Source organism: Acomys russatus, chromosome 24, assembly GCF_903995435.1.
Source record: "Acomys russatus chromosome 24, mAcoRus1.1, whole genome shotgun sequence".
Classification (NCBI taxonomy): Eukaryota; Metazoa; Chordata; class Mammalia; order Rodentia; family Muridae; genus Acomys; species Acomys russatus.
The window spans coordinates 13,462,272-13,606,450 of NC_067160.1; the positions used below are offsets into that span (position 1 = coordinate 13,462,272).

Genomic DNA, 144,179 nt, shown 5'->3' on the forward strand with positions numbered 1-144,179 from the left:
ATTCTGAGATGACCCTTTGAAAGTAGGGCAGACATTGTGGATATGGTGTCAGTTGCTTACCTGTAATCTCAACACTCAGGAAGCCAGGGCAGGTGGAATGTGAGTTTGAGCCCAGCCTGATCTAAATAGTGAGGCTATGTCTTTGAAAGAGAAGGGCTGGGAGGTGGCTTGCTTGGTAAAGTGCATTCTGGGCAAGGATGAGGCTGATTTTGATTCTCAGCATTCATATAAAAATCCAGGCATGGAGGCTGTGCTTTTAAAATCCTAGTTCTGGGCAAGTGGAGACAGGAAGACTAGCAGAGCTTGCTGACCAGTTTACAAGCCAGCTTTGCCTAATGGGGGAGCCCCAGGATCCAGCCATCCCAGTGAGAGAGTCTGTCTCATTTAAAAAAAAAAAGTGGCTTGTTTCTAAGGACTGACAGAAGTTGATCTTTGGCCTCCACACGCACATGCACTGATACACAAACACACCTAAACATGCACAGATATTTCTTAAAAAGGGAAGAGGGTTTTTTTTTCCTTTTTCGTTCTGTCTAAGTTTTGCTTTGTTTTTAGGTGTATGGGTATTTTGTCTGGATGTCTGTGCACCATGTGGCTGCCTTCTTAGAGGCTAGAAGAAGGCATTAAATATGCTGGGACTGGGGTTACAGTTTTGTACTGCTAGGTGGGAGCACAGTACAACAGTCCTGTTCCCTTATTTTTGGTTTTACTTAACCATGCCCCATTGTAATGCTAGAATACTAGATGGATCAAGACGCAGAGGCGGGTGGATTGCTGTGAGTTCGAGGCCAGCCTGGTCTACAAAGGGAGTCCACGACAGCCAAGGCTACACAGAGAAACCCTGTCTTGAAAAACCAAAACCAAAACAAACAACAAAACAAAACAAAACAAACAAACAAAACCAACTAGGTGGAAAATTCCAGAAGTAAGTAATTCCCAAGCTTTAAATCTTGTCATTCTGAAGGAAGTGATGCAATTTTGTGTGGTTTTATTCTATTATGCCCGAGAAGTGACTAGTTCATCCTGTTGCCTAGCACATCCTCACTCCAAATATCCCTCACCTGTGAGTCACGTAGGATCCACCCAACTTTGCCCAGTGAAATGGAGGATGTCTGTAGAGGCTTCTGAGGCCTTTTCCCTAGGAGGTCCCCTAGAAGAGAAGCCCTCCCATCTCCTGCTCCCCAGATTTCAGTGTTGCCTAGACTGCAATAGTCTTTTTGTTGTTGTTTTCTTTCTTCTCTGTCTCTCTCTCTGTCTCTCTCTGTCTCTGTCTCTCTCTGTCTCTGTCTCTCTCTCTCTCAACAGAGTTTCTCTGTCCTGGATTCCACTTTGCAGACCAGGCTGGCCTCGAACTCACAGTGATCTGCCTGCCTCTGCTCTGCTGGCATTACAGGCATGTGCGACCACACCTGGCTGTCTTTTTGTTGGTGTCCAGAGGATGAGACCAGAGGAAGCCCCAGCAACATAAAGCCATGATGTGGGGGTGGGGGTGGGAAATCAGAGTATTTGAAAATAGTGTTATTTAAAAAAACAAATAAAAGTAGTATTATTTTTTAATCTGTCAGCCCTGAAGTTCTGTTTGTGAATTTTGCTCTTTATTTGTCTGGACTTTGTTATTCAGGACAAAGTTTTACTGAAACAGAATTTTTGTTCCTCATAGCTAACATCATTGGCTAACCCAAACACTGATTGCATATGGATCCCATTTTGCCTCAGGAAGTAGCCTATGAACATAACAAAAACCCACTAGATTCTATCCTGCATAGTTTCATATACCACAAGCAATTGATTAAACTGGGACATTGATTAGACTTCAAATACCTAGAAGCAGTTGATTGGAACAGAAGCAGTGAATGAAATGTTTTCTTTCACAGGTAAGTTATGGTTAACTTTCAAGGATCATGATCTGTCAAGTGGAAGAATGAAAATGAGAACTCTGCTCCTTTGTGGCCATCTAATGGGTAAGGCGGAGCACTGTGCTGTGGTGACTAGGGAAAGGGACCATGACCTGTCACAGCACGGAATATAGGGTCCGAAGTCCTGTGTCAGGGAATACCAACATAGCTTATCTAAACTTAATGTTAATTATCTGTAGTTAAATTATCTAGGTAGTCGGTCAACTTTTGTTTGTTTAAGACAGGCTCTTACTATGTAGCTTGGCTGGCCTAGAGCTTCCTCTGTAGATCAAGCTAGGCTTGAACTCACAGCAACCCTCCGATTCTGCTTCCTCAAAGGCATGTGCCATCGTGCCCGGCCCATCTGTAGATTAACAAAAGATATTTACTTTATGTGTATGAGTGTTTTGCCGGCGAAAATGTGAGTATGCTGTGTGATTGCAGGGGTTATTTGGGATTCTTGAGGGGTGTGTGCGTGTTTCTGTTCTCATAAGCAGCAGTGTGAACCCAGCTACAGATTTTCATTACTAAACAACAAGAGAGTATTACTGAGGAATTACTTTGTTTGTGTTGTTCATATGAGTTACATTGATGGTGGCTATAAACTGTGTACTAGTTTCCCCTAATATCTATTTTTACCAATCCATGGTTTGATGACAAGGACACTAGATTGAGTGCACAGTGCATTAGTAGCTGTATAAAGTAAGGACATGACTGATCTGACAGTAACGATCTTTAAACAATAACAAAACTAAAGAGAAGTTGTCTGTGTCTTTTGAAAAATTTCAAAAGAGCTCGAACACTTTCCTCAGATCACTCTCATAGGGTGACAGAAAAACCTTAATGAAACTTTATTATCAACAGCAGTTTAGTTCCTGCTTTTAAGTCACTATTCAAGAAAGAGTTTAGATCTGTGGAAAGGTGCTTGCTGCCAAGCCTCATGATCTGAGTTTGATTCCCTGAACCCGCAAAGTGGAAGAGGAGAACTGACTCCAAGCTATTCTTTAAACTCATTTGAACCGTGGTATTTATGAGCCAACCCACACAAGGACACATATAATAATAAACGTTTTTTTTTTTTTTTTTTGAGACAGGGTTTCTCTGTGTAGCTCTTACTGTCCTGGTTTTAAAAAAAAAAAAAAATCAGATTTTGCAGTGAGATCAGGGCTTGAGATGTGTGTCTTCTGTCGCTAGTGACTTTATCCATATTACTTTTCTGATACTAGTCTGCCATCTGCAAATTGGGGTTAGCAACAAATTTAAATATGTCCTTTTATTTGCAACTGGCATGTTTGAAAAAAATCGCAAATTTTGGACATTCACTGCAACAAATACTTGAGGGCCCTTGAAGAAATTCTAATAAAAAGTATCCTCCCCACACCCCCAATGGAGTTCATAGTATAGTAAGCAGGTGTGGAAACTTCATCCGTATTATTTGATTTTATCCTACCAATAACCTCGTGTTTTCCAAATTCCAAAGGCCTCTTCTCTTCTTAACCACCCTGAGGAAAGGGATGCCCGGAGGGCAGTGAAGAAGGCGATGGTGACTCTTTAAACGCTTTCTGTGGCTCCAAGGGGCATCCTGATTCGAAGTTTTCCTTGGTCCATTTTCCCCTGAAAGAAAGTTTAGGGGCCTCCCACCGTCAGACCGTCGGAAAGAAGTTACTGGAAAGGGGAGGCGGGCAGCGCCGTGCAGGTGGCGGAAGACAGATGTCGGCGCGATCAGTTAGAGACAAGAGGAATCTGGGATGGAGCTGGTGACTGGAGCCTGAGTAGCGAAGCGGAAGGAAACCCCGGGCCTCCGCCGACGCCCACGTGTACAAACGCGGAAGCTTGGTGCTGCTAAGCGCCCGCCCCCTTGGTGGCTCCTCCCACCAGAGGGCATCCGGGCCAATGGGCGTGACCCTGTGGGGGCGTGGCTTGCCCACAGGTGCCGCCCCGGCCCGCCCGTTCCGTCTCCTTTGCCGTCGTGCGTGCTGCTCGGCGGAGGGCAGGGCCTGCGCTCTCTCCGCCTTCTTCTCCACCTCGGGCTGCCGGCGACACCGGTCTTTGCAGCCCGGGACCCCGTGCGAGCGGTAACCCAGTGCACGGTGAGTCCTTGAGGGAGCCCACGGGCGCCCGGGCCAGTGGCTCGGTGGCTGGCGTCAGGCCGGAGCCCGGCCGCGGGGGTAATGGGCTGCGAGCAGCGGACAGCATGGGGGATGAATGAGGCGCCCTCGGACTAGGCCGCGCGGCCACGAGATCGGCCCTCGCTGCAGTCTGGGGAAAGCCTTGCCTCGGGGCGGGACGCCAGTGCCGGGTCAGGAGGAGAAAGGTGGGGGGCGGGGGGGCGGCGTCCAGCTCGGCTTGGCTTTCGGGGCCACCCCCTTGTAGGCCCCAGGTTTGGACGGGCTCTCCCCATGCAGCTGTTCATTGGAGGCCTGGAGTTTGGCCCGGAACAGGTGTCAAGACCCAAGACCCTCAAGAAGGAGCTCCTTGGCTTCCCGATCTGGGATTACACGTTGGAATATCACTTCTGGAGCAGGGGCGGGGCAGGTCGGGGAACGACACGGCGTGGCTCTGGGAGTTACAACCCAGCCAGAAGACAGGGACAGTTTTAATTTTCAGCTTCTAAGACTATAAAGGTTGCCGTTCCTAGTCGGTTCCCATTGCAGTGTTAATTAAAGCGAGATCAGTTATGTACAGTGGACCTTGGAGCCTGAAGGAGGGAGAAGAGACAAAGTTTGGACTGATCAGTCAAAAGACTGAAAGTATGTGAAATGAGAGTGTGTAGTCTATTGGTAGAGCACTTGCTTTGAGTATAAATGGAAGCTCTGGGTTGGCTTCTAAAAAGGGGTGAGGTGAGCGAGCGCCTTTGAGGTATCCGGTGTGTGTAGAGTGTGGGTTTGGAAGGCTGTTTATAGGACTGATTAGCCTTACCTACAGAGTCAAAAGTGAAAAGATGAGTTAGAAGGACCTCCAGGCTTAGTGGTGACCATCAGTTTGAGTTGTGGAGAAAGGTGAAAGGATGGGTCTCAGGTGATGGAGGGATGGTTGCTGAGAGGTGACTTGGTTGCTAGTGTTTCTAGGATGGGCTTTCTTTGACTTGTCTCTGCCTCTGCTTCCGAAATGCTTTCTCCTTCATAAAATGTGACAGGTTAAGGATGTGGTTGGCAGCACCAACATGGGCGACCGGAGCTAATTTTTACGTTTATCTTTGATTCCTGCTGCCACAGTCTTTCTGGGACTACTCAAAAATGACTCTTGGACAACTTTTAGAACCAGATCTGTTTACAGAGTCATGGGTTTTGCACCTATTTCAGTTGTGTATTGATATATACAGTAGGTTTGATTTTTCTATTACCCAGTAATATATTCTATATACAGAAATGTGTTTTGTCTGTACGGGTAGTTTTCAAAGTTCATTTTTGATATTTTAGATGCCCCCCAAAAAGGGAGGAGATGGTATTAAACCACCCCCAATTATTGGAAGATTTGGAACATCACTGAAAATTGGTATTGTTGGATTGCCAAATGTTGGGTGAGTAAAAATTGGGACTTTTCTTATTTCGTGTTATAAATTCACAAGTCGGTAAGAATTCAAACTGGAGTAAAAGGGCTAGAGTATTCTTACAAGACTAGGCTTTAACTTACACGTGTTTTATTTCTTTGTTTACTTTCAGTTTCTTGCACTCATTGAACTGAGTTGTTGACATTTGCTAAGCTTAGAGGGAGAAGCAGTGAGAGTTAGGATGTGAATGAGGCAGCTCAGCTACATCAGCTGCAAGTGGTGGGAGAAGCCTAGTGTTGTACTTGCTTGGAATTACACTTCCTGCCTAGGCTGTGGCCAGGAACCTTGCAGTAGAACAGCTTAGGAAAGTGTTTTAAAACCTTTTTATAAAGCCCTTGAGAGAAGAGGTCTGTCTAGACGCTTGACTTTTTATTGGAGAAAAAGGTGACTACTTTGAATATGATGTTTACAGGCCAACAACATAGGGCAACAATAGGAGATAAGTGTGGGGTTTATCGTAGAGTTCTTTGTACATGTTGCTTAAATGATCAGTGTCTGTGCTTTTTATTTAAACTATCCTAGCCAGGCATGTTGGGTTACGCCTTCATTCTTGCACTTGAGTCTAATGCAAGAACAGTGTTGTGAGATTGAGTCCAGCCTGAGTTATAGAGAGAGCGTGTCTCAAAAACAAGAAACGGGCGCGCGCACGCGCACACACACACACACACACACACACACACACACACACACACGGTGACTAGGGTAATGGACACAACATGGGCTTATGATGATCACTAGGGCACTTTAGGGTGTGCTTTAGGGCTTTACATTAGTGGCATGATGAACAACTGTATTGTCCTCTGTGCTCTTTGGAGCTTCTGTTATAGACCCCTCAGGGAACGAAGCATGCTGCTCTAGTTCTTAGATCCTTGTAATGTAAACCATGAGCAAATGTGGCTGTCCTAATTTCAGTTCTCTCCTAGAGTGCGTTAGTTTTGAAGGGGTTGCCTGCTGTGCTAGAGTCTACTTGTAAAGAAATAATAAATGAAGAGTGGAAATATAGCGGAACACGTAATTAAGCCAGGGTAGGGTACTGTCAATACATTTGAAAGCAAGATCCAATTATAATGTTTGCAGCCAGTTTTTCTGTACCAGTAAGAAAGTTTTTAGATATTAGCATTCATTTCTTTGGAATCAGTGTAGTCAGAGCATGTTGATTTCAAATGGGACTAATTAAAAAGGAGCATCGTAAGATCTTCAGTGTTTTTTATGTAAGGTTTTTTTTGGGGGGGGGTGTGGTATAGAGTATAATTATAATTAGAATATGTGAAAATAACCTAAAAGATTCTATTATTATAAATGTTGACGTATGCTTTCAGTTTCAAAATAGTCTTCCTCTTCAGTTTTATTGAGGTATGTTTTACATATAGTAAAATTTAACTAAAATATTTTGAATTATATTTTATTTATTTTTGTTTGTGGGTGATAACACAAATATTGGAAATTAGAGGACAACTTGTGGAAGTTGGTTTTCCTGCCATGGGGTTTAGGGCATTGAATTCAGGTCATCAGGCCTGGTGGTGGGCACCGTTACCTGTTGAGCCATCTTGCTGGCTTAAAATTTACTCATTTTTGATAGGGAGGTCCTGAAGATTTAACTCAGGGCTTATGTGAAAATTCATTTATTTTAAAGCGATTGTTTATTCAATTTTGACAGTTGTGTTTGGTTGTAAAATTCCTTTTTGTGTGTGTATGAGTTAAAAAGTCTTTCACTCTGAAAGTTTCACTCGTTTATATGTTCGTTGATCATAGCAATCCACCACTGCGTCCCTCTGCCGTCCCGTAAAATTCCTTTTATAGAGCGATCTTTCTATTAAACTGTATCAGGTAGGGTTCACTGTCTGAAACATAAATCTTGACTGTTTTAAGCAAGGCAAAAAGGCTTGATAGAAGAGGCGAAGGAGTGGACGAGAGGACCTCAGAAGGATGAAAGTGCAGATGACGCAGGCTCAAGTCTGCGTGGAACTCTTGACCTGCATGGCTCTTATCTCTTGACACCTGTCCTGTTATTCAGATTCCTGGGCAATGAAGTCTAACTAGATCCATCTAACTCTAGGTATCTTTGCAAGAGTAGACTGGAGGTCCAGGTAGTTTCCTGAAGGGTAGTTCCTGGTTCAAATAAGGACTTCAGTTTAGAAACTGTCGTAATTAGGGTTACTGCCACTCTGGTGAAACACCACAACCAAAGGGAAAGAGTTTGGTTGGCTTACGTGTTCTGAATCACAGTCCGTTGAAAGAAGCCAATGCAGGGACTCAGGACCAGGTGGGAACCTGGAGGCAGGAGCTGATGCAGAGGCCATGCAAGAGTACTGCTTACTGATTTGCTCTCAATGGCTCTCAATTCCTTGGGGTCCCAGGAATCTGCATGCCTGAGCCTACTGAATGCTGGGACTGTAGGAATAAATCCCTTTGCCCAGAAAGCTAATGTGCTATTTATTGAGCAGTTACTATACGCAAGTCTCTATGCTGAGTGTTATATGTATTATCTAATTGAATTAGCTATTTGGCATCCCCAATTAGACTTTCAATTCCAAAAAGGAAAGGATTGGGTTGTTCCTGTTTATTGATACATTTCTAGTGCCTAGACTGGTGTTGGTAACATAGTGAACACCCAGTAATTATTTGTGGAAGGCAGTAATTATTTGTGAATGGGATAATTTTTCCTCTTTGATAGCTTTATGTAGCTTAATAATAAAGAGGCATGTTTTAATGCTGCTTTTAATGAAGAAGAAAGAGTTTCAGGCTAAGAGAATGGAGATTTAGTTTCTAGTTCTGTCTGTTTCTTACCTCAGTGGTTCTTTGTAAGTTGCCTTTTGTATTATTGTGAATGTAAGGCTTAGAAGCTCTTGGAGGAAACTACTTAGTGTTCTAAACTTGTTTCCGATTTTACTCTGTTTTCAGCACATTTAAAACCGTGACTAGTGTTCTGTGGGTTGGCATCATCCCCTGAGTACCTATCATGTGATGTGACTTAGATAATTGGAAAATCAATGGCTAGTTCATTCCATATGAATGCACTTTTTATCTTGATTTAAATCATATAGTAAAAACAAATTCACATTTTTACTTTTATAATCCATAGTTTGAGGCTTACCTTGTGTTACCTTGTGTAGTAACAATTAAGAGGCAGTGTGAGCTCTTACCTCATGTTTAACTCCTGTTTCTTTGGAGGCAAGTAGCAGCCTCCTCAATTTGGAATGCTTTGGGAACAGCATGCTAGCTTTCAGTATGTTGCGCTAGAGAAAGTTATGTGAGATATGGTGAAATGATATTGGCATTGTGGGGTGCATTGTGAGATGCATTGTGAGAAGAATAGGTCTCATGACATTATGTGAAACTCTAGCTATCTTCTATATCAAAGGGTCTTTGGGAACATTCTTTTCAAATTCCAAATAGACTGAAAAAAGGGAATATAACCTAATTATGAAGTTATAAACTATATGTCAACTTTGATATTTTGTGTTAGTAAAAATGTTTCTCCTCCCTTCCCTGATTTGTCCTTATAAATACAGAGCTCTGAAATTAGTATCAGATGTGTTTTCTTACCAATTTAAAACTCGACTTAAATGCTTTCCTTTACTTTAGGAAGTCCACCTTCTTCAATGTCCTCACCAACAGTCAGGCTTCAGCAGAGAACTTCCCGTTCTGCACTATTGACCCCAACGAGAGCAGAGTGCCGGTGCCAGATGACAGGTTTGATTTTCTTTGCCAGTACCACAAACCAGCCAGGTAAGCAATGCACTGGGTTATTATTTGTTCATAGATTGGGTAAATATGCATATTTGATATGTTTACAATCAAGTTTCTTCCCAATTAATGTAGCATTACTTTGGATGAGTATAAAAGCAATGTAGAAAAGAAAAGAAGGAAGGATTTTCTTTGTTAATGAAGTTATTTTATTCTGAGATTCTGAACTAGCGGGAGAAACTAGCTTAGGTTATAAGAGCTCACTCATCATGTAATATTTTAAGGATATGCAGGTATTATACATGGAAAAGGTATGTAATGAAGATCTCAAATTTATTGACAGTTGTTTCCGGGTAGTAGATTTCTAGACAAATTTTGTTATTTTATTTGTTTATTAACACAAGGTTTAACTATGTAGCCCAGTCTGGTCTTGAACCTGTAGTCTTCTTGCCTCACCCTGGGATTACTGTGCTGGGATTTGCAGGCAAGGTGATTTTTACTGTACAGTTGTCCCTTGAATGGGGGATTGGTTCTTAGGCCCTAGAGATATCAAAAGTTACTCACCTAAAATGCTGCGATCACTTTGCACTATCTCCTGTCTGTTTCACACCGTCTCTAATTTACTTGCACAGTTAATCCCTGCACTATATTGCTAGGGAATACCACAAGAAGAATCTGCATGCGCGGGTACAGGTGTGGTTCTTTCTTGTGAACATTTTATTTTATTTTTTTATCTGTAATTGGTTCTATGTGAGCTTATACAATTTATATAATACTATTTTTGTTTGGTTTTGGTTTTGAAACAGGGTCACACTATGTATCCTTGGCTGTCTTAGAACTCCCTTTGTAGACCAGGCTGGCCTCGAAGTCACAGAGATCCGCCTGTCTCTGCCTCCCTAGTGCTGGGATTAAATATGTGCACCAGCACAACTGGTTCCAACTGTATTCTCTCTTCTACTGTTGTGTTTTCATACAAGTAGTATTTTTGCCTTATAAACTTCAGAGGGTAGACTTCCATTCAGTTTCTTTTTTGCCATTAGGGCCTTTAATCAGTGTTTTGAGGAATTCATACCCTTACTACCTAAAGTTTCAACAGATTGAAAATTCAAAAGATTTATTGTGTCTTCATATCTTTGAAATTTCCAGCAGTGTCACATCACCGTACAGTCTAGTGGTGACAGGGGCCTATACAAGGAGGGAATTCAGTGGGGAGAGTTGGCAGCATGGAGGCAGCTAAGCCTCTACAAGGCCTGCCTCCTGGCAGGAGCACAGCCTCACAGTAGCCAGGGCCAAACAGGAGGGCCTGCAAAGTAGACAGTAACCTGGTGGAGGCAGGAGAATGATTATAAAGAGCAAGTGTGTGGATGTGGTGAGAATCACAGGACGAGCCAGGGTTCTCAGTGCTGGAGAAGAGAAGGGAAGGTACCGAGAAGGAGCAGGCCCGCACGATCTCTGCAGTGCTGGCTTGTACACAGTCAGCACGCAGTGCCGAAGGGTTACCTTGCAGTGCTTTATCACAGGAGAAGGAGAAGTGCCTTTCAGTCACTGTATGGGCTTTCTGTCTCCAGGTCCCACAACGCATCATCTTATTTTGTTTTTAATAAGGTTTCATTTTGTCTACATACATTAAAATAACTTTCTAGATTAACAGTACAATTGAAACTATCATTTTTATTACTTTTTTTCTTTTCTTTTCTTTTCTTTTTTTTTTTTGGCTGTCCTGAATGCTCTTTGTAGAGTAGGCTGACATTGAACTCACAGAGATCTGCCTGCCTCTGCCTCCCTGAGTCTGGGATGACAGGTGTGAGCTACCGTACCTGGTGTTTATTACCTAGTACTATGTGTTTATGTAGTATATTTAGTATTTACCCATTACTTCTGAGAGTTTAGTTTTCTTTTAGCTTTTTACTAACTTTTGATTCACTATTATATTTGTTCACAAAACAGTTGTATTCATTTTTTTGAAGTGCTGATAAATACCAGGTTTCTTATTCTAGCCCTGGATAGGGCTGGATCCCAAGCCTCTAGCCACCTGCTTGATTTTGGTACTTGGTATGTGTATGTGCCAACAAAGCTCTTAGACTACTGATAGGGCTTTTAATTTCAGAAGTAGAGCAGTAGTTTCCTCTGTTTTCTTAGGTAAGAAAGTCTTAATGTAGCCTGTGGAGATGGCTCGGTGGGTAAGGTGCTTGCCATGCAAGCATGAACACCCAAGTTCAATCTGTAGAACATACATTTAAAAAAGTCTGGCACTATGGGGGTGTACTTGTAGCCCCAGCTGTGGGTGGCAGAAACAGATGGATTTCTGGGTCTTGCTGGCCTAGCCTAGTTGGCAAGCCCCAGATCATGTGAGAAACTCTTAAAAACCAAGATGGGAGCCGGGCAGTGGTGGCGCACACCTTTAATCCCAGCACTTGGGAGGCAGAGGCAGAGGCAGGTGGATCGCTGTGAGTTTGAGGCCAGCCTGGTCTACAAAGTGAGTCCAGGACAGCCAGTGCTACACAGAGAAACCCTGTCTAGAAAAACCAAAAAAAATTGAAATGAAACCAAAACCAACCAAGACAGATGATAGCTGAAGAACAGTACCTGAGATTGGCCTTTGGCTTCCGTGGTCTGCATGCACATGTGGACGCTCACAAACACACATGCATACTCAGACACACACAGAAAGGGGGACATGGGAGACGGCTCAGTGACTAAAGGGCTTGCCTCCCAAGTGTCATCTCCAGCACCCACGCAAACACAGCACATTGAAGGCAGAGACAGGGAGTCTCTGGAGGAGACTGGCCAACCAAATGGGCCATATTTATGAGTTCTCGGGTTGGTTGGTTTGTTTTTTGAGAGACCTGACTCAGTGAGTAAGGTAGACAGATAGGGATTGAGGAAGACCCCTGATGTTAGCTTTGTGCCACCACATGCACTTGAAGACATCTACAAGTGCTCCTGCATACACACACACATAGACGCGCACACTCACACACACACACTTTCACCTACGTCTGAACACTCATACACACATAATAGAGGGCAGTGAGATGGCTCAGCAGGTAAAGGAGGCTGCCATCCAGACTAATGACCTAAATTCCATCTCACGGTCCCAGGTGGTGGAAGGAGAGGACGGACTCTTGGAATTTGTACTCTGACTTCCATAAGTGTGTGTGGCACATGCCACCCCCCCCCCAAATAACAATGCAAAAAAGTAAAAGAAAGATTTCACAATACATAGAAAATTTGTGTATTTGAGGGGGGCTATTAATTTATCAAGTTATTATTATGTACTTTCCAAACCTTGTTTCAAGAAGTAAATAGTTACTGTTTGTAGACTTCAGTTGGTTGGTAAGCAAGTTCTTTATAATAAAATCATCTTTTGTATTTCAGCAAGATTCCTGCTTTCCTAAATGTAGTGGATATTGCTGGCCTTGTGAAAGGAGCACATAATGGGCAGGGCTTGGGCAATGCCTTTTTATCTCATATTAGTGCCTGTGATGGAATTTTTCATCTAACACGTAAGTACAGTTGTTTGTTTATTAAGGCAGATGTGTGGTGTGTTTCTGTGTTGCCCAAATAGAAGTGAGTGGTTTATAGAGGATAGTTTTGCTTTGCAGGATGAGTCATGAATTAGTTTATTGATTTCTAACCTTAATGTCCCTATCGTTTCCCCCTGAGGTTACTGCATGGCAAGTGTGTCATGTGATACTGTATCTGGCTGGGTGTTAGAGACCTGAGGTATGTTTCTCTGTGAACTGACTTGGGATTAGAAAGGCATTTTGACTTTTTAAAATTGTGCTGGGTTGAGCCCAGAGCTGTGCATGCTTGGAAAGAACTCTGCACAGGGCCAGATATAACATTTTACTTTAATAGTGGCACAGGTTCCTGCAAGGGATTTTACTCTTATACTCTGAAGCTGAGATGTTGAAGACAGCTGTCCTGCGAACCTGAATAACTCTTGATACTCCAATACCTGTGCCACGTCCACTGAACAAAACCTTTGGAGATTTGCGCTAAAATACAGTGTTTTAACAGTCTACAAGTCCTGTCTAGATACACTGTTTTGTCTCATGTCACTTGTGTTACTGAATCAAACACACATGATGTAGGCTGGAGAGTGGCTGAGAGGTTAAGCGTGCTTCTGTTCTTCCAGAGGACCCGAGAGCGGCTCACAGCACTTCTGTCAGGTGGCTAGGCACTTCCTGTTATCCAGTTCTGCAGGATCTGGAGCCCTACTTTGGCTTCCACAGGCACCTTCACACATGTGGCATGCATACGTAAAAGAAAATCCACATGAGATTTGATGAGTCTATCAGGTAGAAAGTTAATAAAAAGAATTGTATGGGTCCAGGGAGATAGTGTGAGCCTTTGAGCCCTGTGCTGGGGATGTGGGGAACAGACAAATCTCTTGGGGCTGGGCTCGCTGGCCAGCCCCTCCAGCCAATCAGTGAACTTTAGGTTCAACGAGAGACCTTGTCTCAAAAACTGAAGTGGAGAATGATTGAAGAAGATATCTGATGTGAGCTTCTGGCTTTCACACACATTGGCCTCCACATAAGCCCCTCACACACATGAACACTTACATATAAACATGCACACATATCAACACACAACCTTTTTCATTTAGACTGTCAGTTTACTTTATCTGTGATCGCTAAAGAAGATCCTGGGTTGTAAAAAACTCATAGTAGGGGTCTGGAGAGATGGCTCAGCAGTTACGAGCATGTACTGATCTCCAGAGGACCCACATGTGGTTTCTAGAACCTGTATCAGGATGCCTACACCCACCTGCAACTCTAGTTCCAGGTGATCGACAGCTCTGGCCTCCAATGGACCCTTTACTCATGTGCAAACCCACACACAGATACACACAAATACACATAAAGCTAAAAATAAAAGTCTTAAGAACCTGAACATGCACGCGCGCGTGCGCACACACATACACACACACCTCTGTGGTAGAGTATTTGCCTAGCATGTATAAACGCTGTGTTTTGCCCCTACCAGTGCCCTACCCCCAAAGGAAAGTTTCTGGTATTTATAAAAAATACTAGAAATTCATATTCCAAAGAATTATATAGTAGATTAAAGTACTTTTGAAAATGAAATATTTCTTATGCTTAGTGTGTACTACTTTTGTGGAAGATTTTATTGTTGGGAACATCTGTTTGTACTGGTTTGTTTATTTTTAAATCTTTTTAAGCTAATTATCTAACATGCCTTTTCAGGTTAGTTATTTACATGAACTGAGGCAGCTTTTTAAAATAATTTTTAAAAAATTACCAAAGCATTCATTGACTTTGAAGCAAAAATACAAGTGATATTCAGAGTAGATTTTGAAGATGTAACTGTTTCGGGCTCACTGAGACCTGCTCTAGTGTGAAGAAAAGGCATTTAAATGATACCATGAAAAGAAAAAATATATTAGTTTAACCCAACACATTTTTTTTTTTTTTGAGGATAAATTGTTTGAATGAATATAGTATGGTGTATGTGTATGTGTGGGATACGTGTGTGTGTGTGTGTGTGTGTGTGTGTGTGTGTGTGTGTGTGTGTGTGTGTAAGTATGTATGTGATTGTGGGGATCAAATCCTAGGCCTCTCCATGCTAGCTCTACTACTGACCCAGACCTTAATACCCTCAGCCTAAGTATGTGTTTTAGAACCAAACTAATTGTGACTATTGGCCCTCACTGATATTTATAAAACTGAAAATATAATGTGTTTTTGAATCATTTTCCATGTAAAATAAGAGCAGCAATGTTATATTACCTACATAATTATTTTATAGTTGAAATATGAGATGTTTTTAGCATATATAAACTACTTTTATAATGCTGTCTTTTTGTGAATATAGGTTTTATTTTATTTTATATATTTTTTGAGGTATGGTCTTACTATGTAGCTCTGACTGGCTTGAAATTCACTAAGTAGACCAGGCTGGTCTTGAATTCATGGAGATCTGCCTACTTCTGTCTCCTGAATGCTGCAATTAAAGGCAGGACCTACTGTGCCCATGTGTGAATGTAGATTTTTAAATGTTGATGTATTTTCACTTTTTAAAAATATTAAAATTATGTTAATGTGCATAAAATTTGAAGTTTTAATCATTGTTATGTGTGAAGTTCAGTGTATTAATTACATTCCAATTGTTAGACACCTAGTATCAACATCTATTTTTAGAGACTTTAAAAAGAATATTCATGATTATTATACTTTCTTAGATTTTTTTAAATGAATATTTTGCTCATGTTGTATATTTGTGCACTGTGTTGATGCCTGGTTCTCCTGGAACTCAAGTTATGTGTGATTATAAACTGCCATGTCAGTGCTGGGAGTAAAACCCAGGTTCTCTGCAGTAGCAACAAAGTGCTTTTAATTGCTGAGCTATTTCTCCAGCCCCAAACATTTATCTTTTACGTATATAGGTGTTTGGCCTGCATGTATGTGCACCATGTGTTGACCACCGAGGTCACAAGAGGATGACAGCTTCTCTAGACCTGGAGTGCAGATGTTTTTGAACCAACCCTGTCTTCTGTAAGAGCAGTAAGTGCTCTTAACCAATGAGACATCTCTTTAGCCCCTTTAAGGGACTTCTTTGTTTTTGTTTTTTCCAGACAGAGACTCTCTGTGTAGCCTTGGCTGTCCTGGACTTGCTTTGTAGACTAGGCTGGCCTCGAAGTCACAGGGATCTGCCTGCCTCTGCGTCCCGAGTGCTGGGATTAAAGGTGTGCACCACCACCGCCTGCCTGAATTTGACTGTTCTTATGTATCTCAGGCCCGTGGGTCATACAGTATTCTACCTTTTTGCGGCTGGCTTATTTCCCGCTTCATTATTCTTTAGCTACTGCATCATTGCTCATGGGTTATGAAATAGCTTCCTATTTATACATAGAACTGTAAAGCTTGCAGATGTTGTTGCTAGTGATTACTTTTACCACAGCTGTCTTTTTTTTGTAAATCTCTGATATTTCTCAAAGAAGTAGACTTAGCAGAAGTATTAGTAAGTGAGGGATATATAATACACATTTAAAGTTCTATTAGGTATAGCCAGGCTCCTTTTCTACTCCCGTAAGAGTTTAATTTTCTAGTACTATTTTTTGAAAAATACATAAAAAGGTTTAAAATCTATAATAGTAGGGTATACATTAATAAATATTGTTCTTAGTTACTTTAACTTTTATACCTAATGGGATAAAACTTACTAGCTTTCTGGCTTTTTTTTTTTTTTAAAAGACAGTCTGTCATGTAGTTCCAGGCTGGCTTTGAACTCACTGTACAGGTAAAGATGACCTTGAACTACTCCTTCTTTTTCTACCTCCTGAATGCTGGGATTGCAGACGTGAGCCATGACTCCTGACATATGTTGTGCTGGGGATCAAATGCAGGATTTTTTGCATGTTAGACAAGCATTCCCATCTGAGCCACCTCCAGCCTCTCGTGCTTTCTAATAGAGCATTTATTGGGAAACTTTCTTTAATGGCTAGTTAGGAAATACATCGCTCCATTGTATATTGTGTATATGTGTACTTAAGAATGTGCATGTATATGTGTTCTGTTTGTAATGCTTGCAAGGTACAATGTCATGCTGGCTCTAGGGTCATAATCTACAGCTCTTAGTGGCTGGTCTCTGCCCTAGAGTTTCTTCACGTAATCCAGGCTCCTAACTACTCAGCCACCACTTTGGTCCCACTGTGCAGAAACTTTATTTTCATGTAATCCCATCTGTTGATTGTTGTTGGGTCTGGCTCCTGGGCTATGTGTTCTGCTCAGGAACTTCTTGTCAACCCCAGTGTCTTGAAGAGAATTCTCTATGGATTTCTTTTAGAAGTTTTAGCATTTCAGGTTTTAAATTAAGGCCTTTGATTCATTTTGAATTGATTGTTGTACAGACTGAAAGAAATCCAGCTTTTCCAGTACTCTTTGTTGAATAGACTGTCTTTACCCAGGGTCTGTTTTTGTTTCCATTGTCAAAACTTCATGGGCATAACTTTTTTGTTGTTTTATTTCTGGGTCCTGTAGTCTGTTCCATTTTCCTGCCTGTCCATTTTTATGCCAGTACACAGGCTGTCACTGTGGTTCTGTATTATAATTAGATGTCAGGTATTTGTAATATTAAAAGCAGTGTTCTTACCTTTGGTTAGTCATGGTCTTTTGTGGTTCCATAAGAATTCTTGAGTTGTTTTTTTCTAAATCTGTGAACTAAGACACCAGAGTTTTGATAGCTAGGATAGCCATTTTTTTTTGCAATATTAATTCTGTCAATCCAGGGACATGGGATGTCGTTCCATCTTCTTTGATTTCCTTTTTCAGTGTCTTGCAGCAGATCCCTCCCTGAAGCTCACTGGGCTTCTGGCTAATCTAAAGGAGTCAGTGCACTTCAGGGTCGTGAGCGACTCTTTCTAAAAAGTTAAAAGAGGAGAGTGATTGAGGAAAAATACTCACTGTAACCTATGTCCTCCACATGTGCACATGTCTACACCAGCATACACAGAAACAAGCACCCTCATACACACATGCAGAGACATGTACACACAAAGTAGAGAGTAAGAGAGGAAGTACAGGGTATCTACTTCTGATCTCTGCCTGCATGTGTGTGGAGCAGGTGACTGGTCACACACACACACACACACTCTCTGTCTCTCTCTCTCTCTGTCTCTCTCTCTCTGTCTCTCTCTCTCTCTCTCTCTCTCTGTCTCTCTGTCTCTGTCTCTCTGTCTCTCTCTCTCTCCCTCCAAGAAAGAAAAGAAAAAAAGGAACAAAACAGAAAACCTACCTGTAATAAGTGTCAAATTAATCAATGCCACATAAGGTCATTGATACAGAATATCAGAGTAAGAAGTTTCAGCTGTAAACTGGATTAAGTCATGTGAATATCAAGATTAAAGAATATACTTATATTTTAATGTAATAGATACATTATTAATTTTATTTTGGAAAGTACATAGCTTCATAGGCCTGTAAAGAAATGTAAAGATACTTGATGGAAGAAGAATGAAAGTAGGATGAACAGTTACCATTTCAGCAGTCCAGCTTGGAGGCCTCAAGATGGGAGGGGAGAGGCAGGGAGGGAAAGGAGAAGGAGGGGGAGTGGGCTTCCATAACTCAGACTTGAGTGGAAAGTTGATGAGAAGTTCTCGGATTTTGCCACTAGTTTTGAGTACTGGTCATTTATTAACATTACTATTATCCTCACTTTCCAAAGCTCTAAAAAAGACTGTTTTGAGATGGGAGAATGAAAGTCATGACTAGCAAAGACGTTTGCTGTGTAGTGTGTTGTAGCTAATCTGGGAGGTGTGCATTGCACAGCTTCGAAAGCCAGCAAAGAAAATTCATATCTCTTGTGGGAGAAGGACGATGGTTAGGGGTGGGGATAGAAATGTATGTTTTATATGTGGTAGATCCTTCCTAATTTAATATTTATGCCTTAGATAATTGTTTTGTTTGTTTGTTTTTTGGTTTTTCGAGACAGGGTTTCTCTGTGTAGCTTTGGCTGTCCTGGACTCACTTTGTAGACCAGGCTGGCCTCGAACTCACAGCGATCCGCCTGCCTCTACATCCCAAGTGCTGGGATTAAAGGCGTGCGCCACCACCTGGCTCAACAATTATTTTTATTGATATTAACTTTTAGCTTTGTTGATTTGTCTGTGCCAATAAGCTCATAGATGACCATTTGATTGCTTTATGCTCCTCCTATCAGCAGCAAGCTTTTCTCCACTTTCCCCAGTGTTACACATATCACAGAGATCTGGAGTTGACAGTATTATGCTGGATGTCCCTTGAAAATGAAAAGTATGCTGATTTTGGAACATAGAAATGCATTACTTTTATTCTCTTATAGTAATTATGATACTAAAGTCAAGACCTTTTTGGCCATTAGTTTACTCTCTTTTTAATTTTATATTCAGTGCTTATTTTATAAAATTAGATTCTAATGTAGGAAATAAAGCATTTCAGATTTTAAAATAACTGTACTTGTACCATGAGATTCTAACTATCTACCATCTGTCTGTCTGTCTGTCTGTTTGTCTGTGTGTGTGTGTGTGTGTGTGTGTGTGTGTGTGTGTGTCTGTCTGTCTGTCTATCTATCTATCTATCTATCTATCTATCTATCTATCTATCTAATCTAATCTAATCTATCCGGGATCTCTCCATTACGTAGTTCTAGCAGTCTTGGAACTCATTATGTAGACCAGACCCTGGTATTGAACACGCAGAAATCTACCCGCTTCTGCCTCCCAAATGCTCCTAAATCAAAGGCATGAATCACCACTGCCTGCCTGTACCTTGGGATTTTGATGCTATTTCTTTTTGCTCCTGAATATTCAGTCTTAATCCTTTGAAAACATTTCCCTCTTTCCTCTCCATATAGGATTGCAAACATTTGCTAAGTATACTTCTCTCTTGGCTTTTTCCTCTCTTAAGCTGGTCAGCCTAGTTCTTAAGGACACAGAGCTAAGATCAGTTTCTGTAAAGATGGTTTCTCTGCAGATGGTTAGAATTTTTGGCAAGGAGAAATAAAAACCCTATCCTTTCTCCTGTGTTATTAATAGCAGATGTGTCTTCTTTCTGTTTTATATTACTAGCCCCCTATATCTGTTTGAGTTTCATATGTCACAATTGTTTAGGTAGAGCTTTAACAACACAGTTCCAGAGAGCTCCTTTAGTTTTGTTGTGGGCGCTTGGCTAAAAAGAGCTGAAGGTGGGACTCCAGTTTTTAGTTGCCTTTTTAGTTTATTTGGAGTTACAGCCCTCAAGGCACTACTGCTTTATTGAACTGCTAAATGAGAAGGTAAAAAATGCCTTCATTTAATTGCCCCGCCCCCATTAGGTTAAGTCAGGTGTTTATATGTTAGTAAATCACCTTTAATTACCATGAACATAAATTTCTGTTTTCAAGAGCCTACCTGCCCCCCTCCATAAGAAGTTTTAAATGAATCACACATTTTTTGCCTAGACACAAATTGCCAATATAAAATTGACTTTGATAATATTCTAAAATAATGGAGTTTTCCCCCTTTGGGTTCTGTAATTATCATTTTCAGCAGTATTTATTAAATTCATCTAGTATTGGACTTCAGCAAATAATTTGACCAAACTCCATGTTTGCTTTGTTTCTTCAGTACAGTTCAGTGGAATGAATAATTATGCAGTAGTTCTCATCCACATATACAAACCACTCTAGTAACCAAGCTCTTGTTTACTGTGGAAAATCCTATAGCATAAACAGTCCCTTCTACTTTGTATTGCAATGCTGTATGAAACTATTCAGCCTACTAGCTATTTGCAGCTTAATTGTTTGGATATATACTAGATCCTTCGTGGTCTAATATCTATTTTAGGTGGTTGGAGCATTTTTACTTTTTCTTGAGTATTTTTTCTGACATAACTTTGAGGCCTCATTTCCTGTTCTCTGCCCAAAATAGCCAACTGTAGGGGTCCCTTTATAACTCTTGTATCATTAATGAGTTGAAATTAATCAAGGATGTGAGAGCAACTTCTAAGGTCCAGGAGAATCCTTGATCTTCAAGCATCAAATTTTGAACCACATTTTTCTTAGTTGTCAGAACTCTGTTATTTGTTAAGTTAAAAATGTGAGTATTGAAACAGGCTTGGTTTTGAAAATCAGTACAGTCTTTGTTATGCTTACTTGAGTGAGCTGAATCAACTTCCTTATAACCTGTCCTTTTGTAAACTTGACATGGATACCTTCCGCTTGCTCTTGTGTGCAAAGTGTAGTCTCCTACAGCAGTGACGATGCTAACTGCAGGAGCAAGCACACCTGCTTGCTGTTACCATTCTGCAGGTGTCTCCAGTAGCCAGGAATTACAGTGGCCCCTTGACTTCAGTAACTCTTGGAGGACAAATAACCAACCGTGCTATGGAATAGATTGAGATTTTAGTTGGTAAGATGAGGTGTGGGAGGGAAATATGTTAAATTTAATAAGGGCTAAGTATTAGATTGATTCTGAAAAGAAAAAAAAAAAAAAGGTAAAGTAGCTGGGAGGGGAAGGTTGGGTACTGTGAGGGAACATGGTTTAGAGGTTGCTAAAGGCATGTAAGGTTATAGGTAAGAAGTAAGACCAGGGAGTGAATGAAGATGAGAGAAAGAGGAAGACAGGAATAGGAGGTAGCTGAAGAGTGCCTTATAGTGAACTAGATGTGGAAATGTAAACAGCAGTCTTACAACCTAACTGAGAGTGTACAGACAGGAGCAAAACCATCCTAGGTGCCTGCAGGAGTGATTTCAATAGTAGAAAAGCAGCAGGAGAGAACCTGCAGAGTGAATTGCTGGCGCACAAGTTGTCAGACCCCTGTGTCCAGCAGGCTGCAGGTGCTGTGTGCGGGGAGAGGCCCTAGTAGCCTCAGTGTTTGGGGGCTCTGGCACATGGGGAAGGGGAGGTTGTAGCTCCCTTCCTGGCAGTTCCCTGGGCACCCCGCCCCCCTCTGGTCTTGCTGGTCTGAGTGTGGTGAACAGCACTCCTTTCCCTTTCAGACGCTGGGGCTTTGTTAGGCAGGTCTTCAACCTGGGCAGTGCTTACAATAGTCTTGTTTCTGTTATTGTTGGTTGTTTGTTTGTTGTTTAATGTGCCTTTGTGTGTGTTGTGTGTGCCCATATGTGAATGCGTGTTTCTATGGGAGCCCATGGGTATGTGCAGGAAGGCATGCATATATCCCCACGTTTGTGTTGGGGCTAGAGGTTGATGTTGCATGTTTTCTTTGAACATTCTTTAGCTTACCTGTTGATGTAGTCCTCGCTAGCCAGCTTGCTCTGCGAATCCCGTTTCCGCCTGCAGAATGTGTGGATATAGCTGGGCCACCATGTTTTCTTAGAATTTATGTGATTGCTTAGAATCTGAACTCAGGTCCTCGGGATTATACAGCAAGTCCTTTAGCTACTGCTCCACCTCTGCAGTTCCTTTGTTTGCTTTAATGGGAAAGTTTTGTCAGCACCAGTAACAGTGCACAGATACTACTTGACGAGGACAGAGTTTTTTGTTTGTTTGTTTGTTTTTTGAGATGGTGTCTTATGTAGCTCAGGCTGGCCTTGAATTTACTACATAGTTGAAGTTGCCTTGAACTTCTAATTCTTTTATTTCTGAGTGCTTTAATTAGACTGTAATTCTATACGGTCACTATTTCTGTCTTATAGAAATGTATTTTTTTTAACTGAACATGTACCTTGAATTATCGAATACGTGGCAACACATTGATGTAATGGCAATACGTCAATACACTATCTCTTACAAACAGTTTTATTCCAATATTAACCATAGTTTGTCTGATTAAGCTTTTTCTTTAAATTGAGAACACTGTACTTCTCTGTTAGCGAAACATTTCATTGTATAAAGATATTCTAACAAACCATATTATAAAAATATTGATTACAAAGTGATAAAAGCTTTTCTTTATGTTTTATATTTATAGCCACCTGTTGTTTTATGCTTAGTGTATACATTTGAGCAAAGTGCTAATTGCTTGTCAGGCATCACTGGAAGCACAGAAATGACTTGTGCTTGTTTTGGGAAAAATTCTTTTGTATTTGTGACATCAGCTTTGTTTTGTACAATTAAAGTACTACACACTTTGTAGTACTTTACAACCACTAAGTGGAAATGTAGGGTTGGGTTTTTTGTTTTTGTTTTTGCCTGGAACCAAATCTGTTGACTAAATGTATGCAGTTATTGAATGCTGTTTAACATCACAGTTTCATTTAAAAATTCCCTGATTTTGGTTGCAAGTAAAATTATTGTTATATATTATATATTTATATTTATTGTATTCATAGTTTTTTGAGTTTCAGTATGTATTAGTAACTGATTAGAAACCCAAATATGTGAAATATCCTTCAGTTGCACAATTTGATTTCTGATGAGTTTACTATTTTAAACAAACGTTTGCTATCACTTTAATGGTATTGTTCTAATTTTCAAACTTCTGTTAAAATGTGCTGCAGTTATTTTTATTCATTTTTCCCCTGCTGGGGAGAACAGAGTATAACTATTCAATTAAGGTTGAAGATTGATATTGCAATAACTATTTCGGCTGTTAGCCCACTTCTTCTGTACTCACATCGACATTGACTCTACACTGCAGTCTAGAGGGGTGGAGACTTTACCAATGTCTTTCTGTATCTGAATTTCTCCCTTAATCCATTATTAAATAATTCTGGTTACAATTTATTTGAATTGTTAACCTTAATATATTAACATTACTTAAATATTCAAGTATTTTCTTCAAGTAATTATTTCAGTAAACAGGTTTTAGAAATAATTGAAGAAAATTGCTTAATTAAGGTTAATTTATCTTGTACTTTGTAAAAAGCCTTAAGAATTTCAGTATTAATAAAAAGCTTTGAGAATTTCAGCATTAGCTTTTATTGTAATAAAATGTAAAGGTTAATTCAGAATAAGGCCATTCGTTAGTATATCTAGTGTTGTGTCCCGATGATGTAATAGGCTTGGTGAGCTGCAGCACTGGGCCCTGTATAGAAATCACATGCTTTCAGTGATTAAAGAGCAAAAAGTACTTGCAAGTAAGATTTTTTTATTCCTTTTAGAAACAATCTAAATTCAAATGGAAGCTTTATTATGAGCAAAATGTAAGATTTCTTTTTGGCTCCTTGGTTGCTTTGATGTGACTGGTTTAATATAGTGGACATCAGTGCACAATGGCTAAATGAGTCATAAGATGCAACATCTGCTCAGAAGGCCCTAGAGACAGCCTGAGTTATGCTGTGAAATCTCTAATCAGTGCATCTGTCCCTGAGACTTCAGTTCCACAAGGATAGTTTTCTATTTTGGAGTACTCACTGTATGAAGGAGGCATATTAATTTTTTTTTATTCATGGAACTGGAAAATTTGTGCTGGTGATATCTAAATAGTAGAGCTACAGCAGTGATAATTTTGAGAATAGGGTTATAGGTAATGACAATGCCAACTTTAATATTTCATGGTCTCACTGGTTGTTTGTGGTAAGAGTTTTACATGACAGATACATAGGTGTTAATGTCTTACAAAATACAGCCTTTAGAGCAAGGGAAGTGTAGGTGGAAGCCAAATGGGTAGATACACTTAGAATTTAGAGTAAGACCATAGCTAGGGGCCTCCTGAACTGAGATGGGGTGTGGTGAGGGGGAGGGAGACAGGAAAAGTTGTGTTACATGTGTGTACGTGAACTCATTAGTATGCATTTTGTCTTTAAAAAAAATCACCCTTAGTTCTTGCTGTTCAACAAGTCATTAAATGAGCAGTGTCCACATGAGAGTCTGTGAAAAGATGTTAGCTTACTGAGTGCTCTGGAGTTTATTTCTTGGTTTTTCAAGATAGGATTTCTCTGTGCAGCCTTGGCTGTCCTGGGTACTTGCTCTGTAGACCAGGCTGTCCTTGAACTCAGAGATCCACTCGCCTCTGCCTCCTAAGTGCTAGGATTAAAAGCATGTACTACCACCACCACCTGGCTGAGATCTGAATTTTATAATTTTCATTATTTCAATATTCTCTAGGCTTCAGTTCTTTGTAAACATTACCAAACAGTATATTTTATTCTTTAAAAGATAATTTTAGTTCTTTAAATAGTAGTATCAGGATTGTGAGAATAATGTATTTAAAATAATCATAGTTTTTAATTCTGAGAATTTCTGGGAATACTGATTTCTTCTCTCCAAATCTCAAAAATCAATATGTTATGAGCTTGAAAACACTTTTCCCCACTATATATTATAATTTATGCATTGTTGTTGCTGATCAAATGGACTTTGCTGTAAACAAAACAAAAACATCTTTTTAAAATGTTATAAGGCCTTTCCGTTTATGTCCTGGGATGTAGACAGCTGGAAGGGGTATCATTCTTGACAGGGAGAGCCTGCCTGACCTCAGAGTGTAAGGGCCTGAGCAGCAGTGCAGAAGCGCTCTCCTGGCATAGAAACGGCTGGGCAAGGGAAAGGACTTCGTCTGTGCGTGGGATAGAGTAGTGGCACTGAATGTAGGTTGGCTGCAGTGAAATCTATGAAAGCTGCAAGGTGGGGCATCCTGAAATCCAGACCACTTCCTACTTCAATTCCAGCAGGTAGGGTAAGAACCCTTGCAGATGGGAGGTAGGAAGCGTCTCTCAAGCATGTCCTGTTCACAACCAGAGAAGTGGTTCTTCCCTTTCTGCCTCTTGTTATGAGTAAATACTTAAGGCTTTAGGACATTGATACAATTCATTACAGCTGGCAGAAAGTTGGGGTGGGTGGGCTCTACTTATGTTCTCAGGAATTTGTTAGGTTCACAGCAGTGCCTTTAGTGCTATGAAAAAGCTACACTCTCAGCCCAGAGTCACATGACTGAGGCTGAAGCGTGGTCAGAACAGCAAGGCAGTTCTCCTTCCCCCACTGTTTACCATCAAAGTCACATGTTTCTAGTGAGTGGTGCTAGAACATGGCTGAGTTAAGTAGAGAGAGACAGAGTAGTCACAGTGGAAAGGAAAGACAGATGAACGGACATTACTAATAAACCAAACCGCATCCTAAACAAGGCATCTTTACAGGAATTTGAAGTTACCAACAGCACTAATCTCAACTGTAACTCTTTCACTCCTCACCCTTTTGCAGACAGAGTGCTAGCTAATGCTCTGCCACTGAGTCAAACACATCTAGCTCAATGAACTCAACCCCCTCTAGACTCCAAGGAAAGTAAAAGATTTGAGGCTTGTGAGGTGGCTCAGTGGGTAAAGATACTTGATACCACAGCCTGACTACCCAAGTTCAATCTCCAGAACCCACCTAAAGATGGAAGGAGCAAGCCAACTCCTCTAAGTGCGCACGCGTGCGCGCGCACACACACACACACACTAAGGTAAATATAACAAAACACTCTGTTTAAGGCATATAAAAAGTGTTTTACTTTGTGCTATTCCTTGCAGGGTGATTTTTTTTCCAGTAGAAAATTATGAGACATGAAAGACCAGGGAAAACATAATAAAGGAAAAAGTAATAATTGAAACTAGGCTTAAATGTGCTATAGATGTTAACTATTTCACAAGGAATTTAAAGTAACTGATTACTATGTAAAAGTTCTCAGGAAGTGGATAATGTGCATGGCCAAGTGGGTGTTTTCAGTATAGATGGAAGAATGGAAGGAAACACTGGAAATGGAAACTACAATGACTGTACTGGCTTTCTTTTTTCTTAATTTTTAAAAAAAAATTATTAATTTATTCAGATTACAACTCAGTTGTTATCCCATCACTTGTATCCTCCTGTTCCTCCTTCCCTCCCTCTTTCACCCTATTCCCCTCCCCTAGGTCTATGACTGAGGAGGACCTCCTCCCCCACTATATGGTCATAGGCTATCAAGTCTCATCTTGGTAGCCTGCTTATTCTTTCTTTGAGTGCCTTCAGGCCTCCCCACCCAGAGGATGTGGTCAAATATGGGGCACCAGAGTTCATGTCAGAGTCAGTCCCCGCTCTCTACATAACTGTGGAGAATGTCCTGACCATTGGCTAGAGCAGAGTAGGGGTTCAGTGTTTACTACATGTATCGTCCTTGGTTAGTGCAACAGTTTGAGCAGACACCCCTGGGCCCTTCTCCACCTATCACAATGTTTTTGTAGGTTTCTAGGACCCTCTGGGTCCTTCTATTTCCCCATCCCCTTAATTTGTCTTACCTAGAGTCCTAGTGGGATGTACTCCCATCTGTCCTCACATCTATCCCAATCTCCTGGTAAGTGAAGACTTTCATGGGACATCCCTTTTGGGCTAGCGCCCAATTATAAGTGAGTATATACCATGTGAGTCTTTCTGCTTCTGGGTTAACTCACTCAGTATGACCATCTCTAGTCCCACCCATGTGTTTTGATCTAGGCTTGGAGAAGGGGCTGAGTGGTTAAGAAGCACTGGCTGCTCTTTCGGAGTACCCAGGTTCAGTTCCTACCACCCATATGGCAGCTTTTAGTCATCTGTAACTCCAGTTTCCAGAGGATCTGATGATACCTTTTACTGGCCTCCATGGGCACTACACACATAGTGTACAGGTATAAATAAGGCCTAATGCCCATACACATAGAAATAATGTTTTGTTTTGAGACACAGGGTCTTATTATGAAGTCTTGGCTGGCGTGGAACTGACTACTGTATTTTTTGGACCATGAGACATACTTTCCGCCCCCAAAAGTGTATGTGTTGGGGGAGGGTGGAATTACGGTACACCTTAGAATCCAATTTCTATTTTTACTGTTTTTCTTGTTTTACTGCTCTAAAACTTGGGTGCATCTTATGGTCAGGTGAGTTGTTTTTTTAAATTTTATTAATTTATTCATATTACATCTAAATTGTTAGGTGAGTCTTATGGTATGTAAATCAGGCTGGCCTTGAGCCCATAGAGATCTGCCCGCCTCTGCCTGAGTGCCGGGATTAAAGATGTGAGCAGTGTGGCACACGCCTTTAATCCTAGCAGGAAGGCAGGGCAGGTGGGTCTCTGAGGTTGAGGCCAACCTGGTTTACAAAGTGAGTCCAGGACAGCCAGGACTACACAGAGAAACCCTGTCTCAACAAACAAACAAACACACAAACAAAAAGGCATATCCTGCAATAATTTTTGTTTGTTTAGTTTTTTTAGACAGTCTTTCTATGTTGCTTTGGCTGGCCCGGAGTTCATTTTTTAGACTAGGTTGGCCTCAAACTCAGAGAGCCTGCTTGCCGTTGCCTTCTGGGTATTGCGATTAAAGGCGTATGCTATCCTGCCTGTCCAGTTTTTTTTTTTTTTTACACATTTTTATTGAAAGATAAAATAATTCATATTATATCTCATTTTCTATCCCATCCCATACATCCTCCCATTCCTCCCTCCCTCCCACTTTCACCCCAATCCCCCTTCCCTATGACTGTGACCAAGGGGGACCTCCTCCCCCTGAATATGGTGCTAGGGTATCAAGTCTCTTCTTGGTAGTCTGCTATCCTTCCTCCGAGTGCCATTGGGCCTCCCCAACAAAGGGACATGGCCAAATATGGGGCACCAGAGATCCTGTGAAAGTCAGTCCCCAGTCTCCACTTAACTGTGGAAAATGTTCTGTCCCTTGGTTAGATCTGGGTGTCTGTCCAGTTTTTAAAAACTTTTTTTAAAAATGTGTTTTGATTAAGACCCAGGCTCTATTCATTCCAGGTCTTCCTTAATCCTTCTTAACTTTGTGTGTTCATTCATGTCTGTCTGTCTGTCTCTCTCTCTCTCTCTCTCTCTGTGTCTCTCTCTATCTGTGTGTCTGTGTGTGTGTCTGTCTGTCTGTGTGTGTGTGTGTGTGTGTGTGTGTGTGTGTGTGTGTGTGTGTGTCTCTCTCTCTCTCTCTCTTAAATGCATCTTCTGAGTCAGCTCAGTGCTGTAGTGTGTGTTTGGGTCTGGAGCTACATGGGTACCCACTCTGGCGCATCCTTGAAAAAGGCTCCTGTCCCGAGCTAGTGCCAATAGCTTCTTATCTAGGCGTTGGGCCTTAATGCCAACCTCTCCTCTTTCTACAGTGCTAGGATTTTTTCTTCCTTGGTTTTGTGCACACATTCACAATCACTGTAAGTTTTTATGAGCAGTTTCTCTGTTGGGTCCTGAAAGCACTGTTTCACTGTAGTCATCTACCTTCTCTGGTTCTTAAAAATCTTTCTGTTCCCCTTTCTATGATGATCTCTGAGCCTTGAGAAGAGGGGGTGTGATATTATTTAGGGCTGAGCACTCCTCATATTACCATTTGTGGGTCACTGTGTTAATTGCTATCTACTGTTAGTGAGGTTCACTAATCTCTGGATGTAATCATAAGTCATTAAGAATTTGTTTAATACTATGTCCATTTAGCAGAATAGCAGTAATGGGTTCTCTCTAAGGTGTATGCCCTTGTCTAGCCAGAGGTTTTTGCCCCTGGTTATTGTGCCAGGTATGTGTTTTGTCTTAAGAAATGGGCTTTAAATCATGTCAGAAAGATTTTTGATTACTCTCACTGCCGCTATTACACAGTGGGCATATCCTGCCAGGCCAGCAATCGTTGTAGCTTGCAGGATTCTCAGCTCCATAAGATTTATGATTGACTTTTTTTTTCCTGCTAGTGTGTGCAGAGCACCTTTTAGCACTGTGAAAGTTGGCCAGTAGGGATGAAACTTGCAGGGATCAGTTTGATTTCTCCATTTTCATGACTCTCGTCGTATATGGTGCCGTGTGCAATAGGTTCTTCTTACCTCTCTCTCTCCTCTCTCCTCTCTCCCTCCTTCCTCCTTCTCTCTCTCTATCCGTGTGTGTGTGTGTGTGCGCGAGCTTCTGCAATAGTAGGCTTCCACATGACTTTCTCAAAGGTCTTTCGTGTTAGTTATGCCATTCCCCTTTCATGCCCATTTCACCAGTTTTAGGTTTTTGTTTTTTAGTTTGGTCAAGTACTGTGATAGCTACACTTTGGCTATATTGACTGAATAAATACTGCATAAGCACATACACTATAACTGACTGTACTCTGGTTTTATGGCTAGATTTCTGATATATAATACATCTGAAAAGTGTGATGTTTCCAGCATTTGGTGGTCAAATGTAGATACTATTAATAAAAAAATATTTTTTAAATTGGGTAGTATTACATCATGTACAAAATAGATTTATGTATAATTCAAGTATATTCATACCACATTTTTATTATAGATTTTAAAAATTTTCATTGAGGGAAGTGTTTCCACTAACTTAATTAGCTAGTAACTGCTGTTTTCAGTGTGCTTCAATTACAGTATGTTGCTTGATTATATGTTACAAAGTAAATTTAGGGTTACTCTAGGCAGTTAGATAAAGTACTTTGTAGGGACAGGTTTCTTACATATTTTTTTGAGGGAAGGTAAAAAAAATGAAGATAATACAAAAACATTGCCTATTATGTCTTCTGATTAGTTTAATCTGTTTGTACTTTTCATTTTTGTTGTGTAACTAGAAAATAAGTATACATTTAATTGCCTGTCCAGAATGTTTCAAAACATGAGCTAACCATTACTACTGTGTAATAATTGATGGCAGTATTTATTAACTATGATGCCATATGGAAGCTCTAAGGTCCATGTTAGTATAATAATAGCTCTCCTTAAAAATTTCAAAAAGAGGAGAATAAGATAAGTTATAAAATTCATTGTAACTCAAGATTAGTAATCAGATCTTGCAGTAGTCCAAGGTATGCATTGTTTTATATTGGTAATTATTATATCACTGCCATTTAGAAGTGTCTGTAACATGTTTATTCCATTTAGACCCCTATTTGACCAGTAACTGAGAAAAAATATTGATAGGTTCCATAGTTATTAGTGAACTGTTTTAGAGTATTGTGAAGTTAATAGAGAGTTTCCGTAAGTGAACTTTTAGGACAATGAAAATACATATTTGGGAAATCAGTGTATAGGCACAGAGTTTGGATATTTAATAAACTAGACTCAAGAAAAAAGAATGCTCATGTCTAACCATCTTGAGAAATTTCTGTTTATATAAGTTTGGATTTCTGGTAGTAATAGGGACTATTTGTATTGACATTATAATCATAAGACTTGGGAATTAGAATTTTACAAGTAAGCTATTTTAAAATTATTTTTAATTTTTGTTTCCCTAGTTGTATTATGTCCTTAAACGCAAATAAAGTTAAAAATATACACGCACACACATAGACATATATATTGTTTTTTGCTCCTTTTGAATGTAAGCATTATCCTTGGTTTAAATTTCTATTTACATACGTTACTTTCCTTTTTATATATAAATTTATTTTAATGTAAGTTACATAGCTGAGGTCATGAGGCCATTCAAAGTAAAGCATGCTGTGATTGCCCTCTCTCTTTTCTCCTCCTCCTCCTCTCACCCTTTCTCCTCTGTCCTTTCCTTCCCATGTAACCCAGGGTGGCGCTGACTGCATCAGCTGCCCTAGAATTATATAGCACAGACCTGCCTCACCTCCCCAGCTTATCTTTACTGCTGTATTTATTCTTCTGGCGGAAATTAGACTTTTAAAAACAAAAAGCAGTATTAAATAGCAAAATTTTAATGTTGACTCATTGAAATAATTGTCAGGTTTGTTCTCATTCAGAATTTTTACTTAGTTTTTAGAAGTTAAGAGATCCTAGATTTTGTATTTTTGTTGTTGTTCTAGTTGTTCTGTGATCATTTAAACCAAGTGCAAAGCTCATATGGAAGATTGTGAATAGCGAATGACATGTGTATTTACACTGGAGACTTAGGCCCAATTACAAGTTGAAGTAGCTGGCACAACTTGCTTGGAAAAGAAATTTCATGATTTGAATGTGTGAAGTGTGTGTATGCATTTGTCTTAAGGAGAAAGAATATTCTATTTTTGTTCATGATGTGTTTAACTCTAGATCTCATGTTTCTAAATCATGGAAGCTTGAGAGTAGTGCCAGTTTATTATTGTATTCCTATATGAAAGAAATAGATTAATAAATTTAAATTGTTTTGTTTATAAGTGCTTGTATTCACTTAGAACATTCTTAAAGTTGGCTTATTTCTCTAGCGGGAATTGTGATTTGACTTAACTAGTAATTACAGAATAAGTTGTTTCTGCATAGATAGGCTTCTAACACACATTGAATGCATGTAATAAGTACTGTAATATGCCAGGTGTGATGGTGTGGACCTTATACCCCAGCATTTGAGAGACTGCTTTGGAGCCCCTAGTGAGACCATGCCTCATAAAACAAAACAAAAAGAAAGAACCCCCCCCCCAAAATTGGAAATAAATACCTGTTATTGGTACTTGTAAATGCTGAAAATTAGTGAACTTATTACTTCACAGTTGAACTTTCAACTTCAAAAGGGTTTAAATAAATAATTAATTTAACCATAGCTTAGTAACAAGTTGAATCCAGTATTTTAAAAACAGGAAAGTTAGTATATTTTGGAATCATTTGGAAATTAAAGTACTTGGGAAAGGTTACAAGGTTACCAACATTCTGTAAATTATTATTTTAGAATATGTCTTTTTAAAAATAAATCAAAATTAATTTCCTAAGAAGTTGACATTAATCTTTTACTGTTTGTGATGAAGAGTGCCTAAAAAACATAAGCAGTTCAAATATTCTTGATTTTATTAGACTGACTGATCTTATCTAAGGCACACTGCGAATTTTCATATGGTTTCTGGCTTTGATAGCAGAGAATAATAGTGTTCTTCAATTGGATTAGGCTACCTTTTAAGGAATGTATTTGTCCTAAGTAGTCTAAGAAGTGCTGAGATCCATGTCAATATTCAGAATTCATATTTTCCTTGTACAGAAGGTTGTGATAAAATGGTACATGGTGTGTTTTCATTGCCTGTTGAAAGACTTTCATGCAGTTAAAATAAGCATTTTGATGGTGGTTGAATTAAGAGTTTTTGTCAGTCTCTTCTCATCATGGATGATTAGACTAAAACGTTGCTTGTCTTGACTTGAGATCACCACAGCTTCAGATAACATGCTTTGTGATTGAAGGTCGAAATATTTTGAATTCTAATAGGCTGCCAGATGAATTGCTTGAAATAGACTGTAAAATTTCAAGGCATCCTTTTCCATCTGCTGTGAAAAGAACCATTGGGAATGGTTGAGCTTGATGATCATAGAATTACTGGATGGTGATTCTAAAACCCTCAAAGGGAAGTTGCTATGGAGATCTTGTTCCAAACTGTGAAATGATTCACCTTTGAAAGGCTGCAGGGTCTGAGAAGCTGAACACATCATTGTTCAGGTGGTCATTGGTTAGGAAATTGCTGGTGCCTGTGTAATCAGCACTCCTGTGGTAGTTAACGATCTAAAAAGGTTTGTTCTGAATGGTGTGGGACAACAGCAATGTGCATAAGACACTTCTTCCTCTTGGTCCTGGTTTGTTCAGCTTGGTGCTTGGAATACAGTGAACTGCGTAGCTCAGGGTGAACTACTTTATTAGGAAATCTTTTGAAAACAAGGTTTTGCACTAATGAGTTTAATGTCAAAATAAAATGATTTCTTTTGGAAATAAAAATTTTATAGAAAAACTATTTCATGGTTTTGTTTTAATCCCCTGTACATGTTGGTACATGTACACGCCTTATCTCTTAAGGTCCAAGCCTTTACCATGGTGAGGTTAACCTCTTCCCGTCTGTACACTGTGTCAAGAACCTTCTCACAGAACTGGAGGAGTGCCTGGTGAGTGTGGGAAGACCACACAGCACTGAGGACAAGCTAAGACTTTTCTGTGATTAAGAATAGAACCCAATTGCTTTTTCTGTAGCAGATTGTTTCTTTCTTCCTTTTTTCTTGGGGGAGAGGTGGTATTTCAAGACAGGGTTTCTTTGTGTGGCCTTAGGTTCTTGGACTTGCTTTGTAGACCAGGCTAGCCTTGAACTCTCAGAGATGCACCACCTGACTGCTGAGATAACAGGCATGTGCCACTGTGACCTGTGCAGATTGATTCTTATATGTACTTGTAGCAGTGGTTCAAATGGATTTTATGTTTTTACTAACTGAAATAATTCAGAATCGGCTTTTACTTGTAGAAACTTAAGAACAGATAAGTTTTTGAAATTCATATGATCACTTAGTAAACTGCTATGCTCCCTTGTAAAAAATTCAAAATAAATAAAATCGACTCTTTGCTTGGTAAGTGTCAGTAATGTCAAACTTAAGTAAACATATATGAAACCTCCTGAAAGCCATTTGTATATCAAGTTTCTCTATGTGGTGTTTTCTCCAAGCATTATCACAGTAGAATATATATAGCGAGTAGTTTTACACATACACTGTCATGTATCAAAACACAGTGTTTTCATGTTCTGTGGTGTTTTTCATGTTTTGTTGTTGATCCTTCCCTCTGTCCCTCATTATAGTTTTATCATTTTTAGAATTGCATGTTATATCACATGGCATATAGTGTTTGTATATGTATTGTGTTTTACTTCACCAGCACACTTTTCAGTTTGTCCGTGGTTTGCATGTTGATATTTTGTTGCCAGATAGCCGTTAATACCATTTGAATACTACAGTTTGCCTATCCATTTATGAGTTGGTGACCATTTTAACTTGTTCCCAGGCTTTACTGTTATAAACAGCTGTATACAGTGTTTATGTGAAGATACATTTTTGTTTTTTGTGGAGTAAGTACCTAGACACAAAGTTGCTGGAAGCATATGGGAAATGTGTGTTTAGCTCTAAGACACTACCACATTGGTTTTCAAAGTGGCTATAACAGGTTTTCACTAGTGCAATGAGTTTCAGTCCCTCTATATCCTGTTAACACTTGCTAATGAACTATATAGACAAGTTTAGATGATAAATCACCTATGTTTCTAATATAAACTCATTGCCATAATGATCCTCTTTACATAGTTTTAGATTTGCCAAGTGTTTTGTTTATTTACATACAAGTTACAAATTTGCAGGCCTAAGTTATCTTTGGCTTTTTATAAAACTTCTGTTTTCATTGACCATTATGTCATGAAAGTTAAGCATATACTGTTAGAATGTCTGGTAGTCATTTTGTCATGGTTAACTAGCGAGCATTATATTTTTTGGTTATTAATAGAGTAGTTAAATTTGTATTTTCAGTTTTGCGGCATATATATTTCTTCCTAATTTTTTAAGCATACAAATAACGAATATCATTATGATAGCATCACAGTTGTAGATCATTGTACTTTGGTTTGTTAAAATGTTAAAGTTTTTTTTTTCCATGTTTTTTCTTGGAAGGCCTTGTCAATTGTTGGATTTTCTTGTGATCCTTATCTGATTTCACACTAGGATAATATTAGCTTTGTGAATTAGTGGGTGATTTTCTGTGCTGGAGCTTGTTCATGCTCTTCTAAATGATGAACGAATTTACTAGCGAAGCCGTTTCCATGCTTAGATCTGTGTCTGTCTATGTGATGTTTCTGTTTCAAATTCAGTTTGAACCGATGCAAGATTATTAATCTATCATTATATGTATTATGACTTATAGTGATGTCCCCTCTTTCATACCTGGTATTCGAATAAGACATAACATTTACCTTTTGTCTTTTCTTGATTTATGCATCTGGGGCCTAATCAATGTTATTTCCCCCCTTTTTGTTTTTGTTTTTTTGTTTTGAGACAGGGTTTCCTCTGTGTGGTCCTAGCTGTTCTGGAACTCACTCTGTAGACCAGGCTGGGCTTGAATTCAGAGATCCAACTGTATCTACCTCCAGAGTGATGGGATTAAAGTTGTGTGCCACCACACCTGGCTATGATTTTGATCTTTTAAATTTTATTGAGAGTTGTTGTTTGGTTCAATGTGAGTCAGATGTACTGTGCTATTTAAAAGAACATATTTTCTTAAGGGAGGCATGTTGGTGTGTTCCTGTAATCTCATTGCTGTGCAGTCTGAGGCAGGAGAGTTTGAGCCTGTGGAACAAGAGCAGGAAAGGAGACAGTTTTTTGTAACTAAATATTAAGTCAAAGTGATGGTATCATTGTTGATGTTGTTACTGATTGTGTTTGTGTGTGTAGTTCTATCTAGTTAGTATTTGTATGTTGTATATGTATATCTAATAGAGACTAGAAAAGAATGAAAATTCCTAATTCTGATTATAAAAATGTCTACTTTATCTTTAATTATGCCAATGACCTATATTTTGAAACTATTCTTAGGTACCTATACATATGTTACACTTTTATGTGTACATTCCCAGTTAGTTTACAGTAGTTCCTTTTTATTTAATAAAGCTTTATTTTTCTAAGTAAACTACTCCCCATTGACGCTGTTTGTGCATCTTTGCCAGTAGCTGGGGTGCCTCCACTCATCTGTTTCTGGTGTAAGTTACCTGACCTCTGTGCTCAGAAGCTGGTTTATTAAGTCCTTTACTGCAGGCCTCTTGAAGGGCTGGGCTGGCCAGTGAAGTGCACATCTTCAGGCTCAGAGGACACTGCTGAGGTGGTCAGAGTGCTGACCTGAGTGCTTACCACAGTACGTCATGTATTGCTCTGTGAACAGACTAGGGTGTTGAGCTCGTCCTGAACAACTTTGCCCTTGTTTACTGGGTCTCTGCCTATTAGCCTATTAGCATTTCTTCTTGCTGTTCTTGAGCAATTGATGTGACTTTTGTCACATCCTATAGCAGTGGCAACCATTGTTGCCGATGTCCTTTTTCTCTGCTAGGGATGCTTTCCAGAGCCCTTATGGATGCCTGCAAGTGTGGACAGCGTCAAGCCCTGTGTTTGTGATGCTTATTCTCAAGTCAAGTATATTTACCTTTTCACTTAAAGCGCTTGCTTCTTGGGGTTGCTATTTATTTAAACATGGCTAACTTGAACTCAGGCACTGTGGTAATGTGACAGGTGATCTTAAACCTAGATGAACACCTGTCTACCAAGTGGGATATACTATATGGATGTACTGAACAGAGGGATGATTCCTGTCATAAGATGGACAGCATAATTCCATTATGGTATACAGAAGGAGAATTTATAGTTTAAAACTAAAACTTGTTAACCTCTAGAAATCTCCATGTAATACTTCATATAATTAAACCCACAGAAAGCAAAAATGTAGGTAAGGGAGGATGAATGTATGTTTTCCCTTATTAAAAGATATTTTTTAAATTTCTAGCAATATTTTATTTTGGCATTATTTTTTATCTAATTAACAGAACTATTGTAGTAGTCTCATGCTTACTGTTTTCTGTTTACCTTCAGTCTATGCATGCCTTTTATGTTTACATTGTATCTTATACACAGTATATTGTTAGCTTTCCTGTCAGTTCTAGCAGTTGATACTTGCTGCCCCCTATGCCCAAATTCTGAAGATTAAGCCCAGGGCCTCATGTATGTGAGGTAAAGCTCATCAACTCAGCTTTGGCCTGTTGTTTAACACACTTATTTATAGTGTTAATTTGATATGTGGGTGTTTTGCTTTGTGACCATGCTTTATTCTTATGTTTTCTTTCTTTTTTTGCTATTTTTGGGTATTTAAGTATATTATGATCTTAATATTAATTTTGCTCATTGACTGAACTATATATCCAGTTTTAGAGGTTCCACTAGAGATTAGAATCTGTATCTTTAACTTTTTAGTTTGTGAACAAGTTTCCTTAACTTCCTTATAGTTCCTATTATATCACTTCATGTAAATTATAGAAAACTTGGATGTTTCCTTAAGCCTGTCTGTTCTTTTTGTTGTAGTTGTCCTCAGTATATATATTCTAAACCCTCCAACTGAAGGCAGTGAGTCACAACTCACTTTATATAAAATCATTTCAAAAGGACGCATTTTATTTACATTTAATACGTCCCATAAGCGACTTCTCTAACTTTATGATGCTTTTGTATTTGTATTATAAATTTGGTGCTCTATGTATTCTTCTACTATTCTTGTAGCACTGAAGACCTTTAGCATAAGGCTGTTGGCAAATATTCTCAGTTTTCTTTCATCTGAAAATGTATTGATTTCAGATCATTCATAAAAATACTTAAGTGAATAAAATGTTTTTTGATTAACAGGTTCTTTTTTTCTTTCTGCACTTCAAATTTACTGTTGGCCACCTTAGTTTCTGATGAGAGGTGAGATGTCCGCTATGAATTGAGATATTTTTCTATTACTGTCTCCACTACTGGTTTTGTGACCATTTCATTACTAATCTGTTGACCTTGAATTTTTTTTTTTAGTTTATTTTTCTTGGTAGTTATTGTACTTGATTATATAAATTTCTTTCTTGAAATAAATTGGAACAATTTTTATTTATTAATTCTTAACTTTTTTTCCTGCCATATTTTTTTCCCCTAGGTCTCCAGTCTTCTAATTCCTAGGACTCTGTTCATTTTTATTCTGTTTTATTTATCACTATTCAAACTATATTGTTCCTATTGATGTCTTTGAGTGAAAACACTCACTCCCCAGGCATCTCAGTTTGTCTTTTAATGTCCTTAGTTTCCTTAAAGATGTTTTATCTGAGCCAGGTAGGGTAGTAGCACACTGTAATCCCAACACTCAGGAGGCAGAGGCAGGTGGGTCTCGGTGAATTCGAGGCCAGCCTGGTCTACAAAGTAAGTCTAGGACAGCCAAGGCTACACAGAGAAGCCCTGTCTCGAAAACCCAAAAAACAAAAAAGAAAAAGAGATGTTTGATCTGTTCCACCTTTCTCTCCTCCCTGCCTTTCCTGTCTCTCTCTCACTGTCTAGTGGGGATGAGTATAGTTTTGTTCTCTCTGTACATAATGTTTTGAAAATGGTTTCAAGGAGCATTAAAAAAAAAAATTTTTTTTTTTAAGTTATTTCCAGTGTCCAGGTCATCTCAAAGTTGAATCTCACCCGTTTTCTTTTCTCTTAATAACAGGCTCCGCCTCCCACAGGCAGTTTTGAACTGCACCTGCATATTTTGAATATTATGGTTCCCTATTTGTTTTTCTCCAGTGAGAGGTCTGTCCTTGTATAGGTTAGAAGTCAGACTTAGATCATCAGTTCCACATCTTAGGAGGTGGCTTCACACTCACTTCAGACACTTTGCCACTGATCTGCATGGCGCCTGCCTTTCCTATCTGTGCTTGACACACTAACTTTAGGGGTTTCCTTAATCTTTTTTTTTTTTTTTTTTTTTTGGCTATTTTCTCTCCCTTTGAACTTTTTCATTGACGTAATTTCCTGGCTTTAGTTTTGTTCCTTCCCAACTCAGGATTAATATGTTCACCTGCTTCTTGAACTATGCTGCCAACCTCGACCTCTGCTCAAAGTTATGAAAAGGGGAACTATGCCTTTAAATTTTGAGTTAAAAAATTTAGGAACTAAAGCCAGGTGTAGTGGTGTGCATTTCTAATCCCAGCATTCAGGAGGCAGATCTCAGGTGGATCTCTGTGAATTTAAGACAAGACTAGTCTATATAGCGAGTTCTAGGACAACCAGGACTATGAAGAGAGACCCCGTCTCAAAAAATAAAACCTTAAAATAATAAATAAATAAATAAGTAAACAAACAAGCAAGCAAGCTAATTTACTATGATTCCTGACTGGAAAATATCTTTCTTGCCATGGTAGTGCCTCATAATACTGGTTTAAAAGATATTATTATGAGAGTTGAAGTAGTTTAATCTGATGAAATTCATTGTTAGAACTGTAATAAAAATATTTCCTCTTCATTAACTGTGTAGTAAAGTTCATTGTTCGTGAAAATGTCAGTGAGACGTTCTTTTGTGGGATAGCCAAACATAAAACAGCTTCCCTGTTCTCAGAGTCAGTTTGTTCTGGTTCTGAGCTGGCTGTACCAGTAAAAGATGACATAGTAGGAATCTAATTCTTTTTAGTCTTTATTTGATTAAATGAAGTAGTTTTGTACTCCAAGAGAGGGAGAAAAATAAAAAAACCTTGTGATATGCTTTACACAGGGAAGCCATGTTTTCATGTAATACTGTCACTTAGTTCTGTTGGTCGTTTCTGAAAATTCATCTTTTCATTTTCTTGTTTTTTTCCTTATTGTATTTCTACCACCTCTTAACTGATTTTAGTAATAAAATGTTCTTGAGTTCTCTGTTTCTGATCAGTGTGATCCTGGAGCCATCTGTTTCATAGACACGTTCTCTAATGCAGAATCTCAGGGAACAGCCTAGGAGCCCTAAAGCAGGAAGAGGGCTGGCAGTCAGCTGGTTGCTGGCAGGAGGACTCTGAGGATCATGAGCACAGGTCCCCAGCCATTCTTTTAAAACTTTGTGTTTTAATTATTATTTTGTTATTTTGTGTGTATAAGTGTTTTACAAGCATGCATGTCTGTGCATCATGTGTGTGCAGTGCTCTTGTAGGCCAGAGAAGGGCGTTGGATCTCTTGGGACCGGAATAAACAATTGTTGGTGAGCCACCTGGTGGGTACTTGGAATTGAACCTGGGACCTGTGAAAGAGCAGCCATGGTTTTGTGGGAGTGGGGGTGCGTGGGTGCAATCTCACAACATACACCCTGATTGTGGTCACCTCCCATGTATGGTCCCCCTTCTCAGTGGTCTCTCCCTCACCCAAAAAGAAAAAAGAAGAAAAAAGAAAAGAAAAGAAAAGTCCATTTTATGTTGTTCATATGTTCAATGGAGCATGGTCAAGTCCCTAGTGGCCAGCTCCCAAGGGGAGATGTGTCTTTCCCCACCTGCATCCACTCCAGAAGCCATCCACTGAGAAGAGCTGTGAGGTGGCTGGGGAGGGCTCAGGACAGCTCTCCCACTAGGGGCAGGAACAGCTCTTCCCCACCCGTGGACATGAGCCTGGCTCCAGGCACAGTCAGTGCTCTTAACCACCCAGCCCTTTCCCCTGCCCCTGTTCTCAGTTCTTATACCACACCGTAATGAATTCTGTCCAGGAATTCTGGTCCTATACCCTGGACAGGGTTGAGGGGAAAGCCTGCTTTTCAGAAAGTAAAAAAAGTATGTCCATTTGGTTAAGTTTGTAATAATCTTTAGAAGGATGTATTTTTGTATGCCTTAAAATATGCATATGAAAATCTAGCAGTGTCTGACTATCATGATGACTGTTGAGTTTTATCCGTGCTGCCTGTAAAACAAAGATAATGAGTACATGAGCATACATTTATTAAATAGAGAACAGTAATGTCATACTTGGTATGAGGCACAGGAAAGGAAAGACCTCATCTGGGAATAGAGCTAATGTTCCAGGGAAGCACATTTTTGGTGCTAATCACCTCTGTGATAGAGCCGTTGAGAAGGAGGTATCAACATTCGAGGTGCTACTGCCTCACACCTTCCTAGAGTTTGGATTTCTCCCTAATATTTAAGGCACTTTATTGTTAAGAATTAGTCTGTTTTCTAGCATACTTTTTCCGTTCTGGATTTTCCTCAGACAGACCCTTTGTGTCTTGAATGTTCCTTATGCATTCCGCCCTTGTCCTTGCTTACCACAGCACCATTCTCTCCTTCAGGGGCCAGGTGCTCTGTGAACCTCTTTTCTCTGCCCCGCTTTTGCCCTTTCCTTCCTATCTGGAGTTCAGAATCTTCCTTGAGGCAGGTTCCATTTCATGTAACTATGTCTTAGTTCCATGTGTGTCTGTTATTTCACCAACTAGATGGTCAGCTCCTTGGAAGTGTACATCATGCCATTTATTTCATCTCACCCAACTGCATAAAGTATGCTTCTTATTGGACTTCAGTATCAGACAATTACCTTTTTTTTTTTTTTTTTTCTTTAAAGTAAGCTGGTATAAATCGTGACATGGTAGGATTTTTATTCTGTTTACTTTGCTGCCTCTGAGAACATTGCAAGTCAGTTTTAGGTGAGTGAGAATGTAATTCTTAGATTTTAACCTTCTATATGTAGGCTTTATGCTTGTCACGTGCAAATTCATATTTGACATGTACAAACAGGATATAGATACATGTGTGTTTACGTTGTTAATTTGCATTTGTTATTATGACTTTAGTTTTATATTGCCTCCAGTGTTAATACTTTTATCTAGGCTTAAACCTTAGCTAACAATAATATGGCATCATGTTTGATATAATTAAGGACTTTTTATAGGCATAAATTTATATAAAGAAAAGGAAATCTTATTTTAAAGATGAACTGTGCTATTTAAAATAGAAATCTGAGATCCCTTTGACATTGCAGCTGAGTTAAACAAATAATCTTTCCACCATTATAAGTACATGTAGTTAAAAATACATTTATACATATTATTTTTAAAAACCTAGTTAACTTTAAAATATGTAAGTTTTCTTGTCGTTTAGGGTTCTGTGAAGCTGATCATCAAGAGGGTTGCAAATCATTGGTGGTTTCTATTTTCAGATTTCCACATCCCGGAGTAATTTGCTTTAATTTCACCCAATTTAACCTATACTTCACACCATCACATTCAGCTTTAATAGCTGTGTTCTATGCATAAGAAAAGCAGATAAGTGTCCACAATTAGGCTGCAAATGATTACAACTAGTTAGGGCTTTATGAAGACAAAACTTAAAGGGCTGTGGCGCCAAACAAAGCACAAAGGACGCTGGAAATGCGGCCTGAGAAGTCAGGGCTGCCTTGCATTTGATTTACAGTTGGTAGTTGATTTTACTTTTCTTAATGTATTGGCAGGTGTGCCCGCTCTGAGAATTGTTCATCGTTAAAGAATATTAGTGCTCTGTTGTTAAATTACCATGCTTTTAAATTTATTTGCTTTCTTGAATTTCAACATAGATAATCAGGTTTAATTTTAAAATATATTAAAATGGTAGCATTTAAATATATATGTGATTCATTTGAAATGTACTGGTACTTATATCCTTTGTCAGCACATTTGTAAAATTAAGACTTTTTAAAAATGTTTATATGTGACCATATAGTACCTGTGCTGGAAGTATAGTTTTTTAATAATTCTATATGGAATTCTTTTCTAGATAGGACTTTATATGTGATGTTCTTTTCATGTACCCACAGAGAAGACTTGTTTTAATTCTGTTAGTTTGCTTTCCCTTCCCTTTCTACAGTTTATGTTCTAGTTGATGGTTAGCATATAATATTTTTTTAATGTATAGAGAATCTGTTTACTGCTGAGATTTTTTAAAGATAGTCATTTTTATGTAACAGCATTTTAGAAAATAATTATAATTATTTTATAATTAATGTACAAGATAGCAAAATGGCACAATGAAATTTGTTTTTTTGCTAATGTATCTCTCATTATAAAATCTTTCTAATATTTCAGTCAAAGTTTGAAGTGTAAAAATGTTTTCCTGAAAATAATTTCTGAGTATAAACATAATATAAAAAATTTAAGGTTTTGTGTTAGAGTTCGGCTTCAGTCATCCTGTTAAATATTCCCTCACAAATCCTACATTGATAAATGTAACAACATTGATATGTAATATCAATATGTGCATCTAGAATTTCATTTTATTTTATAAATGCAATTTTCACTGTTATGTGAGGTAGCATACTTATTTAAAATATATACTTATTTTAGATACCTTATTTTCTTAAATAATAATCAAATAATGTCATCTTAGTTTGTTTAAAGCCAAATAAATGTAATTAGATAATCCTTGTGATTGTGTTTTTTACTCACTGTAACAAACATGTTTTATAAGCGTAGACATAGTTGCCAACTTTAAAATAATGCTTGGGAACTAGTCCTTCAGGCCCCTTTATCTTTAAAACCAGTCGGTGGGAAGGTGCACTGAAGTCTAACCTTAAATATCCTTATTTTAAAGATACTATCTTTCCTCCAGAGTAGACCAGGATGGTCATGTCAAGACAATACAGCCACACAGCATCAGTTGTGTTAAACTAGTTTCATATGCTATATCATAAAACTTTCAGTCCAATCAGCAACTAAATTTAAATACTGCAAATTGTAGCAGCAAAACAATAATTCTGCTGATTAGCCCCTTTCCATTTCTTGTAAGTGAACTGTTTATGCTGTTGAGTACCTTTTGAAAAAAGAAAAAGCCAAAACAGCCTTGATTAGTCAAGGAGTAATTGGATGACTTGATTTTAGCAAGAGAATGAATTGGTTGATGATAGCCTATAACTAAGTGTAGTGGTTCTGTTCAGATGAATACATAACATACAGTCGTCAGTCTTGACAGGTACAGCTTATAGGCAATGCTAAAAAGCTAGCAGTGGGAGGTGACAGCATAGACATGGAGTGCGGTTAAGTTTGCCATAAAGTCTTTCGTTGGAAATTTTGAGCTTAATTTTTGAAGGAATTCAGAAAAAAACATTTGTATTTCCTCACTTTTGGGGTGAGTGGGAAAATCTTTTTATCTTGTTACTATAGTCCCCTGTTTTGTGCTCTAAAGACGAAAGATCTAATGTGGTCATGTGACCCTTTTCAGAGGGGTCAGCAATGCTATATCCTTTCATTGTTCTTGAAGATCCTACGGTGAATGAAGATCATGGTTGTTAGTGCAGCCATTGGGTGAAGCTTAAAGTCTATATGATGGTCTTTTTTAACTGCTTTAAGTCTTGGTTGTGCCAGAATGTTTGTATGCTATGTTTTTATTTATAGCTTTCTGATTTTTTTAAAGGCTGTATATGAAGTAGACCATAGTACAATTAAAAAAAAAAATCATACTCAGTTATAACTAGTCTTCAGTAAATCCAATTGTACTGTTATCCCCCCAAAAGTATAACATACTAATTGTCCCTTCTGTGCTATAATGCATTATGTGGGCTCACAAGTGTCAGTTGCATAAACCATGGAGTCATTATTTTGCTATGTGGATGAAACAGCAGAGGTAGACCTGCATAACTAGCTAGGTGGAGTGATGAGTGTCACCAGGGACAGGCCCATCCAAGTCATTCTCGGACTGGCTTTGATTTGGCACCACCTGGTGGTGAGTACTTGTTTTGGCTTACCTATCAGTGGTGATGACTGGATTTTTGTGGGCTGACAAGAGCTCACAGAGTAGGCCTCTTAAAGTCTCTCAGGAACTTGGCACCTGTTTGTTGGGGCAGTTTGAGCGGGTTGTATTGGAAGACTACTGGGAATGTAAGAGCCTGTGGTACAGGACCTGCTTCCAGAGGACATGCTTGCCTTGCCCTTAGTCCCGCTAGGCTTCAGTCTTCCTTCTGTTTCACTTACCAGTTTAGAGCGGAGAGTCATGGACCCAAGAGTAGAATTACTGTTTGACATACGTTGCCTGGTTTGGGGTGTCTTCTACTTTCATAGTGCTTCTTATTTGGATCCAAGGATGTAAGGTGGATGTAGCCTCCATTTTCCTATTCCAATACCAAATAAAATGATGTGTTCTTTCCCTATTTATTTCCCCTTCTGTATAATAAAAACAACAACAACAACAACTGAATTTAAAATCAAAATCCATTGGTATTTTTGGAAAAAAAAGCTATAAAATAACTGTTATTAAAATTATTAGGCAGCCACTTTTTATTAATTGCTATTATATGTTATATGTTTTTCAAGCATTTAAATTTAAACACCAGCTTCAAACTCCAATGGAAACAATATTTTCTCTTTTCCCAGCATCAATACATTTAAGTATGGCACTGAAAATAATTTACACTTCCACAAAAACCTGTACAGGAATCTGAATCCAGGCTGAAACCTTGAGGTTGTCTTTCCCCAGCAGCTTGTAGCGGGTACTGGTTCTTCCTGCTGCCTTTGAGTTTCGTAGATTTACTTCCTGACGTTCTTTATGTGTGATGTAAGTGTCTTGGAGAGCAGAGAATGATTTTATTCCGCCTTAACCCCCTTCTGTAAAGATTTTATTATGCACAGAAGACAGAGACTGAGCTCTTCTTGGTAGCTGTTTTCCTCATGGTAGCTTGGACATTGCCCAGCTTCTTTCCCATGTACTTGACATTGTATGCCCCTGCGTTTTTCTTTGGTGAACTTGAGGGTACATTAGTTCTTAAACCCTCGTGTAGTTTCATGGTTGGACTGTGGCTGACTGTATCATTTCTTACGGAAGGTTGTCATGATTGGTAGGAAGCCTGTTGTGGCTTATCTTAGCCACGCTCTTGGTCACCTAGTATGCTTCTCTGAGCTCCACAGTCATGAGGTAGCTTAGAGTCATTGAAGCTGCTTGGCAGTGAATGTTGCAGTTTTCTTATCTTGGTGAAGTGCCTTGAGCTCCGGGTACTCTTTCTACCCTACGTCCAATAGACATTTGTTTAAAAATGTCTTTTAAGATGAGTATTTTTATGTTGGTACATACATACCATCCCAGCACTCAGGAGATACACATGAGAATCAGAACAAAACAACAAAACAAAAAAGTCACATTCATCCTTAGGATGCATAGCTTTGTCTCCCTTCATCAGCAAAGCAACCTGGGAAGAACTCAGATCTAAGTACTCTACCATCTCTGACTCATAAGAGAGTTATGGAGGTTTCTTTGAAATAAAATACAATAAAATGATGATTAAATATACTGCCCTAAGTATGATTTTCAGGACAAATACATTATTCTAAATATGGCTTCTGAGAAAAATCAATTTTATATACTTCTAAGGAGTAATATTCTATTCTATTTTATTCATTCATTTTACAGCCTGACCCCAGCTCCCTCTGTCCTCTCCTCCCATTCCCACCCTCATGCCCCACTACCTCCATTCCCCCTTCCTCTTCTCAGAGAAGTAGAGGCCTCCAATGGGTACCAACCCACCCTGGCACCTCAAGTTGTAGGACTAAGTATATCCTCTCCCACTGAGACCAGACAGTGTAGCCCAGCTAGGGGAAAGGGATCCAGAGGCAGCAACAGAGTTGAAGACAGCCCACACTCCCATTGTTAGGGGATCCATACATATGTTGACCAAGCTGCACATCTGCTACATATGTATAGAGGGTCTAAGTCCAGCCCATGCATGCTTTTTGGCTCGGTCTCTGTGAGCCCTCATGGGCCCAGGTTGATTCTGTAAGTCTTCTTGTGGTGTCCTTGACCCCTCCCTCTATTTTTCCTCTCACTTTTCCACAATACTACAGAGCTCTGCCTATTATTTGGTTGTGGGTCTCCATCTATTTCCATCAGCTGCTGGATGAAGCCTCTGAGAAGACAGTGAATGTGAGGTCCTTGTCTGCAAGCATAGCAGAGTATCATTAATTGTGACAGCGGATGCCTCTGTCCCATGTGGTGGGTCCCAAGTTGGGCCAGTCATTGGTTTGCCATTTCCTCAATTTCTGTTTGATCTTTACCGAGATACATTTTGGGCTGAAGATTTTATGGGTGAGTTGGTGTCCTTCTTCCTCCACTGGAAGTCTCACCTGGCTACAGGAGGTAGTGACTTAAGGCTAAGGAGGAAAAATATGTAGAGGAAGTAAAAATGGTTTTTCACTACCACTTCTGTGCATGGTGAATGAAGGGGTCATGTGAACTGCCTGCCACTTACACTGTCTACATGATCCTGCCAACTTTCATCAAATCCAAGCTACATCCATTCTTAAAATAAGTAGCTCCTGTTCCTCTGTCTGCATGGCTTACTTGGATGAATCTAGGCTGAGCGATCTTTACTAGTCCTGATTGTATCTTGGGAGGCAAATGATCACAGTTGAGCATTCATTATAAATACGTGGGTAGCCAGCTCTTAAAATAGAGTAGAATTTGCAATGACTATTTGGTCAATGGGTAAAAAGGATGATATCAAATTGAGAAAAAATAAAATGTGACCAAATATTCAATTGGAAAATGTATAACAGTTGAAAATATTCCTTGCTTAGCAGGATGTAATTTAGAAAAAAGGCAAATATAACAGAGAGAGAGAGACAGACAGACAGACAGACAAAGCTCAAAGGTAGCGTGGAGGGAGATACAAGGACAAACCTCAGGAAATTTCAGGACTTAATGAATCTGATTCAAGAGTTTGGCTTGACCTGGGGATTTGCAAGAAGAAAGGATAAAGTTATAGAGAGGCTTTTTCTACAGGCAGAAGACATGCCGTTAGAGAAGTTAGGAAGCTACTGAGGTGGTTGTCCAGGAGATAAGTAGAGCTAAACTAGCTCACCATTGGAAATAAGGTGACACTCGATTTTAATAAAAATGTCAAGTTTGTCTTTTGTGTATGTAAACTCTCTGTTACACATTATAGAAGGAGCTGGGGAATCTTGTTGGAAGGTGAATCCTGTTCTCATTAAGGAACTTCTGTCTACTTCTTTGAAAAGAGTTGATGTGTTGCAGCAACTAAAAATGTAAAACCTTGAGCAGTTGAATATAATTAACTACAGGTGTTGACTCTGAATTATAATTCATAACTTTTAAGCGACTTTAAGGATTCTTAAACAGTATGATTGTATAATTATCTACAGTATAAGTGTAGCACTAGTAACTGTTAGGCAGAATTTTCTGGTTTTCTGTACATCTGAAATAATTGTGTTATGGATCATAATGTTTTACTTCATGTCAGTTAAGTGGTATCATTGAAAAATTCAAGATTTTTATGTTTACAACTGTTCGAATAGAAGCTTCTATTTTAAGCAGAGTTCATGTTTTTATATGTTTCTTTTCATCTCAGCTTTCTTACCCAATATTTTGGTTTTGGTTCATTGACTAAAACTGTATTATCTTTAATTTTAATGAATTCTTAAAATTAGGAGAAAATAATGAACAAGATATTTTTGTTTTTGGTTTCTCAGAACTTAACTGGCCCACTTTAGTTTTCTGTCTTATATTATAAACCTATTTGTCTTATGATCTGGATTATTTGTAATTATAGCATTCTTGATTGCTTCCAAATAATTTAATTAACTGATACAAAAGCCTTATGTGAATCATTTATGATTTATTTAGTTTTATATTGGCCTCTCAGTCAGCCACATGTTCATTTTGTTTTACCACCATTTACATTTTTCTTACGTTATGTCTTTGAGTGTTTTGCCTGCATGTGTGTATGTCTACTGTATGAGGTCAGTAGAGGGCATCAGATCCCTGCAACTGGAGTTCCAGACAGTTGTAAGCCTCCATGTGGGTGCTGGGAGCCAAACCTGAGCCCAGTACTCTTAACCACCCAGTCATCTCTCCAGCTCCATTACCAAGATTTTTGAGAACTCAAATTTTGTTGTTGTTAGTTTGGTTTGGTTTTTCGAGACAGGGTTTCTCTATGTAATAGCCCTGGCTGTCCTGGACTCACTCTGTAGACCAGACAGGCCTTGAACACACAAAGATCTGCCTGCCTCTGCTGGGATTAAATGAGTGTGCTACCTCGCCTGGCTCTCAGATCAGTTCTTGAATATGTAAGTGGAGTGATCATTTTCTTCTTCTTTGCCAACTTTTGGCTTTAATCTTTTCCCTGTGCTGGGAAGAAGGGAAAGGAGAAAGAACCAAGGCAAATAGAGGTATGCCAGTTCTTTGTTGATTATTTTGCCCAAGTACAAGCCATCAAAACCAGTTATGCTGCTCCATTCATGCTTCATGTAAGTAGTTAACAGTTTATTACTAGATTTTATATTTCTGATTATGAAATATTTCAGAGTATGAATATAGCCAATTGAAGTAGTTATAATTTGAGTGATACAACTTTTCATTATACTTCGAAGGCTTAACACTTAAAATTATATATAAAAGAGAATTTTGTTATTCTTCCTTATTCCTTTATGTTTTCTAAAATAAGCTTTGTTTCCTCATATTCTTAAACAAGGCAAATGGGCACTACTTATTATTACATATGTGTACGTATGCACTTGTGTGGTGTGTGCATACATTTTCAGTGTAGAGGCTACAGGTTGATGTCAGCTGTCCTTGATCCTTCTCCACTTTATTCTTTGGAGTGGGCTCTCTCATTGAACTTGGAGCTTGTGGATTTTGGCTACACTCGTTGCCCAGCAAGGCTCTGGGCTCCATTTCCTCCCCAGCCTTCCTGCACTCAGTGTCAGGCAGGTGCAGCTATTCTCAGCTTTCACCTTAGCAGTGGGATCTGAACTCAGGCTCTCATGCCCAAGCAGCATGTGCTCTTTCCAGACCCATAAATGGACTTTTAGTGTAAGCAACGTATATTAAAATGCCTTTCTCTCCTTTTGTCACTTAATTAGTTCTTTTAATCTGTAGGTATGAGTTACAATTTTTTTTAAAAAATGTATTTGTTTTACGTATATGAGTACCCTGTCTTCATGCGTACCACAAGAGGGCGTTGGGTTGTATTACACACGGTTGTTAGCCACCAAGTGGTTGCTGGGAAGTTTGGTGGCCTGAGCTTAATCTCTAGAACAAATCTATGGTCATTTAAAATAAGAATTGTTCCTCGTAGTCTCTGCCATTTGAGTACTTGTTCCCTGTTGGGCAGTTTGGGAACGACTAAGAGGTGTGGCCTCGTTGAAGGTAGTGTGTCTCTAGAGGAAGGCTTTGAGTTAAAAAACCAGGCGCCATACCCAGTTCGCGCGCTCTCTCTCTGGTTTGTGCCTTAAAATGCTTTATGGTAAAGCCAGTGTGCTTCAAATGTGAGCTGAGCTTCCTGCTCCAGTCCTCATGCCTGCCTATTGCCATGCTTCCCTGCTGGGGTGGTAATGGACTCTCATCTTGGAACCATAAGCAATCCTGTAAGCAGATAAGGGACTATTTGGATCAAGATAGGGGACCACAGTAGCACAGTGGTGTTTTTTGTATGCTGACTTCAAAAATAACAGCATACTTGCATATACATCGCTTTCTGCTTTCAAAATACGGTTTCCTAACTTGTTAATGATTTAGTAGGAATGAATCAGAATGTAGATTTTTAAAGAACATTTGCTATTTACCTTGAGTAACAAACTGGAATGTGGTGTGAATCAGTACAGTATAGAGGTGTCCTGACGCTGATTTAACATGACTCTATGTTGGTGTGGTGTTTCTTATCCCTTTTCCTAGAGCAGTGGTTCTCAGCCTTCCTAATGCTGCCCTTGATACAGTTCCTCATGTTGTGGTGCCCCCCAACCATAAAACTATTTTTGTTGCTACTTCATAGCTGTAACTTTACTACTGTCACGAATTGTAAACATTTTTGGAGGTAAAGGTTTGCCAAAGGGGTGACCCACAAGGTTGAGAACTGATGTCCTTGCAAATATTCCTTTTGGTTCTATAATACCTTTTGGCTTTGTATCTGGTTTGGCCTTGGAATTTTATATGCATTGGCTTTACCATAAAGCATATAAAAATCCTTTGGCTTGAAGTCTTACGGTGATCTCCCACCTTCTCTTTCTGTCTCCTGCCTGTTTTTGTCTAGTTGGAGTTGTCTTTGTAGTTGGCGCTGTTCTTCCTATCTTTATATCTCCCATTAATACTCCATTGAGTCTTCTCATAGCGTGTGGAGTGCAGTGGTGTGCAGCAGTTCCCTTTTCGTTGTTTTCTACTTCTCGTTAGCCTTTAAACTGTTCCTTACACTTCTCATTCACTGGTGTAAGAGCCATGGCTGGCTTCCTGCTGCCTAAATAATGAGGTCTACACTTAACCCTGATATCTGTAACTTTCTGTCATCTCTACCTTTATCTGAGAAACAAACACCTTCCTACTGTTCAGTACAGCATCTCTCCACTAAGCATTGTTCAGTTCAGCTTTCATCTTTTTTATAATTTACTTTTATTTTAGATGCATTGGTGTTTTGATTGCATGTTTGTCTGTGTGAGGGTGTCAGATCCCCTGGAACAGGAGTTACAAACAGGTGTGAGCTGCTATGTGGGTGCTGGGAATTGAACCCAGGTCCTCTGAAGAGCAGCCAGTGCTCCTAACCACTGAGCCATCTCTCCAGCTCTAACTCTCATTTTTTAAAATATGGCTTACTCTGTTACTTAGCATGCCTTTCTTTGACTTCTTTTCCTATATAACCTTTCTATTTCAGAAGTGTTTAATTATATCTAAGATCCTAGTATTGTTTTTGTTTGTTCAGTTTTAGTCCATTTATGCTGTTCAAGTTGTACCTTTTTAAACAGACTAGTTTGTTTTGCCAACTAGTTTGTACAGTTTACAAGATCTAAATCTTGTTTTGGTTTTAGCTTAAAATCCTCACAGACTTGGAACATTGGTAGATTTATAAGGGAGCTTCAGTCAGTTGAGAACATTATAATTAACAAGTCATTGTAGTCTGCATATGTGTTGAGGGTGGTAGTTTGCATATCAAGTAATTCTTTATTGCTGCATTATATAGTAGCAGAGGATAGGGAGACAGGGTTATCTAGACCATGTGTCCTTTTATTCACAGGCAAGTCCTAGATATGTGGTTTAGGATATTATTTCCATGGCCTGTGGCTTGTAAAACATTGCTGGGGAGCTTATACTCTTCAATTCAGTATGTAGTTTGAAAATTTCTCCTCACATTCAGCACTCTAGAATATTGTAAGAACAGAATACAACTCTGATGTAAAAGTAAAGATAGCAGAGTACAGGAAGCTGGTGTATCGCAGTGTGGAACATTTATCTGTTGCATGAGAAGAGGATTCATCCTCAGGTACCAGCAAAGCGAAAGTAGCATGAAAAGGCACCAACACCATGTAAAAGAAAAAGTCCCAAGAAGAAACTAATAAAGACAATAGCAGTAAACAGGGGGCTGTGCTTAGACAGGAGCAATGAAAGGCTTTCAGTGCTCTGAAATGAGCAGTCAATTCTGAGGAGTAGCAAGGTGACTTAGTATCACCAAAGCAAACCATTGTCATCTGTCCTCCCTCCCTCCCTTCCTCCCTCCGTCCTTCCTTCCATCTTTCCACAGGGTCTTGCTGTTTAACCCAGGCTAATCTCAGACTTACACCTTCAGCTTCCATTTCTTTCTTTTTGTTGTTTTGTTTTTTGAGACAGGGTTTCTCTGTGTTGCCCTGGCTGTCCTAGACTTACTTTGTAGACCAGGTTGGCCTCGAACTCACAGCTTCCATTTCTTAAATACCAGGAATACATGGGCTGCCACCACACCTGGCCAGTGCCTGTGATCCTTGCTGTAATGGAGGCACATGGTTTAGTTACAAAGAGAGTAAGACATGGAGACTCAGCTGACATAGACAGCGTTTTCAGAATGTCTGGCTCTGAACTGGAGGAAGGAAGGCAGTAGCTAGGGTGAAATTAATGTCCTGGAATGAGTGACATACTTGATTTAACTTAGAATCTTAAATTTACTGAAATGTTCCCTTTTGAAATGGAGGGAAGTACTAATACAGGAGAGAGGGACGATACGGCTTAAGGTCGCAGTAAATCAAAGGAGCAGTCTGTGGGGACAAACAGTTACGGGGAGGAAGGCGGAGAGAAGAAAAGAAGAAGAGACCTCTGTGACACTCAGAGGGGAAATATCTTGTACAATTGTCTATATTTCTATAGAGGCCAGTGCCTGTAGTGATGTACTTAACAACATCCCTACCTTAAATGCATTGGGAAAATTTAAATGATAGTTTCTCAATTGCAGCCCTCAATTTTATTCAAGCAGATAATGGGGAAGAACCTGGTATTTGAAATTGTTAGACACATAGGAACAATGTTAATTTAAGCTTCTTTATCAGTTTTGTCTCACTTAAACTTTCCACAAAGAACAGTTTTTATAAAAACAAGCCACTCTTTTTTCTGAAACACAATAAGCAAGTTTAATTTTCAAAACAGTATCTAAATTTAGTTACAATTTTGATCTTATGCTAATTAGCCAGAAAGAGAAAATCATTATTGCTGCATATTCTGCCTAACCATGCGCGTGCATGCGTGTGTGTGTTGGGGGGACTGAAAATATTAAATATAACAAACCTCCACTTTTCAAACTAGGTCTAAATTGGATTCCACCCAAAGATTTCTTACTTAGCAATCAATCGTATCTTGTTTCCTTTAATAACATCTTCATTTCAAGCCTTCCTGTTCTCCCTCTTGCCTGCCCCCACCCCACTCCCTGCTCTGCTAAATAGTCCAGCCTTAGACTCTCAGGAAACATGCATGCCATTTGTGAAGAGCCAACTCGCTCTCTTTAGTTTCCCAGCCTTTCCTTTGTCCTGTGGTAAGATGGAAATGCTGTCTGCTGTGCCTAGTGCACCTCTCTGTTCTACTCTGTGTCTTGATCTTTCCAGGGATGTTGTTGAGCCACGGTAGCCATTGGCCTTCATAGAAAGACAGTAGGATAGAACATTTTCACTCTGAGTGTAATAGAAGATGCAGTTATTTCTTCTTTTCATCGTCCCTCCCTTCTTTCCTTTTTGACGAGGTTTCACGTAGTCCAAGTTGGCCTAGCATTCACTGTGTAGCCAGGCATGACCTTGAACCTCTGATGCTCTTGCTTCTACCCATGAGCTCTGGGGTTACAGGTGTGTACCACTACACCCAGTTTAAGCATGCTAGGAGATCAAACCAGGGCTTCCTGCATGCCAGGGAAACGCTACCAACTCAGCTGCACCCTAGACTTACTTTGCTTATCTTTGTAACTAGCCATGCTGCTTATGTCACTCTGCTTGTCGTTTTGTAAGGTAAATCATAGCAAGAACTGCTGTTGTGCGTGTGGTGTGGGACTTACGTGTCTCTTATGTTTAGTAGGAAATACATTCAGTTTGAGTTTTTTGTTTTTTGCTTATTTTGTTCATATGAATCTGATATCATCTATTATATCAGTTTTATGTCTAAAGCACTTAAATATTTAAATACCTATACTTTATGACTTATTACTGAACAATCCAGGATTTTTCAGGATTAAAAATGACTTTTTAAAATCCTAGACAGTTATATTTTAGAACTCTTTATAACCTGTAACAAGAATAATATCCCAGGGGCTGGAGAGATGGCTCAGAGGTTAAGAGCACTGACTGTTCTTCCAAAGGTCTTGAGTTCACTTCCCAGTGACCACATGGTGGCTCACAACCACCTATAATGAGATCTGGTTCTTTTTTCTGACCTGCAGGCAAAACATTGTAAATGTAATACATAATTCTTTAAAAAAAATTCTAGTCTGTGTAGCATAAAAATTGACTATGTTTGCTGTTTATTTTTCAAGCTAACTCTTGGTTCCTATAACACCTCTTTCTAAAATAATTGACATTCTATGTTAGAAAATACCTCTTAAGTAGTATAATCTTTATGAAATTAATTTGTTTACTGTTTTATACCTATTTCACTGCTTTCTGTTTATAATATTTCATAGTATTTATTCATTTTTTGTGTGATACTGTTCCTTATCTGGTAATTTGAGTAAATCCCAGCTGAATTATGTTGCCACATCATGTCTTCAGAAGGGCATAAAGTCAGTACACATGCTCCAGTAATATCTGGTTGTTTTACCCTTATGTTTCTAGTTGGCAATTTGAAATTATGGCTTCAACTGCACTTTAAATATGTGATAATAGCATGTGTTTCTAATAAGGGCCAGCACCATTTTGTTCAGATAGTGTGAATGGTTGTCACTCATATATGACAAATGCACCTTCATCTGCTTCTTTGATAGCCCCCTAAAAACCATACCCTCAAATCAGGCCGGCAAAATTAGCTGCTGTGTAAATTGTGTGTCTGAGTGGTTCATTATCTAATCACCGTCAGAACCATAGTGATAAAGCAGACTGAAGCAGAGAAGAGGTCTGCCAGATGATTTGAGCCCCCACCCCCCTAAATCTCGTTTCCCTTGGAAACCCTAATAGTGCAGTTTAGAACTTCAGGCTTTCATGCCTGGCATTCCATATCTTCTATATACCAAACTTGAAAGCAACCAGTAGTTCTGGAATAAAATTCCTTTTTCCTGTAAAGATAATCATTTTACTTCTCTGTATCAATTTTTAAAGGTTGACATTCTTGAACTATGTCTGTGGTTAGTATGTTAAGTATTACCAAATTGGGGGCGGGGAATGCTATGGTCTGCTTGGAAGGAGTTGAGAATATTCTATTGATTTTCTGTAGTTGTTTGCTCTCCATCTAAAAGTCTCCACTCTGTTCACTGTGATTAGTCACCTTCTAGGTCATCTATTAAATTGTTCCCTTTAATTCATTTTAGGTGCTTTTGAAGATGATGATATCACACATGTTGAAGGAAGTGTAGATCCCATTCGAGATATAGAAATAATTCATGAAGAGCTTCAGCTGAAGGATGAAGAAACGATCGGGCCCATTATAGATAAGCTAGAGAAGGTGGCTGTGCGCGGGGGCGACAAGAAGCTCAAGCCCGAGTATGTAAGTAAGCATTTAGTACTTTTAAAGAAATACCTAAGTGTATTTTTCTTGGTTTAAAAATAAAACATATAAAATATTTACTATTGTTACTGATTTTAAGAATAAAAATTTATTTTTGCTGAAGTTTTTTGTTTGTATTTTGGGGTTTTATTTGAGGGCACAACGAAGATTCATGGGTATTAGCAAACCATAGTTAGTAATACTAAGAATTTACATAGTTTAGGGGTAGATTTTTTTTGTGTGTGTTTTAATAATGAAACATAGTTTTGCAATGAAAAATTAACTGATGAGTATATGAACTTCATAGGTTTGAATTTGTGATTTACACAAAAGATTGGTCTTACCTAAGGATGGATAGAATGAGCGTGGGTGTGTGTCTCTGTGTCTGTGTGTGCTCATATGCACTGCTGTGTGTGACGTGGAGGTGTACTTACAGTGCAGTGAGCATGTGGAAGTCAGAGGACGGCTTCAAGGGTTGGTCCTCTCTTTCCATTTTCTTTGAAACCATCTCTTTAGCTGTTTGCCACTTTCTGCGCCAGGCTAACTGGCCCATAGACTGCAGGAGATTCATCCTCTCTCTCTCTCCCTCCCTCTCTTCCTTTCCCCTTCTTGTCCCCTTCCCTTCTCCCCCTCTCCCCTCTCTTCCTCTCTCCCTCTGCCTGAGGAGTATTGGGATTACAGATGTGCACAACTGTGTGTGGCTTTACATGGTTTTAGAGATTTGAACTTGGGTCTTCATGCTTTAATAGCGGGCACTTTACCTAGTGAGCCATCTCCCATTCCTGGTTTTGTCCTTTTGAGAAAAGGTCTTATTCTGCAAGCCAGTGTGGCCTCAGAGTCACCATGTAACCCAAGCTGGTCTCCAACTAGCAGTAATCCTCCTGTCTCAGCCTTCTGAGCACTGGGACTACAGAAATGAGCTACCATGTCACCTTTGAATAAATATACTTTTAAAGTAGATAGAAACTTTATTTATTATGGAATGACAATAGCCATTGTCTTTACTAGTCATATATATTTTTAATCACATTACTGAATTATTATTAGTAGCATTATGATATATGTTTAAACATCAGTTTTGAAACTTTATGTAATTGAATTGTACTCTTAATTTTAAAAAAAGACATGCTATAATTGTAATTTTTTTATTTATTAACATCTTTCAGTAACTGTGTTTGCTTTATATGTAACTTTGTTATAGAAATATTTTTCTATTTTTATGTTAAGTTTTTTTTTTTTTTTTAAAGGTCTTTGAGACAGGGTTTCTCTGTGTAGCCTTCACTGTCCTGGAACTCACTCTGTAGACCAGGCTGGCATTGAACTCAGAGATCCACCTGCCTTTGCCTCCCAAGTACTGGGATTAAAGGCGTGGGCCACCACGGCCTGCCATATGTTAATTTTTATTGCAAACATTTAGTTTTCAGAAACTGATTGTGCCATCTTTCCCTCTCTGACACAGAGCTACAGCTTTGCCATTTCCTAAGTGTGCCTGCCATTCTGAATTACCCAGAGAAGTGTATTTCTTCCTTATATCTCTTTGCTTAAAGCAGGCTTTTTCTGGTATTCTGGGCTTGCTTATTTTCTCTGAAGCTCCCCTCTTCCTGCCATGTGGCTGACCTCTGTGTTGCCTTAACTAAAAAGCCTGTGCTCTTTGTTTCTCTTCTGTGTCCTCCTCCTACAGGCAGCCGCTGAGATCCTCAGCTGCCTGCCCTGGGGCTTTCTTTTAAACCCTAGTAAAATTGTCCTCTTTAAATAAACTTTGGCTTTTCTTGAGAAGGAGAGAAGGAAAGAAAGAAAGATCCTAAACCTGTCTTCTGATTTAGGTACACTGTCAATAAATGATAGTTAAAAGTAGTTTGACTTGGGACAGGAAGGTGTGTGTACTACCAGTTTCCTTTGTGTGCTTTACTTCTCTTAGTGTTACAGTCATTTCCTGTTCACGTGCAATAGAGAGCGGAGAGGTGTCTAGTGAAGTTGCTTAAGGGTTAGGATAGAGAAGAACATGTAAAGTGAGTGTAACAATATTCCTTGGGTGTTGTGGGGGGAGAATGGATCAAAGCAGTGCCTTCTGGGCATGGCATGCCTGCTGCATTTGTGAACTCACAGCATACAGTCAGCATCTAGCGTGGAGCATGGAGAGGCTCGCCAGCCCCCATCCCTAGCTGAAGTGACAGTTACCAGCTCCTGGGGGAGGAAGAGTCAGTTTTATTTAAGGGTCTGGCCCTTGATGTGATGACTGCTCCAGTGGATGGCCCCATACTGATGATTATATGAGCAACACAAATTGGACCTGGTGGGTTATTTAAAAAAAAAAAAAAAAAGACACAAAATTAGGGAGGTGGATCTGGAAGCAGTTAAGGTAAATGCACTGTATGTATTATCAAATAATTAATAAAATATATAAAATGTTTAAAATCAATGCTAAGGACACAAAAATAACATTTCTGGTGATTGAGATGTTGTTTAGCAGTAGAGTGCTTGCTTAGCATGTGCACACACCCATATAAGCACCTTCTCACACATGAATACACACCCTGAACACACGATGCACAAATGTCAGGCATGTTGGCAAATACCTCGAATATACTTGAGAGGTCAAGGCAGGAAGATGAGGAGTAACAGACCAGCCTCACTCATTGCAAGAGAAACTGCCTGACAGATATGGGGTGCTGAATGGCTCAGTGGTAAAGGCGCTTGCCACCCAAGCCTGACGGTCTCAGTTTGATGCCCAGAATCCACTTTGTGGGAGGAAAAAACCTGACTCCCATGGTTGTCTTCCTGCCACCACATGTGCTCTGTGGAACAGGATCCCCATTATGTTCATACATATGTACATACATACATAAATGTATGTATGAAAAGTCATCTCATGTCTTGAAAAAACTTAATCGTTAACCTTTCACATTCAAGTTTGCAATCAACCTAGGATTAATTTTTGTTGTTAGCAGTGCTAAGGTAGTCATCCAGCTTGACTCTGTTCCCCTTTTGGAAAGCCTATTGTTCCAGCACCCTTTACTAAAACACTAAAGTGCTTTTCTTCCTATTCCAATGAATGTTACCTTGGTCATAACTCAAAGAACTCTGTGGCATTTTAGCTCTTGGCTGAAGATTGGCAGATGGTAATATAGTGTCCAAGAGAAGCCGTGGAGCTGCCCTTTATCATAGCCTTCACATAATTGTGTTTCCTCTGTCCTACCTGTCCTCTTCCTGAAACGACACCAGTCATACTAAAGACACACTCCAATCTCCTATGGCCTCACTTTAACTAATTCTCATGGTGGGGGTGTGGGGTGGGGGTGGGGATTCTTGGAAGGATGCATTAAACACAGTTCTAAAATATGTAGCCAAGGCTGGCTTTGAACTTGTAGTCCTCCTGTCCTTGTGCTTCCAACTGCTGGGATTTTTTTTTTGTTTTTAAAAACATATCTGGCTTAAGCTAGGAATAATCTATTTCCCCCCTGCAGCAACCTATCTGCTATTGGCCAAAGACAAGCACTTAAAGTGGCTAAAGAGGTTGCATACGCTCTTTATGGAAAGAACTTTGATATCTAATTAAAAAAACAAGCAAACAAACAAAAAACGATGACTAGAGAGATAGAGTGTGAGATTTGCGAAGTATGTACGCACCTTCATTTTTTTTCTTCAAATCAACAAGCCTGCACTGTCTAGGCTTCCTACCTGTGTGGTCAGCTGAATCTCAGCAGGTGTGTTCGCTAATCAAGGCCTGGCCCATAACTTCTCCCACAATCCTCTCCTTTCCCTAATCGCCTGCTGAATAGAAACTCGTGAGAACAGAGCCATAGAATACAATAGTAGCTTAGAACATCACTTCCTTATCCTCTGCCCTGGCCTCATCAACTACATTAGAGTGTGGAGGGGGATGAATTAAACTTTCAAAGTACCATCTGAGGCTACCATCTGGCTGTCCTCTACTATCAGGCACTCATTTTACTAAAATAAAAGAACACAAATCATTTGTCACTTTACCTAAGATATAATTCTTTTCACTAAAAATATATATTTTTATTATAGGATTACTATCTGTATCAAGTGAAGGCAACATATTGGTTTTTAGATGTTGGGGTTCACCAATGTCCTGCCCTTACCCACTGATCTATCCCAACCCCTGTAAGTCAGAATGCTGACATTAAAGGGGATTGAGACACCAGGGCTCTACTCAGAAAGGGGATTTCCAGTGTCACCTCCATGATACTGGCGGTGCCTTTTCTGTGGTCACCTTTTGCCTTCTACTAAAGTGAAAAGATACTGCTAAAAAACAAATAATGGGAATGGATGCTTAAGACAAAAGGAGACTGTCATGCTACTTGGTAGCAAGCAAGCAAGGAAAGAGGGTAAGGTAGTGGCTGACTTGAAAGTGTTGCTTGTCATGGCTCCTGACAGTGCAACATTTTATGATTATATAAAAATGAACCTAAGAACAAGGAATATTCTTAAATTACTTAAATATATCTTTTTCTTGTTATTGTCACGTAGTTCAGGCTGGCCTCAAACTCTGAGTAGTTAAGGATGCACTTCAATTCCCCTCCTGGGGACCACAGGGGTGTGCCACTGCATCTGGCTTTTTGTTCTGCTTGGCATAGAACCCAGAGTTGTGCTCATGCTCGGCCATCGTGCTGCCATCTGACTTACCTCTTCAACCCCTAAAAACATCATTTTAATTTTTTTTTTTTTTATCCCTTTTTACTTTTTCGAGACAGGGTTTCTCTGTGTAGCCTTGGTTGTCCTGGACTTGCTTCGTAGACCAGGCTGGCCTCAAGTTCACAAAGATTTGCCCGCTTCTGCCTCCCCAAGTGCTGGGATTACAGGCATGCATCACCACACCAGGCAAAACATCATTTCTTAAGAAAAAGATACTAAGAGTAATATTCATTGATGCTGAACAGCATATTGTCATCTTTCTGTATAATCTCTAGTTAATGAAGGCAAATTAATTGTTTAAAATGAAAACCTATATGTTTCTGTAGCCTAGCCTGGGAACTCACTATGTAGGTGGCTTCAAACTCATGATAATTGTCCTACCTCAGCCTTCTGGATGCTAAGAGTACAGGCAGTCAGCCACCTACTCTCTCTCCCTTTTTTCTTTTTGTTCCCCTACCCAACCCTGTGATGGCCATGTTGCCATCGAACTCAGTAACTTCCTGCTTCCATCCTGAGTGCTGCCATTGCAGGCATGGATCACCCTACTTTGCTGTCAGTGTCTTAATTATCCATTAAGATAAGGACTAAAATAGAAGGTTCCTGCTCTAAAAATGGTAACTATACATAATATACCATTTACCGTTAACCAGTTTTGGGTGTATAATTCAGTGATGTTAGGTAGTCATCACCAGAATATTTCATAAACCCAAAATGAAATTTCTGTGGTCTTCAAACAATGACTTTCCACCAGACAGTGGAGGTGGCACACGCCTTTAATCCAAGCAGAGGTAGGCAGCTCTCTGTGAGTTCGAGGACAGCCAGGGCTATACAGAGAAACTCTGTCTCAAATACAACAACAACACACCCAAAACCCCCAAAACCAGCCCCTCCCCCAACCCCCCCCACAACCAACCAAACAAAAAAACAACTTTTCTTTTTTTTTAAAGATTTATTTATTTATTATTATGTATACAATGTTCTGTCTGCATGTGCACCTGCAGGCCAGAAGAGGGCATCATATCACATTATAGATGGTTGTGAGCCACCATGTGGTTGCTGGGAATTGAACTCAGGACCTTTGGAAGAGCAGGTGGTGCTCTTACCCTCTGAGCCATCTCTCCAGCCCCCACAACTTTCCATTTTCTCATCCTGTCTCCTGGTAAATTGTTTTCCTTTCTGTCTCCAAAGATTTGCCTGTTCTAGATGTCTTATAAAATAGAATTTCATGATATTTATTCATTTCTATTTGGTTTATTCTATTAAACATAATGCACTCTAGAATATCAAGTGCTTAGATAAACCTTTGCCTTTAAAATTACTCTTATTTATTTATTTTTATGTGTATGTGTGAGTGCCTGCTTGCATGTATGTGCATCATTTGAGTACTTGGTACCCTTAAAGGCCTGAAGAAAGCCTCAAAACTGTCTGTAACTGGATATGAGCCGCTTGTGAGTGTTGGAAACTGAGCTCAAGTCCTCTGCAAGAATAGCAAGTATTGTTAACCTCTAAGCCATTGCTTTAGCTTCTTTATTGCTCTTATAAAATAAATTTATAGAAAACAAACCCTGAAGTTAAAAAATGCTTATAAAGTACATCAGTCAGTTTAAAAGTTCATGAACCATAGGCTGGGGAAGATAGCTCAATTGATAAAAACTCGTAAGAGGACCCGAGTTTGATCCTCAGAACCCACATGGAAAGCCAGGTGCTCTTGCACACTTACAGTCCCAGGACTAGAGAGACAAAGACAGCAGGATCCCTCAGACTTACTAGTTACCCAGCCCAGCCTACTCGGTAAGCTCCAGGCCAGTGAGAGACTCCTGAGGAGTGGCACTGAGTTTGTCCTCTGGCCACCATGTGACTACTTGCCCAAGCACACACACATGCATCTGCACACACATGAACACAGACACAGAGAGAACAGTGATGAGGACTGGAGAGATGGCTCCGTAATTAACAGTGCTTGTGGCTCTTGCAGAAGACCTAAGTTCAGTTCCCAGCGCTCATGCCCAGCGGCTCACAGCTACCTATAACAGCACCTCCTGGGGACCCAATGCCCTCTTCTGTTTCTGTGTACATATTATATATATATTCAAAAGGTTATAAAAGATAAAATTTTCAAAGTAAGAATGATAAAATTTTTAATTTGATGTGATAATCTCAACATGGGACTCAAAGTTCGTATCTTACTTATTTTTCTGTTGTTGTGAAGTGACCCATGACCAAGGCAACTTAGAGAAGATAACGTTTAATTGGGGGCTTGCTTACAGCTTGAGGTAGCTCATGATCCTCATGGTGGAACACAGTGACAGGCAGGCCTGATGCAGGCGCTGTAGCTGGGAGCTTACGTCTAGTCCAGCACTGCAAGGAGGAGAGACTGACTAGAAACTGTGTGGGTTTTTGTAAGCCAGCCCACAGGGACATACCTTCAGCAATCCTTCCCAAGACACTGCCACCAACTGGAGACCAAACACTCAAATACATGAGCCTGTGGTGGCCGTTCTCATCCAGACCATCACACTGGTAGGCTGGGCTACTTCATGGCTGCTGAAGTAATTATTCTGAACACTGATGAGGGGTTTGAACAGTGATGCTATCCAGCAGCAATGGGAAAGGTTGAGTTGAGTTTCCTTTTTGCTTTTTGCATGAGAACCACTGCAAAATTGACAACATTAAACAAATAAGCTTCTTAACACTCTGTTTTGCTTAATTTACACTCATTTTTGGCAGAGCTATTGTAAGGTTTTAGGGAATAAATTGGCTTCATATTTGGTCATATAGCATATGAACCTACACCTAAAAATTGCTAGAGATAAAAAACTTCTCTGTCATTTGCTCTCAGAAATTTTCTTTTATTTTTAAATTGAAGCTTTTTGTAAGATTCAGGTTCAGCTTAATACTATTTTAAGAAATCAGTTTTTATTCTTAAAATACAAAGCAATGAATGTAATGAAATTAAGAAAAGATTCTAGAACAACTTGTTGTATAGTCACTTGTCCTTTGGAGTTGAATTATACGTCATGCCAGAACCGCTCCTCGGAACTCAGCAGTCTGCACCTCTCTTTGGCACTCTGCCACCCACAGAGCCAGATGCACTGTTTCTCTGTCACCACAAAGAAACCCACTTTTCCTTCTGTTGCCACTAAGATTTATATCTTGCCTTATATATTATATTTATTTCTGACTTTTGCTTTTTTATAAATCATACCTACTTAAAATTAGCTTTCTTAATTTCAGGTAGATTATGTGTGTTCTTTCAGTGATTTTTTTTTTTTCTTCACTTGCTTTCTACATTTACTCTTTATATCTTCTGCTCCAGAGTCCTGAGCCTGAGTACCTCATTGCCTCCGCTCCCGATTTGGCAGCGCTCTTGCAGGACGACTGCTTAGAGTCAAATGTCTACTCGATGTAGCTAAGAGACTATCTTGGGAAGGACTGTCCTCTCCAGAAGTCGTGAACTGAGCCACAGTACTTTGGAAAGAGACTAGGAGTCAAGTACCATGGTGGGCAGTGTGTTCAGTATCAGTGTAAGTGCTGTGAGACTTAGTAGACCCAGTTACGACTTGAGGATAGAAGTGGGAAGTGCAAAGGTGTTGAGACCTCCCAAGGTAAAGCAGAGGGGTACACTAAATTTGGAGCAAGTATCCCGAATATATGATGCACTTGAGATCAGACTATTTTAGGATCACCAGTTTATATAGCAAGTAAGACAGAAGTAAATTAATGTAAAAACTGATATAAAAGGCTAGATATGTCACTGGTATATATCAGTGGTGGAATGCTTTCCTAGGAGGTACAAATTTGATCTCAAGTATCAAAAACTGGGCTTGGTGGTACATGCCTGCCATCCCAGTAGTTCAAGTCCATCTAGGACTACATAGTAGGACGCTGTCTCAAAAACAGCAGGAAAATTTAAAAAAAAAAAAAAAAAAAAAAAAAAGTGAGGCGTAGTAGCTCACACCTGTGCTTCCAGTACAGAGGCAGGGGAATTGCAAGCTGAGGCTTGCCTAGCCTATAGAATGAGAGCTTGTCATAGGTAAACAGACAAACAAGTGATAGGTGAGAGCTAGATAGTGGCTGGGGAGATGGCTGGGCTTGTGGAGTGCCCACTGGGCAAACCTGAGGACCTGAGCTTGGATCCCCAGTGTTTGGTGGTGCAGAATCAAGGAAGGTAGCCAGCATCGCTCTCTGATCTTTACACACACATGCTCACGCACATACTACACATATACACAAAAAGAAAAAAAGAAATACATATCAATGCTCTGATACATATGTATGGGAACATTTACCCAAATGTTTCTGAAATGTATCTGTTCACCCTTTCTTTCCCAATAGCCTGCCAAGAACAGGAAAGATTTTTAAGAAGACCTGCTAATGTCTTCGTGAATATGCTCTCCCATGGGCCTTAGCAGTATCTAGCGTCTCAGTTTGCTCTCCTGCTCTGCTGCGCTGTTTCCCTATGCTCCCCAGACCTCTGACTTGTGCTCACTCTGCAATTCCATCCACTCCTTACCAGATGTCCTTGCCCCCCACTCTGAAGACCAAGATAAAAGTTCACAGACATAGAATTCTTTCAATTTTTTAACCAACCAAACCTGAAGGTGATTTACTCTTTTTATCTTCAGGAAACCTTACACTTCCTTTTTTGCTGTTGTTGTTGTTTGTTTGTTTGTTTTGTTTTTGGATTGGTTTGTTTTGTTTTGTTTTTGTTTTTCGAGACAGAGTTTTTCTGTGTAGTCCTGGCTGTCCTGGGCTTACTTTGTAGACCAGGCTGTCCTCGAACTCACAGCAATCTGCCTGCCTCTGCCTCCCGAGTGCTGGGATTAAAGGCATGTGCCACCACGCCCTGCTACACTTCCTTTTCTTTAAAATAGCTTTTTAGGTAAAACACATATACTAAAATGTTCGTTCACGCTTTAAAAATATACAATTCACTGGGCTTTTAGCATACTCCTATTCACTATTTGCTTACACCTTCTGTTATGTCTTGAGCACAGAATCCAAATTCTAATCACAATCCATTTATGTTTCATATATGTATATATTCATATTATCTGAATGAAGACAGCTTAATGCAGCTTTTGGTACTCCTTCATTTTGACTGCCACTAATCACATGAAGTCATTTGTGGAGTCATGCCATTGTTCAGAAAGCTGTAGATTTTGGAGGTTTACAGGGTTTCTTTTGAATTGAGGATTCCAGTGTTTTCATTTTGGTCCCCCCATCCCACTCCGAAGACAGGGTTTCTCTATACAGCCCTGGCTATCTTGGAATGTTCTCTGTTGACCAGACTGGCCTGGAAATTGGAGAGGTGCCTACCTCTGCCTGGGATTAAAGGCATGTGCCACCATGCCTGGCATGGAATTCTCAGCTTTATGTATATATGACTTGTCTCTATCAACTAGATTCTTTTCAGCAGTTTCCAGATATTTCATAGTCACAAAAGTTTGGGGTCACAACTTTCTCAGTAGTGTTGCTTGCAGTTACATTTATATTTAAGTTGTTTACTTGTTGTTACTGTGTTTGTGAGGGTGTGCACTTGAAGTCAGGAGGCTCCTGTGGAGTCAGCCCTCTCCGTCCACCTCTACGTGGCTCTAGGGAAGGGTTCAGCTCTAAGCTTGCAGAGTCATCCTGCTGATACAGTTGCACTTTCTTTGCTATTCTCCATAAAAACTTCTAAGAAAGTTTTTTGTATTTACGATTTTTAATGGCGGTAATCTCTTTAACAATTACAAATGTTTTGTCTGCACCCGGCTTGTCAGCAGCTTATATTCGTGTTCCTCCCTACCCTGCATGAAATTGGAGATTTCGTATATATTTCTGTTCTGTTTGTCGCTTTATCTCCTGTAAACCTGAGTAAAAGCAGTAGCAATAACTATGCCACAGCCTGCATGGTCAGTCACTGTTCTTGACTAGAATTCATCCTAACTGAGTTTTAAGAGCTAGGCAGAAGATAGTGAGATTCTCTGTCAGTAATGTGGGTGACCTGACCTTTAGCCAATAAAGTTAGATTCCAATAGAGTCTTTGTTTCTTTGTCAAGTCTCATTAGCACAGTTTTTCTTGTCACATTTATCAGTATTGCAGTCTTTACTCCCACCAGAATGTCCCACTAAGGTCTGTTTACAGCTTCCTAGGGTTTATCTAGCTCACGGATGATAACGATGGTGATAGTGATGATTTTTTTTTGGGGGGGGTAGGGGTTGAGACAGGGTTCCTCTGTGCAGCCCTGGCTGTTCTGTAACTAGCTCTGTAGAATAAGCAGTCCTTGAACTCAAGAGACTCCTCTCCTCTGCCTTCCTAGTGCAGGCATGCACCACCGTGCCTGGCTAGCCCACAGATTCCTAATCTGTGGGTCACAATCATCATAACTGAACATAAGAGAATCGTGAAAACATTAAAAAGGTTTCTGAATGTGTAGTGACCAAAAATGGATTTATGATTAAACATGTAATGAATATAAGGTGTTTCTGACATCATTTGCCTGTTTGATTTTAAATTGTTGTTTGGATTGCTGGCTGAAGTTTCATTTTTTAAAAATCATTAAATGAAAAGTTTGGGCTTCACATTAGCATAGAATTTTCCAAAATTTCTGAAAGGCCCCAAAGATAGTTGTGCCATCTTTTACTTGTATTTTTGTGAAGGGCCTTCTCAGCAGTGACAATCAGCCTGAAACCCCTGCAGGTGCTATCCATTCAGCAGTATTTAACTCCTTATGTAAACACACATCTTAGAGTATGCACATTTTCTCTAGTTTCTAATAAATGGTGATATTATATGCATGTAAAAATGGTTTTAAAATAAATTCCTTATGATTTGTTGTCAGTAAATACTTGGCTCATTTGCATAGTTCATATATCTGTATACACACGGCCATTAACAATTGCTCAGGTATAAAGAGGTTATTCATGGAAAAAGTTTTAGGAACCCTGCTTCAGCCTACAACTCTGAACTCTCTCAGTTCTTCTGTAAACTGGTTGCACATGGTACAGCAGTTCTGAGTACTGATTACTTTTCTTGCTACTGTAGCAAAAAGCCTGACATGAGACAACTTAAAAAGAGGCAGAATTTAGTTTAGTTCTATCATAATGGGGAAAGTGTGACAGCAGGAGCAGCCCCAGGCTGCACTGGAAGGAGCAGGAAGCTGCCTACTCATAGCTCATGCATAGGAAGGAAACACGGGCCGGACAGGAAGCACATCTGGGCTATAAGCCTTTAAGGCTTTCTCCTGATGACCCACTCCTCTAGCTAGGCCCCACCTTCTAGTAGCTCCACAGTCCCTCAGATAGCAACCCTGGCTGGGACCCAGGTGTCTGGAGACATGAATCTGTGGAAGATGTTTCAATTTAAATCCTAGCAGCTCTTCTCTTACTATAAAGGCTTTCCCATGTGATCACATCCCTATCTGTGGTTACAGTGAATTGCCTAAATATAGGTAAATTCTAAACTTGTGTTCCTAGCCTTGATCTGTCCTCTGAGCTTCAGGTGAGTATATTTAATAACTGACTTGATTTCCCTTTGATTTTTCAAACATATCTAAAACCAAGTGCAAGAGCACCACCTCACACCCAGCTTCCTCCATCGGTTCTTAGTGAAACATGCCAGCATCAAACCCAAGCTCCTGTGTATATGAATCAGTCACTCTCACTGAGCTACCACCTCACTTGCCCTGGTAATCGTTGGCTCCTTTTCTTTCTGTCATAAACAGTATACCTAGGGTTGTTTCCATCCTTAGGCATTATATTCTTAGCTCTAAGATTAGTCTACTCACAAAACTACAAGCCAATACAAAATTCAGACAAGTTATTCTTTATAATACACAGAATATATTTTAAAATAAAATATTAGATGACTACAAAAGCAGTCTAGGATCATATTCCAAAATCTGTATTTCTTCGTAACAATAGGAAAGATGTATTGCATCTTGAATGGGAGAGATGGCTCAGCAGTTAAGGGCATATGGCTGTTCTTAGAGAGGACCTGAGTTCAGTTCTTGACACCTAATTTAGTGATTCACAACCATCTGTAACTCCAGTTCCAAAGGATCTCATGCCCTCTGTGTGCCTCCATGGGCACCAGGCATATACACAGCACATGTATACATGTAGGCAAAATACTCATATAAATAAAAAATAAATCTCAGGGACTAGAGAGATGGTTCTCTCCCAGAGTACTTGAATTTAGCCCCAGCACAAACCTAGCTGCTGGATCCAGGGGATCCAATGCCCTCTTCTGGCACACATGTGACAGACACAAACTGAAATGTAAATAAAAATCTTTAAAAAAAAAAAAAAAAAAAAATCTCAAAATGACTTAAATGCGTTAAAGATTCAATACAAAGGAATTAGTAATGTTTTTACTATGTGCTCATTTTCTGAAAGTGAGTATACATTTTTCAGCTAACTAAATTTATTTAACGAGATTTTTATTCATTTTTATGTATTAATATATTTGTATCTATTGATATATATGCTTATATATGCAAGCACAAAGGAAAACATTTACTTAGCCTACTATGCGTTTTCTCTAAATAACCCCCTTTTGGTCTAATTAGAAAATTTTCAGATAGGCTATAGCATTTCTAATTTCTTATTAAAATTAACTTTTTATATAAGAAAATAACACACTGAAAAGATAGCTTCTACTGGCTATTTACATGCAATCATGTTATCTGATTACAATCTGCTTCTGGTTTGTCTTAGATAAAACTGCATCTTTTAGTAATACAACACATAAGTGGCTTCTATGGAAAATACTGTTGGTAAACTTTGCGATGACTTGGTTCTCTTTAGGTTAAACTGCAGTGCTCCAGGTTTATAGTGTGAAAGAAAAAACCTGAAAACCAATGCCAAAATGCTTCTATGGCATGATTTCTGTGTCTAAAGCAAGAACCTGGTTACTTTGAAATGAAGAGAAACCCTGAAATTCCTTCACTAGAGATAGCACTCACTGAGGCCCTTTGGCTTTGTGAGAATGTTGATTGTCACAGAAGTATTTTGTACTTTTTATATGATTAAAATTTCATTCCCTTCCTTATTTTGAATTGGCTTTCTTTTGTCTATTTTCTTTTTGTAATTGGAAAAGACTAATGGAAGGAAGTAAAAGATGGTACCTCTGTTTTCTTCTCTTGTATACTCTTGTTGGCATGTCTCTACAGAAGCTGTTCTGGCCACTCATCATAGTAACCAGCTGGGCCATTTCACCTGCTGGAGCCATTAAAGAGGACTCTCTCCCCCTAGATTAATCCCCTCCGACATTAGTTTTTTTGCACTGACAACTGCAGCAGGCATTCAGAATTTGCAGGTGGCCAGTGTGACGCACATAATTGCCTACAATTTTAGGCAATGAATAAAAATGGTCTACATTACTTGTCAAAGGTTGTATGTGCAGTGCCAAGTGAGATCTATGGGAAGCCTTTTAGGGTTTAAAGAACAGTTAATAGCGAGGCTGCGCAGGGCTGTTTTAATCATAATGCATTTGTAATATAGCACTTTGATCTTCTCCTTGTAGGAAATGGTGTTACATTAGCCACTTTTAAACATTTATGAGTGAAATTCAGTTATAGAAGAGTAAAAGTGATTATTCTTAAGCAGAACATGTTAGATTTCATTAAAAGTTTTCGTCTTGCCCCTTCCTTGTTAAAATCCATGGGAAGTCCTTTCCCTGGAGGGCATCAAATCAGGATCTAAGGATACAGGGCCTTTTCTTTATTTTTCTTGTTGGCAACAGTAAGATTTGCAAGGAAGGTATACTAAATATGGAGATAATTTATACGAATGGACATTTACAAGAGAATAACTGGCCATGGTAATAATGTAAAAATACTCTCAGGAAATCTATTACTAATAAGTGTGTTGCACAGATTTTAAGAAATGAATATTTAAAACAGGTTCATAAATTATCTTTATCAAAACAAAGCAAAACAAAAAAATTGCCAAAAACAAAAAGCCCAGATGACTCTCAAACATGCCTCTTCTGGAAGAGCTGAGCCTGACCTTTCCGACCTGAGAGCCTTTTATTAACACCTGCCTGTAAGGAGAACCTTGCCACACGCAGCTTTCAGATTCAGCCCCACAGAACTGATGAGGAAAAGCTTGAAGGGTTCAGTTTGTGTCACTTGCTGTTTGCCGTTTCCATTTCACAGATGATTAATCTTTCTGTGAAGAAAGGCCAGAGAAACAAAGCCCATTGGGCTCTTCCCGCAGTTACTCCTTCTGAATGCACACTAGCTTGCTAACTAAAAGGCCTTTAGATTTCCAGCCGAGAGAGATGTTCTGAAAGCGAATGCAGCGGGTTGGAGGTCACCAGTGCAGGGCTCTTGCCATTGTGTAATGGAGGCTTTGGCAGGTTGGGGTGGGGGAGCAGTGGAGAAGTGACTGGGAGAAGGTGTGGGCAAAAAAACTGATTCAGAAGGAAAAAGGTTTTGGTCAGTTCATTTAATATTTTGTGGCGTAAATAATAGTTTTAAAATAGTTATTCTCTTTGTTTTTCATTTTAAGGAAAAACTATACTTCAGTCTTCTTTCAGTATACTCCCCTGTTTTTCTAATGGCGTGTGATACCACTAGATTATGTTGACTCAGATTCTATCTTTGATATGATTGAGTTGTCTTGCAGTTTTCCATAATGTTATATGTTAACTGATTTTGCTGACTTGGTCCACTATAAATTTGTACACATCAATATTTCATCAGTTTTATTTTTGAGATGCAAAAAAATTGTATGCCTTGGATTTCCTTTCATTATAAAAGTTCTTTATTTTGAAGACTTGAAACTTTTAGTACTTACTATCAAGTGCTTCCTGTTCATCTTGTATTTACTTTTTTCTTGATGGAGTTTAGGATATAATGTGCAAAGTCAAATCCTGGGTTATAGATCAAAAGAAACCTGTTCGCTTCTATCATGACTGGAATGACAAAGAGGTAAGTTATAAATGCTATTGTCTGTAACTGCCTTTGGTTTGATTTCTTGAAGAACCAATCAGGCTGTTTATTATCTTATAATTAGTATTATATATGGTTACTTTTATTTGTGTCAGCTGTTGTATATTCCCAAGCGTATTTTCCCTTAGCTCATCTCTCACTTTAAATATTTCATTACATCTAATCCTCTATAGACAAAGATTATAAAAATGAAAATGTTTACTCCATATTTACTCAGCTTTAAAAAGGGATTCTTGCTTTTTCCTGCTCTAGATTGAAGTGTTGAATAAACACTTATTTTTGACTTCAAAACCAATGGTCTACTTGGTTAATCTTTCTGAAAAGGACTATATAAGAAAGAAAAACAAATGGTAAGTTTTTCTTCTTTGGATATACCCACACACATATCTCTAACACAAAGCATATATATGTGCATAATGTGTTTGATTTTAATATCTTTTCCTTATAAAATGTTAAAAACAAGAAGTTTTACCTCATGTTACATTTAAAGATGAGTCTCTTAAGTGATCTACACTAAGACAACATTACAAAACTGAATTGGGAAATTTTGAATCATACATAATTTGCTTATCAAATTTAAGTTCTTTAAGAGTAAAATGTGTTTGGACCAATAAATTGTTTTCTGCTGAGAATTTGAAGTCAAATTGATACGGCAGGTGACCTTAAAGCCTCTACTAAGGGGTCGCAGCTAGACATAAATTTAAAAATACAGATTGAATAATTAAAAAAGGAAAACCTGAGTGTGGAAAAAGTCCAGCTACTGGCTTGAAACTTCCAAAGTGTATCAAGGTAAAATCTGCATTTATATGTTGCCATTCTGATAAGTAACTGAAATGTGCAAGATTTGTTCCCCTTCCTTAAAAATTCAAGGAAAATTCTTGTGTTCATGTGGGCATGGAGACATTTGGCATAGTGCTCACTTTGACTTGCCTCACGAGACCCTCAGCATTTTATACTATTGAGTCATAGAAACAAATCAAAACTATACAAAGAAAAGGATCTGAATTCTCCTAAAATATATTGTCGGTTTCTCCCTGTACTTCATTAAGTACTTAGATGCACATGGTTTCAATTTTCCATTAAAAATTCTCATTTCCATATGATATCAAAGAGTGAGAAGGCTTTAAACTGAAAAATAAACATTCATAGACTGGAAGCCAAAACAATAATTAATGTCAGATGGTTAACTCCAATAAATCATTAGAATAAATTCTGTGAAATTACTGCAACTAAAAATGCCCTGTTGATATTACTGTAAGACATTTTGTGTCCCTGATAAGAAGCTGTGTTTAACCTCTTTATTGGCAATGTTCTAGAAAGCACAAATTTAACCTAAAAATGTAGTTCAGACTGGTCATTGTCCTCCAAAAAGTAATAAGTTTAAATTATAATCAGTTCCGTATTGTTTCAAACTCTAATAAATTTGATGATTAATGTGTCAAAAATTTGTTTGCTTTAAGAAGGAATTTAAAAATTTCTTATTTGACTTCAGTTAATAAATCTTCTTGTGGAAGTCTGGATGGTAGGTTTTCCTGAGGCTGGGTAAAACAATACAGACATCAAAGTTTACATGAAAAAGGGATGAGCCGGTTTCCTTGCCCAAAGGGGCTTCTCACACCTGTATTTCGATGATTACAGGTAGAACTCCCTGGCTCTAATTGTATAGTAAATACCATTTCCCAGACCCTAATGCTAGACAGACTGTTCAGGAGACGCCAGTCTGTGATTTAGCTGTCGCCAGACACCCCATGTTTTTGTGAGACCAGTTGTGATGATGATATGGTTATAGCCCATTGAAACTACTCTTGTCTAAATAGCAAATTTTAATTTGTAACAACATAGATGTATGAATGGTTCTATTTTATAGAACCAAATTTTTGTAGATTGTACGTATAGCTAATGATCTGGTCTGAGATTAGGATATGTGTGTTGGGGGAGGTGTCCAGATCTTGTGGAAGTTAGTGTAATTGTAGCTGAAAGATCAAAGACTGGGTAACTGAGTGATGTTCCAGAAGAGAATTTACCACATAGCCATTTTCTGTACAGTTTCTGCCGCCTGCTGTTCCTATTTTCCCTCAAGCTAGCCATTGACTACCCCCTGTGCATCCCTGCTCGTAAAACATGATTGAGGAAGTATTTGTCATGTATTTATGAGTGGGAAACGCTGTGTGATAGGGAGTGGCATCTACTGGAGCCAGAAAGATTGCCCCTTTCCCTCCTTCAGCCACTCTGCTGCGGCTTTAAACCCTCTGCGTGTGTGACATAGCCTTCATATTAAAGCACTGAAGGATGTGAACACTAGGTTTTCATCATTTATACTGCAAGCAGATGTAAATAGTTAAAAATCATTTTAACTTCTAAATCCATTTGCTTCTGTTAGCATCTTAGTTTTTGGTAATGTTTGTGTCTAAGCCCTATTTGCATCAGTTGCTCCTTCATCTCTCATGCCCACTCCCAAATTTTTTTTTTTTTTTTTTTTTTTTTTTTTAAGGTTAACATGTAGCAAATTAGGACTAATGCAGGAAGCAGTAATAAATATGCTCACAAAGGCTGGGAACTGCAAGGTGGTAAAGTATTTGGCTAACATGTACAAGGCCCTAGATTTAGTCGCCAGCACCAAAAGGAAAGTTACACACACATACACACACACACACACACCCTCCCTCTCTTCTCTCCCTCTCTCCCTTCCCTCCCTCCCTCCGTCCCTCCTGTGTTTTATCCTGATTGTAGAAACTATTTTCAGTGGTTAGAAAAGATGAGAAAAGGTCTGTGATCCCAAGAGGAAGACTGTTTTCTTCAGGTCACGTTTCTAGAGTGAGAAACATTTTGGCTACTGGCTAAAATTCACTTTAAATTTTTGTTTTTGAAAGTTGATAGAGATGAGGTAATGATAGATAATGGTTTACATTCAGAATTTTAGATTCACCAAGATAGGAAATACGTTTTCTTTGAGGTTGCCAAATACAAATAGACAAATAGCCAAAACACTATGAACATAATATTAATATAATTCCTGATTATTTTGTGGTTCTTCTTGCTGTGTGTAGTTTATTTTATGTGTGTAATAATATAAATGTAAAAATATAAAATATTTTTTAAAAGAAGCAGTTTGATAGATACAGCTGTTGTATACTAGAGGCATACTGACTTTTTCAGAGATCAAAGCTGGAGTAAGTCCACGCTTCCACCATGTTACCAGTGCTGAGTTCAGTAGTTCATTGATGGGTGATTAAGCCCTGGGGCCTGAAGAGAAGCTGATGCGCCAGCTAGGTTGGCCGCAGTTGAGTTATGATCAGATGACAGTAATCAAGATACTGTGACAGAATCTACCAAAACCACTAATGTTATTATAACAAATGAATGAATAAACTATGTAGAAATTTTTGTTGATTTTGGTGGTAGCTCATGATTTTTTTAACACTTCATTTTCTAAACATGATCAGTTGTTACAAGTAAGATTGTACACAGTGTTAATTTTCATTTTAGATTGCCTAGTGAGTCATGGTGTCAGCAGGTATGGGACATTCAAACTGTCAAACCACTGCTTAATTGGAGGTTTAAATTTCAATCTTTGCACTTTTGCTGCTCTGTTAGTAATATATGCTGTCCAATTATGGAACCAGTAGAACAAACTAATTTTAGATATTTTTTCCTTCTAAGAACTACCAATTATGTTTCGCTCATGTATGCTCTTGTCTTTACCTTTCTTTAAACTATTAATAAGAATAGTTGGGTTTTGTTGTTTATTTGTACTACATAGATAATCATTTAGAAATACAAATAAAATTTAAAACGTATACACTTCTTACATACATCTTGGTTAATAAGTGAGTCATTTTATTTTATTTTATATTTTGCTTTTCCAAGACAGGGTTTCTCTGTGTAACCTTGCCTGTCCTGGACTTGCTTTGTAGACGAGGCTGGCCTCGAACTCACAGCAATCCACCTGCCTCTGGGATTACAGCTTTGCATCACTGCACCTGGCTAAGTGAGTCATTTTAAATGATGGAGTTGTTTCAAGATTCATCGACAAATATTTGGAAATCTTTCAAGTTTTAGAACAATCATGGACTATGTCAAGTTCACCAAATACATTTTTAACTCAACAAAAATTTTATTATTAATCCTTATAGTATGATTCAAGCTTTTGGTTTTTGTTTTGTTTTGTGTTTTTGTTTTTGATGTTTTATGACAGGGTTTCTCTGTGTAGCTTGACTGTCCTGGAACTTGGTTGTGAGCCATGCTGGCCTCAAACTCGGAGATCCACCTACTTCTGATTAAAGGTGTGTGCTACCACACCTATCTTGATCAAGGTTTTATTCTGCCCAGCTTTCTGCGTTTGTTAGTTTTTCATATTTGTTTACATATCCAAAACTACCTTCAGATTGATACATATATTATGTGACCGGTATAGGGGGAAATTATGAAATAGACTTAATCTTTTCTTTACTAAATTATTTTTAATGTAAGCTTTATTTGTTTATTTGCATATATATGTACATGATGGGTGCCAGGCACGCTTGTGGCCGTCACAGGGCAGGTTGGAGAGTCGCTTCTCTCCCCCACTGTGTGGATCCTATGATAGAATTCACGATAGCACGCCTGGTGACAAGTGTCTTTACCCACTGAGCCATCTCACCAGCTCTGAATTATTTTTTTCACACGTGTTTTTCCATTTTAATATAGTTTTTATATAATAATATTTGTGAATTTCTGTTTTTGTTTTGTTTGGGGGTGTTGTTGTTGGTGGTGGTGGTGGTGTTTTATGAAGCCTAAATCGGCCTTAAACTTGAAGCAGTCCTCTTGCTCCAGCCTCTCAAGCACAGGAACTGTGTATGGGTGAGCCAAACTTCTCTTCAGTTTTCATTAAACGGTTTTTGGTTGTTCTTTTAGCAATTTCAAATTCTTTTCAAGAGGCACCAGTATACTAGCACACATCATCAAAGCGATAATTATGGATATGTATCTTTCTATAGAGAGAGAAGGATACTTCCCCACAGTAAATGCATATGTGGAAGCCTGCCTGTATTTTGTTCAATATGATCTATGGCTAATAATTTCTATTTGTGGGATAGTCATTAATTAAAAAAAACAGTACATTGGGAGCATCAGTTGTAATTTTCATAAGCACTATCTACTAACAGTGATTTCTGAGTGACAAAATCATCAAATGTATAGGATTAGTTTTTTCTATATAAACAGGAAACATTTCTTAATTTTTTCTAGCTTTAAGAAACTAAAAGGTTTAAGCCCTTTTTAAAGACAGCAAGTATTATATAGAATTCCCTCAAATGGTTTAAATAAATGTGCATTTCATCATATACCAATGGTTCTCAATTTTCCTAACACTGTGCCTTTAATACCATTCATCATGTTGTGGTGACCCTTAACCATAACATTATTTCATTGCTTCTTCATAACTGTAATTTTGCTACTGTTATGAATCATAATGTATATAGCTGTGTTTTCTGATGGTCGTAGGTGACCTCTGTGAAAGGGTCATTCAACCCCCAAAGGGGTCACAACCCAAAGGTTGAGAACCATTGTCATACATGGACATAATACCTGTGATCTAGAAAATGAGAGTCTTGTTTATAATTCTGCAGTGTTCTTCAAATTTCCAATGATTCATGTTCATGAAGAATTTCTCTGATGCCTTGTTCCTGCTCTAAAGAATAATTCAAGATAAACTCCTTAAAAGCCTGTGTGTCAGAGATTAATGACCTCAGATCTGACTTTGTTTCCAAAAGAATGAGTTAAGATGAGTTATAATCAAGAATGGGAATTCATGTGACAAGAGAGATGACTCGATGGTTAAGAGCACGGACTGCTTTTCAGAGGCCCTGGAGTTTGTTCCTAGTACCCATGTGGTGGCTTATGACCATCTGTAGCTCCATTCCCAGGGGGTACAACATTCTTTTGGCCTCTGTTGGCAATAGGCATGCACATGGTACATATATGCACACAGGCAAAACCCCATGCACATTAATAATAATAATAATAATAATAATAATAATAATAATAATAATAATAATAGAGAATATGACTAGCAGTTGGTAGAAAGTTCAGAAAATGTAAGGCATTGGAATTGAGACATAGCCTTGTGTAGGTAGAATGGCGTCTTGTGCAGCATACATTTTTGCCTGGGACAAGACAAAGGACACAGCTAATATAAACTCTATCAGTGTTTTGTCCATTATGCCCTGTCTGTACAACGAAGGACAAAGTATTCCTTCCTCTGACCCTGGCCCTGGGCTACGTGTTCTCTAGGCACAGAGCTGACATTTAGAGTTCACCAGACTTTGGAAGGCTAACCCAAAATGCTGGATATCATTAAAAACATTGTTTAGTAAGAAAAATGGACTCTCAGAAAGTCTGAAAATATGCTTTAATTGTAAACAAGGGAGTAGCTGTTACCAAGAAGTTTGGTTTATTTAAAAAAACAAAAAACAAAACAGGTGCCAGACACCTGTAATTCTAGCACTAGGGAGACAAGCAGGTGGATCTCTGTGTTAAAGGCCAGCCAGGCAACACAGGGAGACTGTCTCAAGAGGAAGAAAACGAAAAAGGAAATTGAGACACTAATATAACAACTACTCAGTAGTTTGTTGTGGTTGTGGTTGTTGTGTAGGGTTGGGTTCTGTTTGGTTGCTTGGTTGGTTTTTTTAACTCAGGCAAATTACATAAGCTTTCCTATAGAGAGCAGTTCATCTGATTGTTCATATAAAATGTATTCTATATAAACAGAATTCCCCATGCTTAATTATCATAGCTCAAAAGTAATCTTGTAGTAACAGGAAAAAGGATTTGTTTGTCCTGAATTAATTATCTTGTAGATACTGGATATGTTCCTTAGGGTTTTTTTGTTTTTTGTTTTTCTGTTGGATGAGTAAAGGAGCAACATGGATGCTGTGCCACTGTAGCTCCCTGAGCTCCCTGAGCTCCCTGACGGCCGAGTCTTCCCCACGGCCTGAGGGTTACTGTTTGTACTTTAGATGATTTATTGATGCTGCTTGGCTTCCATTCGTATAATTTTTGAAATTGTCATAGCATTGTTTTTATAAGCAAATTAGAAATGTGTTCTTTTTAGAGCCCTTTAGAAAGATCTCCATTAGTTTTTCTGCATATGTTTGTGGTGCGTGTTTACAGTGAAAGCAAAGAATGAAGGTACCAACCCGAGAGGGGTGCGTGAGGGGCTTGTCCCTTGTGCCACACCTTCCCGTGCTAGAATTTTCTATTTTCTTTCACTTTTGTTTAGCATGTGCTCTATCACTAAGCCTTATAGCCACTGAATTTTATGATTTTAAAATGAAATACTGTAAATTTACAAAATAAAAGATGCTCATGCAGATACCCAGTAGTCTTAATTTTCACATTCTGGTTTGTAAACAATTCCCCAAGTGGAACTTCATGGAATGCTCTGCGGGCTGAACACCCAACTTAGAAGCATCTTTTCTAGCCAGATTGGAAATAAGATCTTACTTTTCCACTAGAATCTCATTCTCCCTATCTCAGTTCTGGAAAATAAGAGGGTTTCCCTGCATCTTACCTGTGTCTTCTCATCTCCCTGGAAAGTGGGCAGTGGTTGATTGTGCTAGAATTGGGGGAATGTGTGTATGTGAAAATAAAACACACCTGTAGAATTGGCATATCTATATTTGAGACTGGTGCTACTACCTAAACTGTTGTGTTCTCTTACTTTTACGTTTCCAAGAAAGCATCTTCCCATTACAAACATTAATCTTATGATATGTACCATAAAGGCTTATTTAATTCACACTGTAGCAGATAGTTCAATTTAGTTGACACATACTTTGGTATTTGTGACCATTTTATTTTATACTTTTTTCTTTTCTTTCTTTTTATAGAGAAAATTTTTAATTATTATTTTTCTTTTTTTACATATACATTTGTATTATTACACATATATACAGTAAACTACCTACAGCAAGAAGAACTACGAAACCATCAGGAATTATATAAATGTTACATTCATCGTGTTTTGGCTGTTTGTATTTGGCAGCCTTGAAGAAAACATCTTTCCTATCTCGGTGCATCTAAAATTCTGAATGTAAATCAGTATCTATCATATCTCATCTTTATCAACTTAAAACATCTGTCTAGACCTAAAAACATCTTAACCCCTAAACAGCTAAGCTTAATTGTAAAACTAAACTATCTGGTCTCTAACCCCATCAGAGATTTGAGAAGGAATAAAATTAATTATCTGAGTAGACAGGAAGTACAGGTTAGCAGTTTCCAAAGTGAGAAGATGACAGACAGTTTGCTGCCTGAACAGTTCTGTGACCATTTTATTACCAGTTTTCCTGCTCAAAATATGTTCTGAGAGAATTGACATATAAACTTTGAGTACACCTTTATTTATAGTTGGGACTTTATATAGGTATCCATTCTGTCTTTTTAAAGATGCTTTATGGTAGCAAGAAAAATTAATTTCATAAAAAGTATCATTAAGAATATGTAGGAGCCGGGCGGTGGTGGCACACGCCTTTAATCCCAACACTCGGGAGGCAGAGACAGGCGGATCACTGTGAGTTCGAGGCCAGCCTGGTCTACAAAGTTAGTCCAGCCCAGCCAAGGCTACACAGAGAAACCCTGTCTGAAAAAACCAAAAACCAAAAGAAAAAAAAAATATTATATAGGGAAGTGGAGAGATGGCTCAGTGGTTTAGAGTGTTTGGTGCTTTTCCAGAGGGTCAGAGTTCAGTCCCTAATGAGGGAGGCCCCCAACTACTTGTAACTCCAACTCCTTTTCTAAGCAAGTAATTCTGTGTGTCTTACACCAGTATGGTTTATGAACAGAAAGGCCCCTTGTTTCCATGAGGGTATTGTCTCAGGGTTAGTGACATCCAACAAGACCTTAAGCATAATGTCAAGAAATCATTAGAATATTGAATAAAAGCAAAGCAGATAAGTGATGCCACTTTACCTAAGGTAGGTAGGGAAGGCCTCATGAAGTAAGGGGCACACTGAGAATCAGACCAGGAAGAGACAATGGGTGGAGTCAGCACAGGGACAAATTAAAGACAAGGAGGTTGAGTGGGAGACGGTGGTCAGTACAGCCATGGTGAGACTGGATTTTATTATGTGATGAAGCATCAAGAAACTACTTAAAAAGAACGTAGGGAATCTTATTTAAAGATACTGAAATTCAATACATTTTAAACATAGGCACTCTAAAATTTATTTCTTTGGTGTTTTTTTTTCTACATTTAATGTCATTGGCTAGCTTTTCCTAATCCAAACCAAAAGGCACTCAGTGGATCATCTTTGTTTAACTTCCTGCTGTGTGATGGGCACTTCAAGCTTAGAAATTGCTAAGATGTTAATAAAAAAGTTGTGAAGCTTATGTAAATAATAATATCATGCACATTTTACAGATAGGACAGTTGGAGAGATTACAGAATATGCCCAAATACTTGCCTATGTGTGTGACAAAATAGATCCAGCTGATTTGAATATTCATGCCTGTTTCATGTGTGATGCCTGGAAACCAAATGGCAACTACAGGATATGGTATGAGTTTCCACAAACCTGAGAACCGTGTGCTGCTCTTAGAATACACCTCTGTTGCTGTGGGCTCTGCCTGGCCTTGTAATTTTATTAGTTATATAATACCTTACTGTTAAGAGACAATAGCAGTATATTTTAGCATCCATTCTTAAGCATGTATTATAAAGTTTGGGTACAGAAAATTCTGTGGGCACTACTAAAAATTAGAGATCATATAAAATTGCCAAATCTAAAATAATTGGTATTGCCACAGTATAGACTTTCCCAAAATATAAAAGTCTAGCTTTTCTATATTGAGATGAGCATATTTTATAACAGAAAAAAAAAAAAAACTGGTGTTAATAATGGGCATATATACCAAAGTATGTCTGCTCTATATCGACAACCTTGCAAGTTAGATAAGCTTCTGTGGTGAGTCTTGAAGTGTAATGTTTTTTATAAGGAAATGCTTTCTAAATCACTTTAAAAAGCAAACATTTGACCCTTAAAAAAAAAAAGGCAAACCATTGTTAAAAACAATTCTTTGCTGCCAGATTGAGCAAGTTGTTTAAAAAGGAGAAAAATACCACAAAATACAGAGTTGTGGCAAATAATTTGTATGCCTAATGTTGGGCCGGGTGTGGATGTCTTTCCAGGGTACACTTAACTGTGTGCCACTTGCATTTGCGTCCCAACAACTTCATGCCGTAGGTACTATTGCCACTCACCTTTTGAAGAAGGAAAAGCATGCATAGGGAGATTGAGGTCGATGACTAGAGTTAGTAGCTAGCAAGCGGAGTCAGGCTTGATGCCTGAGTGGTTCATCTGCGGAGCCCACTGTGCTTTTCACTGCTGGGTCATCCAGCATCAGCGTCAGGTCACGGGGCCTAAGAAGTAGATCACGTGCCACGCACATTCCTCTACGACATGTTATGTCAGTAAAGCTTTATTTTTCTTAAACAGTTCACATGTTATACATATAGTTGAGGGCTGGAGACGTGGCTCAGCTGTTAAGAGCACTTGCTCTCCTCCAGGGGTCTCACATACAGTTCCCAGCTCCCATGTCTCCTGGTTTACAACCATTTATACTACAGATCCAGAAGCTCCAATGCCGCCACCTTCTTCTTTTTGCTTTTGTGGGCATCTGCACATACATGGTATATATACACACAGAGGTACATATACACATAAATTTTATATTTGAAAATTGTTAGATTAAAAATGTACCATCATATAATTGGGGAATGCCAACTGAAACTAACATAAAAATGTATCTTTATATTTATGGACTTAACCCTGAAACTCTTTTCTCAATTTAACAGCCTTTACAGGGACCATCGTTAAAATACTTTATCTGTTTTTACATAGGAAATATATGTTTACTTGCTTTTTAAGACATCAGCTTTGAGGCTTTAAAGTTGGCTCAGTGGTTAAGAGTACTTACTGCTCTTGCAGAGGACCTGAGTTCGGTTCCTAGCACCTAAGTGACATGGCAGCTTATAATTGTCTGTGAGTCCAGTCCCAGGGTGTCCAGTGCTCACTCCTGAGCTCTGTGAACACCAGACGTAAGCATGGTGCACGGATGTACTGGCAAACAAAACACTGGTACACAATAAATAAATAAATAAGCAAACAAACAAACAAACAAACAAATAAATCTTTTTTTTAAAGGACAGCTACTTTTCCAAACACCAGTTTGTTTGTTTGATTTCTGTTCTTGGAGAGCAAACCGAGGCCTCAGGGATGCTAGCAAGTCTTCTACCACTGAACCACACTGCACGCTCACATGTGTTTTAACCACATGCTAATTTACTATATTCATTACATTTTCAATAAGGATTTGTTTTTATATTTTATTTTTGAGATTATGATATAATTACATCATTTACCCTTTCCTCCTTTCAAACTTTACCATATATCCCTCCTTGCTCTCTTTTAAATCATGGCCTCACTTTTTCATTTTTCATTAATTGTTATATACGTGTGTGTGTGTGTGTGTGTGTACATTCCTAAATACAGCCTGTTCCGTCTGTATAATGTAACTTCTAGGGGTGTTTTCTGAGCTGAGTGTTTGGTGCTGGATGACCAACCATTGCCATGCTTCTCCCTGGGAAGGCCAGCTTTCCTATTCTGGGCATTCGTAAGGGTTTGCTTTTGAGAACTGCTTTAAAAATAGAGATGTGAGTCTCTGTGTTTGTGCGTCTCTTTTACTAAGTACAAGTGTGCTGCTCTAGCGAATTACTATTTTAGTACATAGCAGTGTAATATGAAGAGCTTTACATGTGTGTGTACATATATGTATACATATATACACACATATATGTGTGCATGTGTATATACAGGTCTTTGGGAGAAACAACTACCATAAATTAGATGCTTTGTATGTACCTGATTTGGGGCATTTAAATCTGCTCTGTGTTGTGTTTAATCTTTCCAACAGCCTCGGAAGACAAAGTATAGGCTGTTTAGTGAGGCCAACTCAGGCTTAGAGAAGTAAAATAAGAAATCTAGTTAAATATTTGGAAAAATTCTTTTAGTTTAAACTCATAAGAGAAAGTATAAAATGTTTTTGCATTATAGCACATTTTAATTCAGTGAAAAGCATGAAAAGAATTTATTTGTGGCTTATTTCCTAGTGAAAATTATTTTTAAAGAACTCAATACCTGCCAAAAGAACAGAAATAATTGCAAAATTTAGAAAGACATGACAATACAATTTGATTTTCTTCCTTATAGCCCTTGGTTTCATCTGTCAGAATGTTTCCCTTAAAGATCTATGATGATTAAATAAAATGCTATGTACATATGTACTAAGTTGGATTATTCTATGATAGACTAGGTTCATTTTAAGTGTGATTTTATGTAATTGTTCTAATTCTATAAGAAAAGTGTGTGTGTGTGTCTGTGTGTGTGTGTGTGTGTGTGTGTGTGTGTGTGTGTGTGTGTGTGTAGACTAATTACTTAGTGCCCAGAGCTGTCATCATGTAGTAAATTATCTTAATCTAGTTCTTGCTTATGTAGAATACTAAGCTGTGTCTTACTGTCCAGGACTTAGTCTATTCAGGACTTAGATGGACTGGTAGCCCCTTAGAAAATCTTGCTGTGTCTCCTCTTTCACTGGTTAAGACTTGTCCCACACCTTTCTAACCAAATGAAGTTTTGGATCTCTGCCCTGTATATTTTTAGTCAGTAGTTATGTTATAGTACTGTATAACTTTAAGTAAATCACTTAATATATTAAATAACCAAGTTATATTACAAGACAATTCTTAAATAGAGACTGGAAAAGAAAAATCTGTAAGAATACTTTCATCATTTGGAAATGAGTTCCCCCCCCCAAAAAATATATTTTAAAGAGTTATATATAACAGTTTGTACAATGATCTCTTATATCGTAGAACTTTAAGTTAATTCAGGCCAGATCTATAACAAAGACAAAAGAGAGCAGAACAAGAGAATAAAGTGATAGCAACCATTTGTTTTCTTTTCTATATTCAGAGATAACATGTGGTTGTCTGAATCAGGGGCTTTTAAAGACTATTATAATACAGATGCAAAGCCATAGCTGAGTAAATAAAGCTTTTGAACTGATGATGATTTAGGAATTATGTGTTCTTTTAATTATGCAAAGAATGATTATTATATTGCTAGGGTATTTTATTTTACATGTTATTAATTTAAATATGTATGGATTGCCAAGTATTTATATTTCACTGTGACTTGTTATTACTTGGACACTTAGAACATATAGCTTTGAGACTACAGAATATTTTGTAAGATTTATAAGCTTGGGAAAGTGAAACAAAAGGAACAGCGAAGCTAGTCAGCATTCTTACCCATGTGCAGGAGGTGTGCACATGGCTTTGCTAGGAAGACTTGCTTTCTTACAGTGTATCATTTAGGGACTTTTTCCCCTATGAAATATTTAATAGTTATGGTTTGCAGTTTTATAGTTTATTTTAGCGCCCTATTGACATTAAGGGTTACTGATTGTTGTATTAGTAGTTCCTGACAAACAGAAATTATTTTATATTCTAACCCATTTCTGACAGAAGATATAAAGTTTTGACAAATACATGTGGCACAGCAAGTGTCCAATTCTAAAGAGCAAAATAAATGCAAACCACCATTATGGGGAACACAAACAGCCTGAAAGCAAGTTATCAGCAAGCAAATAATTGTTGAACTGTTATGAATGGAGTAGGATGTTGGAATGGGGCATGATTGGCTGATGTTACATGTGTCCTTGATTACCTTCCTTGTGCTTTTATCCTAATAAGTGACATTCTTTGTATTCCCTGGGATGGCTAGACAGTCTGACACTGAAGAAGAATAAATATTTCATGTGGTACACATTAAGCTGTCATCCAAGACAGCATTTATAAAAAGTAACTGGAGAAATTCATAAGACATTCTGCAGTGCTACAGTTTCCTGGCTCCAGTCATAATTGTCGAAGTTCCTGACACATCCAGGTCTTGAGAAATGATTTAGGTTTACAGCGGCTTGGCGCATGAATAAAACTACCATGGATTTGTGTTCTCATACTGCCTTAGGGTGTTAAGTCCCAGAATGGCATGTTTTCTGATCATTTTTATTTTAGGAAATGTCTCTATACTGGTCCTAGTACCCTGTACTACAGCTTTGTTGAGAAGTTGGGGTTTTTTGTTGTTGTTTTTTATTCTTTTGTAGTTTGTGTATTTTAAGGCAGAGCAGGAGTTTTTAAATGTTTGTGTTTGTTTTTAATCTTAGAAAATATTGCTTGCTTGTGTTTAATGGTAGCAAATAACCTTGAAAATAGCATTTTTATTTTTCTTCTCCAGCAATACTGGAAAGCCTTCAAACAATCCAAATAAATACCATTTTTATACTAACCCCCCAAAGCCTCAAGTCACTACTTAATGTTTCATTTAAAAATATTGTAAGCTTTTATTCACATACTTTTGTTATTTTAATGTAGTTCCTTGAGGCTGGGCAGTATTTTATTTATACCAGTCACTGTTTTCTCTTAAAATATCCTTTCAGGAGAGGGCATATAGTTCACTAGAGTAAGCATGCTTAGTAGTGAAGGAAGTTACGACTCCACAGAGACTGTCTTCATCAAGCAATATATATCTCCTTTTCACCTCTCAATGCATAGTTATCCAAAGGATGCCAGAACAAACTTTTTATGTGTATTTCTGTAATCTGACATAATTATTCTAAACCATTTAAAATTAAGTAATTAGCATTCCTATTTCATAATCTAATCAAGAATGTAACATCAGCTGATTACTATAAAAATGTGATTAAGTATCAGAATGATTTAGAACCCATTGCAGATAGGAAAATAACATTACACTTGGTGAGTTTTAAGTTCTCAGTCTTTGTTTTGGGTAGTGAGAAAGAAGTGAGACACATTCTATCTGACAATTTGTGGTACTTTTGAAATTCATAATACTAATTTGGGGGTTGTTTTTAGAATATTCTTGATACTTTGAAATCTGAAGCATCCGTTTGTATTGAAGAAACTTTTCTCCAAGTATAACACTTCTTGACGTTACCTATGGCTTTTAACTCTCTAGGCCACTACAGAGCACAAAATATTTGCCCAACTGGTAAATTGAACTGTAAGTCCCACTGTGGGAAATTGCTTTGCTGTGCACCAAACAGCAGTTATCTTAGTAATTGTGCCCGAATTCTTTGTGGCTAATAGAGCATGGATGTCCATTTTAAAAGCAGAAGATTATTTATCTTAAATGCTTATAATTGTGAAGCACCGAAGTAAAATGAGAGTCAGCAGAGCATAATGAGGCATTAAACTGCTTTATTTTTAATTGTTTGTGCAGAAAAGTAAAATTCTTTTCCCTTTTAGTGTAAAAACTGAGTATGTCCGACATTTCACATTCTAAACGGGAGCTCCCAACAAGGAGCTTATCAGAGCAAATTGTCTAGTCCACCCCCTTCCTCACTCAAAACCTAATGACCCTTTATCATCATGGTTTAGATTGCTGGACACAGATGTGAGAAAATACAAGTAATCTACAGGTAACTACAGTAGCTGCACTGATGTTCTCGGAGAACTGACTGCTGGGAAGATAAAGAGCTTCCCACAGAGCCTGCGACTTTCTGGCAGCAGAGCACATCATGAGCTCATACATGAAGTTTTATTTGCTGAAGACTCACAATAAGATGCATTAGAACATTCAGCAGGGACTCTTCTTAGATGAGCAGAGACATTCTGGAGGGTTATTAGTTGATGCACCAGTGCATAGCATCACTCTAAAAAAAGTTCAACGATATTAATTCTTTCTGTGGACAAGAAGGATTACGGCACAATGCAGCACTCAAGTTGAATTCTTTTCTCCTTATTTATATAATCTACTCAGAGTCTAATCACTTTCTCTGCACAGAAGCCTGAGCTTCCTTCTGAGGAGTAGTTTGCTTCTGGCTTTTCATATGAAAGTAGAACAGCAGTTTTTCAGACGTTAGCATAAATTACATTGAGAGGACTTGCTTGTGGCCAGGTGCTCTGCTTTTGTTAGCTGCTTAGATTGTGATCAGTGAGGTAAACTCATTTTTCTATTTGCATGCAATTGAGTAATTTGCCGTGGGAAGGACTATCGGTCTTTGATAAGGCACTGCACCTGTAGCTGAAGTTTTATAATTGCTAGTTTGTTATTTGAAATGATCATGGTTTCATATTGCCTTAAGAAACCACAATGCAAAATATATCTACTCTTTTTGTGTATGAGATGTTTGTTTTTAGTTTAATGAATTTGGTGTGAGTTTACTAGATTGAGGTGAGTCAACATGAATTAGGCGGCATAAACTCCAGGTGTGGTTTCTTTTCAAAAAACCATTTGTTCATCATAGTCTTCTAAAATCTAACTAATTCTATTCCAGTAAAAACTGTAACTCCTGCAGTCAGGCTGTTCACACTGCATTCATACGTCAAGATGAGTTATAGTCCTCAGACCATTTGTAGAAATTACCATGTTAGTAGTGAGCAACTAGTATTGGTTAAGCAGTTTACAGCCAACAAAAAAGACATAGTGAGGTATTCAGTGCAGTCTTGTGTGGTTGTGTGTGTTGTATCTCTAGCTACAGGTTACGTCTTACAGAGAACACTGAAATGCTTGAAAATTAGAGAAGATACAGATTAAGTTATTTGGGCTCAGCTCCTATTCATTTTTCTTTGGAATATTATGATGTGCTGTCACAAATAGCTTTTGTAAGTGGAACCTCAAAGTCACTCCATATGCCCATGAACTTTAAGGATTAATTTAATATTTGGCTTCTAGTATAGAATGACCAGTAAGCAAAGTAAATTTTCTAGCAGAAAATAGAAGAGACAAATTATCTGCACTTATTGTTGGTCATTAAAATCCCTATTACTCTGCTGATAGCAATTAGTGTCACTCCTTCTGGAGATTTGTATCAGTGGTTTTTAGTTTATCTTTATATATCTGAAATAGTCAGGATGTATGGAATAGATTAACATAGAACACAGAACATGTACAATTGTTTGAGGCGGTATTATGCATTAATTCTGTTTTTAGTTTGCTATAAGATCTAAAGAAAAAAAAAACGATATTTGTTTCCATTTAGCAGCAAATAGGAAACACAGAACTCACAATTCTACAAAGTGCATTTCTTACCCACTCCATGTTTAAAAGGAAAGCGAGCAGAGGGGCATGTGCGGCGTGAGGTTGTTTTGCATTTTTGTTTTTACATCACCAGATTAAGTATAATGAAACCCATCTGCAAACTGTAGAGCTGCTCATTGGTTTTCCTTTCTTCAAGGACTCTGTGTTCTATGATTTTTTTTCTTCTTTCTTCTACAGTTTTTTTATTTCAATAAAGATATACATAAAATTAAAAACCTTGTCTGTTATAAAGTTTTGTTTGAGCTTTTTAAACTGAGTGATTAGCAGAAATAATGACCCTGTCAGCCTTAATCACATTAAAATGTGGTTAACATCATTTAATTTTTTCCACTTAATATGCAAAAATTTCCAGTAGATTTGCAGTGAAGGCCATTGAAATTCCATTAGAACAAGAATAAAAATTTCAGGCATCATTTGTTCAGAGAAGAAATAAAGGTCTCGATTGCGAACTGCTGAATCTTTCTATTAGAGACACTGTGAATCATTGCATTGAACTGGCCCTTACATCTCCATAGGCCTGTATCTGGCCTTTCAAAGGGTTGGAAATCACATTTTCTCACATTTCACAAGGAGAAACCAACTAGCATTGCCTGGTTATTTTTAAAATGTCTGAAAGACTACTGAACAGTTGATTTTCATGCTGTTCCACCCTGTTTAAATTTTAAGTAGAAAGTCATTTGAACTCTACAATAAAGATAACAAAAATTATTTTTAGACATAGAACAGACTGCAGAGGCAACCTACAAAATGTATGGATTCTATTTTCAAGTTATGTTGTCATATGTTGACAATGACCAAATGACAGCAGCTCTTGTTGCAGAGTTACAGCTTATCCTTCTTCCAGCCCCAGCTGGCACGTGACGCTGCACCAGCTGTGCACGTGGCTGTGGCAACACAAGGGAAGGACACTGTTTCTAGAATTATTTATTTATCCTTTTATGGTTATTCTTATATTTAATCATGTTGTTTTTATAGAATAAAAGAAGAAAAGCCTAATTTTACTTTTAAGCAATGATTACTACATGGCATGTTCGGTTTGCCAGTATCCTACATTTTACATTGTTTTCCCACTGTAGGGAAACAAAGAAGCTGTGCCATATATGCACAATAAGCGGAAGTGCCTTAATGGAACCAGTCCTTTTGCTCAGTAATTAAGTGATGATATGATGCTGTGCTTTCTTTATTACTCTTATTTTGTTTCCGAACCATTTGAACCTATCACAATTACACTTTTGTGTACTTTGCAGTAGGAAACACCACTGAAAAACTCAGGGGTAGTAGTCTGAGCATGTGCTGCTCACAGTGTCGCTTCTCTTGGTCTGCTACCATGGCTGTGGATGTCTCAGAACATGTAACTGTCTGCTTTAGCAATGCCATGTCCTCCACCAACACTGACTCCCAGTGTCCCCTCAAAAGAGATGTTCAGGGCCGCTCCCTAAGCTCCCTATCTATCATGGTATCATGTCTGTTTTCTTTGGAACCTTTACCACAGCAATATGATCTTGCTTAGGTCTTTTGTTTCTGTCTCCATGAGTAGGGCATTGCTTGCTTGTTTTATAGTTCCAGTGCCTGGTGATGGACTCAGTAAGTAGGGAATGAATGAAGAATGACTGAAAATCTGTTGAATTTTGTTTATTTTTTGTTTTGTGAGACAAGTTCTTGCTATGTAACTTTGGCTGACCTGGAATTCACTATGTGTATCCACCTACCAATGCCTCTGCCTCTGCCCCAAGTGCTAGAACTAAAGGCATGTTCCACAACACTCAGTCAAAAATGTATTGTCTTTTACTTCTTTTATTTCAACACTTTTTAAAAGTAATGTTTTATTTGCTATTTGAGGATTTCATACAATGGATTTGGGTCATATTCACCTCCCTTTCCCAGTTCCTCCCAAAACTTCCTGCACCTTCCTGACCACCCAACATCATATTCTCTCGTCCTCTCCCTTGCCTCTCGCCCCAGCAAAGAAACCAAGTCCTGTTGTATTGGCCAAATATTACTAGATGTGAGGCCTGGCCCGGAGTGTGGTCAATATACCACGTGTTACTCCACTGAAGAAGTCTCTCCTTGCCCTTTCTCAGGCAAGAGTCAAATGTCAATAGCTCCTCAGCTGGGGTAAGGGGTAAGGCGGGGTAAGGCTTCATGCCCACCTCCCTTCTTCTCTGCTGAGATTTTTGTCTGTCTTGAACTTGTGTAGGTCTTGTGCATGCTGTCAAAATCTGAGTTCATATGTGCATCTGCCATGCTGTGTCTGAACAACACATCACTTCGGCTCCTTAGGTGCCCTCATAGACCCGAGCCTCGAGGGGAAGGGCATGATGCAGACGTCTCATCACACTCACTCTCAGTCTTCATTGACATGGCACCGGGATGACTTGGAGCAGTCTGTTCTGTTCAGATATATCTATGGCTCAGAACACAGGTGAATTCTGCTCTGAAGGCCGCCACACATTCTCTACAGCGAGTCAGAGAGTGACGCTTTTCAGCTTTGAGGGCCATGTGGTCTCTGCCGCAGCTTCTCAACTCTGTCATTGTAAAGTTAAAGCAATAATAGATAGCATGTAGCCATGCTGATAAATTTTCATTTATAGGTCCCGAAATTTGAGTGAAGATCATATAGTTTCACCAGCATGAATTATTGTTTTCTTTAATAATACGTAAAACAACAACAACATTGCAATGATTTGCTAGCTCCAAGTAATACTAGCTATAACTAGCCTTTCTGTTACATGGGATGATATAATTCCATTCATCTACTAAAATCATTCTTTCTGAATCATCAGTTTTTGCTGTCTTAGTAGATTTTTTCATGAACCATGTAACCATGATCTTATTTTTCCAGTTTTTTGGGAACAACTTGTTTTAACCTCACTTGTCTTTTACACTACACCTCATTTCTCCTTCCTCTTTGAAAACACTGTGTATACAGTTAGTTTTCCCAGTGTGTAGGTTTTGCATCCATGAATTAAGACAAAACAGATTTTTTTAAAAATCTACTTTTAGGGGCCGGAGAGATGGCTCAGTGGTTAAGAACACCAGCTGTTCTTCCAGAGGTTCTGAGTTCAATTCCCAGCAACCACATGGTGGCTCACAACCATCTATAATGATATCTGGTGCCCTCTTCAGGTGTGCAGATGTACATGCAGGCAGAATATTATATATGTAATAAATAAATAAATCTTTTTTTTAAAAAACAAACTATTTTTGAAGCTGGGCGTGGTGGTGCATGCCTTTAATCTCAGCACTCAGGAGGGAGCCAGAGACAAGTGGATCTCTGTGAGTTCAAGATCAGCCTGTTCTACAAGAGCTAGTTCTAGGACAGCCAGGGCTACACGAAGAAACCCTGTTCAAAAAAACAAAACAAACAAAAACCAAATCTGCTTTTAAAACTGCATTTCTAGTAAACGTGTATAAACCTTTCCTCCAATCATTATTCTCTAAACACCCTAATAATCTAACATTTCTATTAACCTATGAGGATAAGAAGCTACCAGTTCTTCTCTTTCAAATCAATGTCATCATACAGTTGTATATTTTTATTATTACTACAGGCTTCCCATATTTAAATGAAGACTAGTACGGAAAGTATATTGTGATTAAAATTTCTCATGTGACTCTTACCTGGGGTTAGGGATTGGGAGAGATCTGTTGTGGATGCAAGAGTGCGTCTAATACTTGTCTCTGTCTCAGAATAAATCAAACTCAGGAACTTCGCGACATTTTTGTTCTGCTCGTCTTTGAGGGCAATGAGAACAGTCCTGAATTGTTGGGAATAAATAACTTCACAGCCATTTTAGAAAGTGGGCAGCTTCTTTCAAATTAAGCAGGCATCTGCACTGTGATCCAGTAACTCCCAACTTTCCACTTTTAGTGCGTGCTCAGATGAACTTGATGTTTCTGTTATTGAAGACTATGAATCAGCTTCACTGTAGTAATCCTCAAACTGGGAACAGCACGTGTACTTAACAGTAATAAAACAGGTAGATAAAGTGTGGGATCTTAGCTGGCTGGTGATGGCACATACCTGTAATCCCAGCACTTGGGAAGAGGAGGCAGGAGAATCTCGGTGAGTCCAGGACAGCCAGGGCTACACAGAGAAACCCTGCCTAGAAATAGAAAACAAAATTATGGGATTTTTTTTCATATTTTATAAAAACGAAAAAAATCATTTACTTATTTATTTGTTTGTGTTATGTGGGAGGGGCAGTATGTGGGGGGGTCAGAGGACAACTTGCAAAAGATGCTTTTCTCCTTTCAAATGTGGGCTCTGCAAATCAAACTCAGGTTCAGGCTTCATGGCAAGTTCTTTTACTTATGGGACCATCTTGCTGGCCCAAATTCTGGGATCTTTGTATTGTGGAAATCATAGAGCTCACCAATAAAATACACAGAGTAGCATAGAGAGTGGTAGGGAGTGACTGCAGACAGGGTGAGAAAAGCTACTGGAGAGATATAATAGTCTGAATGCTTTTTATGGGACAAGTTATGTGTATGCGTATGTACAAAATTCATCAAACTGAACATCTAGGATATTTGCATTTTAAATCTTTGTTAATTCTGCCTCAATTTAAAATAATTTTAAAAAGAAATGTTTCTGTCAAGTCTATGTAAATATACAGTCATGCGTGGCATAGCAATGGAGACATTATGGGGAAAGTGTAGCTAGGCAATTTCATTGCGTGCAAACATAGAATATATTTCTACAAACTGCAGTGTCTATGATGTCAGTAGGCAATATAATCTTGAGTGCAGATGGGTAACTTCCATGAAGAAAAGATACTGCCTTTGGCTAGCATAATGTCTGATACGTAGTATTAACAGTACATGATAGTGTAGCTGAAAATTCTCAGTGCATCATGAATATTTTCTAGTACTGCTTATGGTTGCTGTGTTGTGGTATATAAGGCTATTATATTTATTCAAGTCCTCTAGTGTTTTTCTTTTTTACTTTTTCCCTTTTAAAAAGAAACAAAGTATACACAATAATGTCATGCAGCCATTCGAGAAAATGTATTGCCCTTAACTCCAAGTAATACTGTGGATTGTGGCTGTTTCCATCTTTACCAATTAGACATGCAGTGTTACGTTATTTTTATTATTGTTTATTGAACCACAGTAGAGGGACGGCACATTTAATGACTGTATGATGAATTAGAAGATGGAACCCTGTTGTATGCCTCCACTAGGGAGAAAAAAATTAAAATTGATTTAAGTTCATTACATAGCATTTCTCATTTGTTGTTATTATTTTCTTATAATTTTGAGCAGAAATATTACCTAAAGAGAAAATACTCAAGAATATTCATTTAATTGTAAGATGTCAATACAGCTCCTTTTTTTTTTTCCCAATTGCTCTTCAGTTGAATTAGGAAGAGACAGTGTGATGGGGTAGTTGTGCTAGCTAATTTTATGTCAACTTGCCACCCACTAGATTCACTTAGGAAGAGGGAACCTCACTCAAGAAAGTGTCCCCACCAGATTGGCCTGTAAGCTAGCTTGTGGTGCACTTTCTGAGGTTGCTATTGGAGGAACCAGCTCGCTGTGCGAGGTCCCAGCCCTGGCTGGCTGGTGGCCCTGGGAGCTAAATGAAAACAGCCTGAACAAGCACAGAGCGCCAGCCAGTAACAACATGGCTCCCTGACCTACGCCTCAGAGCCTGCTTCTAGCTTGCTACCTTGAGTTTCTGCCTTGACTTTCCTCAGTGATGGAGCTATGCTATGGAACTATAAGCTAAAATAAGCCCAAGTTGCTTTTAGGTTGTAGTGTTTTATCACAGCAATAGAAACGCTAAGGCGGTGGTAGAATGAAGTCTCCGCACCAAGAGTGGGAAGCAGAATAGGATGTCTGAGACCATTCTTCATGTGCAGAATGGAGTGGCAGATGGGCCTGAGTCCTGAGTCATGGTAGCACAGAGCAAAATCAAGTATACTTCCTATTTAATTGTCCCTCTTGTATGGTATTTGTAACTCTAGGCTGTTTTTTGAAGCTTTTTAGAAGTGCTGAGGGTATTATTTAGCAATATTTTGTTTTATTTTTGTTTTTCAATATATGGTTTCTCTGTGTAACAAAGCCATGGCTGTCCTAGACTCGCTTTGTCGATGAGGCTGCTTACAGAGATCCACTTGCCTCTGCCTCTCGAGTGTTGGAGTTAAAAGCAGGTGCCTCCACGCCTGGCCATTTAGCAATATTTTTATTTTAATTTAATTGTTTCTATGCTCGCATATAAAGAGAAGGTTTTATGACATTTTCACACATTTGTCATTATACTTCTTTCTTGTTCACCTCTTCCCTCATTGTAGTGGGTTGAATGAAAATGGCCCCCATAGGCTCATATATTTGTGTCCTTAGTCCACAGTAGATGAACTGTTTAGAAAGGATTAAGAGGTGTGCACTTGTTGGAAGAGATGTGACACTGGAGGTGGGCTGTCATTTCAAAACCCCACACCAGGTCTTGTCTCTCTGTTGTCTGTGGATCAGGATGTAAAGTCTCATGCCTGTTTGCTTCCTGCCATGGTGATAGTGGACTCACCCTCTGATGCTGTGAGCCTTCCTCCAGTTAGATGCCTCCTTTCTATAAGAGCTGCCTTAGTCTGGTGTCTGTTCACAGCAATAGAACTATGTCTGACAGTAACCGTCACACCTACCCTTGCTTCCTTCCTCCCCCAGGCAGCCTCCCTTTGCCTTCCATGAGTTCCAGTGCCCTCTTTACGATATCCTCATTCCCTTTCCACGCTCCCACACACTTATATACCTATAAATTTATATATACATGGACATTTAAATCTAGATCCCACATAATGTTGAGGAAGTGCACAGTATTTGTCCTTGCTTATTTTATGTAGTCCTCTTTTTTTGTTGTGGTTTGGTTTGGTTTTTTGGTTTTGGTTCTTTGAGATTGAGACAGGGTTTCTCTGTGTAGCCTTGGCTGTCTTGGACTCACTTTGTAGATCAGGCTGGCCTCGAACTCAAAGATTCTCCTGCCTCTGCCTGTGTGAATGCTGGGATCACAGGCATGTGTCACCGTGCCTGGCATAATCCTCTCTTCATCTGTTTTCCTGCAACTGTCATGATTTCATTTTTCTTTAAGGCTGAAAAAAACACCACTGCGTATATATATATATATATCACATTTTTTTATCCATTCACTTGGTAATGGACATGAAAGCTTGCTCTATTCCTCAGCTACTGTGAACAGTGCTGCAGAAACATGGATACTTAGTATTTCCGTGGCGTGTTGACTGAGAGTTTTTCAGCATACCTGGGTCATCAGGTCAGTTTTAGTTGTTGTCTTTGTTGACTTTGGGAGTGGCTACAAGGACTTGCATTCCTATTCAGTAAATGAAGGCACTCCTTTCCCACATCACCAACAGTTATTGTTTGTGGCCCTGTTGTTAGCCAATCATTCTGTGTTGAGATGGAATTTTAAAGCTTATATTCGCTAATGTATACTTTTTAAAGTATTTATTGGTTATTTGTATTTTGTCTCTATTTGATTCATCCACCATTTTTAGTTGACTATTGCTGGTTAATATTTTGTGTGTGTGTGTGTGTGTGTGTGTGTGTGGGTGTGTGTGCGCGCGCACACGTGCGCGCTGGGGTGGAAGTTGGGAGAGAGACAGAGACAGATATGGCCTCACTCTATAGCCCTGGCTGTCTGGGAACACATCATTTAGACCAGATGGTCCTCAAACTCACAGAGATCTGCCTGCTTCTGCCTCTCCATTTCTGGCATTAAAGGTGTATGCCACCACTCTTGGCCTAGTGTGAACTGTTGGTAGATTCTGGATACTAATTTCCTCTCAGTTGGATCATTGGCAAAGGTGTTTTGTTGGTTGGTTGGTTGGTTGGTTGGTTGGTTGGTTGGTTTGACTTTGCCTGTTCTGTAGGCTCTCTCTCTACACTCTTAGGATTGTTTCCTTTGCTACACAGAAGCCTTTTAACTTTATACAGTCCCACTCACCTTTTGGAATTAAGTCCTGTAAGAGTTCTTTTCAGAAAGTCTTTGCCTAGATCATGAGATGTTAGCATGTTTTTTCTAACACGATGTCTGTCGGCCTTGATTTCATCTTTAGGTCTACTCCTTCATGAAATTCAGAGAGTCACATTGTGACTAGAGGATGTGGGTAAGTGGGGTCATAAGATGGGCTCTTGTTAGAATAAGGAACCATCTTCAGGCTCATGACCAGCTTTAGGGAAAGGACAGAACATTCATTTTATCTTTCCTTTGGGCATTCCTTACTCTTCCTGGCCCCATAACATTCTAGTTTATTATTTAATTCTTGCTGTTTTAAAATTTTCTAACCTCAATGTTGTAACTATGTCATTGAAAAGATCATTAAATATCTTAGACTCCCGCCAAAAAAAAAAAAAAAACCCCACTGTGCTCTATCTCCTGTCATTTTGCCTCAGGTACCTCACTTCCTCTGTCTTAAACTTATCATTGCTCTTTTGCGATTTCTTGTTTGCTTGTTTGTTTCTCCCTGCTCCCTACGTTCCTGTCTCAAAGTTGCATTCACCACGGTCTGACATGATGTTTATTTACTGTATATAATTGTTCAACATATATTCCTACAGTCAGTGTGCCAGAAGTTCTCTCCTTTTCAGCCACCTTCCTTTGTACACAGATTCACTAGGCAAGATCTCTTACCTGCTTTAAGCCGCTTCCCACTTGTTACTTGTGGGCAGTCTAACAGTCTTTTAGCTCTCTGGTGACTCGAGTGCCCACTCACTGACGACTGATCGGAGGCTAGCATTTGAAAGAACACTTTTTCACAGACGATGCCTACAAAGGGAGGTGCTATTTTTGTTACAGGGGATTAAACTGAGTGTTCAGAAAGCTCAAATGGTATTCCCAGGATCACATAGTTACTATGTAGTTGAACTGTAGTTTAGCTGGCATTTGCCTTACTTCAAATCTGTGGTGTTCTTATTGTGCTGTACTGTTTCCACAGAAAGTCCAACATATAATCATAATGTGGACCTCCTATAACTTCTTTTTATCTTTTTTCTAATTTTTAGATCAGTTTTGGCTTACTTTCAGAGTTTTAGAGTTTTTTAAAGGTGTGTGTGTGTGTGTGTGTGTGTGTGAATAATACACATAGAGTTCACATACACAATATTCTCCCTTTTAGGGTACAGTTTACTGGTTTTGGGGGGTGTTCTCACAGTTTATCACCATCAGAGCAGTTTGGGTGTGGTGTGAAGAGTTCATGCCCACTAACAAGCAGATCCTGTTGCCTTCACCATGGATCCACGCAGCCACTCATCTGCAGGTGCCTATTTGAATTAAGCCTATTTCGTGTTACTCAAATCAGACATTATGTGGCTTATTTTAGCATAATGTTTCAGTCAGTATTCATCCATGTTGTTGGATGTATTAAGATAATTCACTTCTCTCTTTTGGCTAAGTAATATTGTTTCGCATGGATATACCACTTCCTGTTTTTTCGTGCTTCTGTTTGTAGCCTCCTCCTAGCTGTGAAGAAGTGTCTCATGAAGGTTTTAATTTATGTTCTTCTAATAACTAGTGTTCATCGTCTTTTCATGTGCTTATTGCTGTTTGTATGTCCTCCTTGGAGTATATCCATTCAGTCTTTTGCCTGTATTTGTTTAGGTTCTGTCTTTTTATTGTATTATAACAATAAAAATTCTTTGTATATTCCTAGCACTGTACTTCTTTTAAAAAAAAAAAAAAAAACGGTTGGGGCGGGGGGAGCAATTTGTGGCAACAAAGCTGAAAATAATTTTATCCTATATAAGGTCTTACCATAGTTGGAAATTTTCTTATAGCTAACAGGATTTTTAGTCTCGGTATATAAATATGGGCTTCATAACTCGTGACAACTGTAATTGTAGAACTGATCTATAAGTAATATTTAAAATTGGAGTATAAAATTGCAAACAACATACACATTCAGTAGTGACTCCCACACACCAGAGAGCAAAGGTTTATAAATTCTTATTTCTATAGATCATGACTTCAGATACTTTTTAAAACCCTGGATTTCACAGATGTGGACAGACTGTTTTGAGAAATACTTCTCTTAAGTCTCAAAATTTGCTTTTCTGGGATCTACTAATGATCAACACAAATCTTCACTTAGTAACTGTGGGTGTGGAGGAAGCCCTGAGGGACTTTGTACTGTTGAGATGGGCATGGTCATTGCAAGGACCATCACCTCAGGCCCGTAGAAAACCGGCAAAGCATCCCCCATTCCCCACAAGACATAGTGAAATGACAGAGCTTTACTTGGGGGTCTGAATATGGGTGTTGATACAGAAAATGGCCACTATAGCTCTCTTCCTCTGAATGTTTACAGAGACTGCTCCTACCAAGATTAGCTAAGCCTCATTACTTGATCCAGCTTTATACCGTAAGCCCTCCTCCTCCTCCTCATTTCTCTGTACGTAATAATCCCACCTTTGAGCTTAGCTATATGCAGTAACCCCCTTCCTACTATACATACCACTAACAGTATAGAATAAACACCCTGAGCCTCTGGGAGGCTGCAGTTTCTCCATCCAATAAGCTCAGTCCACTGACCCCAGCTTTCCTGTGCATGTTCCTGTCTTTTCTTTATTCCTTCAGTGCCCCAGCCCGCCACATCACTGGAGCCATGCAAAGCATACAGCAGGTAACCATGAAAGAGGTTAAGAAGTGTCCGAGGGAGCCAGTTGGTGGTGGCACACACCATTAATCCCAGCACTCAAGAGACAGAGGCAAGTGGATCTTTGTGAGTTCAAGGCCAGCCTGGTGTACAGAGTGGGTTCCAAGACAGCCAGGGTTACACAGAGAAACCCTGTCTCAAAACAAAACAGAACAAAACAAAAAAACTCAAACGAACAAAAGAAGTATCCTAGGTTTGAGCTATTCATTCTGATACACACACAGTGAAACTTGATAAGCTTAGTAACTTGATTCAAACCACAGTTGTAAACTGGGAATGAATTTGACCCTGTTACTCTATAGTTTTATGTTGTTGTCGTCTTTAAGTTTGAATTTTTTCTTTTGTTTCAGATTTTGTGGATTTTTTGTTTGTTTGTTTTTGTTTTTCTGTGTAGTCTTGGCTGTCTGGGACTCACTTTGTAGACCAGACTGGCCTCAAACTCAGAGATCCGCTGCCTCTGCCTCCTGAGTGCCAAGGTTAAGGCATGCGCCACTATCACCCAGCCTATTCTACTTTTTTCAGATAAAAGGAAAACATCTTTTTTATTGTTAAGTCATAAGGAGGCAAAAATTACAGGATTAGACTTAACAAAACTACCAAGGCAATTAACCAGAACTCAGAGGCAGGGCAGTTATGAGTCAGTGAGCACAAGGAAGAATTTGGAACAAGGTAAATAATGAGATAAGATTTCTGATTTTCTTTGTTTGTTTCAAAACAGGGTTTCTCTGTGTAGACTTGGTTGTCCTGGAACTCACTTTGTAGACCACGCTGGCCTAGAACTCACGGAGATCTGCCTGCCTCTGCCTCCTGAGTGCTGGGATTAGAGTCAAGCGCCACCACCGCCTGGTGATTTCTGAATGTTAAGCTTGAACGACGCATCACCATTGGCGCTGTCTCTTTGTCCTCTCCTTGCTTGTCCTGGACCAGCTCCAGCTAGCTGCTTCTTCCCTGTCTTTGTCATCACTTCCTTCCCATCTTCAGGTTCATCTTGTCCTCACAGAGGTACTGCTTTGCTCTTTTCTGACATTTTTCTTCTTCATCTCAGTAGAGATGAGGATGATGAGTCTCTGTTTCTCTATATGTGTTTTACTTCCCCCAGGCTTTCCAGTGAAGAATCTATTTTTTTGTTTTGTCTGGACCAGCTAAGTCTTAGTGACCTGAAGGTTGCTGTTTTCAACTTTCCAGACTTGGAAGAAGATCCTCATTATCCACTCTTAGGATTGAATAACTTTGGCCCCTCATGAGGTGTCCCATACACACTGGCATTCAGAAAGTGCCATAGCATAAGTGAGGTACTTGTGCAAAGCACCTGTACAGTTATGCCTAATAATCCCATTAAAAGTCATAGTTCAGTCAAAAGCAGTATGTCTATGCTGTGGGTCTTCGCACAACTGCTTTTCCTTGCTTCATTCATATTTGTCTCTACAGCTGGACTAGTATCTAAAACACTGTTTCACCAGCCTGGGCATTTCTCCTAAACTTACTGGCCAAAGGACAAAGCTGAATAATAAACCTACCTCCAGTGGTTAGTCCCATTATAGCTTACTATTTCTAAACATTAGTTTTGCAGAAGACAGGAGAACAGAATCTATAGAAATCATGTCCTTTTAGCTGCTCATGTGTGTGCATGTGCTCATGTGCATGTAAACGCAGTTGAATATACCAGGGCATTTACTATGGAATTCAGAGTAAGATGTATCCTGCTCGGTCGCTCTCCTGCCTTATTCCCTTGAGGAAGAATCTTTCACTGAACCTGGAGCTCACTGTTTCTGGTTTGGCTGTATCTATACCCTCCTCCCCCAGTGTATACACATGGCTTTTTACATGGGTGCTAGGGGTCCAAACTCAGGTATCTATGCTTGAACAGAGAGTATGTTCATCAGCAGAGCTTTCTCCCCAGCTTTTACTCTAGTTGTAAAGAATAAAAAAGTTGAATTTAATTCATTTCTATTCATTGGTCCACTTAACATTTATTGAACCTCTCCTTATGATAGGCACTTTTCCAAGTGGTATTGGAAATGATTGATAAAATATTCAACAATTTCCTGGTTCTAGTAACTGGAAAAATAGATGCAACAATGTTGAGTATAAGAATAAATTATCAAGGGCATAACATAAGTGCTGTTAAAAGAAGGAAGGCGTGGTGTGGGAGTAGAGAGTAACAGAACAGGCAAGAGAGTTTTTTTAAAAAGATGCTGAAAAGTGCGCCTGAGCAGAGATGGGAGTGAAGTGCTGGAAGACATCAGTGCTGGCTCCTTCCAGGCAGACGCCTAGCACAACAGAATTGTCCATCTGAAGAAGGTCATTCATCAGTGAACTTTGGAACACTTGAACAAGAGTTCTGTTTTCAAATGAGATCTTACTCAGAAGCCCAAAGTAAAAAGTCAAGTAGCTCTGATTGACGTACAAGAGTGTGGGGGGTGGGCGTTGGTGCAAACCTCAGGGCCCCTTCCCCCATTGCTCTCCCTTCCTTTCTCCTCCTAGAACCTATTTTCAGGAAACTCAGAATAGGTTAATGGTTGGTAACCTAGACCATTTTATAGCTGGGTTAACTAAGATGTTAACTAGCCATCCGGAGCCACTCAACTATTTAGAAGTTGAGTAACCCTTAATCAAAATGCTTGAGACCCAAAGTCTCAAAGTGTTAGATTTTAGAGTTTTTTCAGATGTGTTACGTTTGAACAAACTTTGTAGAAAATGATTAAACATCCCCAACTCAAATCTGAAAGTGTTCATCATGCTGAAACTTTCTGAGCATCATGGAAGTCAAAAAGTTTGGCTGTTAGAGCCTGGTGTGGATAACCCAGCCTGTGCTACCCATAAAGAGTATTTGAGCATCCACTGTGTGCCTGGGAGTGTTCTGTGGAGGTGGCAGGGCACAAAGACTCAGTTGTAATCTTAAGTTTTCTCAAACATGACCTGGTGGTACAGGTCTGTGATCTTAGCTACTTAGTAGGCCAAGGCAGGAAAATTGTAAGTTCAAGACTGCCTGGGCAACCTAATAAGACTGTATATTTTTTTAAAAAGCTGTAAATATAACTCAGTGGTAAATTGCATGTTTATTTAGTGCAATGAGGTCTCGCATTCAATTCCTACTATGGGTGTGAGGTATACACCTGTAATCCCAGCACTTGGGAGGGGAAGATCACAAGTTTGAGGCCAACATGCTGAATAGCAAGACCTTGCCCCCTTCAACTGTTTTTTTTTTTTTTTTTTTTTTTTTTTTTAATACTAGGAGACAAGAAAGGAGTCAAAATAAGCAGCTTATAATATAAGTAGAATTTTATGCTAGCCCTTATCCACATGGAAGCTTGTTGAAAGGAGGAATGCCTTAAGGAATACATTGGAAAAAACAAAAGCAAAAACAAAACAACAACAAAGAATACAATGAAGTTACCCTGTTTAAGAGGTATTATAGTCACTTAATAAGGGTAATTCCCCAGGAAGCAGCAGTATTGGGGTGCTGCCTGACACACATAACAAGGACAGCCCTGACACATAGGAAGCCCAAAGATAGTGTCCTGAGAGGGTTGATTCGGGGTTACTGTGCTGTCATCAAGATCAAGCATGGAGTCTTCCCCCTTCACTCAGTCAGTACCTGCTAGTGTACTAGTGGCGTGCTCCAAGTGATGACCCCATGAATATCTTGAAACCATGTCCTGAAGCCCCCTGGTAGGCTTTCCCAGGCCATTGTCTGTCTGCTAGGAAATCAGAGCTCTGATTGGCTCTAGTTGATTTGAATTTACCCTGATGTTTTCTTTCTGTTTGCTTACTAGCTGCAAGGAACTTTTAAAAGTTATGTGTAGGTGTGTCTGCCTACATATCAGTATGTGCAAGTGCCCTTGGAAGCCAGTGGCTTTAGATCCCCTAGAACTGGGGTTACAGGTGGTTGTGAGCCACATGATATGGATGCTGGGAGCCAAACTCCAGTTCTCTGGAAGAGCAGAAAATCTCTTATCCACAGAACCATCTCTTTAGCCCAAATAACTTTTTTTTTCAATGTAGCCTTTTTCCTTAACAAAGAAACTATTTTGAGACATTGACTACAAGGCCATTCACATTTTTATTTTGTTGAAGGATAGCTGAATCCTGGAGTCAGGGTGAACCCAAAGGCTTAGGGTAAGCGAATCCCAATTTTTCTTCTTTTCTTTTATAGTTACCCACTTGTCCTAACACCTTTCATTTCTTTGAATTTTGTAAGAGCCTTCCAGTTGTTAGTAGAGAAAAAGGCCCATTTATTATGCTTGAAAAAGGAATCAAAGTGGACTTTAATTTGCTACAAAATTAATGCCTATTTCTCTAGAATTTATTGGTTTTCAATAACATTCACAAGCACACATACAACCTTAGGGTGGCTGCAGTAATTTGTAGCAATATTCCTTTCATTTTACCAAACAAAATCACTTTGGCTGAAATCGCTCCAAATAGAATCTGGACCAAAAAACTAATGTACTACAGATGATTTTCCAGGTATTGAGGCTCATGGGAGACAAAAGGCATAATTGTGTCTTAACAAAGTACAGGCTGATGTCCTTAGCCATGTGTCTGAATTAGGTCATCATTTTAACTGTGAATCTGAAACTTGTTTACGTGACATGAGATTCAGACAGAATGTTTTTCTTAGATTTCTTGAAGTTCCAGTGACTTCTTCTGTTTTGGTTTTGAACCTAGGAAACATGTCATCAGGAATTCACCCACCATTTTTGTGCTGTATTAGTGTAGAGCAGCCTTTCCTCTTGTTCTGCAATCATCTCATCTATTTCATTGAATGCTCTGATTCTCAAAGTCCTTAGTTTCAGTGCTACTGAAAATGTAGTAAGTGCACACATGATGCAGGGCCTTATTAGAAGGCAAGTTCTCCTTCCCCCAGAGCGCTCAGTAATAGGGTTAGAGCTGGAGTGTCACAGTTGTCGTGTTTCCCCTACGGCCCCATGAAGTCAGGCCACCAAGACTCCCTGTGACAGCAGGAGGCTGTCTGTGGGGGAGATTTGAGTTTTCAGACACTATGTAGACTTCTGCACACTAGTCAAAGATAGAATTCACTTTCTTGTTGTGTTTTTTTTCCTTCCACCCTATTTTTTTAAACTACAGAGTTAATTTTATTTTTTATTTTTTTCAATACTAAGGATAAACCAAGCATTCTACCACTGAGACACATACTTTTCTTTTGAGATAGGCATTCACTCTGTTGCCTAGGTTGGCCCTGAACTTAACAGTCCCCCTGTCTCTGCTGAGTAGCTGGGATTACAGGCCTGTGCCACCAGGCCCCGTAACACACTTCCTCAGTAGCTTTTAGTCAGGGAATGCTTACCAATAAAGTCATACTTTAGTAATTCTACATGACATATTTCAAGTTTATATATTGTTTATGGTATAAATTTGATTGCAGGCCTAGTACAAGTTATTGTCATTTGTTTACAAAATAATCATCAGGAAAAGACCTTTATCTTTTATTAATGGCTCTTATCGTTTACTGATTTTAGAACTACAATAAGACAGCCTTCATTTGCAGTGGTCCTGTCTGGGAAATGAAAAAGAGGGCAGTCCTGTCTTGAAGGCATTCTTTGGGACTCGGAGGTTTGTAGTAGGAGAGTAAAGTTGCAGGGAAGGAGAGGTAAAATGACATAGTGTTTACCAATGCCTGGATTGGTGGCACCGTACTGTAGAAACGCATGGAGGGAGCCGCCTCCCTGACAACACTGCCCGGTGGGGACTACACCACTGCACTCTCGTTTTGTAAATGGCAGCATTTTCCAGGTATTGACCAACAGAAGCAGGATGTTATCTTTTTCTTAAAAGACTTAAGTTCATACACACACAAACTACATAATGTAATGGTTCTGAACCTTCCTAACACTGAAACCCTTTATCTCATGTTATGGTGACACCAGCACCCACCCACCCCAGCCATAAAATTACTTTCATTGCTACTCTGTGAGTTCCAGGACAGCTTAGTCTACCAGAGTCCAGGACAGCCAAACCTCTGTTACAGAGAAACCCTTCTCAAGAAAAAAGAAAAGAGAAGGAAGGAAGGAAGGCGGACAGGTAAGCAAGCAACCAGAGAGCTGGAGAGATAGTTCAATGGTTAAGGGCATTTGTTCTTGCAGAGGACCTGGACTTAGTTCCCAGCATCCACTTGGTGGCTCACAACCATCTGTAACTCCAGTTCCAGGAGGTTCCTACATCCTCTTCTGACCTCCAGAAGCACCAGGTACACACATGGTTTGTATGCATGCATACAGACAGACAGACAGACATCAAGCAAAACACTGATACACCTATCCAAAGAGTCTTTTTCTTAGAAGAATAAAAACTATACTGTGGATGCATTTCACCTCAAGGAGCAGCGGACTCCCTCAGAACATGACTGCTGGATATAAAAAGTAATTTGGAAGAATTTTTATGTTGAAGGGAACAGTTTATTAAACAATACCCCCTCCCCCAAGTTAAAGCAAATAATGTAGTTCAGTGGTGGAATACCTTCCTAATTGAGCAAGGGCTCTGCGTTCATTGCCCAGCACCACCAACTACTTACAAACAAATAAACAAACCCTAATATTTAGGAAAAGAAGTAGAAACAATATAAAAACCTAGGGGAAAAGTCAAATTTTGGAATCTGAATTTTCAACACAGAAATAAGATAAAACTATAAGGTAGGAAATAAATTTTAGATATTTTTTGGAGACTTAATGCCCATTTAATCCTAGAGAGCTTAGTCTGCTAAGAATCCAACAGGGTGCAGCCTGGTGGTTTATCTCCAGGCCCCACCCTTGTAGGCTCAAAACTATCTGCCCCTTCACTGTCACTTGCTGTCTCATGCCTGCCAGGGAAAAATCCTGGGCACTGCAGCACTTCCCTTTGTCATCCAAGGTTCTGAAGAAATGAAACCATTTGGGCTTCTTATCAAGAAAGGTGCGTTTCTGGGATAATGTGCTCGTGTAAATTTGTAGCCCAAGGGCTCTGGTAGCTTTCACAGTTGAGCTCTGAAAGCCTTCTGTCCTTACTCGTGTTTGCTTCCCTCCCCACCATCATGCCATGTGACAATCTCAATGTCACTGTCTTGGTCACCAGCAGTTGGACAGCTTTCTTGAGATTTTCATTGTTTAGGCATTTGACATTGTCCTTGGAAATGTGTTTGAGTAGTGACAGCTGAGCTCAACGTTGAATTTTCCAGGTCCATCAGGTGCCAATAGCTCACATTTTCTAGATGGCTGGCTGTAGTTTGGGGCACAGATTGCAGCAAGAGAATAGATATTTCTTTCTGCAGAAGGTCGCTATGGGGTTCAAACTTGTGATCTTAGCCTCATTATCACACCTTTAAAACCATCAGACCTAGTAGGCATATTATATGTATTTTTATCTGTAATCAAATTAGTTTAACTTTTCAATTGCCGAAGGTTTATTTCAAATATGCAGTTAAAAATCACTTTGGGACATTTCTCACTTTTGTTTGTAATGAAAGTCACAAAAGTAAAGCAGGCAGCCAAAGAACCTAAGTCACTTTTCATCTTCCCTGTGTTGTCTGTAACAGTGAAAGTCACAAAAGTGAAGCTGGCAGGAAAAGAGCCAAACTCACTTTACGGAGAGTGTGACGGAACCTTTTTCTTCATGAGGCTGTAGCAGGTCTGATGTCAGTCACTTTAGAGGCCTTTAGAGCTCAGTGCTCATTTACTGCTAAGATGTGCCCGCTCTGCTTCTGCATTATGAAGATCATCTGTCAACACTTTGAGAGAGTCCCCTTTGTTATTAAGCGTGTGATGCTCTACGCTGTCAGGTTTTTTGCCAATTATAGTTAAGGTACAATGGTGTATTCGCCAGATCAAAGTCTTACATTGGCGGTAGAGGAATGATTTGTAAGTCTTTATTCATCTGAATTGTACAATGGAACACCTGAGGAATGCAAATAATCCCTCTGAGGGCTTTGCAGAGGGCTGTGAAAATGATAGGATAGAACAGTTGTTACTCTGAATTGATGTTTTAGCCAAAGTAATTATTTCTTATCTTGTTTCCTAACCGTTTAGCTTCATTAGTTATGTTGGCCATACTTATGAGACAGATGTATGACATTTTCCATTATTCTAGCATATGGGTTTGTTCTATTTCCCTTTCAGTGAAGCTGTATTTGGTGTGCTTTTTAAAATGACATATTTGACTCTAACTTGTATAATAAAAGTCTGTTACTAAGCCATTAATGATAATATTTTAATATAGAAGTTTGAATATTTTGTCTATAAAGTAACTTAAAATGGCATGATGTTATTATATGCAAAATTACCTATTTAATCCCCTTTTTGCTTTATTATATCCTCCATAATTTTCCATGAGAATATACTAAGTTTTTATCATGATTTAAGGCTATATACTTTATTCCAAAATAAATCCTAGGAGTTAGTATTTTTTTAGGATGTAAATTAAAGGATACAAATATTATGATCAAAAGTCACTAATAACATATTAAATATGTTACTAACTTTGTATGATAAACATATGCAAACTCTTGTGTGAATTTCTGGTTCTTTTTCTATCCTGAACCCTGTGCAACTGGCCATTCTTTTTTTTCTTCCTTTGTTGTTGTTGTTTGCCTTTTGGGTGGTCTTTTTTTTTTATGTTTGTTTGGTTTTGGTTTGGGGTTGGTTTCTCTGTGTAGCCCTGGATATGGCCATCCAGGAACTTGCTCTGTAGACCAGGCTGGCCTCAAACCCAGACATCTGCCTGCCTCTGCCTCCTAAAGTGCTGGGTTTATGGCTTGCACTACCATCATTGAGGTATACTCTTAACTTTCTGGTAACTATTCGAATTCTTGCCATTTTGTTTAATATTTGAGTTTTGATGGATATGGTCTTTAGTTCTTCCTTCTCTTTGCCTTTAAAAGTAGTATGTACATTGATTATTTAACAGATCTCTTCTGCAGTATTTTGCCATAGTGCCTATTAAACTTGAGCCAAAATTTAGGAGGCTGGGGCCAGTCAGATGGCTCAGCAGGTAAAAGTGCTTATTGCCTGATGGCCTGAGTTCAGTCCCTGGAGCCTACGTGTTGGAAGGAGAGACTGACTCCTGCAAGTCTGTATGCACAGATAAAGCTAAATGTAAAATATAGGGTATTGATAGGATGGCATAAGACCTCAGTTACTTACAGATTTATAATCAGACCTGGGTAAAACCATAGACTCATAGGAGAATATTTTATGATTATCTGAAAAGATGACAATGTTACCTGTTTACTGTCTGTATTATTTTCCTAGGTTCTTTATAATATAAAATGTACTATTATTGTTTCCATTTCTGCAAATGAGGAAACAGGTACCTACGCAGGAATAAGAAACTGAGTAGAACCTTTTAATTATATTTGATACCTTTATTTCACATAAATTCTAATTACTGCTTTTCCAAAAATACTCACTTTAGAAGGAAAAAGACTCAGTAGTGCTTTTCTAGGCATCAACTAGTATGTTTCCTAATGGATTTGGCTTTCCATAACTTTTATGATTAAAGGAATTTATTTCTTCTGTTTTTCTATTCATGTTGCTATAAAAATTTGGATTTATAAGAGCAGCATGTACCCAATTGACTATATTTATAAATCTGTATTTTTGCATTTTTGTTATTGTTGTTGTTGCTAATGTTAGCAGAAACCTCTCAAAACCAAATAGCAGCTGTTGGTTCTGTTCATTCAGGAAGGAACTAACTCTGTCTGTAGATGTCTGGGTGGGGCAAATTATGTTTCAGAGATGCCACAAAATTAGTTGGCATTTCTAAGTGTGATTCCTGTATAAGCAACTTCATGAGTTCTCTTTTCTAAAACTTATTTTGTAAAAGACATTAACATTATAAAATAGTCTTAATCAGGTATTAATGCTAAAAAAATTCAGTTTAACTTTTAGAAGTTGATCCTATTTGTAATATAGCTCCTATATGCCAAAATAAAATACGACAATAGAAACTTCCAGCATATACCTGAAAAACTGCTGCCTGCTAATGCCTTGACCTTGGAAAGCTATACACAAAAAGATGGCATCATAAAACCGTGCAGTTCCTATGAATATGTATGTGCTACTTGATAATAATGAATGTGGCACAGTCATGCATGCACTACAAGATAATGTTGTGCCCTCTTTTGTCTACAGGTTGATAAAAATTAAAGAGTGGGTGGACAAGCATGACCCAGGCGCCTTGGTCATTCCTTTTAGTGGGGCCTTGGAACTCAAGTTGCAAGAAATGAGTGCTGAGGAGAGACAGAAGTATCTGGAAGCGAACATGACACAAAGGTTAATTAGCATTCATTTTCCCTACACTTTATTATCAACTATTTCCTTGCAGTAATTTAATTGCTTGCGCTGATAGAATAATAAATGACAGAGTAATTACCATTATAAAGAGGGAATCTTCTCCTTTCTTTACCATGAGACAGAGTGAAAAGATTTATTTTAAATTAAGTTTTTAACTGTCATCTGTCATCTCCGTACAGTGTTTTAATTATAACATAGGTATTAGTTATGTATATTTTTGAGGAGGGATGATCGCCAAAACTCTTTCGTCATGTTCAGTGGGGGAGGGGAAAGGGTGAATCACTTGCCATAATTTTTTTCTGAGTAACAATAATATATTGTTAGACGATTGGGTTTCAATCAAATAATTTTGCTTTCATGGCTCCAGTTCTGGGAAAAATTAATATTAGGTGAAAATAGTCATAGGATGGGAAGATATAATTTTTCTCTTTTAGTAGTAAACAGTTCAAAAAATGCTTCAGGCTAATACAATTAAAACCAATTTTAGAAAGGGTGTTTTAAGAAATAGCCGCTGCTGTCTGACCTCTTCAAGTGTGCTATGAAAGATGAATGGTAACTTCCTCATATCTTTACCATTATCTGCTTGGACGAATAATTTTAGTTCGAGACGGATCCCTGGCAGAGTCAACTTAAATGTTGAGTGAATTTGTTTCATTCTATTTCAGCGCTTTGCCAAAGATCATTAAGGCTGGGTTTGCAGCGCTCCAACTAGAATACTTTTTCACTGCAGGCCCCGATGAAGTGCGCGCATGGACCGTCAGGGTAAGAGTCATGGGTATTCATCAGCTACCTCCAGTTCCACACTATTGAATTCAGATTGATATCACTGACTTTGAAGTTTGTCATGGTGGCGGTTAGCTAGTCATTACAGATGAGGTTTTTGTCCAGGATAACTTTAATTATTTGTGAGCTGCTGAACAGTGAAAGTGGAGCAGCATTGATTGAGGCAGGTAACAATTGATTCTGCCTATTACATAGTCTGAATTTCTTCATCCTGTAGAATCTGTCTACCCTCCTCCTGTGGTCAGAGATAAGACGCACCAGTATTGTGCTTGCTTAATCTGTGTGACTGGGTTTGTCTGCAGTGAAATTGATGTTGCTTTTCATTTTGTAGTCGCTAAGTTTGTTGGGTTGCGTGTGGTGCTTTCCTCCCTTGCTCTGCTCGGATTACATTTTCAGCAATAAAAGCTATATGACATCATTATGCTCTTCATAGATACACAGTTGGGCTCAAAAAGCTGCACTCAATGTGTAATAATTCCTGCCTTCCTATCGATTTCATAGAAGTGATGTTTATTTTTACTGTTACATGTTCAACTTCTTCAAGAATGTGATATATATTTTAAACATTAGTATATACTGAATATGACTAGGGAGAACAACTAATCTGTTCCCAGAGGACAATAGACTGAAATATAATGGTTTGCTTTTAAATGTAAATATATTGTAATATAGTAGTTCTTATTGAAAAAATATTTTGAAATTTTTGCAGTCCTAAATTTTGAGTTACAGAATATAAAAAGGTCGGAGTTTTTAGATTCAGTGTCTCAGTAGGTCTTGTATTGTTCTGTTTAAAATGCATGTTTTGTTATAATCTCAGTGCTGTTTGATTTGCACTTTCAGTGCTGCTGTTACAACGTGTTTTTCCTTAGTATGGGTGGAAGCATGGAGCTGCTCAGCACAATGTTAGATAAGCCTTTATGAATTCAAGACTCACTCTTCCTTTTACTCTCCCCCTTTGTAAGAAGAAAAATGTTCGATTGACTTCTAACAAGGTCCTTTTATATAAACTTTAAAAATAATGTCAAAGCAATTCCAAGTTGTTAAACAAATTGCCAGTGTTTATTGTTACTATATATTTTAAAGATGTATCTTAAAGCCTTAAAATTTGCAGCTGAAGTGTGTGAAGCAGCACAGAGCATCCTCTGGGTTTGAAATGTGCAAGCAGGTTGTCCTAAGACGGATTGCTAGTCCCCGTGACTTAATGTGCTCAGATACTCAGTCAGGTCAGCATCAGTGAGTAGCCACATTAACCCAATACATCTTTTATTATAAAAACTGTGCTCTACAGTGTCAGACCCCTTATCACTTTAACATGCTTTATTAAGCAGCCTGTAGGTCACCATTATTTCTCAGATTTTTTTTTCTGTGGTTGTGTGTGTCTGGATTGTATGTTCTTGTAATTTAACATACAAGGTAATTACAAGACATTTCTCTTTCCATCTTGACTTGAATTTCCTTCATGATGGTTAGAGGCTGGCTATATTATGCAAAATGTTTTTTTTTAACATTTTAACATTTCTTGATTATTTCAAAATTATTTGCTGACCTTAGCTTATCTGATTTGCTAGAAATGTCTGAAATTGACCCTTTATATATTGATTTTTATATGTTTACATGAGCTGAGATTTTAAGGGCTTTTATCTTTTTTAAACCTTTGATAATTCAACTTGAAAGTTACTTTAAAAATCTTTATTTTTTTTTTTTTTTCCACTGTGAAGAGTAGAAAATCGAAATAAAACCCACACCAAGCCAAACCACTGCGTCTAAATCAATAAAACTGTAGATGACTGTTAGGAAAAGCAAAGCTCTGAGCTGTACCTCTGTAACACCTGCTGATGTGTCTGTGTTCAGTCTGCTGCACAGGCAGTGTCCACTGATGAAAACGCACTAATTGCATAGCGGACATCCGAACTAGTATTAAACTTAAGTTTGAGTTGAGCCAACTGCAGATCAGAGAAAAGAAACTCAGTGCTTACAGTCGGTCATTTTAAATGAAATTACTTTCCTCTGGTCCTTTTCAAAGAAAGGAACGAAGTCTCCTCAGGCTGCAGGAAAGATTCACACAGATTTTGAAAAGGGATTCATTATGGCTGAAGTAATGAAGTATGAAGACTTTAAAGAGGAGGGCTCTGAGAATGCAGTCAAGGTAAGAAATGATTTTTTTACTTGCAAATTTCATAATTTTAGCACTCATGTGGAGATACCCGTGATAAGCAAGAGCTGTCTTTAAACTATATGCTGTCAGCCTCTTAGAGTTAGCATTGTTGTCCACTGACTAGGAGCGATCCATGTTCCTGTGCTTTCAAGTCAGTTTTAAATGGCTGTATGCAGTGTGTTTTCCTTCTAACTGAAAATAAAAATAAGCCTTCAGTCACATAAATACAAGTATTTTGTTCACTATTAGCTAATGAAAAAGTCATAGTAATCTGAGTATATGAACTAGAACTCATAGTGTGGTGGAGTCAAGGAGACAGAGAGTGGGGCCTACTTAGGTAAAACCTCCTGGCGCTGAAACTTTAGGGGCTTCCTTTTTTTTTTTTTTAGATCTTTGGGAATTTGATTTGCTTTTTCAACACTAGAGGGCAGGTCCAAAATTGTGCTTTATTTTTAACAAATAACTATAATTTGATTTTCAGATCTTCATAGTGAAGCAGTGTTAAATATAAATATTAAATGATTTTTAATGTAAGTTCTATTACAAAATTCATTTTTCTAGATTGATTCTTCATGAAGAAACATATTAATGTCTAATAAGCAGGCAGTTCACCTCACTAAAAGTTGTCCTTGTAAGAAGCTTCTTTTACTTGAAGACTGTTTTAGGAAATGTTGAGAGATTCAAACAAGACTCTTATTTTGACTATTTCATAATTTGAAAGGAATGTAAAAGGTATTTAAGTTTGGTTTATTCTTACCAGTATTAATAAAACATATTAAACAGGAGGGCTTTGATAGGACTGTTGGATCCAAAAATCTTCATAGAATTCGTTCAGTATTGAGAGCCATTTTGATTTACAAAAAAAAAAAAAAAAAAAAAAAAAAAAAAAAAAGGTAACAGTTTGCAATTAAACAAAGCCATTAATTCCACTGTCATCTGTATTGATATAGATAAGCATGCAAATATTGAGGGTGACTTTTGTCAGGAATACTAATTAGACTTGAATATCCGATATTTTTGGTCAGCATGTTATATCACGTTATCATATATTTCTTTTCATATAAAAGATAAAAATGAAGGTATTTTCTATGTCTAGGATTCAGACGGAAGCTTCCTTTTCATACTTACATATGCTAAGTCAATATTTGCCAACCCTTACTGGATTTTGTTATGATAAACTTAAGATAACATGAATTGTGAATACTTTAACAATTCAGAAACTATAATAAACAGTACAATGTTTCCTACTTATAATGATATGTGAGGCTGAGCACTTTGCATCATAAATTAGAAAAAAAATGGGCTTCTGGCTTTCCACTTAGAATGCCACTAACTATCTTGTGTGTTTTTTAACTTCCAAAACTAATATTTAGATTTTGAGCTCTGAATAAATGAAGAATTTATGAGCTACTTTAATTTAATTTCCTTATTCAACAGTGTTCAGTTGTACATGATAAGGAAGTTTGAGCTTGTGAACAGGACTGACTCCCTCCCTCCCTCTACCCCCCCCCCCTCTCTCTCCCCCCCCCCCCCCCCCCGTGTGTGTGTGTGTGTGTGTGTGTGTGTGTGTGTTTCTACCACGATGCAGCATAGCTAATTCAGTGCAATGCTGCTGTGAACTATATCCTGAATAGCTCTTTGGGCTTTGTAGCCTACAGGGATGTCACACTGTTAGCAATCCTATCTGCTTAGGCAAAGCTGCCTTCTACAGATGGCTGCTTTCAAGTGCAAATGAACTGGTTAGACGTGTCTTCTTTAACACATACTCAAGATTCACAAATGGGTATTGATTTTTTTTCAGCCAGTGTTTCTGATAGGAGTGGAAATGGATTAAATGGTCTCTAGAGAATTTAAAGAAACACTGTCACTATTAATAGTAAACTTCAGTGTAGCAAAGTATATAAACTTAGACTAATATGTCATGTCAATGTGTATTTCATTTAACTTGTCTGTATAGTTTTATAATAGTGAGCCTTAGATTCTAGAAGTAAGTACCATAAGGCTTTCAATGTATCACATCTTTACAAAAATCATGTGACTGTTTATTTAGTATGCCTTTTAGAATGATAGAGTACATTGTCTTTTTAGAGGTAAACTTCATGTTAATAGCATATTGCTAGCAGGCAGAATTCTTTGTACTGTACACTATCAAAAATATGCTTATAAAGGATCTTCAGTCTGGTTTGTTGATTTAAGCCTCAGATGTATGATTTTGGCTAGTGTTTTTATTACTGATAATTATAATTTCACTTGGCTTTGAACTTTCTTTCAATATTTTCAAAGAGAAGTAGTAATCTTACATTAGACAAACTTTTCATGTTCTCAAGAAATTCTAACAGAAGGAAAACACTTTAGAGATTTTTTTTCCCCAAAAGATCCCCAGGTACCCATTGTTGAGTGGCTGGCACTGGGGCAACAGGAGCCTGGTAATTGTGTGAGTGTTGGTGTGAGTGCTGAGGAGCCTGAAGTACGTGCTGGGCTGGGCTGGGGGGGGGGGGGGGGGGGGCTGTGAACCTGGTTTGTTTGTGCATAATTACCAAGAGCGCGTCTGGATCTGCATACCGGCAGGCGGGATCAGTTGCTTTGTGGACTGATGTACATGTGGAAAAGTATCTGTCTGTAGTTCCAACCTGTTAGAGTCGGCTTGTAGCCAGCACTGTCAATAAATTCCCAAGATACCGTTCAGAAAGCACAGTTGTTCAACACCATTTCAAGATTAAACAGGGCAACAAGAAATTCAAATTTGTGCACCACAATTGAGCAGTTTTTCTTAGCGCAAAGTGTCTTTAAGACATCATCAGGGTCACCAAAGAATTTCTTTAAGCAAACAGAGCACTTGGAGTTTTTCTCTGCCTCGTTTGATCCGTTTTCTTATGGTGACTTGCTGGGTGTTTGCAGATGCATCAGAAATGTACCATAAACAGCATGTAATGAAACTTAATGATATTGGTATAATTACATTTATGTATCAACAGTTAGTGAGAATACATTATGATTATGTACACATATACGTGAAAGCTTAGTCCTGCCTAAATCAGAAGTATTTGCTCTTTGTCCGCTTTAGAACTTGTACGCCTTCCTGTACTTTTCTTCTTTTTCATTATGGTTTTTAACATGACCCAAGGAGTATTTCTTTGGGTGTTTGGTTATAAACAGTAAGCCATTTCCTTTGTTTCTCCTATGTATTTGGTTATAAGTAATACACCATTTTCTCTGCTCTTCCTGTTTGCAGGCTGCTGGAAAATACAGACAACAAGGCAGGAATTATATTGTTGAAGATGGAGATATTATCTTCTTCAAATTTAATACACCTCAGCAACCAAAAAAGAAATAAATTTAGTTATTGCTCAGATAGACATACAACTTCTAAAATGCGTATATTGGGGTTTGGGGGTTTTGTTTTTTTAAATTAAAGTTTCTGGAATCTAAAGAGACAAAGTTAGGAATGGGAATCTTCTAAAAACAAATTATTTTTATTTGTTTTAAAATTATAAAATACTGTGTACCTTCAGTGAAATGCGAGTGACTAAACGTGAACAGCTTTGCTTTTCACGCGATTAAGATCCTTCTTCAAATTGTAGAAGCTTTTCAAGAACCATATTACTCTCCTGATACTTCATTAATCTCCATCATGTGTGCCAAGCCTGACACATTTGACAGTGAAGACAATGTGGCTTGCTCCTTTTTGAATCTAAAGATAATGCATGTTTTACAGTACTCCAGATGTCTACACTCAATAAAACATTTGACAAAACCAGCCTTGGTGTGTTTGGGGATGTCTGTATTGACTGACTGTGGTGTGCTGAATGCGATATGGCACCTGCTGGCTGCTGATTACAGAATTTTAAGGCGTGTGTGTGACACAGGAACTGGCAGTGTGGGGCCGCTGCAATTGTATCTTAAAAGTGAGTCAGTCTTTCATGGGAATTAGAAGAATAATATACCGGGAATTGTCTCAAAAAAAGTTAATTACTTTGTAGATGGACATTTATTGAAAGATGATAGCAGTGATATTGCAAAGATTAGAACACAGGTGACTCTACCCGGAAAGAAAATAATTTTGTCTCACATATTAGTGATTTTCTTTGTTATTATTGTTCTAACCAAATGAAAGCCATTTTTATTTTCATTTTTCTTTAAAATTATTAAATTGTAAAAACTGACCTTTTTGTTTCTAAGAGGTTGCATTTTTATTTCAATTCAATATTGTATACTGGCTTTAAAACTGCTGAAAAATAAGTGAACTTTGATCATTTTTAAACTTCCTTCACACTTGCTGTTAAATTATTTGTAGCCAGTTAAATTCGGCATACAGCCAGGCAGAGGTGACACACACCTTTAATCCCAGCACTCAGAGGCAGAGGCAGGTGGATCTCTGAGTTCAAGGCCAGCCTGGTCTACAAAGTGAGTCTAGGACAGCCAAGGCTACACAGAGAAACCCTGTCTTGAAAAAAAACAAAAAAATGGCATGCATGTAAATAAGGCACCTTTTAGACTCAGTAAAATGAATGAGAGAACGCTGATAGCTTGGTTACCCTGAGGCCATTTGCCATGCCACTCACCCTCTGAAGACACAGACGGCTGCAGTCCATCCTCCTGAAGGCCCCTCCTGCCTCCACGTAGAATCATCTCCATGAAACGAGGTCTCATACCCAGGCCAGCCGTCACTCTTACTGTAGTAGTATTGTCATGTTAAACATGCAGACATGTAGAACAAAGGTGGGAGAAAGAGAGATTTCCTTAGATTAGGCTGCCCTAAGGAAAGGTTTGAAGCAGACTTAGTTACCTGGCATAGTGGTACAAGCTTGTAATCCTAGCACCCAGGGTCTGAGGCAGGAGGATGGTGAGTTCAAGGCCTACCTGAGGAACATAGTGAGACCCTGTCTCAAAAAACAGACTGGCCAGGCAGTGGTAGCACATGACTTTAATCCCAGCATTCAGGGAGGCAGAGGCAGGTGGATCGCTGAGTTTGAGGCTAGCTTGGTCTACAGAGTGAGTTCCAGGACAGCCAAGGATGCACAGAGAAACCCCGCCTCAAAGAAACCAAACAAATGAGACTGAAGCTGGACATGGTAGCTTAACACCTGTAATCTCAGCATTTGGGAGGATGGTAGAAAATTGGGTTATCAGCTAAGACTACATAGTGATGTACCAAGCCAGCTTGGGCTAGAGAATAAGACCCCCATCTCAAAAGCAGTAAATAAGCGCCAGGCGCGGTGGCACACGCCTGTAATCCCAGCACTCAGGGAGGCAGAGGAAGGGGCAACACTGTGAGTTCAAGGCCAGCCTGGTCTACAAGGCGAGTCTGGGACAACCACAGCTACACAAGAGAAACCCTGTCTCGAAAAACAAAATCAATAGATGGGGGTACAGCGAAGTCCTGAATATAACTTAGAAATAGTGTGGTGACTGTGTACTGGGACAAAGCTACACGTGGTGTCCGCATGCTTGCTGTGTCCGCATTTGCACTGCACACAGCTTAGCACTCTCAGGCATTTTGGTAGCATGAGAAGTCAAATCCCTTGCTTCTGCATAGGTGTTTAAAAGCTTGAAGATGACCAAGCCCGTCTCTCTACTATCTAGTGTGATGGTTGCACTGTGGGAAAGAACCAGTGACAGGAGAAAGGAGACAGACCATTTGAGGTAACTGCATCTGTTAGGACTGAAATTAGATGCTAAAATTGTACACTGTACAAAGTTGCATGTTCTACAAAGGTTTAGAATTCTAGGAACTGTTGCCTGTGGATTAAAAGGTATCTGAAATGTTTTCAATGATACATATGTATAAACTATAGCTTATATACTTGTAAAGTTTTAAGTAAATGTTTTTGCACCTGTCCAACTTCATCCCAAATTTGAACTCAGGGGATTTGATTTGGGGGAAATGTTTTGGTAGCCTGCAGTTGAACTTTTTCATGTTGCCTTGATGACTTTCGCATGGCGCTGGGCATGTCTTGGATCAGAACCAGGTCCCCTAAAGAAGCCAAGTCCTCCTCATGGTTCATGACTCCTTTAGTTATAAATGAAGGCTTTGTGCACATATAATCTGCCACCATCACGCTGCAGTAAGTGTTCTTCCAGGTGACTGATCAACTTCCAGTATTAGAATGCCACACTGCTGATCACTGTTTGCTGCCCCTGCAGCGATGTTTTCAGCGCTCTGACTGTGACTCTGCCTCAGATACCCCAAGTCAGAGGGGAAATCTCTGTTTTCCAACCACTCTACTTTACTTAACCCTTTTCCTGACCTTTCAGACATGTTAGATCTCATAGCTGACTCCTTAAATTGGAAAAATGGATCTTGACCCATTTTTTAAGCTTGTAGAATAATTTTTGGCTCCTTACAATTGCTTGGGGGGGTCCCCTAAAAAAACTGGCAGTTTGGGGGCTGGCAAGATGACTGAAAGGGTAAGATCATGCTGCCAAGCCTGACAGCCCAAGTTTAGTTCTTGCTGGAAAGAGAGAACCAGCTACTTACTGCAAGTTGTCCTCTGATCCCTACATGCATGATTTCCCATACACATGCACACAAATTAAAATGAATTAAAACGTAAGTTTTTAAAAGTTTATTGACAGTTCTTTCTGAATAAGGTGGTGCACACATGTGAGGCTAGCCTGGGCTACAGAGTAAGACCCTGTCTCAAAAAATGTTATTGACAGTTCTTGAATTACCTTCATAACCTGTAAACACCTGGGACCACTTACAAATTAGTACCTCGGTGAAAAGCCCTGTATTGCAGTTAGGAAACACACATCTTAACACGTGGTCTGGTCGTTGGCCTGGCAGGTCTAAGGAAGCCAGGTTAGGTTTGCATCCTCGCTGTATAGTCTGCTTCCAGCTTGTGTACTGTGTGCTGTGACCTTGGTTAGACAAGTTACTTAAGCAGTCTGAATTAATATAGGCCTTTTGTGAGTGTTGAATTTAGACCAAAAAAAAAAAAAAAAAGGGGTAAAAAATCACTTAGAACCAAGCAAGTTCTTGGTTGTTTACACTAGCAGTGCTTTTCATGTATGGCAGGCATACTTCCTTGTGTCCATATCCGCTCAACAGACACAATTATACAATAGAAAATTGCTGGTGCAAGTAAAGTTGGAAGAAAGATAAGGGGACGTTCTGTATTGAGGATACATTTGTCTTGATCAGTAAATCAGTGTATTCTTGCCATTAGAAGGTCACAGTGAAATGATGGACACAGAAGGGGCCAACGCTCTGCCTGCTCTGCATCGCTGCCTCATAGAACACCGCCCCAGGGAAAGGCAGGTTTCCTAGTGAAGCAGAAGGCCATGGGTTGGGGTCCTCAGATCCTGCCTTCTCACTCGTGGTTTCTTTCCCAAGCTAAGAAGGGCTTACTCCAGCGCCTTCTCCAGAGCGCCTCCGTGCTTTCGGATTGTGGAGGGTTACGTTCCTTCACACTCTGCCAAGCATGGTGACCTGCTGATGAAGGCCCAAAGGCCAGCCAGGAAAGCCGTACTTCTGTTGCCACCAGATATGGAAGAAAAGGACAGTGATACTCGTGTTCTTTGCCTCTTCCGGTCCCTGTGCGTATTGCTGTTCCCCCCTTGGAGGCACAGGGGGAGTCTGGTGAGGTCCCATGTTGGCTGCCCTAGAGTGCCAAGAGAATGTCACATCTTTTAAGTTATGTTCTGTTCATATTTTCCTAGTCCTCTCCATACAGTTTATTAGAAAGCTACTCTGGGGTCAGAGCTTCCTGCTGCTGATTGAAGGAGGGTATTTGCAGCTTGGATGTATGCTCCTTCCCTGTTTCTCCTTTGAGAGGACTCATTAGTCATGCATACAAGGTCAGCACCCTAAAGCAGCAGTTTTCAACCTATGGGTTGTGACCCCTTTGAGGGTGGAATGAACCTTTCACCAGGGCCGCACAAGACCCTCAAAAAAACCGCAGATGTTTACATTACAATTAATAACAGTAGCAAAATTACACTTATGAGGTAGCAATGAAATTAGTTTTATGGCTGAGGGTCACCACAACCTGAGATACTGTATTATTGGATTGCAGCATTAGGAAGGCTGAGAACCTTTGCCCTAAGGGCTCCTGGAGCCTTAGTGTGGCAGAAGCCTGCATCTCCAGGGTGCTCGGCTACCTACCCATTGACCTGGCTGCTTACCATGTACATAGAAGACAAATGATGTAAGCGTTCGTGTCTGGGCTAACGTTGTGTAGTAACAGTCTAGCTTTTACTCCAGTAAACACAGGCACGCTCTGTGGTTTCCATGGCACCTTAGCTATGTTGTTGCTCCTGTTCTGTCCTGTGAATGCATGTCACCCAATGCTAGTCACTCTTCCAGCCTTGGAGTCTTTGTAGGTGAAATAAAAACAGCGCTGTGTATTAATAGGTAAAAGGGTTGGGGTCACTTTGTCAAGTGTGACCTAAAAGAAAACAGTAACAAACCCTTACATAGTACACACATATGAGAGCCTTATGACGGATATTTTTCTGAGTCCCTAAACTGTCCTGCAGAGGCTACCCAGAACGGCATCATGAACTAATACATTGTACTCCAAAAATTATAGCATTATTTTTAAATTAGAGTTAATTTTATTACATAAAATTGAGGAAGCACTTTCAGGATAGCTCCACAGCTTTACTCAACATTAATGCTTGCTACTGAGGTACTGAAGGGGTCCTTGGCAGCCGACAGGCTCTTGAATTCTCAGCCTAATGGTGGAGGTCATCTGTTATCACCTCTTCTGTTATTCTTTCTTATATAGACATTAGATTTCATAACCAAAATTGCATAGCTCACTGTTTTCTGTTTATTTTATTGGGGGGTATAGTTTGAGACAGGGTTTCTCTGTGTAGCCTTGCTTTGTAGACCAGGCTGGCCTTGAACTCTGCCTGCCTCTGCATCCCTGAGCACTGAGATTACAGGCGTGCGCCACCATGGGCCTGGCAAATTTCTAAAACTGTAACACCCGTACAGAATACAACTTCACATTGAATAACCCTTCCATGAATATTTTCCCTTTTGAGAGAGTAGGATGAAAATTCCATTGACTTTTATCAAATAAACTTGAAAGTTTTCAGCCACACATTATTTTCCCATTACATCCAATTGCCCATCAGCACCCTTTAAAAAATGTTAGGTAGAGAAACTACGAACATCCATGTAGGTCCCTTGCTTCCCCAGCTTTCCAAACTGTTGACACCATAGAATCATAAGGGAGAACTCAGCCCAAAAAAAGGAAGAACTGGGAATTTAAGGAATGTCCTACTTAAAATGTGCTGTCCCTGTCAAGGCATGGCATTGTCTCAGGACACTGAAGGCTTGAGCATGGGAGTGTAAGGCCAGCCTGAGAGAGAGGCGGGGGGGGGGGGGGGGGGGGGGAAGAAAGTAGGAAATGTTAAATATTTTTTATCTGTGATGCTGCTACTGTGTGTGTGTGTTAAACATGTATATGCTCAAATACACACATAGGCACTTGGACACATGCATGCATGCAGCTTGAGTCCTGGAAAGATGGCTCTGAGATCAGAGCACATACTGAACTTGGAGAAGACCCAAGTTCAGTTCTCAGCACCCACATCGGGCCACTTCTCAAAGCCTGTATTGTAGCTCCTGAGAATCTGACACCTCTTCTGATCTCCATGGGCATTTGCATTCACACACACACACACACACACACACACACACACACACACACACACATCAACATTTGTGCACTTTCTATTATATATTATACCTCAATTTTGAAAAGAAAACTGCATCCTTCAAGTAGTTGATAGAACTACTGAATATACATTATTTATAAATATTGGGTCTTTAGGAGGTACTCATGTGCTTTAATACTGTAAAGATGTTAGTTAAGGTAAAAATTTTGTCAACATACAAGCTGTGTATGAAGACTTGCTAATGCTTAAGATGGCCACATTTCACAACTGAACTGTAGTCATTTAAGAAGCTATGATAAAAAAAAACTAGTTCCCACAGAAGGTAAATTATTTTCTGTGGTCTAAAGAATTGAAATCTGGTCAGCTGTAATAAAATTCTACTGTAACAGCAAAAACAATTGGAAACAATTTAAAATATGAATATAGGAAAATGGCAAAATGAATTATAATGCACCCATACAAAAGAGTACTTTAAGCCACTAGAAAAAATAAAGTAACTATATGAGCTGGCTTGGGGTGACAGACTGCTTCAAGAGAAAGAGAGTCAGAACAGTGTGATGAATAGAATGCCAGAAGGAGCTTCAGTTAACCATTTGATGTGTGTCCTCTTGAAGTTAGCCATGTGTTTACATGTATGAATAGTTCTACATATATCTTTGCATAAAGAGACCATCTTATACATATCATTAAGTGACATTTTCACCGAAGGAGCCCCTTTGAAGGCACTGTAGAACTGTCTAGAATCATATTATGTCCGAGGACTTACCTTTATGTAAGGCAAGACTTGAGGAGGGAAAGGATGCAGCTGTCAATACCAAAATGGTAGGTGCTTTACTCAAAAATATTAAAACCAGTCTATAATGTTGAATAAAAATGGCAGGAGCAGTCAGGCAGACACAAGAGCAAATGCAGAAGCTCTGGCAAGAAAGCCTGGTGCTCAGTGGAACAGAGAGCTGCTGTGGCTGGGGGCAGCAGAGAATAGCTTCCGGAGGTTCAGGACCTTGGATCTTAACTCTCCTTTAAGTGGAAAGCCCTTAGGCTTTCAAACAAGCCGTGCATTGTGATGTAGATTTTGAAAGGTCAGCTGGCATCCTGCCCCCTCTGCTGTATGCCTCGTCCTCCCAGTCCAGGGAAAGATGCTGCTGCTGGTGGCAGTGCAGTAGAGGAGAGATGGGGAGGCGGGAGCAGGAAGAGGGGTGCCAGAGGCCAGAATTGCAGCTGACTATCCAAAAGAAGTGTGCTGGGCTGCTGTCTGCTGCGAACAGCCACTTTGGTCTTTTGTTTTGCTCTTTGAGACAGGATCTTACTGCATACCCATGGCTGTCTTGGACCTCACTATAAGGACCAGGCTAGCTTCAAATTTGGGAATCCACCTGCCTCTGGCCCCCAGGTGCTGGCATTACAGGTGTATCACACCACAACTGGCTAGTAGCCACATTTTTAAAAAAAAAAAATCTTAATAGTGTATTTTTTAACCCAGTATGCCCAAGTTGTTATTTCAATGTGTGACCAGCCTTAAAATTACTAATATGTTTTAGATGTTTTTCTTTCACACAGGTTAAGCACCCATAATCCAAAATGTTTTGAGCACTGATGTGAAAAACATTTGGATCTAAACCATTTGGGATTTGGGGGTTAGCAATGTTCAATCAAGTGAGCTCTATGCAAATACTCCTAAATCTGAAAAGCTCTGTAATCTGAAGTACCTGTGGTCCCAAGTACTTCAGATGAGGGCAGCTCTCCTAGGCTCGCCAGATCTCATCGCACAGTCCCAATGCTCACTGCGGTGTGTGGCTGTGTAAGGCCAGGCAGGGCTGTGCCTTCCCTCCAAAGGACTTTAATCTGAGCTCTCAACCACATCCGAACCAGAAATACTCACATTCCCCAGACTGAATCCCAAAAGTATGACTAGTCCTCGTGTCTTCTTTAAGTGTGAGAAGGTTCCACAGGTAGGACCAGGTATAGTAGAACCAATGAGACCGACTCTAGACATGAACTCAGTGGAAATAGATGCATCCTGGTTCATTCTACTTGCCGCGGGAAGAATTAACAAGACACAGAGATGGACACAAGGGGAAAGAAGAATTCAGATGACGTCCGGGGCTGAGATGGCTCGGTTGGTAAAGAGCCTGCTGTGCAAGCATGAAGATCTGAGTTCAAAGCCCCCGTACCCATGTGATATCTGGGCATGGCTGCCAGCACCAGACAATCAGAAAAGGGAAACCCCCTACTCTTGCTAGCCAGCCAGTCTTGCCAAAGCGGGAAGCTTGAGGACCTTTGGCCTACACACACACACACACACACACACACACACACACACACACACACACGTGCAACTCATGCCTGTAAGCCCAGTACTCGGGAGGCAGAGACAGCAGGCTTAGTTCAGGTCATCCTTGAGAACAAAGAGAGTTCCGGTCCAACCTGGCTAAAAGAGACCCTTTCTCAGAAAAACAAGAAACAAACAAAAAAAATTTTTTTTTAATTAAAATGACTTCTGGTTTTTTAACCTGAGCAGCTGCATGCAGAGGCATTGCTGGTGTGGGAAAGAGGCTGGCACAGATGTGTGATATGTGTGAAGACGGGAGGCAAGGATTTCTTCTGTGTTGATAACAGTCAGGGCTTGAGTTTAAGACTTACAGCAAAGGGGCTGGAGAGATGGCTCAGCAGTTAAGAGCACTGGCTGCTCTTCCAGAGGTCCTGAGTTCAATTCCCAGCAACCACATGGTGGCTCACGACCATCTATAATGTGATCTGATGCCCTCTCTGTCAAACATGCAAATAGAACACTCATAAATAAATAAATAGTAAATAAATATTTTTTTAAAAAGACTTACAGCAAAGCCTACCATCTGTGGCAGTATGGTACTGGTAAAGGAAAGACTTAAGATCAAAGAAATAAAACAAGGAACCTAGACACAGGCTCACCTGATTAGTTACTTTTTTCTTATTGCCTTGACAACTTAAAGAAGAAAGGGCTTAGGGCTGGAGAGATTGCCCTGGCCGTTCTTCCAGAGGACCCCTGTTCAGTTCCCAGGACCCACATGGTAGCTCACAACCATCTGTTTCTCCAGTTCCAGGGAATACAACACCCTCTTCTGGCCTCTGAAGTCCCTAGGTGTACGAGTGGTGCACAGACACAAACATGCTGGCCAAACCCCACACACAATACAATAAAGATACTTTTGGGGGGGGGGTTGTTTGCTTGCTTCCTTGCTTTTTGGTTTTTTGGGGTTTATTTTGGTTTTTGTTTGTCTGCTTGTTTGTTTTTCGACACAGGGTTTCTCTGTGTTATCTTGGCTGTCCTAGACTTGCTTTGCAGACCAGGCTGGCCTCAAACTCACAGTGATCTGCCTGCCTCTGCCTGCCAAGTGTTAGGATTAAAGGCTTGCGCCAACATGCCTGGCCTTTTGTTTTTATTTTTTATTTTTTGAGACAAGGTTTCACTGTGTAGCTCTGGCTGTTCTATAACTCGCCGTGTAGATCAGGCTGGCCTGTACTCACAGATCTGCCTGCCTCTACCTCTGTACTCTGCCCAGCAATGTCCTTGTTTTTAATAGCTGAGTACTATTCCACTGTGTAAATGCCCCACATTTTCTTTATCCTTTCTTTGGTTGAGGGACATCTAAGTTGTTTCCAGTTCCTGGCTATTACAAATAAAGCTGCTAGAGCCAGGTGTGGTGGCGCACACCTTTAACCCCAACCCTCGTCAAGGCCAGCCTAGTCTACAAATTGAGTCCAGGACAGCCAAGGCTACAGAGAGAAACCTTGTCTCAAAAAGAAAACAAAACAACAACAACAACAAAAAGATGCTATGAAAATAGTTGAGCAAATGTCCTCGTCTGGTGGAGCATCTTTTGAGTATATACTCAGGAGTGATATGCCTGGGTCTTGAGGTAGCACTATTCCCAATTTTCTGAGAAACCATCAGATTGATTTTCAAAGTGGTTGTACAAATTTGCACTCCCACTAGCAGTAGAGGAGTGTACCACTTTTTCCACAACCTCACCAGCATGTGCTGTCGCTTGAGTTTTCTAGCTTAGCCATCCTGACAGGTGTAAGATGGAATCTCAGGGTCGTTTTGACTTGAATTTCCCTGATGACTAAGGATGCTGAGCATTTCCTTAAGTGTTTCCGTTGCTGCTTCATAACTGAAGTTTTGCTACTGTTATGAATTATAATGTAGATATCTGTGTTTTCCAGTGGCCTTGGGCAACCCTTATAAAAGGGTCTTCAACCCCAAAGGGGTCGAGATCCACAAGTTGAGAACCCCTTCTCTAGAGACAGAGGAGAGATGCCAGGAAGGAGCCTGGTGCAGAGGTCTAAGAAACAGCATGCTAAAAGAGACTGCCTGTGGGCAGAAAAGCTGCAGGAACAACATGGAGGAGACAGGGAGGAAGTACATGCTAGCTAGCCATCAAAGGCATGCTGTTTCACCCAGAAGAAGGTTCTGGGTACCCTTGAGAAAATCTAACGGACAAGAGGTAACATTGACCAGGAGAAGCTGCCAGGAGCTGTGCAAGCAAAAGTGTTTTTGTTGTTTTGCTGAGTTGGTTGATTGGCTGGAAAGTGCTGGAACACGTTTAGATGTTTGTTGATAAGGCTTTTGCTTTTAAGAGAAGAACTCACGGCCAGTAGATGAGAGAGCAGCGGTTTCCCCTGAGAGCTGCAGGGGCTGAGGCAAATCCAGGCGTGGCCTTTGGCAAGTGCTTTCCCTGCTGGGGAAGAGCAGGGACTGGGGTGGGTAGCGGTGAGGGGTCGGAAGGAAGGTAACTGCTGTTTCCAAGTGAAGTTTCAGCCAGAGCCCTTAGCACTGCAGAGTTTGCAGAGAGCAGACCTGAAGAGGCACTGGGAGCTTTATGAGGTCCTCCTCAGCCAGCTCCAGTGTGTTTGCCTGCTTGCCTAAGTTCCCAGAGCCCCAGAGCGGGCTCAGAGTCCCAAGCACCATCATTCACTTACCCTTTAGTTTCCGGATGGATGGTGGGAGATGCAGGATCATATTTCATTAGCTTAGCCAGTGACTCTTTCAGGGGGCTGCGGGTTGCGGGGGGCAGGGGGGGGGGTTGTGGCTCTGCTGGCTGCAGCAGATCCTCAGGGTCAAGGTGACCTCTCAGTAGGTTCCACTTTTTATCTTCCTACTTTCGTCATCTTGTTCTCAAATGATCTCCAGATCCAAGCAACTTTTGGAGTTAATATTCAAAAAAAAAAAAAAAAGTTACTGTCACTTGTTAGTACAATCTAACCAGTCTAGCTGCTGACTTCAATGATACAGACTGTGAGTGTGCGTGCAAACGTGAAGGTCCTGGGTAAGCATGTGTGTGTGTGTGTGTGCATGCACGCGCGCGCACACACACACGCACGCGCATGCTTGTGTGCCCCCCACCCCATGAAAGAGACCACCTACTTCTTACTAAGCTCTTAACCCTTACTAATATCTCTGGTCCAGCTTTAAGGGCCCTGGCTTCAGAATGCAAAGCTTCAAAGGAAGCCTCCCCTCTCCTACTCCTCAGGACACAAGGTGAGAGCAAGCTTATTTACCTTGGTAAAAAGCTGGTTAGTGATTTCAGCCATTTGGCTTATTGTGTCTGTCATTTGTAAGTGAATTCCAAGGACCTTAGAATCATTTTCCTTTTTTTTTTTTTTTTTTAACTTGGAAGTAGATTTAATGAAGAATTATTTTTGTTTTTAACAAAATCTCAATTGTTCAATATACCAATAAAGACTAGGGAACCAAGCTGGACAGTGGTGGTACACGCCTTTAATCCCAGCACTTGGGGAGGCAAAGGCAGGTGGATCTCTGTAAGTTCAAGGCCAGCCTGGTCTACACAGTGAGTCCAGGACAGCCAGGGCTACCCAGAGAAACCCTGTCTTGAAAAAACAAAACAAAACAAGCCTCAGGAGCCAGATGCTGGGGTGAAAACCTACTAGCTCAGAGAGGCAGAGAGAGCACCAGCTGACCTTCTTCCTCAGCCAATGTCCCAAAAGGAAACTCCTTTTCCATGCTGTCTCAAAAACCCTCAAACTCCATGCCCCTCCTTTCTACTTCCTGTGCATCTCTCTATCCATCCTCCGGACTCCCTCTTAGTCTCTATGTTTTTTTCCTATGTTCACTCCCTGTCAGCTGGTTGCTTGCTCTGTCTCTTGACCTACAGTTAACTTTATTTAATCTTGTTTTCAATACCCAAGCAGAAAGCCATTCGATTAAATGTGTGTGCTAGGCCTGAACCACACCACAACTAGGAACAGGTTTTTGTTTTCCAGTAAACAACACAATCTCAGGGTTCACAGTGTGAGCAAATATCCTACAACAAATTATATTTCTAAGGAATGGGCCTGGCAAGGTGGATTTCCAAAGAAAGAGTCTATTTTGGGCTTAACTCCTCTAAAGCCTATTGTTGGTCCCACTGGGTGAGGATAAGGCCATCACCATAATTTTTTTAGCCTAATGTAAAGGGAGTTTTGTTAAGTAAATACCGACTAGAATAGTGGGCACCAGCCAGGCCCAGGATTCCCAGAGAACCGCTCTGAATTACATGAGTCCTGGGCTTAGAAAGGCAACCCCCACAAGGCTGCACGCCTCCCGCCTCCGTCTAGTTGGAGGGCAAGCACACACCCTCATGTACTTCCTACCTATGTACCTCTTGCCTACCTGTGATCAGGCACATTCTGTGCAGATGGGGCAGCCAACCTTGTTTACAGAAGTGAAGAGCTGCGGCTTGTTAGGCTTGTTATCTTAAGTGAACAACAGCCCCCAGTGTTCCAGGAAGTTATATGTCCTTGGGCAGTTGAGGCTTATAGGATAGAGGCAGTTTTGTTTTATAGATCCCTTAAGCACAGTAATTTACACTTAAAAGGTAAATTTAGCCTTCACAAGATATGTGATAGGACTGAAGTCTTTAGCTACTTTAAACAATAAAATATCAAAAGGTCTTCCCCTGTTCTACAGTCTCTACACAGCAGTGAGTAGCTCCAGCTACGCAACCAGAGTCTCGCTTTTCAGGAGCTGATGCTTCCAAATGTTACCAGCTCTGATGACGGTTTGCCCAGAGCCACCTCCCGTGCACACCACTCCTTTTACTTTCTTACCGGATCCCAATCTGTGAGTGAGAACACCTAGCTCCTGAAGATCAACCAGCCGTGCTCTGAAGTCACCCTGATAATCCGCTCCTTGCCAGTGGCAGGCAAGGCTGAGGAGCCAGCTGCAGCCTAAGACGTGTGAGGTCTGGAGAGGGGTCCTGGCAGGACTCTGACAAACACTTCTCTCCCTGATTAGAGATACTGGACTCTATCCATTGTGAACCCCGAGATTGTGAACTGAGAAAACCTGTCTCTCATTGTGGTGCGACTCTGTCTTTGATCCTAGAGCTTTCTGTTTACTGTAAACAAGTGCTTGTGGTGTGGCTCAGCCCTAGCACACACCTTTAATGCAAGAGCTGAATAATGTTAACCCTAGGTCAAGAGGCGGAGTAAGTACCCAGCTGACAAAGGGGTGAACAGAAGTGAACAGAAGGGAGGGACACTGAGTTGGGGTACTTACGACTGCTTGGAGATGGAGAAGAGGCTTTTTTCCTTCCTCGGTGTCTGCTGAGTAGGAAGGTCAGCTGGTGCTTTCTCTGCCTCTCCGAGCTAGTAGGCTTTCACCCCAGCATCTGGCTCCTGAGTCTTCTTTGGTAAAATGGAACAATTGGGAATTTTGTTTTCTAAAAACAGCAGTATTTCTCTCTTCTTCCCTGTGAGGACTTGCATCCCAGAACTATGTGGGCATCCTATCTGCTCTTTTGTTCGAAAATAGATCTGAAAATGGAGGCCTAGGATGGTTCCAGTGCCAGGGAGGCTTGTGCAAACCACCCCACCCCCACCTTAACACACACACACACACACACACACACACACACACACACAAACACTTCCCTGAACTGAAGGAAGAGAAAGGGAGGGAGGAGAGAATGGGTTAGTGACAAGCACAAGCTGGAGTTCTGGAGAAGGAAAGGCAGGCTAAGGGCGAGAGGCAGCCCCAGGGCATGACTGGCTAGCAGCTCCCAACAGACTTCTTGTTTTGTGTAAGAATTAAGCACCCTCTTTACTAAAGCCGCTTCTAGCCGAGGACACTGCCATTTGCAGCTGAGAGCCTCCACGCACACCTGACTCCACAGACCGCGCAGGGCCCCTGAGTATTTCAAACTACAGCTCTGTATCCTGGATCCCTGAGAACAATTCCCTGTCCACCACTTGGGCTGTCAAGCCCTAGTTCCTTAACTGCTTGTTAAATATGTTGAACAGCCAAGAGCACTGTTGAAGGGGGGGGGGGGGGAATGAAGGGGGGGGTTCTCATTCTCCTGGTCTGCTCACACATGTTGACTAAATGGAATATTACAAACAAACGATGTTTAATAACGACCTACAGAAAAAAGAACACTAGTATTCCTTTAGGGCCAGTTTAGAGCTCTCCTCTTTAGAGGCTTTGTTTTTGTTTTAACTTTCTAGTTTAGAATTTGAGTTCTTAATTGATTCAGCCCCTGGGAATTATTGGAAAGCCTCCAGTAAAAACCTCTACCGGTGCCTAAGGCAGGCTCCTTCTTAACTGTTGTATAACCACACGTGTGTTGTCAAAACCCAGGGTATCACTCATCTTTAAGACATGGCATTTGTCATGTGTTCTACAGCCTTAGCACACTACCCACTTTATACCTAGGGGCTTAAATTTGTTCTATAGTTCATATACTTCTAGTTTTTAGATAACACATAAAGTAATAGTTTGCACTGTAGTATTTTCTTTTTAAATATATATATATATATATGCATTTATTTATCTATTTACTCACTTTATGTCCTGGTCATATGTCCATCTCTAGGCATCTGGGCAATGGGCATCTTTCCTTGTCATCTCTGACTCACATCTCAAGGCCTGCTGAGCTGTTGGTGTGCAGCTCACCTCCCTCCTCTATGCCCACATGCCTCTTTTCTTTTTTTCTTTATTTGTTTGTCCACTTTACACCCTGGTCATAGCCCCATCCCTCCTCTCCTCCCAGTCCCACCCTCCCTCCTTCTCCCCCTTCCCTTATTCCTCAGAAAAGGGGAGCCCACTTCCTGTCCACCCCAGCTCATCCAGTCACATCAGGACTGAGTGTGCCCTCTTCCCTTGTGGCCTGGTAAGGCAGTACCATCAGGGGGAGTGATCAAAAAGCTGACAACAGAGTCCATGTCAGAGACAGGCCCTGCTCCCCTTACTAGAGGACCCATATGAGGCCTGAGCTGCCCATCGGCTACATCTGTGTAGGGGACCTAGGTCCAGTCCATGCATGGTCCTTGGTTGGTGCTTCAGTCTCCGCAAGCCCCTCTGGGCCCTGGTTAGTTGGCTCTGTTGCTCTTCTTGTGGAGCTGCTGTCACCTCTAGGTCCTTCTATCCTTCCTCCCACTTTTCCACAAGGCTCCCTACGCATCACCCAATGTCCGGCTGTGAGTCTCAGCATCACTTTCAAGGCGCTGTTGGGTGGACACTACAGCATGTTCATACACATGCTAGACTTTTATTCACCCTCTCCTAAGCTCTTCTTTTCTCACTGGTTTCCATCCTCCCCTCAAACAGTCCCTCCTTCTGCTCTTGTCTCAGATGCATTATTTATTCCCTACCCTTTCTGCTTCCCCTCTCTCCTTCCCTTCTCAAAGTTCCATACCTTCATTCATCACATTTGCGCACACACATGCACATGTACATGTGCCCAGATATGTGTGTGCTTAACTAAATGAGTTGGATTAAGGAGGAAAAGAGTCAATGGAATAACAGCCAAGTTAGGACAAAATTAGTGTGTGGTGTGTGTGTGTGCATTTAAATCTAGGTTCAGCATATGAGGGGGGAAAATTCATGGGATTCTGTCTTTCTGAGTGGAGCTTGTTTGTTTGTTTGTTTTTTTAACATAATTATCTATTTTCCAGGTTGGGTCATAATTTCATTTTTCTTTATGGCTGAATAAAATTCTGTTGTGGGCATATGTCACATATTTTTTACCCACTCATCTTTGATGGACTTGGTCCCATATCTTGGCTATTGCGAGGCAGTAAATGTAACGTACATATATCTCTGTGGCATGCTGCCTTAGACTCCTTAGGATGTATCAGCTGGGGTCAGGAGGTGTTTAATATTTTATTAGCTTTTCTTCTCTTTAGCCCATTTGTATCTTTTCACCGTGTCCCTGTAAATGTGGGAACACGGCCAAATGTATTGATTACTAGTTCAGTTTAACAAATGACAACATTTATGATTTATAGAATCAACTACCAAATGTATGTCCTCAGCCTGCCAGTTTTTCAGCTTCCATCTTTGCCTGTGGGAACAATTACGGCGATCAGGGAAGCAGGCAGCTTCAGGTGAGCGCTGGTGTTTTGTAATAAGCAAAACCATCAAATCAAGCATTCACCCCAATACTCGAGTGAACTGTTACAAGCCTGTGGGACACACACTTTCCTTCCCTTGGGGGTTCCAGTTCTTAAGGTATTTGAAACAGAGTTAGTCTGTGGAATAGGCATGCCTTTCTTGCTTAATTAGATAGCCTGGGAGTGAGGAGGGAAGAAACAGAGGTCCATCAGCCAAGTTAGGACCAAAGCATTTTTTGTCACTTTAGTTAGAACAGAACTGTGGGCATCTGGAAGTGGGTTGTAGAACTTATTTTCAAATTCCGTATAGAGCATAGACTGCAACAAGTGGAGTAAGTAAGTCTGTCCCCTGCATTACCAGAAAGAAAGCTAGAAGTATGGAAGTTGTTCCTTAAATTTAGTAAACATATTTGAGCCTGGACCCAACAGACGGGCCACTGCCACTTCTCTCTCTCTTTCTCTCTCTCTCTCTCTCTCCTTTGTATCTTTATCTTCTCCCCACAACAAACTAGAAGCATAGATGTAGTAATAGCTTTTAATGAGCTCAAGTTTCTCTCTAGTAAATTATCCAACATGAGTGTGGTGGTTTGAATGAAAATGGCCCCATAGGCTTATAGGGAGTAGCACTATCAGGAGGTGTGGCCCTGTTGGAGTGGGTGTGGCTTTGTTGTAGGGACTGTGTCACTAGGGGTGGGCTTTGCGGTTGCAGATGCTCAAGCCAGGCCCTGTGTCACTCACTGTCTCTTCCTGCTGCCTGAGGATCTGGAAGTAGAACTCTCAGCTCCTTCTCCAGCACCGTGTCTGCCTGTGCGCTTCTTCCGTGATGATAGTGGACTGCACCTCTGAACTGTAAGCCAGCCCCAAGAAATGCTTTCCTTCATAGAACTGCTGTGGTCATGGTGTCCCTTCACAGCAGTAAAAACCCTAACAGATGATGAGGGTAGTTCCCACACCCTCCTTTATAGATCGGATATAAAACATCTCCCACAGAGGCATGTGTTGAACACTGGTCCCCACTATTTTAGAAGGTTCTGGAAACTTTAAGGGATGGAGTCTAGCTAAAAAAAAAAAAAAAAAAAAGAGGTCCCTCACGGGTGGAACATGACTTTGAAAGTCGTACCTGTTCCCTAGCCCTGTTTGGAGGTGAAGAAGGCCTTACTTTACAAGCTCCTGTTGACATGACTCACAGTGACCCCCAGACTCATGGGCCAAGCAACCATGAGCCAAAATGAAGTTTTCCTCCTGTAAGTTGTTTGTGTCAGGTAACTGGTTACAGGAATGAAAGTCTGACTACAACACCCCAGGCATGTGACCAGTATAGGAAGAGAAGTAGGCTGGGGAGCTCTGAGTTCAGCCTTTCCAGATGGGCTAACTGCGCAGTATTAAAAGAAGCAATAAACAAACAAATAAATAAATAAATGATGAATGAGACAGAACATTCTCCCTGCTCCCATAACTTTCCTATGAGCTGTTTACTTCTGGTTCCTCGTTGCAAATGTCTTCTGCATTAATATAAATATATGTGTTTGCACATTGTTATGGAAAACTGTTTTAATCATAAGTAAGGTCATGCATCAGAGCCTTCTGTGGAACTTCCTACTTTGTGAGTGTTTTCTCTGGATCAGCTTCTGAGGTTTTTTGATGGCCGCGTGGTATTTCTCTTTATGCCTATACCATCATAAGATGAGAAATGAATCTTTCTAAGGGATCTTGGGAGATTTCACAATTTGATAAATATATAGGAAACAAATGAGCATTTCACATATTTGTTAAGCCAGGTGCAATGGTAATCCCAGCACTGGGGAGACAGAGGCAGGTGGATCTTTGTGAGTTTGAGGCCAGCCTGGTCTAGGAAGTGAGTCCAGGACAGCCAAGGCTACACAGAGAAACCCTGTCTCAAAAAAGAAAGCAAAAGAAAACAAAACTCCCAAACAACATGTATATGTTACCACTTTTTTAGCCAGCCTCATGTTGTATACATTGAGATGTTTAATTTGTTTGTTTGTTTGTTTTTCAAGACTCTGTGTAGCCTTGGCTGTTCTGGACTCACTTTGTAGACCAGGCTGGCCTCAGTGCTGGAAGGACAGGTGTGCGCCACCACACCCAGCTGAGATGTCTAACTTTTATGTGATTTCCCAAAAGGCTGAAATGAATGTCTGTAAACTTGCACCTCTTTGTACAGTCATAGCAGGGAGAAAGTGCAGGGCACAGAACTGCTGGGACATAGGACTTATACATGTGCGTCAGGTTCAGTGTCCTCAGATTGCCTGACAGCTTACACCTCACCCACCCGTGACTTCCCTGGGCCCCCTAGTCCCCAGGTCCTTTAACACCCACTACTGAGCACTGACAAACTTTGTAGACTTTACTCATCTGGAAAGTTTTTAGAAATCCAATCTCCCTGCATTTTAGTCTGCACTTCTGTAACTATTGATGCAGTTGACTGTGCTTTTTAAGTATTTATACATTTACTTTTTATTGTACTACTTTTTCTTCAAGCTGCTTATGCGTGCACTTTACTTTTCTGTTTGATTTAGACGCGCTTCCCCGAGGAGGTATTGGATGAGAGCCAAGTCAAAATGAAGGTTTTGCGGGAGTGCTGTCGCAGCGTCTCCCTGTCGTCATAACTTCTACTGTCAACCTAAGCCTTCTTGACGAAAGCAGTGAGAATCAGTACAGGCTGTGGAGAGGCAAGCCTTTTCTCTCACGATTGAGGGGCTTTTGTTTGTGTGCGTCTTCTTCCAGCTAAGCAGAAAGCATCTATTTCTCTAGCATGGAGACCAACTCCCCAAATCTCCGGGTTCTCTGATTTATCCAACCTAACAATTACCCTGGCTTTCTCAGCCCAGCGCCAGTGATGATCGCTTGCAGAGTGGTAAACCGCTGTTTAATTTTTAGATAATTTTTAAGTCTGGATGACTTTATAAAAAAAAAAAGTTGACCCCTCATCAATTGTTCTAAAGATCTGTATATGGGGGCGGGTGGGTGGGGTGGGTACAGACAGACAGACAGAAAGACAGACATAGACTGAGACAGAGAGAGGCCCTGCCGTGACTCACTTGTGGAGGTGGAAAGACAACCCGAATGCAGTCTTCTCCTTCCACACTGTAGGTCACTGTTCTGTTGTCTGCCCTGAGTACAGAACACTAGCTGGCGTCTTCTTCTATGTATTGTCTTCCCGGCTCACAGCAAGTGCGCTGGGGCTCTGGTGCCCAACTCTACCTGTGTCCTGGAGGTTCAGACTCAGGTCTTTACGCTTGCCTGCCTAGCATCTCCTGGCCACTTGTTCTCTTTATATTTCATAACACAAGGTCACATGGTGTTGTATAAGCTACTCTCAAACTTCTGAGTGGTGGGCCCTGCCCGACTGGATCCTAGAAACCTGACTGGGCAATTTGGAAATGAAGAAACGACCGTTAACTGAAGAGATAACAGGCACATATGCAGGAAAGTTGGGATCAGGTGAGCTGAGCTGCTGCTGAAAGGGTGACACCATGCACACAACCAGAGAGGTCACGGTGGAGGTGAGGTCAGGAGGAGGGGTCAGCTAACCGTCGGGGGAGTTCTCAGGAGGGAACAGTCATTTGGGCATCCAGGAGGAAGCTAAACTACTAGCTTTTGCTCACACTGGTCAATCTTTGTAAACACTGGTACCTGAACCAAAGGAAGACTTGGCTGTTCTTTTCTGGGGCTCGCCTTGTTCCACGGGTCTGAGGCATTAGGGGTTCCTGACATGGTTGCGCTTGTGTCAACAGCATACTGTGACTCAGGACTTCATCCATCCCCGACACCTGAGCTCACCTCATCTTCCCTCTTCCTAAACAGTGGGAGCACAGGGTTGCACCACGGCACTGGGCTTCCAGATAGACTCTTGGCTTTCAAGTGAGTTTCACATTTTTGCAAAGACCATTTGGATGAACTCCTCAAGACTTGCTTTCCCCTTTCAGGAGACAGCCCTCTGGTGTGGTCTGGTCTTGCCTTTCTTCGGGCTCCTTTTCCTTCTAAACTAACCTCTGGCAAGCTTCCTACGTGAGCCCCTGGTTTCTGCACTGTAGAACCCCCTCCCCCACCCTGTTGCTCAGAACTGGAACAATTGGTTCATAATCATCCACACACTGGTTGGCCTCACATACTTTTCTATATACATTTTTGTCTTTTCTTCCCTTTTAAGTTAAACCGTTCCTACAGATTATGTTCTGCATTAATTATAGCATGTGGCGTAACAAATTGCCCCCCACCCACCCCCCACCCCCGCCAAATTTAACATCTTAAAGCAACATTATCGAGCAGTTTCTGAGCCAGAAGCCCCAGCATGGCTGTGTTCAGGCCATGGGTGGGCTTTACTGAGCTGGAGGCGTCGCATCTGGGGTGGGGGCAGGGGGTGAGGCCATCCTCACAGAGGCCAATTGAGCCGCTTATTTCTCTTCCTACCTGGACTCCAGAGCACTGTTCCAGGAGCCACTCAAGAAGTGTGACACTCATCCAGACCTCCCTTGAGAGAGCCCAGTAGAAAGCAAAGCAAAGGCTGTACTGTACTGTCTTTCATGCTGTAGGCTTCAATGTCCCACACCTTTGTCCAATAACCTCGATGGATGCCATAGCCCTCTGCAGAGCCATGGACACCAGCACACAGGAATTACGAGAGGCCATCATAGGGTGCATGCAACCCAGCACAGGAACCCTGTCTTTTCTGTATTTGTTTTCTGTTTGCTTGTTTAAGACAAGAGTTTATCTGCATAGCCCTGGCTGTCCTGGAACTTGCTCTGTAGACCAGGCTGGCCTCGAACTCACAGAGATCTGCCTGCCTCTGCCTCCCTGGGTGGTGGGACTACAGGTGTGCGCCACCGCAGTGGCTGCTTTTCCTCATTCTCGGTGTCATTCATGTCACCGTGAGTTTGGTCACTGAGAAGAGCCTTACTACCAGGTAGCTCACAGCTGTGATCCCATCACCCTGGAGGTTGTGACCACATGGGTTCAAGGCCAGTGCGTCTGTGTGGCGAAAGCATTTCTGGAAAAAACAAACACTTACGTGGAAACATTGTAATGAGCCAAGAAGCTGAAGGTTTGGTATGAGAGCGCAGGCTCCTGGCAAGGTAGAGTTTTGCAAGTGAGCTCATTGAATCTGTCACGGAGAGGAGCCCTCTGGATCACCCCTACTTGTTAGGATGTCAGACGTGAGACTGGAATCACAGATTGACAGAATGACAAAGTCCTCTGCAGGCCTGAGGGCCACTCTGAAACTGGAATGACTTTCAAGTTTACAACATGGAAGTTGCAACACTTACAAATTAAGGCTTTTAAGCCCTGATTTAATTCTCAAATTGGTCCTTCCTCATTTCCCAGCACACCAGTGATCTACTGAACGCCTTTCTTGACCGTCCGGAACGGAATGTTTTCTTTCACATATTAAATTTCCAAGAAATCCTACAATAAAAAGCTTTGTCTGGCTTTCTAAAACAAGCATTTCCCCAACACAATCTCAGTCCAGAGATTAGAGTCTACAGGAAACTAACGTTTGATTTGGAATGCTTTCTTCCAGGCTGATGGGGAAAAGACAATAAATTCCTTCTTTTCTCTCACCTACCTCAGGGTTACGCCCCGCTTCTGGGCACTCATCTGTTCTCATGTTGGGCACACATAGGCACTGCTCAGATGCCCCCAAATCTGCATCCATAGACTCTGCCATGTCTGAGGCCCTGGCTTGCCTCTTGGGATCTGCTTTTGCTTTGGGTGCCTTTCAGACCCAGGCCTCGCTGCTTGCTGTTTGCCCAGGCCTGTCCTACCCATCCAGCCTGACCCCCCCCGAGAGCATATAGGTTGCAACCCTGGTCCAGGTGGCCATGCAGACTGTCTCCCCATCTCCCCGCCATTTGGCTTAAAGACCAGCCTGAGGCTCTGCTGACCCACAAACAGACGCAGCCTCCTCCACTCCTGCCTCCCTCCTCTTCCTGACTCTCCCTTCCCCTCCCTTACCCCCTCTCCTTCTACCTCTTCTTTTCTTTACCTTCGCCTCAAACTCTTTTCCCTGAATCCTCCCCACCCCCACCCCACCCCCCCCCCCAGGACTTGAGCTTTGAGTAGCAGCAGCCCTGGCAGAGTCCTTCCCTAGCAATGAGTACTGTGCTTCCTCAGCTCATCTGGAAGAAAGTTCAGAAGCTGAGTGCTGAGGTGGACTGGTCGTCATCCATCATACCAAGACAAGGGTTTTGTAGGACATAGTCTGGAAATTCTGCAAACGGATTCCCAATGGCCTATTAAGAAGCCAGGTGGGTGCCAAGAGGGTAGCCTTACAGGCTATAGTCTAGTGACAAAAAGGGGGACAGGTGGGAGGCCCTTTCATCTGCAGAGTCCTGTCTGCACTACTGGAGGATGGGCGCAAAATGGCCTGGACACAGCTGCTGGAAACCTCTAGGCCTGGAGTAAGAGCCTTCGGGCTTGTGGGAGGAGACGATGCTATTCTTGGTGGCTTTTTGAGCACTTTTTAAATGAGCTTGCGTGTCTCTCCAGCCATAGCACTTGTTTTCTACAAGGCACCACTTTCTTCAGGGCTCTTTTGAAAAACATTCAGCTCCCTACTGGGAGAGTATGAGGCTCTGAAAGCATCTTAAAACCCATCAAAAACTTAATGCATTGACTTTGAAGTGGGACCAAAATGTGAGGACCCCACCAGAATAAAATATCTCCCAAACCAGTTAAATAGGCGCCACTTAATAGCCAGCCATTTCTAAATTGTTTCTTTTATATAGTGTAGCATTTACGTTGGTGGTAACTATGGTTACGGATCCTAAGGACTTCCATAAGATCAGCAAATTACCAGGTGCTAATTGTAAATAAGGAGACAAATAAATAGCTTATAATTTAAATGGCAGCGCCTAAGAGTCCCTAGATTCATAGGCTGGTCTGTGCCCTCTGGTAAAATAGTGTCCTTTCATCAAAACTTAGCCATTTTTGCCTCTAAAAACTAGACTCATTAATGAACATGTTACCCTTCCACTGATGAATTTACAAGAGTTGAAAATGCAGTGTGATAAACTGGGTGTCAGTGGCGGTCTCTGGAATACAGCCTACCTTGTATAAACAGACAGGTCTGCACGTACCCTACACCTAGCCTCACATGTGCTCTAACCCATCTCTAGAATGCTGGTGCCTAACACTATGCGAGCGCATACTGTGCAGAGACCGTTCGTTTCCATTACCAACTGCAGCCGTGGATGTAGAGCACACGGCTATGGGGGACAACTGCACAGATGTAAGGTCTTAGACCATCCTTGATCATCTTTTTACTTTTCCTGTAAGGAGCTACGCTGATAGGTGGCAGTCATCACATCTGGACTGTATGGCCCAGGCCATGCGCTTTTCACTACCTGCTCACTCGCTCCTACATTGCATTAGACCATCACATTTACTCTATCCCAGTTAATGTGTCTTATGACTACCACAGTATTCTACTAGAGCTGTGGGCATAAGGATGCAAAGCAGTGTGAAAGGTTATTTTTTCATCCATTTTTTTTGTTGTGGTTTAGTCTCTGAACATTTGGATGGAAAAGTGTTATCTGGAAAATGTTAGTTTTCACTCTCCTTCAGTCACGGTGTGTCAAATGTGTTAGAAATGTCTAAGGACAAAGTGTATCCATTCCTTGTTAGTTTCCTCCATCCATCCATCCATCCATCCATCCATCCATCCATCCATCTTAGCATCTATTCTCCTCAGGCATGCTCAGGGTGCTGGATGAAAGAACATTAGCTAGCAACATATTTCTTTCTGCTGAGCTCAAAAGAAGAGGCACAGACTGCAAACCCCAATCAGGCTTTAAAACAACACAGTTAGGCCTCGCCTGGCTTAGGCCAGCCTGGAAAATTCCAGTGAAGAGATGACAGTGAACAGAGGAGACGCAGAGAAGAGCCTCTTGCAGCCGCCGAGCAGATCAGTTGGGTCCCCTTCTAACTGATCCTGTACTGAGGCGTGGCACTCTGGCGTTGCCTGGAGCAGCCATCTTGTTATCCCGGCAACCCGGTGATGTCCACATGATGTTCAGCTTTGTGGTGGAGAGCAAGAGGGAAGGGCACAGGAATCTGGCCTGTTCCTGTCTACTGCAGCCTGGGGGAGGAAACTCCCTGATCCTGAGCCTCAATTTCTTGATGTGTGAAAAGGGGACTCTTAACACTCACGCCCTGTCTGTTGCTGTTAGGATTCAAATAGGGAATGGATTTAGTGACTAGTGGCGTCCACTGCTCAGTCCACTGGTTATGGTTACGCTTTGTGAGCATAATGAAGGGACAGCAAACCCCTTAGCTAGGTCACGGGACCTTACAGCGGCTCGCACAGGACTCCTTAGAGAGGACAATGAGGGCCCTGAGCAGAGATTGAAAGAAGCCCTAGAGTAGCAGGGAAGCAGGAGAGAGGAGGCCTTCCGAGGAAATAGCACATAATGAGCACGAGCCTCAGGCGCGAGCCAGCCTGGTGTGCCCAGTAGTAAAGCTCTTGTGTGAGTGAGGTGAAGGAGTACCGGCCGAGGATTTCCAGCTGCATCCCAAGGCAAGGCGTAGTCTCCATCTTGGTTTTGAAGAATGGGAAAAACCGACTGAAAACAACAACAACAACAAAAGGCCATTTATATTTACAATATGATTATTGGGGTTTTTTTCTTCTTATTTTGGTTTGCTCGTTTTACTTAAAGTTATCCTTACAAGAAACGTTCTATTCCAGCCACGGGTGGAAAGCTTGTAAGTGCCAGATGTGGTGTGCAATACAGACTTTGTCTGATTTAGGCGGATGGTAAAGTGTGACATGCACCCTGCATCAGAGAACACCCCTGCAGGGCAAGAGAATGGATGCGCGGCTCTCAGAGGCCCATATGAGTATTGGTGCTGGATAGGATAAAGACTTCATATGGTTTGCCCAGACCTTTTCTTTTTTTTTTATAACAATTTTTATTATATATATATATATATATATACACACACACACACATACATACACACACATTTATATTATTACACACACAACCCCTTTCTTTTGGGGGTGCTTTTTGTTTTTCTATCTGTATGTGTAGTATCACTTACAGGAATGAGAAGGTAACAGAAAACGTGTTCACTGGACACCCTTCCGCGGTGTTTTCAGAGCCCGCTCCCCTCCCTGCCATGGCTGTTCTGCAGGAAGTGTTCCCCGTGCCGCCAAAGTATCACACAGGCCTTCAGTGAGGGTTGAGAGCCTTGACTAGCAGTGCCGTGGAGGGGCAAGTAGCTGCAAGACATACAGGAAGTCTCTGGGATGTTCCTGCAACTTTCCTGTGAGTCTAAAACTATTCTACAGTTAAAAACTTCAAAAGACAAGAGATAGCACCAAGCTACACATTCCAACCCAGATCCATCTTTCTACTCAGTAAGTCTACCATTAGTCCCTCTCAACACCTCTGAAATCATTCCATGTGCTCCCTGATCCCCACCATGGGTTCCCAGACTTTGGGACACACCTCACCCCACCCTCTCCCCCTACCCCCACCTCACCCCGCCCTGGGCCTGCTGAGCTGGCACATAGCTGTTTGAACATTTGACTTTCTGTGACAGCGAGTTTCTGCTAAAGGTATTTAAGAGAGCTTGGGGCTGCCTTGCAAAACAGTACAGAGAGAGCTGGAGAGGTGGGTTAGCAGTTAAGAATGCTGGCTGCGCTTCCAGAAGAGAGGAGTTCAGTTCCCAGCGCCCACACCACCTGTATCGCCAGCTCCAAGGTGATCAAAGATCCACACCTGCGCTTAAGGCCGCATACCCCACCCCCATACACTAAAAACAAATCTTACAAAAAATAGCTTGTGAGCATTTTAATTAGAGAGGTAAGAGACAGGAGGGTCAAGGCGGTCACCTGATGGACAGGAGGGACAGGTGTGAGTACCAGGGCAGGATGCTGGGGATGCCGCCCATGAAGTGTGGATGTGGGGAAGACAAAGGATTTTCCCACACCGCAAAGCCTTCCGAGGTGGGGAAGGGACAGCCTTTGTGGAGGTAGTGGGGGGAGGAGCCACGCTGCTATAAATTAAGAAATAGGCCTGGTGTCCTCTCTGGCCTCCTGCAAGGCTCCTGGAAGTGCGATTTCCCTTATAAGACTGAATACCCACAGCAGAAGAAATGGATGGAAAAAAAAAGTGAGTAATGCAGCCGACACATTATGAGGAAGGCAGGAAAAAGTTCACAGGCCTAGAGGCACTCCAGCGAGGATCACGCGGGGGTGGGTAGGAATGGGGGTGGGTGTCACATATCCTGCCCACGGGTTTATTTCTGTCCAACTCTTCCCTGCCTGTCAGTATTCTGACAAAGCACTAACCTGGGGCCCAGGTGTCATTCTGGGCCTTATCTTGGCTGCTAGGAGGGCGGGACAAAGTGGGGTCTCCAGGGGGTTGCTGAACTCGGATCCTGCCCCAGCAGCGCGCAGGCTCACAGGGTGACTCTGAGGAACCCCCGGGTGCGGAGTGGCAGCCGGCTGCGGGCCTGCCTCCCGAGCCCGCCAGCCTGTGGTCCCCAGCAGATGTCAGTCTGGGAACAGGAAGCAAGCCTGTTAAGGGTTTCTAAAAATAAATAAATAATAACCACAACCACAAAAACGCCTTCTTTTATCCCAAAAATTAAAAAAAAAAAAAGCTTTAATGACTGCAGCATTTAGCACATCGGGGGTTTGCATTGTTTTCAATTATGCGCAATTCTGAAAGGAGAGCACAGATTCTCAGCCTGAATGGGGAAATGTGGGGCTGCGAGTTTTTGCTGTTTTAAACATTCACTTTGCTACTTTAAGGAGAGAACTGTAAAATAGAAATAATGATATATTATTACAGCGCTGCGGAGTAGCATTAATATTGCCGTTGAAACCTAGAATTTGAAATAAAGATGGAAATACTTATTTGTGCATACTTTTGTTCTTAGAGAAAAATGATTTGGAACGAGGCAAGAGGCCTCCTTGTGCGTGTGCGCAGTGCATGTGTGCAGAGGTTGAGGCTGAGGCTCTCTGGTCTGCCAGGCCAGTTCTCAGACCCGTTAGGTCCCTGGGGACAGGGAGCTCGGAGCTCTCATCCCAGAGCTGGCACAGGCATGGTGTCCTAGCAGCCTGCTCAAAACCACCAGGGCATTCTCTTTCTTGTTTTCTAGAAATGCAGAGAGGACGTGGAAGGACCATGATGGATCAGGACAGCAGGAAACAGCTCCTAGGAAGATACACTTAGTGTGGTATGGAAAGTGGATGCCTGGAGTTCTCTCTCCTTTGCCTTAAAAAAAAAAAAGTAAGCATCAGGGGCGAGGGAGATGGTTTTGGGGTCAAGAGAGCCTACTGCTCTTCCAGAGGACCTGAGTTCCGTTCCCAACATCCAGATGGTGTGGCTCACAACCGCCTGTAACTCGTTATTCCCTCCCCAGCTCCCCTCCTTCTGTGTGTGTGTGTGTGTGTGTGTGTGTGTGTGTCTGTCTGTCTGTCTGTCTGTCTCTGTCTCTCTCTCGCTTTAAAATAATGAAAATAAATCTTTAAAAAATCAAATCAAACGTAATTTATACTTGTACAAACAATGCGAACATACAATAGAAATGTGTGATCAGAAAGTCATAATGTGTAGGAGGCAGGAGAGAGGGAGGCTGGGTAACCTCATCAGAGATGGAGAGATGGAGTGGACCCTCGTTTCTTCCTACAGCTCCCGGGGTGCGGAGGATGCGGCTCAGTGTAGCGTGCCAAACTGGCCTGCTCGAGGCCCTGGTGTCAGGCGCCAAACTATCTGGTTTGATACACTGCATTCATGTATCGGATTATCACACTGTGCTTCATAAAACTACACTTTAAAAAAAAAAAAAAAAAAGAAACAAACAAACTTCGAAATACAGAAGCCTCCTCAGTCTACGCTGTGGGCGGGGCTTTTGGCGCTAGGGGGACCAGACTGGCTGGGGGGCAGACAAGCTTCACTCTGCATCCCCTATCGTCACACCTCGTTCCCACC

The 144,179-nt window shown here is 40.1% G+C and overlaps 1 protein-coding gene across 1 annotated transcript; it reads left to right on the forward strand.

The window, feature by feature from the left end:
• Window positions 1–3,832: 3,832 nt before the first annotated feature.
• On the forward strand, window positions 3,833–115,966 carry Ola1 (Obg like ATPase 1). Its single transcript, XM_051167115.1, has 11 exons — window positions 3,833–3,985; window positions 5,315–5,415; window positions 9,031–9,174; window positions 12,511–12,638; window positions 55,385–55,560; window positions 71,058–71,138; window positions 71,412–71,509; window positions 109,110–109,250; window positions 109,937–110,033; window positions 112,078–112,200; window positions 115,442–115,966. Exons 2-11 carry the CDS (start codon window positions 5,315–5,317, stop codon window positions 115,541–115,543), a joined length of 1,191 nt encoding a protein of 396 aa, XP_051023072.1. The 5' UTR covers window positions 3,833–3,985; the 3' UTR covers window positions 115,544–115,966.
• The last annotated feature ends 28,213 nt before the right edge of the window (window positions 115,967–144,179 follow it).

Excerpts from the sequence above, each read along its gene's own strand:
- Ola1 (XM_051167115.1), top strand. The coding sequence starts at position 5,315 with ATGCCCCCCAAAAAGGGAGGAGATGGTATTAAACCACCCCCAATTATT. Across the intron at positions 109,251-109,936 it reads GAAGCGAACATGACACAAAG|CGCTTTGCCAAAGATCATTA; the intron begins GTTAATTAGCAT and ends ATTCTATTTCAG. Across the intron at positions 112,201-115,441 it reads GCTCTGAGAATGCAGTCAAG|GCTGCTGGAAAATACAGACA; the intron begins GTAAGAAATGAT and ends TCCTGTTTGCAG.